Source organism: Colius striatus, chromosome Z, assembly GCF_028858725.1.
Source record: "Colius striatus isolate bColStr4 chromosome Z, bColStr4.1.hap1, whole genome shotgun sequence".
Taxonomy (NCBI): domain Eukaryota; kingdom Metazoa; phylum Chordata; class Aves; order Coliiformes; family Coliidae; genus Colius; species Colius striatus.
In genome coordinates, this window is record NC_084790.1 from 52458806 (window position 1) to 52602984 (window position 144179).

The 144179-nt window shown below is 41.0% G+C and overlaps 1 protein-coding gene across 1 annotated transcript; it reads left to right on the forward strand.

Moving 5' to 3' along the window:
* Positions 1–2898: 2898 nt before the first annotated feature.
* Positions 2899–6304, forward strand: DMRT2 (doublesex and mab-3 related transcription factor 2). Its single transcript, XM_062019116.1, has 3 exons — positions 2899–3246; positions 3323–3425; positions 5116–6304. The coding sequence occupies exons 1-3, from the start codon at positions 2899–2901 to the stop codon at positions 6138–6140; spliced, it is 1476 nt and encodes a 491-aa protein (XP_061875100.1). The 3' UTR covers positions 6141–6304.
* The last annotated feature ends 137875 nt before the right edge of the window (positions 6305–144179 follow it).

Below are 144179 nucleotides of genomic sequence, written 5' to 3' on the forward strand. Positions count from 1 at the left end.
CCCGTGACAATAGGCGAGGCGAGGGGAGGATGTGCAGCTCTGGTGAAGCCCGGGAACACCCTATCAGCCCCAGCAGCCGCTGCGGGCACGCGGAACTTTCGGCGTGAGGGGCTAGTGGGACAGTGCGGCGCTCCGACGCCGGGTGTAGTGGCGGGGCAGGTGGATACGAGGGGGGGCACATCGCCCGGGAGTCTGTCCGTGGAAATCAGCTCGCAGCGGGAGCGGCGGACACCGCAGGCCGAGGCGGGGGGCACAGGAATGGGAGATGGAGTGCCAGAGACCTCTCTCTGCCTTCTCTTAAGCAGAGGCACCTCTCCTGCCCGGCGGGAAAGGGGAGAGAGAGCCTCGAAAGAAGAGCAAACGCACTGCAGAGCCGAGAGCAAACAAGAGGAGCAGAAGAAAGTTATACAAACACGCTTTAAAATCGTGACTGGGTTTCACAGCTCCCTGTGGATAAAGTAAACAGGAGGCGAGCTGTTTTGTAATTTACTCCAGCGGCCCGCAGAATCGTACTTTGTAATTTGGTGTCGGTTTACAAGCAAAGGGGACTTCTGTTTCCTAACCTAGCAGGTCCTTTGTCATGCTTGTGCCTTTTAAGAGGGACCCCAAGAGGGAAAGTGGAATTCCTTGGGTATTTGACTTTTAGTCATGCCTGTAAGTCAAACAGTAGCCAGGCTCTCTTTCGGGATGAATAATACCTGCCGTCGGGGAATGCCCTTCCCTCTCCCTGCTCTGCTGGAGTAAAGCACAAGGAAGCGGCGCGGCCCTCGGAGGACAAACGCTCCCCCGGGACAAATGCTCCCTTCCTCCCCGCAGGTGCCTGAATGCCGCGGGGGCCAGGAGGAGGGAGCTCTGGGCGACGGATGGGTGGCTGCGGTGCAGACCTCGCCCGTGCTGCCGCCTGACGGGGCCGGCCGCGCGCCGGTCTCAGGCCCGAAAGACTGCAGGAGCGGTTTTTTTCCGTGCCGAACCGGTGGCTGCCGGTCGGTCCGCAAGCTCAGCGTGAGTGGATGTCCGTGTTTGTTATACACACGAATATTATCGGTATTTATTATACACACGCGCTGCTCAGGGAAAGAATAACATATTTTCCCTTTTCGGAGAATAGTTTCGGGCAAGTTTCGATCGGCACGCTGGTGGGGAACTGATGCTCGCCGGCATGCCTGTTTGTCGTGGCTTGTTTTTTCGGTTTTGTTTTGGTGGAGGGTGGGATTTTTTTTGTTTGTTCGTTTTGGGTTTTTTGTTGTTTCCCCCCCCCCCCCCCGCTTCCTTCGCGATATTCTATTCAAATGCACTGTCCCGTGCTGAACGCAGCCGCTTTTGTCTCCTGCGAATTGCCGTTTTCACCCACGGAGGCACCGATCCCTAACACTTCGCCGTCGCTGCTGAGACTTATGGCGTTTAAATTTCGATGTCTCCTTGTTTTGGGAGAACGGGGGCATCGCCCCGTTTCCAAAGATGAGTAGTGGGGTTGGGGGAAAGTTACTCAACAGCTCAGTGCTCGACAGAAAACGTCACTGAGGGGAAGGAATGCTAAATAATAAACGAATGATTTTCCTTATCTTAATTCCCAACGGGGCAGACCGACAACGTCGATTCTGTTGCATTTTGAGACTCGAAAAAAGGGTCCCCCGTCACTCGAGGTGCAGGCAACGCAAACGAAAAACACGGTGGCAGTTTCAGCCCTTTAAACCTCCAGTCGCGTCCCGCTCTCCGGTCAGGGGATCACTGCTCGCGCTCCCAGATGGTGCCTTAGCTGTCCCCATCGCGCGCGTGACAGACTGTTGTCCCTTTCTTTCCTTCCCACCTCGTCTTTTTTCCCCCTAGAACTGCGGATGCCTGCCCGTGTGCGTGTCCCCCCGGCCGTCCCGGTGGAGTGGGGTGGGGGTGGGCTGGAGAGGCTCCCCTCTCCGCCCCCGCACCCTCCCGCACCCACGGGCGGGCGGCGGGCGGTTGGCACGCGCGCGCGGGAGGGGCGGGGCGGCGGAGCGGTTGGGCCAATGAGAGCGGTGGCCGCTCGGCGCGGGCCCAATGGGCGGCACGGCCGGTGGCAGCCCGCACTGAAAACGCGGCGGGGCCGGCGCGGCGGGCACTGTGCGGCGGGGCGGGCACGGCGCGGCGGGGGCAAGGCGGAGCTGGCCCGGCGCTGCGGCACTTAGCGCCACGCTACTCTACTCTGCCACGCGGCGACCCCCCGACGGCGCGACTTCCCGGCTGTCGGGCAGCCGTGCGCGGGAGGGCAGGGGCGGACCTGAGAGTTGCGTGGAGGTGAGGGGTTGCTGCGTGCCGCCTGCACCGCCTGCCGACCTCGAGCGCTGTGCTCGGGTAAGTGCAGAGCGCGTGGGAAGGATGACGAGGCTGGGCGGGATGAAACGGGGGTCCGAAGGCTCCGCATCCGCCGTGCAGAGAGCTTCGGAAGCCCGTTAAGCCCCTGGTCACTGGAGCAGGCAGTGTTGATGTGTGGAGCCCAAGTGTTCCCTACCTGTCCCCTAAGTCAGAGCGCAGCGGGCGGGAGGGTTGTCAAGATCCAGAAATAAACCGGCCTCTGTGAGGACCTGACAGCCCCGCAGCCCTGCGGTGCTGGGCATCGCCCTGGTGGCGGCGTCTCCCGGACCCGCCGCCTCTGCAGATGCGCTCCCGCTCCGGCAAGCCGAAGCAGGCGGCGGGGAAGCGACCGTCGAGGGTAAGCTGAGCATTGCGTAGGGAGGACATCCGAGCAGACGGTTAGGGGGGAGAGATGGCATCCCAAGTGGGCTTTGTCGCGGCTTCCCGACGGGTGCGCATCCCGGCGGGTCGGGCAGCGGCGGGCATTTCGGAAGCCGAGATTTCTCTGGCTACTGTCCCGCCTCGGATGCGAGCGGCCTGACCCTTCTCTCGCAGCTGCACCGCCGAGGAGTCATGGCGGAAGGACGCGCCGCCGCTGCCGACTGGGAGATCGATGTGGAGAGCGTGGAGGGGGAGGCGGCCGAGGCCGCCGACGCGCCTCGCAGTAACGCCGGCCCGGAGGAGGAAGAGGAGGAGGAAGGCGAAGAGTCGGCGGCGGCCCCACGGCGCGGAGAGCCGCGAAAGCTGAGCCGCACGCCCAAGTGCGCCAGGTGCCGCAACCATGGCGTGGTGTCGTGCCTGAAGGGACACAAGAGGTTCTGCCGCTGGCGCGACTGCCAGTGCGCAAACTGCCTGCTGGTGGTGGAGCGGCAGCGCGTTATGGCTGCCCAGGTGGCCCTCCGACGGCAGCAGGCGACCGAGGTGAGGGACGGGACGGGACGGGACGGGGCGGGCGGTCCGTTCCCGGGCTGACAGTGCCGTCCGATCACTCTCCCAGGACAAGAAGGGTCTGGCGGGGAAGCAAGCGAGCCTGGAGCGCAAAGCAGTCTACCAGAGGCACGTCCGGACGCCAAGCCTCTTGGCCAAGAGTATCCTCGAAGGTAAGAGCAACTCTCCAGCTTCACGGTGCAGCACCACCCGGCAGCGGGAAAACCCGTCTCTGCCACAGGAAAACCCCCTCTTCCCATCCGAGGCGCTCACAAGTGAAAAGCAGCTTTATTTACCGAAATAACCGCGGACTAAAGTGCATCCCGTTACCAGCGCCGCGTGCTGGAGGCTCCGAGGGCATCGGCACCCGTGCCCGAACCCACTGCCCTCGCAGCCTCCGTCCGCGACTCCTTCCCTTTTCACGTCTGGAGTCAATGTGGCCGTACTTCAGCCCGCCACCTCCCTCGGTCCAAAATAATGCTTGAAATACTAGCAATGGTAATTTGAAATTTGAGAATTACTGTTACAAGCTGACATTCTTTTTACATGACTACCCTGGAGCGTTTTGCAGTGCAGGGTAATTTATTCGCGGGTGGTTTTATCAGCAAATGAGTAAATCAATTAGTGTGGTGGGGTTTTGTTTTGTTTGTTTTATTTTTAATCTGAATGCCTAATGCAGCAGCACTGTCTGTGGCATTAGCAATACTAAGATATGCGTAATAGACTGGTCTTTTTTTTTTTTTTTTTTTTTTTCCCCGGTAGAAAATATTAACTGAGGAAGAATAACACTTTAAAGATGGGTATTTCAGTGAGAGGGTGTGGGTTTTTTTTCTTGTTCCGACCCCCTCTTCAGATCGTGTCCAAATTTATTTCTATGGCTGCTTGAATTACTTTCCAAACTGTAGCCCTGTAATGCATTACAGTCCCAAAATGTATATTTTTTTCCCCCTAGAACAGAAATCTCTTTTCTTTGCCTGTGTAAGCCAATTAAAAACCTCTAAGAAACTTGTTAGAAACCTCTAACCTGTTAGAAACATCTGCAGTTCACTCTTTTAAATAATTCTCTTCTCTATTCTGTCCTGTAATTTCTGTCAACTTTCTTTTTCTTTTCTCCTAGTTCTCCTTGGAATTTTCTACCATCTGTAGCAATATGTACATAATGATACATCTTTAGAGAATAGAAAAGGCATCAGCTGTAGGTATAGATATCTTCCTTGGTAATGGAGAAACTCGTGTGAGAGGGATGGGAGCAAAACCAGGTAAAACCCTGTTCTCATTACTCATGTAAGTAGTTCCATTAATCCAATGGGATTACTTGTCTGGGTAGAGCAAACAGGATTGTACCCTATCAGTTATGTTAAATAAACTCAGTTAGTAATTGAATATACTGGAGGCTGGATTTCTCTGCTTTACAGAAGTTTTCTCTTAGTTCAGAAGATACAGGGTATTTGAGTCTTTTCTGTATTTGTTGAAAGTGGAGGGTAATCTCCTTAAGCTGCCTGATGAAATACTAGTTACAAGTGTTTTGCCTTTTTTCCCCCTTCTTTTTTTTTGTCTTGATCTACTGTTTTGGAATTGCTTTTTAAAGTTATTAATCAGCTAGCTTTGAAGGAGGCTACACATTTCAGAGGAGCAGGGGTTGCTTATCCGCATTGAGGAACTTGTACTGAGCGTGCCTGTCCTGTCGGTGCAGGGAGCTAAGCCTCTGTGGTGTGGTGGCTTTAGGAGGAGCCGATGGTGTCCAGGGTTTGCAGCAAGTGCTGGCTGGCTGGCGGGGCTGGCTCCAAGAGGAGCCCTGTTAAAAACACAGCTTGAGTGTTTTTCTTACTTGGCTTCATTCCTAACGCTGCTTTGTTATTTTAGGTTACCGTCCTATTCCAACAGACCCATACCTGGGAGGGAATTCACCCTTGCCACCCCCTGTAAGTGACAGAATGAGAAAGAGACGGGCTTTTGCTGATAAAGAGTTGGAGAACATTATGCTAGAGAGAGAGTATAAAGAGAGAGAGATGATGGAAGCTACACAAGCAGCTGCTCTTTTTCTCCCTAACCGCATGGTGCACGGATCTGAATACAACTCATATAAAACAGCCTTCAACACTGCTCAAGTTGATACTCCAAACAAGGAGTTTTGCAATTTTTTACCAACCTGCCTTGATCTGACCATGCAATATTCAGGATCCAGCAACATGGAACTGATTTCTTCAAATGTCAGTGTAGCTACTACCTATAGGCAGTATCCTCTCTCTTCTAGGTTCTTAGTGTGGCCAAAATGTGGCCACATTAGCGATGCTCTCCTCTACCAGCAATGCCTGCTAAACACTACTACTGTCCAAGCTCTCAAACCTGCGGCAGGTTGGGATGCCAAGGTCTCGCAAAGTCAGGACTGTCCAAACACTGATTACAACATCATGTCTCCAAAACTGGAAAATTCACTACTTCTCACCCACACTCAAGATATTCAACAGTCATGTAATGAGATACCATGCGTTCCTCAGGAAGCTCATGAGAGGTCAGCTTTCTCTCCTCCAAAAAAGACTTTTGCTCAGATTTCTGATAAGGATCTTCTAACTCCTCAGGAACAAGTGTTAAGCAAGATCAACAAAGACAGTATCAAGCCCCTTCCACCACTCAAATATAATCTGTTTCAGTCGCTGTTCCAGCAAGCGTTTCCTGATAGATCAGGAGCAGACCTGAGAATATCACTTACAAAAGAGACTTTTGAAGATGCTTCTAAGAAATACAGAGAGTCTGCCATTAAAGAGAACCAAAAAGGCAAGTTTACAGCAGAAAAGTGCACAAAAGACTTTTCTGGGGCCAAACAGGCCACAATAAAACTTTCAGCAACTGAGCCACTGTCGTTTTCTGTCGAATCCATCCTTAAATAACCTTCTGCAGTTACTAATGTTTCTCAATGAATAAACTGGACCTTCAGTGTAGAGAGTTTGTATGCTTTGCCCTCTGCAGAATTGCTACTGCCTGCCTTGTCTCTTAAAATATTTGTAAAGAGAAATTTCTGCTGTAAGTGGTAATTCTTTCTTTTCTCTCAAAATGAGATATATAAATATGCATGCTTTCTCTTATGAAAAAATAAATATATTTAATTTTTAAAAATTGAAACTGCATGTACAGACTGTAATGTGTTGTTATTTTAAGCAGCACTTATTCAATAAAATGAAACTAACTACAAGCATAGATGTATTCCTAATTCCTCTTTTGTCTTGATTGTCTCTGGTAAGTATTCTCTACATTCAGCTTACACTTCATTCTTTTCTTTCTGCGATTATCAGTGTATTTACCGTGATGGGATAAGAGGTCATTTCTTCTTTGAATCTCCAGTAACTAAGAGAAGAGGTAACAATGACTAGCGTGAATTTTTAAGACTTGATTAGCTTAGGTGGAGTTTGGATTAGATTAAAAATGCTTTTCTTATTCTGAAAGGGGAGTGCATGTTAGTGTAAAAGACTGGTTCATTCCACATCTCTTTATAAAAGCTTCTATTCCTAAAGCAGAAGAGTTCATCTATTGGATTTGAGGAGAAGAGCTCTGGTGAGCTTTTGGATAAAAAGTCAGCTCTTTAAAAAAAATCAATTTTTTGAATAAAGATGTGGGTTTTTTTTTTTTTAACTATTTAGCTGACTTTGGATCCACCTGTAGAATATTTCCCTTCTGAAAACATTTCACTTTGACCATCAAGATCCTGAGATACTTGTGTTGTGGAAATTGAAATGATCTTTAGGCTCTAAAATTATGCAGAGAACTGCCACTGCTAATGAGAAATCAAGTATGATCTCTCAGTTTCATAATCCTCCACTCTTTTGCAGGGATAACAGAAAAAAAGGTCATGAACCAGTAGCATTTACCTTGGAACCTGCAGTGCTCTCAATGTTATAGAAAAAGTTGTTAAAGCTCTCATTATGACTCTGCTTGAAGTTTTCTGAATCTGTGATTTTGTAAGTTTTTTCCCTACATGTTACTACTAGCACACCTAATGCTAACCAGTAATTCCTTGCTTACCTTTCTTCCTTAATATTTTTATCCTGCAGACAGCCCCTAGTTGATTGAAAGGAGCCATCATTCATTATTAGTTTTTATTATTTTTTAAGATATGTTCAGTTTGGTATTTGTGAGCAGAATGTAATTTTTTCTGATTTTATTACACTTGATGCACAGGTTAAATGCTTAGAATCAATCTGAGCCTGTGAATTTCTTTAAGCATCTCTGAAAGTGTTTCTGCTGGGAATGGTTTTGCTGAATAACACTCTTGTCATGAATGGGAGGAGTCTGTCACAGGTGCTTTTCTAAGCTGCTTCGTTAGACTAACAAAATCATTAGAGAAAACACATTTTATGTAACATATATTTTTTACCATATAGACCTTAAAGCACATACAAAATTTATGTAAGGAAAGTAAGATTTGTTGCAGTTTAAAAGAATCTTGGGCACTAGCTAAAGTTTCACTTTTCAAAAGCATTCATAATAACTAGATTTTGCCTAGCTGAGAACACATTTCAAATGCAGTGAGATGTTTTTCATTTTTTTTTTCAAGCTCCATCCTTTGTCCAGTTGCCATTAGAGGGAGTTTTGACTTACTTGAGAGCTGAATCTGCCTGTTAATCAAGTTAACAGTCAGACCAAGCTAAGTAGCTTTTACCCATAGCAAATGTAGTGGAATTCTTCAAATTTCGTCCTTGTTCGCTTTCACTAGAACTTCCTTTGTTGGCTTACTGGGACATTAAATGCTAACAAGTGGGTTTAATTTAAGCAGGGTTTCCTTTGTTATTAAAAATGTGATTTGCTTTGATTTTAGAGTTTCTAGTGTAAACTAGAATGACAGATAAAAGAGGGTTCAACAACCTATGTAGTGAACCAATAATGGGTATTGGAGTTAGTCCCGCATCAATACTTTTTGCCTGACAATGTGTGCATCTAACATTGTTCAGTTTGACATCTGTAATAATTTTCTAGGAGGTCACTTGCCTCTATTTATCCCTTAAAAAATCACCCCAAGACCAAAACAGACTGATGCCTCTTGAGAAGCAATTGGACTGAACAAATTTGGGCTCTGAGGAGACACCAAACACTACGTCTTGGTTTCAGCTGGGACATAGTTCATTTTCTCCCTATTCCCTGGTAGAGTACCCTGTGTTATTAGATTTGTTGTGAGAATAATGTTGATAACCCACTGGTGTTTTAGTTCTTGAGGTTTTTTTTTAGTTCTGTGTCCTCTGCCACAGAGTAGGTGTACAAGAAGATGGGAGGAAGCCTGGCCAGGACAGCTGGCTCAAACTGGCTTAAGGGCTATTCTGTATCTTGAAGTGTCATGCCCAGTATATAAACTGGGGGAATTGGATGGGAGAGGCTGATCACTGCTCAGGCATCAGTCAGCAGGTGATGAGCAATTGCACTGAGCAGCACGTGTCTTTTATGAGGTTTTGTTTTTCTCTCTTTTTGATTATTACCCTTCATTTTAAATGTTGTTATTGTTATGATATTTTATTTAATTTCATTTTTGCTTTACCTTTTTTTCTGATTCTCTTCCCCATCCCACTGGCAGAGGGGAAAGCAAGCAGCTGCATAGTGTTTAGTTTCTGCCTCTGGTTAAGCCATGACACGCTCATACACACACATACACGCATACATAATATATATATGTTCCAGATAGCTCTATTAGAATCCCAATCATAGAAAAAGAGTGACATTTTTATTACTACTTGAAAAAAAATCTCCATGTCTTGCTTCTGTTCCATTAGCTGTTTCTCCCTCTACTTAGTTTAATTTCCTGGACTTTACCTCTCATGCACCTTGAAAGCTTGTTGCACCCAGACTGTTTTTCTCTTCCTTCGTTAAACACTTGTGTAAAGTCTGCTGCTCACAGAGAGAATGATTAGTAGCTTGAGCCAGATGGAGTATACACAGACAGTGTGTCCTTTTCCTAGCACATCTTTGCAGTGGAAGTATAACACTCTTGCATATTTAAGCCATGTGCAGCTCTAGAGCAGAAGCAATGACTTGTCTGCATGTGCTGGTGTGTCTGTGCAAACTTGTGAAGAGAAGTCATTGCTCTTAAACTGTCTAGCACTTACTACTAGGCCATGTTTCTCTGGTGGTAAGTCAGCTGTTAAAATATCCTATGTTCTCCTATGCTTCCTGCTTCTTAAATGACAATTTTTGTGGCATTTGTTGGGTATGTGGACACCTGCATCTTCTGTACAGCACAGATAGCTTTCTCTGAGTACAAGATATACCCCTGTGCCATGCTCATAGGCATCAGGTTGCGTTTCCCTTCCGATCTCCTTCTGATCTTGTTTTCTTCTATATGATTGTGGAACATGTTTGTTGGGAAGCTCAGCTTTAGGGTTGGGACAGGAGAACTCTGCTGGCTGTGGAACACAAAAATGTCATGGAAAGGCGCACAAAGAACCGTTATTTACTTGTACTGCAAAACAGTGAGCTTGAATGATAGCATTGTCAGAGACAACCAGCTATGTGCTGTAAGTGCAGGTCCTCTGTATGCGTACTGAGACAAAAACTTTTATAGGTGTACAGAGGTATCTAAATGTACAGAATTAGAGCATCTGGGAATTAATAGTGGGCTGGACAGTGCCTGGCTTACTACCTGACCTGGTGTGAAGGAGTAGGCAGTGGTAGGTTTGCCTGGAGGAGGGATAGGTTATTGCCAGCTGCTACAGTGACAGTGCCTCTCCTTCCTGCAGCACAGGAGAATTGAGATGGAGTCCATAGTGGGTGGGGAGATAGTCACTGCTCAATAAGTGTAGGTTGCTGACTTTCTCTCAGATGCTGGATTCCCAGAGGTGACTGTACCAGCACTTCTGGCATGCCACAAAGCCTGCTTTTAAACTGTCATTTGTCTTCTTTGAGCCACCATATCGAGTTGCTGGTCAAGGCACTGGATAATCCCATTCCAAGACTGAAATATCTGTGAAATCATCAACTGGATGCATTTGCATTCTGGCCTGAGAACAAGATTTAGCCCTGTGCTGTCTGTACATCCTGCTATGACAAAGACCTCTCCGAGTTTTTCAGCCTGGGCTCTTCATCTCCTTGGCATCACAAAAGCAAGTCACTTTTTGGCCAGCTGTGAAGGCACAAGTCCCTGCAGAGTTAATGGTTCTGTAAGCTGAACATTAACCATCTCCCAGTTGCTATTGTTCTTGAAATAGAGTATTTGACAGTCTCTCAATTTCTTTAAGTGTAGAATAGGGAAGTATGTTCTTATTTTAATTTGGCAGCTTGTTTTGCATGATTAAGCTTTTCAGTTCCTGTATCCAACACTTTCCATTCAGCTGTGAAAGCTGGCACCAGTAGTCATTGCCCATGATGGATAAGATTGTCATTGTATCACTAAGTTAATTCTCTGAATTTCTGCCAACTGAACAGCATAAAGTACACATAATGCCTCCTTTAAATCAGATAGTAGTGATCAGCCATTTTGTGTTTGCTGTCATTGAAACTGAGACAAACTGGCTTACGCAAGAGGGGACTGCTGGAGCAGCATGTGTGGGCAAGTGGAAATCAGTGGCAGCAACGTCAATGTGACAGGGAAGACAAGAACTAGTTGGTGTCTTATGGGAGGAAACATCTCTCTTCCATGAATAACGAAAACACGTAAACTGGAAGAAAAATTCTAATTGTTTGACATCAACAGTACCCTCTCTTCCTGGCCCCAGTATCAGCTCTTTGTAAACAAGCTACAAGAATTTTTCTGTCCAAAAACAGGGCAGAAATCAGTTTCATGAGCTGCAGATATTCCTTTTCTTGTCATTTCAAGGTGGTAGCCTGAAGCTAGTGAACGCTGGTGTTACTGTGACGTGCTGCCTGCAGTACGGGGATTGGTGCTGCTCTGTGGTCACAAACTGAGGGTATGAGGCTATCCTATTAATCCCACTGAACAAAATGCTCCAAACTTTGCATGGATGGGAATGCATTTGTATCTCTGGAATGAAAACTCACCATCTGATCTGTTACTACAAATGCACACTGCTGTGTCTAGTTTCTGCTGACAAATAAAAGCTTTCACAGAGACAATCAGAAAAGAAAGAAGTGGTTCTTCATACTCAGTTATGTTGAGATATTATGTTGCAAGTACCAGCAGAATGAAAAATTACATTGGAAGAAGGCAGTGGCCCAAAAAACTCAAAACCAAAAACAATTACAGGTGAAATCCACCCAAGGGAGAGCAAAAAACTGCATAAACAAGACTACAGATGTGAACGCCAACTGGAGCCTACTAAGATATGTACTTATCCTTGCAAGATGGAGTTTAGAAGTAAATTTAGAAGAGGCACACAGTTTTAAAGAATGACAGATTTCATAGTTGCACTGTCTGTCTGAACTCCTCTGCATCTATACCCCACTGTAGCTGGACAAATCTGGGATTAAAACACAGATGAGATTTTTCACTCATTCCTTGGTAATCCAGTTGGGCAGGAAACAGGTAGATTGAACTAGTACCACGTGTAATATGCTGTTTCTGTGTTTGTGTATTGAGAGCTAATAGTGGCATCCACTACACCTGCCTGGTTTTCATTTATCAATTTTATTTCTACACAAGGAATCTCCACCATGAGTTGTCCGTGGCCAGATTTCAAGTAATGAAAAGTACGCTGATAGTCCTTTGGAGAAAGATGCTGTGAGTGGTCATAGGATTGTTGGATCATAGATTTAGAAGGACCAGAGCTATGCTTACAAATAGGAAAACAAAACCTTGGTGTAAATTATATATAAGTAAAACCAGGTCCTTTCAGGCAATTTTAGACTTGCATCAGTGTAAGCATTAGTAGAGAACTGGAAAGAAAATCTTCAGAAGATCTTAGTAAGTGACTTGAAGGAGAGAAATGTACAGGGCCTTAAACTTTAACCTGTGTGGAAAATCATATGTTATTTAATATTTCATGTAATTTAGAAGGTTCATTTGCACTTGTTACCACCTGAGCTGCCCTTACCTTGTGCTTACTGTGCTACTTCTTCTACTATATCCTCAAACATATTTATTCATTGAAGCTTGGGCCTATGTGACAGCATGGTAGGGTAGAGCTGCAGTGGCACTGAGGCTGGATATCAGCTCTGGAGAATGTGCTGTCCCACCTGCACCCACAACAAGTTGCTCAGGGCTATGCTCAGTTGAGTGTGAGTATGTCTAAGGATGGAGACTTCACAGCCTCTCTGGGAAGCCTGTTCCAGTGTTTGACCACCCACACAGAAAAACTCCAAAAGTTCTGCTTAGATGGAATTTTGCGCATTCCAGTGTGTGCCCGTTGTCTCATGTCCTGTCTTGGACATCACCACAGTACCTGTTTTCTTTGCTCTAACTGCCTTTGCTCCCACTATCTGCACATGGTGATAAGGTCCCCTCTGCAACTTCCTTTCTTCAGGTTGGAGAGTCCCTGGTCTCTCAGCCTCTCCTGGTACAAGAGATGCTCCAGTACTTTAATAATCGTCAAAGCGCCTATGTGTTCCTCACTCCAGTATGTCCATTTCTTTGAGTACAGAGGTCGCATCACCTCCCTCCATATACTGGCAAGACTCTGCTAATGGCAGGCCAGAATGCCCTTCAACATACTTGCCAAAGAGCACATTGCTGCCTTCTGGTAAACTCAGTGTCCCTCAGGGGCACTCTGACTCAGGACATGTCATGTAGGACTTTGCAATATTTCTGTCGTCTGCATGAGGATTTAAACTAACTCTCCTCTGTTAAATCATTGCATACTAGATTCATGATGGAGTAAGCGCAAAAAGAAAGGACTCCATGTGACTTTAGGACTCCAAGGTCTGAAAATAATAAAAAAAAATAATAGTTGTGAAATTCTGAAAGCATAACAACCATGCTGCAAACTTATACAAATCTGCCATGAAGATGGTGCTAAAATCAGCTCAGGCCAAGATGTGTAGAGCATAACTAAAAAGCTTTATGTTAGGAATGGCAGAGTTCCCTCAGCACCAAACATAATGTCTATCTCATTGTTCACCATGCCTTCCCACACTACTCTTTCATAAATGGAATAAGATAACACGGGTCTCATATTGCAGTTTAAAATGTTCTATTCTGACTCTGGCAAACTGGTCCAGGATTTGAGTTCAGGAACAAATAGCTTCATACTTACATTGCTTGGTCATTAGTCTAGGATGTGCTTGGAGGGAGCTGTCAGACTGGTTGCTTTGTAAAACTATCTTGGAATGGCAAACAGGTACAGAGAAAAACATGACCGAAACTGGCAAGGAGGACTTTACTTAATGTCTGGTGAGTCAGTCCTACCTGACTTCCACATTCTCCCTTCTGTCTGTGGAGAAGATGGGGAATGGCTGTCGAGCTCAGTGTCTGCATGTCTGCCACAGCACTTGCCTTTGTCCTTGTGATGGTGGAAGTGGTACAGACAGTTTTGAAACACTCTGACAGAATGTGTTCAGTCAAACAGCTTTAGCTTCTTTCTTTCTTTTTTTTTTTTTTTCCAGTGGAGTATCCTGCAATGCAAAACTGCTTGTTACAAAGCTGCCGTGTCCTGCGTAAGCAGCAATTCTGAGCTAACAGTTTGCAGATGTAGCAGTAAGGGTAAGCATTCTGCTCTGCCGGGTATGGAGGCTTTAGGCAGAGGCTCTGCAATGCAAAGAAGTGAGAGGAAAAAAGTTTTTGGGATAAAACTATTTTCTTCAGTCCGTTAAATTCCTTGCTCAGAATTAGAAGAGAGTGACTTGGGGATTTTGAACTAAGAACTGAGAGTAAACCCAGGAGGCTGTGAGCATTATTAGTAATAATTTAACCTCAAAGCAATGATGGTGTAGTAAACCATAAAGGGGTTTGTGTCTAACAGGAGGATATGAGCAGAAGATTACGCTGAGTACATGATCTTCTGTAATTTATGACAACCAGTAATAAGTCCTGGTTTACAGAAGAAAAAGCAGACACATGTTAACAACAGTGTCCCTGTAGCAATGTCTTGATTCAGCTTCTGGTGTTACTCTTGAGCAGTGTGCTCAGAGTTGTCTTGTGGGAGAAGGATGGAAAGGGGTAGGTGGAACATCTGCAATGCAGTAATAAAGGAGAGCTTGTCTTTGTACTCTCTCACTTGTTACTGCTCACTGCACAGCAGCTTACTCTTCACTTTTCACAGCACCAAAGCACACACTTGGCAGATATGAGTTGATACCATTCCAGCAGGTGCACAAAAGGTAGGAGAGTGGCATGCATTTTCTGAGCTGGCTTTGCTTTAGCTTTTACTTGGCACTCGCTTTGACACCTGCAAATGCAAATCAAGCCCTTCTGCAAGCAACACGTTGCTTGAAGCTGAGGTCTCAGCAAAGCATTGTCTTTGAGTCTGATTCCCTGTAGCCCAACTAATAGAAGTAACGGTCCTCCTCCCACTTTCCCTTCTGATGTCTGCACAGTATGCCTTCCACATCCAACTAACTATGTCTGTGATGCTTGTTGAATTTACTATCTTGAGGCTTCCTGCTGTCTGCAAATGTAGCCAAAATAGTTTCAAAAGTGGGAATAAGTAAAGCAGATGCAAAATATTTTGGGAAACCAGGCTAAAAAAACCCCCGTTTGTTCTCATGTGCTTTCCCTGTCATCTTCTCCTACATGGTTAATCTTAATCTGCCTTTCCATGTTTCTTCTATCCTGTCATACATGGTATTTTTTTCTATCCTGGACATACCAGTGACCCTTCCAGCATTAAGTGCTGAGGTCCATGCTTCCCTTTACAAATGGCAGCAGTTGAGTACTGGCACTACTTCTTGTGCTTAAAGTTGGGTTCTTGTGCTGCAAAATAGCCTACCCCAGAATGACTTCCAAAGGCTTTCTACAAAGCAACAAGTTCAGCAAGCTTGTGTGGAAGCTGCAAAATAAACAAGGAATGACAACATATCTCTCACAGTTGGGAATGCCATATGTGGATGAAGATAATTCATTAGATTCTGAACACAAAGTCCCACCAGAGAATATCATAAATCCATAGGATGTTCCTGAATGCTGGCTTTTTCATTTGAGCATGTGAAGGAACTGAAAAACGTGTGAAATGAGAATCATATGTACTCCAAAGCAGCTCCTTAGCACTGAAAGCTGGTAATAGCTGAAAGTGAGCAGGCAAAACTGACACGTAAAGATGTGCTCTGAGACAATTTACAACAAAGGGTAGAGATCATTCTGCATCTGAATCAAAAGAGAGTAGGCATTACTCCCTAGTGACCATACATTTGAAGAGCCTCTTGTGTACCGATTATACCAGAAAATGTATGGAATACATTATAATTATGAATGTTATTCTAACATGCTATTTCAGAAAAGACCATGAGAGTAGGATAAAATACAGTCCTCAGTCTTTCAACCTGCAGTCATATTCAGCCCAATTTCCATTGCTGTCAAGGATGAAGCAGAGATGTTTATCTCCACACAGCCACTTGTTGCAAGAGACAAGTATCCTGTCAGAATGAAGATTTTCAGCAAAAGCAGCTGGAAGCTTTTCTCAGACACTGTGCTTTCTGAGACTTGTTTGGAGTTGGCAGCTGACTCCTGAAGGCAGGTCTCCAAAATGCTTGGATGGTGCATTCTGCAGTTGCATATTTGAGCATGCTTAAAGTAGAGTGTATTATCTTCAAACTGTCATGCCAGTGGTTTGCTCAAAAGCCTTCAAAATGTGGCCTAAATCTTCAAAGATATAAAAAAACCCTTAACCCAGCCCTATGGCTGATGTTTTATTATGCAGCTGAGCTGATTGATTCCTTCCTACAATTATCCTGTCCTTGCTGTTGTTTTATGTTGAGGAAATGCATTCTTGTGTTAAGCAAATATGCCAGTGTTTGGGAGATTAAATCCATGAGGCAAAATGCTGAGGTACATGCAAACATTTGGACACGGAGTGCAGGGAAAATGAAGGCCATCTGCTGTGCCATCCACTGTGCATCTTACTGCTAATGAAGTCCATGAAAAGAAGATACAATGAATATTGGGACTAATGTTTGGATTAAAAGGAAGGCCAGAAATACTGTGTTCAGCATATCCCAAGTAACAGTGTCTGCTCCATTCTGTCAAGCTCTCTTTAGAGCACATCAATGCCGCAAATCTCTTTCTGCTTGCTAAAAGCTCCTAGATTTTAAATAGATGAACGAAATGCATCAGTGGTGTGGAAACTATCACCGTTCCAGTTCTGCTTGGCAAGTCCTTGCTTCGACAGGGAGATTGTTAGGCTGAGTGAAAAGCAAATACAGTCCATCTGCTCTTAAGAAAGGGGCAGATCAATTCTGAAGGAACTGACAATGGTCTCCGTTGGTATCTACCAAATGAAGAGCTCAAACTCATGGAGACAGGAGACAGGGAGCATCCAGCATGATAATTCATGAGAGTACCTGATTGTATTGGTTTCTACAATAATCTTTTATCTAGGAGAAGGGTTGCATCTCAGAAAGCCATTTAGGACCAGCAATGTCTGGCAACCTATGGCTAGTTGTTCCAGACCTGGGTAAATTGCGTAAAACTTGGTTTAGACCACAGATAGGTGGCTCCTATACTTTGGCCTGGTTTTTGCAGACTACAGGGGGACAACATCCTGTGCAAGCAGGATTTCTATCTCTACTTCAGACAATGGTGAGTTTATGGACTGGCCCTTTGGCTATTTGCCATGGGGAGTGTGGGAAAAGGGGCAAGGGCTCCTAAAGTTCTGGATCAGTGTATGGAGGTCTGCAGTGCCTTGGTCTTGGATGTACTGCAGGTGTGCTATGTGGCCTGAGGACTGAGTTCTGCTCTCACCAAAGCTGCTGGTGGAACTTCTGTCTCCATTCCTCACCTATAAGGTGGGAGAAGAGTACTTCATAAATGAAGACAAATGTGATGGGGTAATGCTTTGGTGTCAGGAACCCTAGTGTCCTGAAAATTTTGTCAAAGGCTTAGTTAATGCACTGGCTTCTGGGTGTGGAGAGGAAAGGCTGAATCTGCTGACGCAGCTGCTGTATCAGAGTGTCTCCTTGCTGAGCTATCAGCCTCATCTTCCTGCTGGGAAGAAGCACATGCTAACATTTACCAAACATGGGCAACTTAATCTCTGCCTATACAGATCACTGACTTAACAAAATAATGCAAGACCCTCTCACTCCACCTAAAGCATATAGAGGTTTTAAGAGCACTGATAATCTTCCTAGGTAGAGGGAGCATGGTATGCTGTGTCCTGCCTAACAGGAGAGACCTCCCTGTGGAATATGTTTTGGGAAAGCATGTTTACCTTTTTGGTCTCTCCTCCACAGCCCTCTACTAAGGGTAAAGACATCTTGCTAAGGTTGGCAAAATTCAGTCATAGAATCATAGATTCATTTCAATTGGAAAAGACCTTTAAGATTATCAAGTCCAACTACTAACCTCACACTGCCAAGCCCATTACTAAACCATGTCCCTTAGCACCTCATCTACATGCCTTTTAAGTACCTCCAGGGATGCTGACTACCACCTCCCTGGGCAGTCTGTGTTTAACAACCTTCTCAGTGGAAAAGTTCTTCCTAATGTACAATCTAAACCTCCACTGGTGCAGGCTGAGGCTGTCTCCTCTTGTCCTATTATTCATTACTTGAGAGAAGACACTGATTCCTAGCTCACTACAACCTCCTTTCAGATAGTTGTACAGAGTGATTATGTCTTCCCTCAGCTTCCTCTTCTTCAGGCTAAACATCCCAGCTCCTTCAGCTCCTCCTCATCAGACTTCTCCAGACCTTTTACCAACTTTGTTGCCCATCACTGGACATGCTCCAGCAAAAACACTACGTATTCAGGTTTTTTCTCTGATATCTTGAAGTAACTCATAAGAGGGCTAACACATTCCAGCCTGTGAGGAGGTACTGCAGCACTTCATGAGGAGAATAGAGACCTTTGGCTGCCCTGATTTTGGGTGGCTTCTGGGGACAGCAGGCTGCTCTCTGCCCCTGCTTCTAGGAAAGCAGGCTGCATGAGGGACCAGGACAGATTGCTTGTCCTGAATTGCCCTTGGGTGGCTGTTGGGTAAGTTTGACCAAGACATGAGGTGAAGTGTGGAGGCTAGTTTTTATGGCCTACCCAGCACTACATCCCAAGGCAGAGCCACATCCAGACACCTATCAGAGGTATTTCAACTCTCTTTTCTCACCCCTAACCCCTACTCTCTGTAGTAAAGTAACCTTAACCAAATATAATAAAAACAAGCTTCCACATGCTGTAATTGCTAGATATACTCCTTCTCAAATGGGACAAGCCAGGGATAAGAAAGGAGTCATGCAAAATCACTTTAGAATGTGTCTGCTAGCACCAAAAGCCTCAATATTTATTGCATGATTCTTGATAATGTAGTTTGGCCTTCAAATGCTTTGCAGAGTTAGCAGAGGGATGAGCAGGCCCCTGGTAAGAAGCCTGGCTTAGAGCTGGCTGAAATATGCTGCAAAATGTGCAGTGCTTAGTGAAGTTTCTTCAGGACTCACCTTAAAAGTAGCAAGTTGAATGATAAACCTTGACTGAACTTCGATTGAAGTGTTTAGTGTAATTGAGTGACTATAATAATAATAATGATAATAATAATAATCATCATCATCTTTGCTATTGTGATATCATTGCAGCAAAAGCTAGTGAGATACTCTCAAGACTTCTTGGAAGGACTTCCCTGTAATTTATACCCCATAGCTGAAATACAGATTCTGATGCACTGGTACCATACATCTGTTCTCTTGACTTTTTAACCATAGAGTGCTAGTTTATTGCTGAGCTTAAGGATAAAAGAAGCAAGAAATGAAAGTAAAAAAAAAAAAGAAAGAAAAAAAAAGGTTTCTCTCCACTAAGTACATTCAGATGTCAGCCTCCAAAAGCCCAAAAGCCCTATACAGTGTTTCATTCCTGGATTATTTTACCTTCCTGCTTATGAGGCAATGTTATTATCAAATAGGTCTAAATCACAAAAGGACAGGGCTTTAGAATGAGGAAATTTTATTTACAGATATTATCAATAAAGTAAATAAAAAGTAGCTGCAGTGTGTCAGCACTAGCATGTCAAAACTTCCAGGAGCACAGATTTGTGAAATAACTACTATTGAGCATACAATCGGTCCTTGTTTGGACAAAAGTTTTCAAAGATATCAAGATTGGAGATGGGAAGTCCAACAGTGATTCATGCTACAGATGAATGTACACCCGCCCCAAAGAAATACTATTGCTGTCAGCTGTTGTCTACACGGAAGTGTAACTGACCATACGACAGTTTAGAGTCTGTGCTGTTTTCCAGGCTGAAAGAGAATGAAAGTTTCAAGAGCTCCCAAGAAAACAAATTACGTGCCAGTGTCTGGCTTTGGTAAGGGTGTCCCTGCTGGCAGGGTGCAGGGAGTTCCCACTGTATGTGTTCTCACCCCAGAAGCTGTTCAAATGTGACATTTGACTGTACCCACAGCAGATACTAAGCAATAACATACAATTGGTATTGCTGGCTTGTTGAGCAACTGTTCCTTGAAAGTAGTAGTGTTAACTTTCCTTAAATGGTTTAGTTTAGACAAAAGAGAACATCTACACCAGATCACCCAAATTCAACCTGCTTCTACCAGTTTCAGAGGCAGACATGGTTTCAATGGCTTCCGTATTTTTACAATCTCTTGCTATTACTCCTGATTCCATGGATAATCTGGGACCATGGCATTTGGCTTGTTTTATGGAGAACTTGAACATCTCAGGGGAAGTTTTAGTATGAGAACAGGGAAATTGTTTAGATATTTAAGATTAAAATTAAATTTGAAAAGCCTATTTTTTTTTTTTTCGGTGAGCTGCTTTTTAGCATGCAGAGCACCTTCTTTCTGTTTTCCCCTCACTACACACTTTTCTGAGTGTCATTTCTCCCCATGGCATTTCTGTAGCTTCTGTAAGTCATCTAACTCAAACACAGGACAATGCCTCTTCCCAAGCATACTACTCAGATTTTAATTGCAATGTAGAGTAGAGACCATGGGGAAACAATCTTGCACAAATAAACATTTATCTCAGGATGCGAGTCAACAAATTCTTCCTTGTGCTTTGCTTTTCCATCTGTTTTCTTGGAAGACACTTTATATTCTGTGGCCTCCGACACTTCTTGGGAGAGCCTAATGAGGCAAATCCCTCTTCTTTGTTCCACTTTGTTCATCTGTGGTAGGTGAATAAAAGAGGGATAAACTCTGAGGTCTGTCTTTATTACAGAGTTGTGTTCATAAATATATTAGATACTCAGAGCCAACCAAAGTATAGAGATGGGGCTAGACTGTTGCAACTTTGGCCTACAAGTAACCTTTGAGGGCTGTTGCAGAGAGGTGATTCTGCCCTCTCCTGGGAGAGACTCTGTGGAGTGTTTAAAAGCACTTTTAAGAAAGTTGCATGCACACATTCTCCAGCTAGGCAAGAAGGGTTCCTCCTCGCTTTCCTGTGTGAGCTGGCCAGTAGTAGAAGGGTAGCAAATACTCTCTCTAAAAAGATTACAGAGACACAAATAGAGTGACCATGTCAGCAATTTAACTTTCTAATACCTGTTTGCACAAGTATCACGTTGTGGGCTGTGATTACTTGCTTAATTTCTCCTGTAGTAATATGCAAACTGTGCCTTAAGGGTGCCACAGCATGAGCAGATAGTGTCAGGATGGGAAAGTTAAATGAATCTGAAGTGTAGCTGCAAGCCTTTAAGCTAAGCCAAAGAGATAGTATAGCTAGGAGAACATCCCTGCTGCTCCCACGCTGTTACTGCCAAGATAAAAGAGTTATATCACTCCTCAGGGTCTTTCCTTTGATATTTTCCTGGTCTTCAGAGACTGTTCTGCATGCTGCCAGACACCTCCTAGGCCTGCTGCTTATCTGATCCTCCTGAAGCATTCACTGATTCCTTGCTAGGGAAGTACAACTTCTCAAGTGCCTCTGCCTGAAACAAACTATTTGGTGGTTCTCTTTAAGAGTGATCAATCAGTAAAAGGCTTCCTTTGGACACAAGGCTAATGCTGCTGGTCAGTGTGAGAGAGGAAGGGGCACAACCATCTTCCTGACAGCCTTCCTTCCTGGCAGCTTTGATGTGCTTCATGTGATACTTGAGGAGTATCTATTATAGCAGGTGATGAAGAGAAGCTTGTTGCCGCTCAACACTCACCACATTAGTATGTGGTTAAGACTCAGTGTATTCCCTCATCGCTACTACCCTGAAATTTCTCTTTCCCATCTGGTCGTATAGTCACTCCCAAGGCTAGTAGTTGGTCTCCTGTTGTGACCACTCCAGTACAGGTTTATGCCTCACCCTGCTGTCTTCCAGCTCTCCTTAAGCACAGTTTGTCCCATCCACATACGTCACCCATCAAACTCCTTTATCACAAGCACAACCATTTCTGATGGAGTTTCCTAGTGCCATGTCTTCTGTGCTGTATAAAAAGGTGCTCCTCTACATCCACTTGTCTATAGGCTGATTGACTGATCCTCTCTCTAGCCAGGCCTTTTTATTTTATCCTAAGATATTTACTCAAAGACTGCTTTTGTCCCTTCACAGCTCAGCTGAGCTTCAACTGGGCCTTAAGCCCACTAAGAGGCCCATCTTCTTCTCTGACTTATAATTTTTTCTATTTGGTGGTATTACTGTGGTTCAAGTTTGATAATGCACATCTTTTATAACTAAGGCTATAGCAGCGTCCTACAGTATGCTTTTCATGGTAGGAGTGAGCAAGCAAGACTTCTATATATCATGGTAATCTGATTTTAGCAAATAGCGTGCTTCCCTGTAGATGGACATTGATTTGTAAGGACACATGAAGGAACGATTTGCAGGCTGTCAGTGCTAGCCCTGCATCTGTTTCACAGGTTGCTGCCAGTGAATTTGTCCTTACCCTTTACAGCTGCTGTTGTGTACAGCAGGCCAGGGTCTGGATGGACTGATCTGTGTGAACATTGCAGACACATTCCCAGCCGGGTGGCATTCACATGGCTGCTTAAAACTCATGTTTTATGCAGAGGCACAGTTATTATATGCTTAAAGACAGATTTCGGCACACAGCGCCTTCTCTACAGTGGTATATTCTCACGGTGATTAATACCACAATCAGTTTTGCTTGCGGCTGTAATGAAGCTCAAATTTGTGAACAGGCAGGCTGCTTTCCTCTGCTGATGAGAAATGAAGACACAGCCATGTGAATCTTACGATGATCATTTGCCAGGTCTTAAAATGTTTCCTGCTATCGCCATCCAAAATAACTATATGGGTATTTTGAATAATGCTGCCATGATGCTTGAGATTCTCCTAAACAGGTAGCAGGGGCATACATTTGAAAGACAAGAATTAATCCACTTCACTCTGCACAAAGACGAACACTTAAAAATTTACAAGTTATCTTTCAAACACAAAGCGCTGGTGTAAGGTGGTGGTCTCCCCTCGGAAGCGTGCCTTCTCTGCATCCACTCACCATTCGTAAGCTAATGAAACACAGCAAAACCGTGAATTCCCGGTAGCCCTGGAGTTAGAACAATTTCCTTTCTTCCCTTCCTTTAGAAGACTCAATCGAATTTTCTTTTTTTTTTTTACCCCTCCAAGTTCGTGCATTCTCTGTCTCAGGCAAGCATGAACTAGGGCTGCCTCCTCACTCCCCGCGCAGTTGAAACGAGCAAAGCGGGTGCGTTTGGGACGAGCGCGCCCGCGCTGCCCAGCAGCCTCCCGGCCGCCTAGTCCCTACCGCCGTCCTCCCCGGGCTGCCGAGCGGCATCGCCCGCAGCTCCGCTCCCACCCAGTGCTTACCCCCCCTCGGAGGACTCCTGCTCCCCACTTCTCTCAGTGCCCACTAGATGACGCCTGTGATTTTAACAGGAGCTTGTAACCCTGGGTGGGAGATTTCGTAGCTCTGCTCTCAGTTTTGTATATACGTGTGTGAAAACACCTTCAGTACCGTATATTTGCAAGGGCTGTGAGGGTGCGGAAGTGTATTCTGTACCTTCACATCCTATCTCACCTGGCTCATAGAATACCACACATCACTTTTTTCTTCAGGACAGAATGCTTTGACACTACAAGCATAAAGATTTTGACATGTACAAACTGGGGAAGAAAAATAATATTGAAAACCAGCAACGATGTCAGTAGACAGGTACATTACTGGTACTCTGTGTTGTGGTGCATCTTTGTAGATGCATGCAGGAATAAACTGAATGGAGGATGGAGGCATCAGTCATTGAAGTCCTCTAGCTGGTGATATGCCTGAGGAATGTGTGCAGCAGAGCTAAGTCAATGCCCTAATTACAGAAGAGCAGGTGACAGTCCTTTTCACTTGTCTGCTTTTGCTGGGTTAGCATATTTGAGTTTATAAAATCAAGACACGATTTTATTTTAGAAACACACGGTGTACTGAAGACTAATAGGAAGTACAAATCATAAAACTAGATGGACTAGCCATTGTGCCTAGCTACAGCAGGTTTGTTTATTTAAATTATATTGACTGGTTTAGAACAGGCAAATACCATTTCTTCCTCTGGGAGCAGGTGCTTCTGCTTCATTTTGTTATTTTCTATTTTGAAAGTGCCATTTTGAGTGTGGGTGGGGAAAATTAAAGATGTCATATAGCAACATGTTCCCATGCCTAGTGTCAAAAGCTAAAGCTGAAACCTTGTCACTTGAACTTTGAAGTAATTGCTGGCTGTAGTAGGAGTCCATAGCGAGAAACATAGCACAGAGCCTACTCACTCCAACAGCCACTGGAGTTCCTCAAAAAGAGCAGGCAAAGAGGAAATGTGGGTTTGAATCAGGAGGAAGTTTAGCAATTGTGATGCTAAATACAATAGTCCATCATGTATACTGTCATTTCACAGATGTTTTCTGAAAGACATGTATTTCCAACATATTAAAGAGGAACGGAAACTGTTGTCATATTGGCCTTCTCTGGCTTTTGCTTTTTAACCCTGGAACGATTGAGACTGCTGTCTTTCCTGCCCTGGTTTCATTGTCAATACTCCTGGGACATCCAGAGATGTCAGATAGGGCCACTGTGGTCATTAGTTGAAGGAGCAATTGTGCTATTTCATTACCCAGATCTTCTTGGTTTATGTGAATTGTACTGAAAACGCCTACAAAGTTTTAGATAGCCCCAATTAACCTAGTTTCACCCTCTGTGCTGACAGTTATTGCTGCTAATCAGCAGTTCTGTTGGTGTTTACGGCCTCTTCAGTAAGGTGCAAAACTCTCTTAATGTGAAGGCAGTAAAAAGTGGGCAAATTGCCCTACATCTCCCTAAACCCTGAAAGTGATTTGTCCCTCCTTATGCATTAGGAAGACACAAGAGTGGGCACACATCCAGAGTTTTTAACCTTCCACAAACACATTTGAGCAGCACAGGTCACTGCATTGCTTTATACCTTCTGAGAACCATAAAACAATCACAATACCCTTGCAGTTCACAGTACAGACAGGTTCTGACAAGTGATTTCTCAGATATGTCTGAAAAACTTCTTTTCTACCCAATGGTACGTGCCTTTCTCTGCAGAAGGGCCTCAATGAATCCAGGGTTTCATAGGGAAGGAAATGCCTAGCGCATAGCCCTAATTGCTTCTCTGTCTCTTTAGCTGGTGAGAAAATGAATAGAATGAGTGTGATGTGTTAGCATCCTCTCCCTGTGCTAACTATCCTGGGACATGTCATGGGCAAAGTAACATTCCAATCTGCCATTGTTGAAACATGATGGCTATCTAGTGCATTGCCTGACACAGCATGCTTTCTTTGGTTAAACAAGACCTATAAGCAAGCTTGCTAGACATGATTTGCTCCATATTTTAAAAAAATTTCTCTTGCAATAGCATTCGAATAATTTTTACTTTTGTCTAAACCAACAAGTTGAATTTCTTGGTCTCAAGGTGGCACCTAAGATACAGTTGAACAAAAATAATCTTGTTTTAAAAGCTCAAATTCAGTCACATGAAGCAGAAAGCAAGCTATGTAGTCTTCCTTTTGCTTCCAGTTCAGCAGCAGAGCACCTCTTGGCCACATGCAGCCTACTGGTGATGAGTGGAAGCACTCCTCTTGCTATGCCAGGCATGAGAGATTTGACTGCTGGTTGGATTTGAGGTGGAACAAGAATTGAATAGCAGCCCTGCCTTGGGTTGATTGTTTGCCTTCTTATTGCCAAGCATGAGCAAGTCTGAGCATGAAAAGACTGCTGAAGTTGCTACAAGCAGGCCACACATGGTGCATAAACCTTCTTCTAGATAACTCTTCTTAGGGCTATGTGTGATGCCAGAGTTGTTTTCACAGAATTATAGAGTTGTTATGGTTGGAGAAGACCTTTAAGATCATCAAGTCCAACCACTAACTTTACACTGTCTAGCCTGTCTCTAAACTAAATCATATCCCTCAGCACTTCATACATGTGTCTTTGAATATCTAAAATGCTGTTTTGTTGAACAGAATGTCTATGAGAAAGTAGTCAAGTTCAAGGCAAATGGATGATGAGATCTCAATGTCAACTTCTGCTGTGGCTGAGAATAACTTATTCCTTGTCTTCTTCCTCCTTTCTGAGGCAGTCATACTTTTACTGATGTGCTTGTAAGATTCCATAAGAAGTATGTTATTCCTCTTGAGTACTCCTGTCCTTAGCACATAAAGCTGTTAAATCCTGAATGCATAACGTTGACTAGTGGATTCAAGAGACCACTCTAAAACCACAGATTTGGAGGCCTTGTACCTGGATGTTCCTCATGACATCTTTCAGATCGTATCCACAAAACCTCTCCCATAACAAACTTGTTGCTCTCTTTCCAGTTTCAGCACGTTTGTGTCCATTCTTACATTGAACCTACAAAGACGAATAGGAGGAATGTATTCAGTGACTCTCATTCATGCTGAATATTTTCTTATATACTTAAGCTCTTTGAAATCAACAGGAGCATTTGTATAAAAACTTGTTATTCATTGAAGATAAGAAACATAGAACAAGGCAAATAAGAGGAGGTGTAGTGTTTGTTGCATATCAGCTGCCTTCTGCAATTCCATTCAGTTAGAAACTGTTTAAAGAAGATTTGAAAATATTAGTGTGGTCAGAAATGTCAGACATGATCTGTACAATACTTTGAAATAAGTGTCAGTTGTACGATAAGTTTAAAAGCTAGCTTCAAGTGCACAGCAACTTGGATGGGGCAGATCCCTCCCACATCTGGTGTTGCAAAGAAAGTCTCTGTCCCTTTTTTTGCACATTATCAAGCCACAAGACCCTACCTGTGCTTCACAACGAGAAACTTTCCTAGTGTTTACACAGGTGGGCTAGGCAAGGGGGTGTGAAGGCTGTTGGCAGCTGTGCAAAAAGCTGATGTGAAACTGTGAGAACAAGTACATTTTCAGGGTTGAATTATTAAAAATACACATTTTTTAAAGTGCAGTGAATTGAATTCCATGCTTGGAAAAGATAAATACAATGCTAACACAACAGGTCAGAAACTGCAGTCTGGTATTCATTGCCTGAATGCAGCTGAAGGTGGCTCTTCAAACCTTCCTACAGCGGCTGCCACCACTGTACTGCCAACCTGGTCTGGAAGGGTTACCTGGGGAGGATGAGAACTTAGCTCACTTCCTCTGCCCTTGCAGGCCTTGGTCTTTCTGCTGAGGCTGCTGCTAATGTGATAGTCTGAGCAGCTGGTGTGTAATGGGAATATTCTGGAGGAATTAAAATCAGAGACTTAGATACAGAGGGGCTGCAACCCCTGCAGGTGTTATTAGAGTCGTAGTGGTAGGAACTGAATTTTGGGGAGGTGTCTCTGCAAAGAACAGAGAAGACAGCAAGATGGAGGCAGGGAGAGAAGTATGACGTCTTACATTTGTTCCTTGCGAGTCCCAGGCTGCAGGGTTGCTGGGGGCATGGCAAACAGCAGCAGAAACATAGCCATTGTGTCCCTGATGGAGCAGAAGTGGAGGCAAGCTGCATGCAAAACTGGATGTAAGGGCTGTGCTCAGTGAGCCTTCCTGTCCTCCAAGGCCGGAAGTGGATACAGGGAGGATTAATAATCACCTTCACTCCCACTTAGGGCATTCTGGAGCTTTTGTGTGTTCCCTCATTCGCCTATGGAATACAAAACAGAGAAGGAGCAGCAGAGAAAAGATCAGTCAGGGAGAAATGGGTTGAAATTTGCTGCCTAGAATAGGAAGCTAAATTCCTCACCTTTCCTGGAGCTGCATGTGGTGCAGGGCAGCATTTCGTTTGATTGTTGTGGCACGCATCATCCTTTGACACTGACTGGTGTGCAGTGAGCTTTGGCTGTGTAGGTGATGCCCAAAGCTGACAGCCTCTGTGCTTTGTACAATAAGAGGCTTCTCTGAGGTTGCACACTATCTTTTTTCATGGATTGGACTCTAATGAAACCCTCATTTCTGCCACGGGTAAACAACTAGACTGTGCTCAGATCCACCTAAAACTTGCATGGTCTCTGGATAAGAGAGATACTTTTCCTTTCTGCCCTGGTTTTGGTCCTTGTGGTTTTTGGTTCCTCTGCCCAGGATCAGTCCCTGGGGATTCAGGGGAGGAAATCCCCTCTCTGCTCAGTGGTGCTTAACAACACTATTTTCCACTCTCTGCTGCTGTGTTGTGGGTTCAATATGTTCTTTCTCCACAGACTGTCCTCATCTCTGAGCTCCCCGGTTGAAACAAACATGCTTAGCAAGGAAGGCTAGGTGAGCTGGCCACAGGAGCAATCTGTCTCAGGGTCCTGGTTTAGGACTGAGCATTTCCTGGCTCCCAGTCCTTTGCTGTAGCTACAAAGAGGATTTCTTACATGGTTAAACATATGTTATCATCCTCCCTTCAAGGTGGGTATGTAGAATGGCAGCAACTAGAGTTCATGTCACACCTCCAGTGCCTTTGCTGTTAATTTCCTGTACCCATCTCAGCTCAGATTTACAAAAAGTCGGAAAACTTCACCTTCTGCGTTTCCCCAAAGTGTGGTGCAAGAAGCATCCACTCCTGGAGGAGGATGTTGAGGGATTTTATCTTGTGATAGCATGAAAAAATTTACTTTCTGTCCAAAGCTTCCTGAGAGAATAATTCAATTTGTGGCCAGTCCCTCGTGGCATCAGCCTGCCTTGGGGATGGGTGGGCAGAGGAGCATCCAGGGGCCTACATCTTAGGGCAGCAGCAAGGCTTGGAGCTGAGGGCCATGGCCAGGTTTGCCTTGGTCACCTTGGTTTGCCTTGGTATTTGTGACTTGCACTCCTTAACCATGTTTGGGCTGCTTTCCGTCAGGGCCTTTACTCTGCCAATTCTGCTACCTTTATAGGCCCTGCTACTTAAGCTAACAAAAAGTTTGTAAAGGAATAGGATATGAAACACATAAATAAAAGTATCAAGTATCCCTAAAACATGTGTGGATTAAGCTGGTGAAAAGGTGAAATTTCTCTTCCCCATGAGTTAATGTCTATTTTTCTTGGAAACTATACTTTGAGGGCTGCCCCCACTTTTGCTAAAGTGATAAAAGATAAGTTTTCTTATCTGAATGCAATGACATTTTAAAAGGCTTCCTTTGTTGTTTCTAAACCTGCATGTCAACAGTTATACCTCTTATACAATTTTCTTCATATTTACTTAATATAACTCTGCATTGTGTTGATATAAAACTAGACAGCACACTTTTAACTTCTCAGTACTTTTGTTGGACAAAAATCTTTACAATGTCAGACTAATCTTTCATGACTGACAGCATATTGGCATGGCATGACAATTTAAATCCATGTTGGAAAACGTTAATCCATCACCTGGCATTATGATACTTTTTTACTTCTGGCTTCTAGAGGGCTGTAACTTTCTTGTTTCAAGCTGAGTGTTTTTAAAGGTCAGGTGTCTCACTTCTAACTCTTCTTTACAATAGAGCATTGAAACTGTTTATTACTAGATATTGGGAAGGTATTCTGAAAGAAATGAATAAGAAAAACCCTTTGGACATAACTTTTATTTTTCTAGCCTTTGTTGGATAACTTACTCTGTTAATAATTTACTCTGTGAGTTTGAACTGAAAAGGTGTATTCTGTGGCTGTAAGGATGAAAAACTGGATTGTTACTTTCTGCTAAATACAAAAAAGGCTCACTGACATAAGCTATGTTTAATGCAAAAGTGAGAGAAACAGTCCCGTGGAAAGAGGATATAAACGAAAATTAAAATTCCTCCAAAAGCATTTTTTTTGCAATTTTTTTTGACTATCAGCAGATCCTTCCTTGGAGGTCTTCAAGACCCTCCTGCACATGTTTCTATGTTACCTGATCTAGGTGAACCTGCTTCTGCAGGAGGTTGGACTGGATGATCTCTAAAGGTCCCTTCCAACACCTACCATTCTATGGTTCTATGATTCTGCGAAACTGTATCTGGGAATCTTGACCCCACTAGTAAGACTCTGTCCTAATTTGTTAGAAAGATAACAAACACCTCACTGGCTTTGGTTTATTTATCTTATTTAGAAAATATCACACCTTGTGTTCTTCTGTGGCTATTTGAATATATACCTGTCAGTCTAATGCTCCTTATAATGCTTCTTGTGGTCCACTGCCTAAGAAACATTTTGATGTGGCACACGGTGAACAAGCTGGGATCAGAAATAGACAATAGGTTTAGGCTACAACTAAAACGGAACATAAATAGCAGCCAGAGGTGGTAACGACTGCTACATGGCAGAAACAAGGGGAAAATCCTGTGACGTGCATTGATGCCAGGCTTCATTAAGGATTGATGTCCCAGTTGTTCTCCAAGACTGCTTCTTCTGGGTCCTCATTGAGCTCCTAGAAAAGGGGCAGACATAATGAGACCCTGTCACATTAGCCTGGTATAGAACAAAGATAAGAATTTGCTTTTTCTTCTTCCTTCACTATGAAAAGTCACGTATGCTGGAGTACAATATTGGTACTAGCTTTGAAGAAGCAAGGCAGCTAAAAATCATCACTAAGCAGGCTGTTCCTCAGAAAGTGTATTCTCAGTCACACAGTTAGAGAGGATGATGGACTGAAACCTTAAAAGGGAAAAAGTTAGGTACCTAATCAACAAGAGGGAATACTGAAAGAAAAAAGTAGAATAGGGTCCTTCTTTTCCTCTGCAACAATAAAAAGCAAGAAAGAGAAAAAAAAATACAGCTGTCCAGAGAAGGTTATTAGGTAAGTTTCCATGCCATGAGCTAAAGATGAAGTCAGTGTTATCAGGATGTGTTTTGACTGTAGACGGTATGAACTTTACTCACCAATATAATCATGGAAAACAGTTTGTGTGTGTCACTTTTGCTCTCTCATTTTCAGGCATAATGAGTTCCTGCTGGATTAGTCTGCACTATAATTTCTGCTACCACTGTTGACTGAAAACAAGACAAAGAGAAGTTAAAATCATGCAGCCAAACTAGAAAAACATTATCAAAAGTGGCTAATCCTGGCTTTGAGTGTCCAGTTAAGGCCTATACATGAAGTGAACCACTGCTAAGAAAACCTGCCTGTATCTATGCCATGCTTCAGAGTGGTAGTTTTTGATCGCTAAATGGCTGGCTTTTATAACTGAGTAATGAACGTGGTAGAGTTCAATAGCTTTCGTGCCTCAACAACAGACATTCTTGCTTCTGGTCTAAGATGTCCTATCTACTAAGTCTGCAAATAGCCCAAGAACTCAATTAGCCAAGAGAACACAAGCTATGGATGTTTGTTTGATGGCTGATATTTTAGAATGAACAGAAAACAAGGCAAAAATTTCTGTTTTGTCATTGATAATGTACCTGGAGAGGAACAGGAAAGGATAGGTATGGTCAGGGAGGAGAAAAGGCCCAGAGAGGAAGGGAAAAGAGAGCAAAGAATGACTTAATATGATTTCAGTTGTCACAAAACGGGCAAACAAACAAACAAACAAATCCCACTGCAACAAAATCTTCCAAAGCACTGATATGCAAGCACCACAGCTGGAGACTTGAAGGACCTCTCAAAGACCATCCCCTGAAAAGTCACACCCATGATTTAGGACATATCAGATGTGCAGACAGAGGTTAATTAGCAGCAAATAGCTCTCTGCAGCCATATCAAGAAAACACTGCAGCCAATGTCTGTTGAACTTAACAGTGCTTGCTATTGCAAGAACGACCCAAACAACCTCAGCTTTCCTGACTTGACAGTTTTGGTGGATGTTTAACAGGCCATTCATTACAGCAGTGGATTAGTAAGGGATGAAAAATGTATCATTTCAATTCTTCTCTCCCTGCAGTAAGCAACTGATGCCATGGCATGTTAAACATGTTTATTCAAGCAAAGTCTATTAATTTTACTTTTGCTGAGTATGTGCTGCAAGTTAATTGTCACAAGGTATAAATGTTGCCAGCATACTGATTGCTCAAAGAGAAATGGGTATTGTTGGATGCAATTGAATGTCTGTTCAATAGAGTGGTGAAAATACACAGAGTTGTGGCAAAGGTCTTACAAGTAATAGGTTTTCAGTAGCTATTCTTGAGTTCTCCTTTCCAGCTGGTCTGCATTTACACTAGCAATCAGCAGAGTGACTGCCTGGCTAAAACCTTATTCATCTGAGAGTGTCCAAACATCACACCTAGAAGTGCAGTGGTAATTCATTGAGACCCTTGACTTGCTGTGAAGTATTTTTCATTACACATTTCAAAGGATTTTTGAGGGTAGGAGATTATACGACCTCTGTGCATGCTGCACAAAAGCAGGCTGGTGGCTAATAAGTTTTTCAGAGTGCAAACCTAAAACAACTCACTTTGTCAGCTACGCTCAGTAAAGTACATGCTTTCCAGGTCTGGTGGAATCAGCTTTTTTGCTGTCCTCCTCTTACTTTTGACTGAGCTATGATTGCAGGTTTGGAGTGGTATAATGCTGATTTGGGTCAATACAACAATATTTATTCATACCTAGCTTAGCAATTGCCCCAAGAAACGTCTCAGAGAGAAAATATAATTTCTGTAAACAGAGTTAATATCACAGCCTCCTTAAAAAATTGGTGATACCAAAAGCTCAGGTAATTTACAGATGAATATTTACAACTATCTATATTTGTTCTCACATTTCCAGTTCACTCTGTATTTCCATTTATCATTAGTGACACTGCAAGATACTCCAACTAACTCCATCCATGGTGCCCACCATGTGAAGGCCACTGGAAATATACCGTTTATAATTCCTCTCCAGTGCCTGTTGGTGGTGTCAAGTGCACACGGATCTCATGGAGATTAGTGCTCAGACAGGCTAGTTCTGTATAAAGGATCTGGATGACCAGTTATTTGTGTTTTAATGATGGAAAATACAATAATTATCTTTGTATTTTGGAAAACTTTCTCTAAGATGTGTATATTCACGGTTATTTCAATTACCTTTTATAGTAAGGAACAAGTAAAATAGTAGGAAATGTGGAGGCAGAGAATGTATTCAAGGTGGCTCCTGTGATGTCAATGACACTTTAATCGCTTCTGATCTGGTGGTGTTGATGAAGATGTTAAGAGGGTGATGGTGAGGCTGAAAGTTATGCTTTTTGCAGGCTGCTGTCGCCAGGAATTCACTGCTCCTTTTTTCATTTTAAAACGTAAAAAAAACAATGCACTGGAAAAATAAGAAATTCTGCTTATGCTTGTTAATGATAAGGAAAAAAGAGCACTGAGGGAACTTTTTGTACATGGAAAAATATAGATTCTTAAGTCCCTGTAACAGTGAAAAACACCCAGAAACTGCAGACCTGGTATCAAATGAAGCGTATTTGTGGTAAAAGTCACAATCTTCAGTGGCATGACAGGGAAGACTTTAATAACTGTGCACCAAAATTTTCAGGAGTCACTAGACCAATGAGTTCCCCCACTATCTCCCTTGGTCCCAGGCTTTGTCTGAGTGGTGTTTAAAGGGCTGAAAGCCTCCTGGAAGAGAGTGGGCAAAGCGGCTGATGCACTAATCATCATTGGCCTTGCAGACATATGAGGAGGTCTACTGCCAGACAAGGCTTGCTATCAGGAGTTGCGGTGTGCAATCCAGATGAGCACTGCCCTTCTTTGGTGGCTAGGCCTGATGCTCTGCTCATCACTCAAGGGGAAAGAAATTGAAGGGAAGACAGGGGTGAACAGCATGAGTTAGGAGTGACTGTGAGAAGGGACTGGGAGGGAGGGAAAAGAAGCCCAAGGAGCTGTGCAGCTCTGACAGCAGGAGCTATGGCAAATGTGTACTCAGGTTTGGGGCCAAGTTCTGCCAGGTCATCCTCTTACTCTCAAAACGTGGAGCAGAAACTGGGCAACACCCAGCAGCAGTCAGGAACTCCACTGCTTGTCAGCTGATTTTCTGATTTGAAAGGGAAGTAAATGGTTCTCTGAAGGAAACAAATTTCTTTTCCAACTTGGCATCTTTTAAGCCTCTCAGAGCTTCCATATAACACCTCTGGAAGCAGATCAAGAGACAACACAGACTATGTGGATGGAAGCCAAACCCCATCCCTAAGCAAAGATTTTTATCCCTAAAGGGGGAAGTGGCAGCCATTTCATGGAGTCCATAGTGACAACTTCATTACTGCCAGCTGGGTCTGGACAGAGCACTGACATAATAATGAAGAGCATCCACATTAACTCCTAAAGATAAATTGCTATTTAAATAAGTTAATTGTTTAAAAAAATAAGGAATTCTGGTTAATTTCTAATTTCTCTGTAGCCTGAAGTCACCCAAATTGCCTTTTTAAGTAGACTCTCCTCCCTTCTGCCCAAAACTGCCATTTCTTAAGAAAAGGAGGACCTGATCAAACTTGTCTCTGTAGATGTCCGACTTAGTTCTGCTCGTCTCTTTCCACTTTGCCAAGAGGCTTCACAACCTTTGTGCACACTAGAGACATGAAGAGTGGGTGAGGTGTTTGACATGGGAGACAGTTCCCTTGCGGGGCAACTGGAATGTGAAAGGTCAGTGTGTTTAAGGAAGACCAAAGTGATGGGGTTGACACATTGAAGTGATACTTGTGTGCTGAATTTGTTTCTAAACTAATGAGTTAAGCAACTGTTCCTATCATTACTGTTTAAATATTTGTGTTGTTCAAGGCTTTTTGGTGTTCAGACATGGAGTAGGATCAATACAAGACAGGAAATAACATTATCAAATGTTTTTCTCAGGCTTTGATGGTGTGACAGAAAAGCTCATAAATAATCTACGATCCATTGAATCTTTTCCAATACTACTTCTAACTTTTAATGACTATGAAGTGTACTTCATTGTCTTCCAAATGAAAATTTCTGAAAGGGAAAGAAAGTCTTAGTTCCATAGAGTGTCTCAATAAACGAGTGAGACAACACAGAGAGAAGAACATGCAATATGAATCTGTATTTGCTTCTTTCAGTCTGGGATAGCATAACTTTTAGGACATTGGTGTAATAAATGTACGAAGTTACACCTTCACTGAAGATCTCTTTCCCTTTGAAGTACTTGGAAAAGAAATAGAGTATTAAATATGCTATTATTCAATATTAATATTTAATTTTTAACTTTCAGAAATCACATTTAGATAAATAAACAGTACATTACACATAGAGTTTCCATGGAAGAAAAGGAGTTGTTTAAAGTCCATATTGAGAAAGAGTTTACTGCTGACAAGTGATTAAGCCATTCCATCAAAAAAGATTTCTTGTCTTGGCTCTAGGCATGATAGCATAAAAAGTCAGTCACTTTATCTTGAGGGCTTTTTTTCCCCTCTAGACTTGTGCTGAAGCAGAACCTTGTCAACACTTAAGTTTACATCATTAACATGGGTGTTTGGTTTCCTGAAACATAACAGAAGAGAGTGCTGTCTACGGGAGAACAAGGAACAAGGGGTGAAGGCAAGGGATGGCATCTAAGTGATTTGCTAAAACAGAAATGCAAACAAGAAAAGAGCCAGCTTACTCCACATGGCAAACTCACGTGTTTATGTTCCTGCCCAATCAATTGATGATCATGTCTCTCTATTTATCCATCCAGGTCAAAATGTACTTGGCACGTTACTGAGAGAGTGTATGGATGCAGGTTCTATTTTATAATATGTGTTTTCCACTTTAATTTGTTTTTAAGAATATTAGTATAAGAAAAAAAGAATGTCCATTGTTCTCAAAAGGCACTTTCTATTACCCAAAATAGTATGTGCTAATGAAAAATTGCCCTAATGATCACAATCTACTTTCTGAAGCATCCTTCTCAAGGCTGACATTTCTTACTTGTATAAATCCTCTTCACTCATCTAAAGGGACAAGAGTCTGTCTCATTTGATCTCCCTTCAAAACCTGGCATTTAAAACTGCTCCTCAGCCATTATTAGTAGAGCTTAGTCATCTGGGCAGCCACATCACTATATGCTGCTCTTTTTTTCTGCCAAGTCTGTGCTTCAGGTGTGCTATTTCAGTTGTGACTATGGTAGAATATGATCCGAACAAAAATTCAGGAAGTTACCACTCATCAGCTGAGACACTGTAATATCCATGGACGTGTTCCTAGTTTGCTCCAATTGCAATCTAATTTGACATAACCTACACTTCCTTCATTGTTTCTTGTATGTGATTTGATGTTCCACCACAGGCAGCAACCTCCTGAAATCCTTCAGCTCCTTTCACCTCACTTAGCAATATGGCAACGTGAGCCAGAGAGTAAATATTTTCCATTCTCATTGATTTCTTCCTTTCCAATTAGGGGATAAACAGTGACAGTTTCAAGCATTAATTACCAAGATGAGCCTGTAAAACAGACAGGCACAACCACATATCACATGCACCAGCTGGATAAGTACATGACACATACCTAGTTGTACGCTTTGCTTCTTTCCATTGAGGCTGGGCAAACACCGTGAAAAATCCCTTCTACAATGGTGTACTCAACTGCTAAATTGTTTAGCTTTAGCATCGCCAAATTTATTTCCTTCTCTGTGAATTTTTCTTTCCCAGGGATAGTCTGCTCATCAAATTTTATTGGCACTTTTGTAGATGTGGAAAAAAACTGCATATGTAAATAGTTGTTGCAGCTGTATGTGAGTTTTTGGTGCTGGACCATTCATCTCATAAGAGTAAGAGCCTCAAGAGTATCTATCTGGCAGCTTGTGTAGTTCAAGCAAAGGCAATGTTTGCAAAAGCAGCTTGATCTTTCAGCTTCTTGATGCTTAGACTATGGAATGCCAATATGATCCTGAAGAGGAAAATGACCGTTGAGCTACTAGATCCTCAAGTCATGTTGTATATGAAATCCCGTGTGCTCTTTCATGTTGCAATCAAATCAAAAGGATAAGGGAATGTATGGGAGAACTACTTGAACATGTGTCAACCTCTATTAGTATCCAGCTGTACCACTTGGAAGTGTTTATTTTGCTGTATGTGCTCTTCTACCCAGAAGCTTGTCAAGCAGAAAAATGGGAAACTTGTTTTCCGGTATAAAATTATTGGAGTGATAAAATTAACTACTACCATTCACATCCCTTCCAGAACATGAGTATTATGAATAGCTTTTCTAATACAGGATTTTGATAGGCAGATATTTTGTCCATCATTTAACAAAAAACGATAGGTTTTAGAAGGTTGTGATTATCTTTAAAAATTGATTAGAAGTGTCATCTCTTCAAAACTACTGTGCAAACATATGATATTTTGTTTGAAAAATGCTTTGCTCTTTCCTGCTTTGAAACTACAGCTTACTCCTCTTTCAAGACCTTCCCTTTTTTTATCTGGGTTTTTTTTGTTGTTGTATTTTTGTTTTGTTATAATAAAGGTGCCATATTATTTCATGTGTTGGACTAGATCACTAAAGGTCCCTTCCATCCCCTATCATTCTATGATTCTATGTGTAAAAGTTACTGATACCGTAACTAACATTTAGGGCATTGGCTTGGACTTGCTCTGCCATAATTTACTACCTTGAGTGAGAAACTACATGGAACAGCATCTGAGCATAATTATGACCAATTGCACTTGTATTTCTCAGTACTTCTTTGGTAGGAAATGCTACCAAAATCTCAACTCAGCATAATTGTACTCTCAGTTGTACTTGAAAAGAATAAATCACTGAAGGACTCCATAGAAATAATTTCATTTTTTTAGAGGAAATCCATATTTTTCATACAGTGCTCCAAAGCTCAGAGAAATATGGGAGCCAAGAAACTAAAGAGCCCTAGTGAGGTGGTGGGCTTGAGCTATGCTATTTGATTTGACTCACTGTGGTCATACCCCAGTTACTCAAAGGAGCCTTTGGATGTGTAACAGGACCTGTTGCCATGGTACAAAACCTATTGTGTTGTAACAGCAAAGATATATGAAAAGGTATTTTTTCTTTCACTTTTTTTTTTTAAAAAGGTCTGAATTACAAGGTAACTAATTTTGTTTCCTAGTCTGAATCTGTATATTCGTATACATTTTGGGACTATGTGATAGGATAATAGCTGTAGTTAAAATTTTAAAGAAGCTTTTGCTAGATTAAAAATGTAGCTTCATTGTACTTGCTTATAAGTGCAAAATTTACTGTATTTTTAAAGTTCATTTTAAAGTAATTAAGAAATATAAATTACAGTTAACCTCTATTAGTTAAAGATGACATTGAAAAATTTTGTCGAACTCTTTCCTGGGGAAAATGTCTTTCCAATGAAATGGAAATCTTCCTCAAAATACTTGTCATCTTGGAGAAACTAAACATCATCCCCTTCCAAACCCATATTTCTGCATTTTTGGTAGTTAGCCAAACATCTTTTTTTTAAAAGATGAAAAAAGTGGGAGATGTAGTGGTTTTTGTTAATAGGGAAAAAATATTATTTTCCAAACAGCTGTGTTTCTTACAAACCTATCATGATAAATCAGTATTTGTCAGTAATCAAAGAAAAGAATGTATCAGGTATCAAACATATTCCAGTTTCTAGTTTTCAAAGGATTATTATAAACAACAGCAAGGAAAACTACATGCCAAAATGTATTAAAATACCTGAGGGCCTTACTTAAGTGAAAAGCAAACATTACTCTTCTTTTCATGGATTGTGTTCTGCTCTCAGCCAAGGAAAACTCATGAAGTGCTGTTTGGCTGGTTTGGTGGCACCTTCAGTGTGCCTGGATCCAGGGCTCCTCAGATCAAGGGAGGGCATTTGGGGTGCTTTACTGGAAATTCATGCAGAAGCAAAGAGAAGGGGATGGACTGACTGGTCCTGGCTTGCCCAAGCTTGGTCTCACCTAAACACAGCACCATGTTCACCTGGGCTCAACAAAGCTCTGCCACAGCACCCTATTTTCCTTGTGTAGTCTCTCCTGAGCCCTGCCTTGGCTTTTACCTGCCAGCTAGCTCTACCTTGTGCAGTGTTTCACCTGTGTTTTGCTCCTAACAGTTGTCTATGTGTCAATACAAACTGTCTGGGAGTATCATTCCAGTTTTTTTGGCTAGATATTGTCATATGGTTCAATTTTAACTCGGAAAATATCAAGATGCTTTTGAGTTTTTCTGACATTTTATAGTGTCTTTCTCAGTCCTACATTTCCTCTGGCACATTAAGTACATAGGAGCATCACAGATACTTTATGCTGGCTGCACATAATGGAAGATACATATAAACCAGAGGCTCAGTTTTTTTTTTAGCATGAAATCTCTCTTAATCTGTTCTAATCAGTGGATTTTTCTTTAAAAAAAAAAAAACCCAAAACTTTGGGAAGGCAGTAATTGGAAAATAATTGATTTCAACGTTTGGTTTTGGATGTGAGTGCCCTATATTGCCATCAAATCTGGAGCAAAGGTTGACATGAATAGGGATGTGTACATTTTATTGTTCTGGCTCCATGAGGGCTGACTTTCTCCAGTAAGATTGCTACGGAGAAAGAGTTAGGATTTGCTTCTTATTAGCGTTTTCCAGGATGTACCTAATATTGACCATATCTAGGGCAAGGTCCTAGAAGTTGTTTTGCTGGAGTGTCTGTAAGGCGTAGAAAGGAAAGTGACAAGTTATTGTTTTTACTAATCTGACTGAAGACTTGCATGCACCTGGCAGTCTGGCTTTCCTTTCATGTCTTATTCCTCAAAGTTTATAGGACTTAACACGTACTACACTCTTTTGTGATAAAGCATGGTGTTGTGAGCTGCTGTAGGAAGACCATTAAGCAGCCTGGCCTTATCCTTTCTTTCCATAAGCAATCCCTGTTAGAAGTGTAGTACCAGATTGTCATCCTTGTGAGGAAACCATTGTATGGCCCACTTGGCAGTGGCCTGCTGCACAGCCCAGGAGAGCAAACTCCAAGATCATTTCCCATAAACTCCAGCTGAACCTAGTAAAATATTAGCCACTTTGCCTGCTGCAGTAGATGAATGTGACCTCCATTTATCTTTCATATTACAAATATTTTCTGTGATTTAAGGCATTCATTGCTTCCTTTTGCTGTCAAGGAAATGAAGGAAATACATTTCAGTAGCACTTTACAGAATGTACTTATCTTCAGTCATTGCTGTAAATATGCAGCGATCATATTCTTGCTGTGCAAAATAAATCAGAATGTTTTTCCAGTTAGCTCACTCAAGTCTCAACTTCAGTTATGACTAGTGTCAGTTTTTCCCTTGTTAATAAACTTCTTTGCTACATCACATTTTTAATGCATTTGACTGTTTTGCAGTTACAGTTAATAAAGAAGCATTGGAATAAAATGACAGTCTGTTAAGTATCACTTTCATATTTTATTTAGAACAGCATGGATCTCATAAATAATAATAGTGGAATTTGTAAAGTGCCTCACCCCTGCAATGAATGTGGGATTAGAGGTGTCAGTCATTGGCATATAATGACAAATAAACAGGTGAAATGTGATCATATGGAACCTAGGGAGAACGAGAAGAAAAAATAATAAAGATCACAGAACCAGTATGTGGGAAATAACTTAAAGTCAGGTATAGCTAAAAGGAGGTCTTCAAAAGTGGAAAGGGATGAAAGGAGACAACAGAAAGGCAGGAGCATGACAAAGAATGTGTTGCACCAGACACAAGGCTAGATGCAGGTTTCAGGCACTGCAGAGGCATGTGGACACAAGCTCACCCACTCACATGCTCTGGGGTATGACTTAAGGCCTTTGGTGGCCCTAATTTGCTAGGATGAGGTCAAGAAACAAGACATTACAGTATCAGGGTCTCATTAAGTGTACTTAGCAAATATATTGGCATTAGTGGTATCTGTAACTTCGTTTCAAAACTGAGGCTAATGTCAAAGGTGAATGCTAATATCTCTGACTTGCCTGCCCTGAGATTGCTTGCCTGCTGTCAAAGAAAAATCCCTTAATTATCCTATAATTCAGCATGCCTGACTTAGGTTGCTTGCAAGAGTGGGTTTTGGTGAGATCTATGGCTTCAGCCCTCTGACTGGCAAGGAGGATACCAATGCATAGCCTTGCTGAGACTCCTGGCTTAGCAGCTGTGTTGCATCCAGTTCATATAGAAATATGTGGGAGCTCTCTAGAAGGCTGCTGGCTCAGTACTTACTAGTAATTAAAGCACATCAAAACAGGAGGCAGTGCCTGATAGCTCTAGTGCTTATACACTGTCTCAAGAGCTGTCATGTCAGTGGATGGTGCTGTGATAGGGTACGGTAGGTGGAAAGAGTTGGCTATTAGAAATGCCCAGGTGCTTGAGGCCTATTTGAGTGTGAGAGAGGGGAAGAGAAATGTGGAGAGGAGGTATCTCACTACCTTTTCCAGCTCCCTTTCCTCTTGCTTTTGGGTGCTGCACCTCTGCTGAAGACTTTGTCATTTCAACTTTGCAAATATGTATGGTAGTCTGTATAAGGCCTTATTTTCTGATGCAATATTTTTTCCTGTCTACTTCTTCTGTTTACCCTATTGTGTTTTCTCTCTCTCTGTGTCTCTTCTCTGTCATCCTCCCTCTCCCGTCTGACAACACCATTTTTTCCCAGTCTTTCTCTTCTGCCTTTGACACAGCTTTTTTTCTGCACCCTGTGTCCACCAATCTTGTTTTCAAGCACAAGAAAACATCACCTGGCCAAAGTCTTGTTCTTTGCACAGTCTGGATGCCTCTGGGTGCTGGTGCACACAGTTTCTCTTGCAGGGCTGTTTGGTTCCACTATCCTGGCAGGGCACATGTGGCACCTCTGTCCCTCTTTGTGCTGACAGCGGCAATAGACATGTCACAGGGAGTTTGGACAAGAGACTCCAACCCGCTCTGCATCCTCAGCTCCTCTGCCATTGTGAGAACTGCTGTGCAGATGCACATGGCATACAGTGCTGGCAATTGCTGTGGCACAGGAGTGGCTGAAGAAAAATCACCTGTGAGAGAGGTGCTGCTTTGCCATGTTTCTGTAATGAAACCTTTAACCTGAACACACACGGTAAACTAATTTGAATGCAACTGGTTTAAGTGGGTTTGGATTTCAACTCAAAATATTCACTTAGCCCTTGCCACAATCCTTCATATTGTGTCTGTAGAGTTTATGGAAACACAAAGTTAATTGCTTGGGTGTTTCCAGGACTTCTCTGGTATTTAATTTAAGATAACACATGAGGAAATGTGTTTGCAGTTGAGTGTAAGTTCATTTTTACATCCTCAGTTTATAGTACACAAATGTTATTTTTATAAAAAAATTCTTCCTGGTCACTAGAATACTGGCAGACTGCATTCAGAAAGAATACAGTGTCAGTCTCCTCTCCCTAGCAATCACACCCTTATCTGGCACACTGCTTAGGGGTACATGTCTTAAGGGAAAGCCGAAGACAGTATTGTCCAGGGCCACTGGTCCAAAACTACTATCTGTAACACATGGTTGCACATTAAAGAAAAATGTGATCATAAGCAACCAAAGCAGAGAGACTATACTAGTGAAGAATATGCTAGCAAATATCAGAAAAAGCACACAACATGCTTGTCAATTTAAATAATATGAGTCTATGAAAGTGACATTCCTGATTCACCTCTTGGAACTAATGAGGTCAGTACTGCCAAGACCGTGGTATGTTTTTCCTGTTTCAAGGAGGTACCACACCAATGATGAAAATGAATAGTCTGAAAGGGAATGACAGTGCCACTAACTTCTGTATTAAAAAATCCTCTGAATTAGGAGGTTTGTAAATGATATACAATTGCATACATGGAGATGAAACATGCATTGGTTATTCCTTATGTGTCTCTTTCTTTTAAAAGAGATGCAAAGGCGAATTTTATGGAAATACACAACTACCAGTTCTTCCCCATCACCTTCTCGTTGGTGCATGGAGCAGAAAAGCAGTAGCACAGTTTGTGGAAGTGGTATGTCTGTCCACACAGTGCCTTCAAAAATCTTGAAGGAGACTCTTCAGACAAGAGAGGAAAAAGAGGTATTAGTTTTGGTATTGTTACAATCCCCAATGTTGTGTCAATCACTTTCTTATCTGTGGGACAGAAAGGATTGAAGGGCTTCTCATAGAGACCTGTAATGATACTTATCTGTCTTATGGATAGTTTTCCTTATTTTAATTGACTCTTCCCTTTTCAATCTTTACTGTGAGTCTTAAAAAAGTTAATATTCTTCTATTTTTTCTGTGAATGTGTTACAAGCCTCAAGCCATGTATTTTCCAGCTTCCCTTAAATGTTGTCCCTTAGGAGTAAGTACCCACTGTGTGATGGTAAATTTGATGTGCCATGAAACTTGGGAGGTTGCTATTTGAATAGTTCTTTCAACCTATTCATCTGCAGTTGCTTCCTAGACTTTGTAATGCCTGATCAGCATTATTTTGCAGTAATGCTGTTTAGTCACTCTTTAAGGCACCAAACTCCCCACAGTGGAGATGATGTGGGTTTAAAAATATCCAATATACACCTCCAGTTCTGTCTTGAATCTGTTTTGTCAATCACCCTCTTCATACAACAGACTGGATCAGAAAGATATTGCTTGGGATGAGTGCAACTCTCATTACAGACTTTTCACTGCTGGTTTCTCCATTTCCATGTCAAGCTTATGAACATGTGTATTTGCTGCTTGTGAGGTGTTATAACTCCCCTCAGAGCAGAATACAAAGTAGCTCAGCTCTATTGTTTCATAGGAAATTACAAAGCTCATGTTAAGAGCATGTACTTGTCTCAAAGGGGTCAATGGCAAGTCATGACTGCTGATGGTATTGGAAACACAGTGGGTAAAATGCATTTCATGTTATGAAGAAGACAAACAGCAAGCATAATGCAAGTGAAGACAGATAGCTTTTCCTTCACCAAAATATCAATTGCCTCTGGACAAACTACTCTACTTAAGAAAACTCTAAATCTAACCTGTGGTCTCATATTACCTTTAAAAGGAAAAACAAACTCTGGAAAGTAACATAAAACATTCTCTAATAAAAACTATTTCATCAGAGTCAAACAACTCAAGCCGGTTAACAAAAGCTTTTCATTTCACTTAATGATGACAAGCAGCAGAGCTTCAGAAAGTGAGATTTGATCTTGGAAGGGCAGAAGGTAGCTAACAAAAACCACAGGTGAAAAAAGAACTTTGTCAAGTCCAAACTGGGAATTGTTTTATGAACTGTTCCAAGTAGAATCTTAAGCGTTTGACTCATTGACTAGCCCTGAGGACTCTGTTTCACCCAAGTATATTTTCCAATACCTGTATAAAGTTAGAATTTAGTTTAACTTTTAACCTCAACACAAGCAATCTGCACTACAACTGTTCCAGTAAGTACCTGGAGAGATCTCTGGAGATTTGCTGCCCACAGTGGGAACAGAATTCTCTATTTTCTGTCACGTATAAGAAGAAAAGGGAAGAAGCCAAGAAAATGCAACATTCAGGCTCTATTCTGTTTCACACATTGTCTATCTCATTAAGCACTTACTACGAACAGTTTTCATGTTGCTGCATCTTCTCTCTCCTCTTTCAGGAAGTTGTCCATCATAAAAGCCTTTTGCCACATTCATTTGAGATAGCAACATTTGCTACAATCTCAGTGGCCTTCTATCCTGGTTAGCATTCTGATGTGTTCCTTACATCTGATATCATGAGACAACTAATGCAAAATATTCCGGACTTGTGTTTCTCTCTGCAGGCTCCCCATCTCCATGCCTCCTCCTGCCTTATTTGTTTGTCAGTTAATTTAGTTACCCTCAGCTGTACTTCCAGTCTTTTAAACGCCTGATGGGTTCTTTGCAGGAGGATGTAATGGGTGGTAGTCTTGTGATGACAGCAAGTTGTCATCACAAAGTGTTTACTCTTGGTCTTTGATTTCGTGAGAGCCTGTCCTAGTGGATTCTGATTGCTTGTCAGCTTGGATTCTGCTGATTGTGTTTCACAGTATAGGTCATCTCTCCATCCCACTAGTCCACAGTTAGGTTTTCTGACATTAATACATAGTGATCCATCACTGAAGTGCATAAAGTATAGTGCATAGGTAGTCCTGCATAATGTCCTCATAAAAGGACCTCCATGGTTTATTTCTAGAAAGTCTTCAGCTAATTCTCATAATTTGCTTTGGCCCTGCATATTTGTCTGTCTCTCATATTTCTTCTGTCATGTTTTTGCCCTAAAACGTCTTCAGTGTGGTAAAAATGGTATGTGAATGGAGCCCTTTCTCTGTTGAGCTGCCCAAACTGTCCTTGAGTAAAAGATGTCTGCTTTGCCCCAGGTCTTGGGCTGCAGAGAGCTTCCGTGCTTTCTGTCTGTGACCCATATAGGCTGTTGTAACTGCCCATCAGTCTGAGTAACTAGTCTGTGAAAAGGAGGCAGTTTGAGATGGTATGAGTCTTTCCAGTGATGAGCCTGTGTCTGTCCATGCTGAATATTTGCATTGTCTCCTTCTGTAGCTTAACTTATCCTTCTCCACGTTTTCCCTCAAAGCTTGAAAAAGTCAATTTTTAGTCTATATAGAGAACTTACAGCATTTGGGTTTGATGTATCCTTGTGGATGACTGAATATCATGAGTTAAGTGCTTTTATCCAGATGGTTATGTTTTTTTTTATACACGGGATACTGCCCTATACACTGTTTCCCATCTGTGACACAATTGTGAGAAATCCTTTAGAGTCTGTCCATTTCAATAAAATGATAGAATTGCACAGTTGCAAATCTTTGCCTCAAATGAGCCAGGCTGTTCTCAGTGATGTCCAATGATAGGACCAGGGGCAATGGGTACAAGCTGGAACATAAGAGGTTCCAAAGAAATGTAAGGAAAATCTTCTTCACTATGAGAATGCTGGAGCACTGGAACAGGCTGCCCAGATGGGTTGTGGGGTCTCCTCTGGAGACATTAAAAACCCACTTGGATGAGTTCCTGTGTGACCTATTGTAGTATGTCCTGCTCTGGCAGGGAGATTGGAGTAGATGATCTTTTGAGGTCCCTTCTAATCCTTAAGTTTCTGTGATTCTGTGATTCTGTGAGTTTGTCCTCAGCTGCTTTCCAGCCCATAAGTTTCCTCCTTTGTCATTTATTCATTCATCTCTTTCTGCAAAGTTATGAAGATCCACCCCCTTTGTGATTTTTACTCTTCCTTGTAGCGTTGTCCTTACAAAAAGAGTTGAGTTAGTCGAGGAAAATGTTGATTTCTTCTAGCTGGCTGATGATGAACAGTGGTGCTGTAGTGTACATGGTGGCCTGTGTACATTATGGTTAGGGTGCAAATTGCACTTCTTTTGGATTTCCCTCTTGCCCAGGCACACAGTGATTTTGCAGCTGTTTTGGTGCAACATAAAGAATTCACAGTTGCTGAATAGGTTCTTTCATGTCCAAGATCTGGTGCAATTGTTATTTTTAATTTTGGTTCTTTTTTCCTTCAATGTTCTCAGTTTCCAGTTTCACATACCAGCAAAATCAACTTGTTTCAAACTCTGTGTCCAGCTATGAACAGAGCAACCATGGAGCAACCTCAGTGAATGGTAGAGATTTTACTCCCCATGCCCATGTCCTTTCTAATCCTGAAAAAAGTGTTTCAGAGTTCCTGGCCATTATTACACATATATGTCTGCTTGTAAGATTTTAAGCTGATGTAGTGATGATCCAAAGCAATCCTAACAAACTCAAACAGAAAAAACACTGTAAAAAAGGAAATTATGGAGAAGTAATTTTTTCAGGTCTTGATCATCAGCATCAACAGGTTTTGTTTTTTTTTTTTCTCATGATCTGAACAAAAATGGGTATGTTACAACACCACAGTTTCCAAGGAACAAGTGTCAGCATCCATGCAGTCAGCAGTAATTGATATGTCAGGCAGCTCCAGGAGAACCAGGATTAGATACAGAGTCACAAAGACAAAGCTGTGCTCTTCCTCATGCAGCTGGTTCGATGAGCTCCAGGTGATGGTCCAAGGTAGGGCCAGTACTAACAGATATGCTCTGTTTCATGCTGTGTAAGTAGTTGCTTTCCAGCACTGTCAATCCTCTGTCAGCCACTATGCTGAAATTCACAAGCCTGGTGAGAACTCTTCCAGAGTAGTAGGATGTGCCACAAAACTTGAAGCTTCACTGCACTTCTGGTAATGCTTACATCACTACTCTGAGAAAATCCCATCAGATTTTGCCAAGGCATAGGAATGTACATTTAAATGTTTATTCTGTAATTCTTACGGATTTCATCATGAAAAAGTTATTTTTCTCTTGAATGGACTGCAGTCCAAACAGGCTAGCTTTTAGGACAAAATCAGGCTAGACTGAAGTCCTTGTGACAGATTTAGAGATTATCATTCCTTTACCAAAGACAGAAAATTACTTGCAAAGTTTTCTGAAGATTTAAATGCCAAAGCTGCTACAATGACTTTTCGGGAAAGCTGCTTACCATCCTAGAGTGCCCTGCTCAGATTTTCTTACTGTTCACCCACAGAAGTGTTAACTCTTTCCACTGAGAGTGAACCCAAGAGGTGTGAAAGTATTTCAATTTGGGATTATTTTCCTTCTGGCTTGTCTGGGGATAGACCTGCATCCTGAATCCAAAAGAATGGTAAGGGAGAAGGTGGCTGAACTCTCTGAAAGGGCAGCTGATGAAAGTATTCCATACTGACTCACAAGAAAATGATTTTGGCAACTGAGCCACTGCCTACTTTTGCCTCTGAGGACCTTTGCTTCCATTACTATGGGCTGAATTGTTGCCTGTTGCCAGATTATAGCCAGTTCAGAGAAGAACATGAAGGCAAACTAGTGACTTGGTTATAATTCCCTGAACTACATTTCTTAGTCAGTTTTACTATTGTTATATTGCTGCATTTAGCCTTTGGGACTGCTTTGACATATGTCAGCTAAGGAGAACAGTCTACACTAGCACTGACACCATTCCTCCCATCATCTCCTTGGCATCAATGTAGGGACATGGTAGAGGAATAGTCTCCTGAGAGGCCTTCACAGAGAGAAAGAGGCTGACTCATCCTTCAGAAGCTGCTTCTCAGAAACCATTTTGCCTAGAAACACACTACACACAGTATATGCTAACAAATATTCAAAAAACAAATATTCAAGAACATTCAAATATTCAAGAACAATTGAATGGTTTTCACCTGTGATTTGAAGGGAGTGACTGATGGTGGAAAGTAGAACAGGGAAGAAAAAGAGGATGTGGATTTTCTAAGTGTCCTGTCAGGAATGATGGATGCTGTAAGAACATTTTGCCTTTTATTGCACATACTTTTCGGATGGTTCTGCTTTTTGTTGCAGAGTGTGCTGAAAGGTGAAATCTTGCATGTAATTCTAAAAGCTGCCTTTTTTCCCCCCTTAATGCTCCCTATATTTTGCCTGCAGGCAAGGATCTACTGCACAGAAAAAGGGATCTGACTTGTTTTTCTTCAGAAGAAACTGCATGCAATTTTAGTAGTTAAAATGGAAAGACTACTAATTGCATTCACTAGAGTCACACATAAATTAACTCTGTCTAAGTTTCTATTCTAAACTGTAAAGATTATCTTGAAGGAAGTCTTCTTTCCATCCATGACAGTGACACTGTCTCAGGTGAAGGAAAGCAAGCACCCTGGTACCCTACACTAGGATTTACTTTTTTTTCCAAGCAGAAGTGATATTTTAAAATCGCAAGATATTTATCTTAGACTGACTTTCAGTTATTTGCATGCATACATTAAAAAGCCAATAATTTTTGAAGGACAAACACCTCCATCAGAGGTAGGAGAAAAGTATATGAGGCTACTATCTTGTCACAGCATTAGAAGGGATAGCTTCTTGGCATTCTGGAAAAGAAAAGTTGCCAAAGAGCCATGGTGTGGCATATTGCTCCGTGGGACTGAATCTGATATTCTGAAATATGAGGTTATGGGTTTGTATGCTGATGGGAACCTGGATGAGGAAACAATTAATTCTTCAATGAGATCATATTCCCATGTTCCTCATATATCTTATAGAAGAGATATGTGGGCAAATAAATTGCTACTAGTGGACATGCATTTTTCATTCAAGGCTTCTACATGCCTGATTTTGGTCAGAGATTTTCTATTATATACACAACATTGTGCAAAGAGAATTTACCACTGCTCCCACTCCTCTGTGATGTCTCTCATAAAGCCTATGCTCTGTACACAGAGACACTCCTTGAAAAGTTGAGAAATAGAATTGTAATTAAAAATAAGAAGTAATATGTTGCTCTGATATGAATAAAGCATCAGATCTGTTATATTTTATCTCTGGCCAGGATAAGACTGCCTTGGGATTACTCCAATCCTTAAAATACAATTTTCTTATCCTATTCAAGACGTCCTACTAGTTTCCTTGTTAAGTGGGGAGATTGAATTTCATTGGGATTCTCAGTCTACTCTGACTTTTTTAAGCAAACCATAATAAAAAACACAAAAAGACTTCTTTGATATTTGTGGTGACCATCAATCTGTCATTTCTCTGCATTGTGTACACCAGCATCAAAGACATTAGACAAACAAAAACAATCCCAAACTCTGAAATATTTGTAAAATTTCATACCTTTTTTTTACAAAGAATAATCATCTTTCAAAGATCAAAGACTAATAACCTATTTGGGTCTGGCACAAAAACCTACATCTCCTCAAACTGTTAAATCCTTATTTGCTATTGAATGGCTAGACATAATTAGTTAGACATTCTTACAGAAATTGATGACCATGGAAGATGTTTGTGACAACAATATCTCTGCCATGTTATGAGTAGATTGCCATACCACATGTTTTCATAGGTTTATTTTGGATTTTGTCCTGCTGGTGTGAAGTCTGTTATAGTTTTGGCATGGGTTTTAACGAAAGCAAAACTGGTCATTCTCTGTCTTTAATGACAAGGATATAAAAAACCCAAACCAAACCCTTTCTGAATGCAGAGAACAAAGCATTTGATGGTAAATGACAGCAGATTCATCACTAGGTTAGTCACTTGAAATACGGCAGTCCACTTTGAAAAGTTACAAAACCCATTGCCTGCCATCATTCTCTCCAGAGGATCTATTGCATCTGCCTGTCAGTTCATATGTAACTTGAATCTCTTGACACAAGGAAAAGGTAAAATAAGACGCTGTGTAAAAATCACTGTGGACTTGCAATGTACCCAAATACGATACTCCAGTTCAAAGAATGGTGTTTGAACCAGACTACAGTTACTGACAAACATATTATTAATGACCAGCCATCAAATGCTTTTGATTAAAGAAAGAAATCCTGTAGCACTAGAGAAGGCTATTTCTCTTTTTTTCCTTATGCTATAGCAGAGGTACTTAGAGAAAGGTGAACTGCTTTTTAAAAAGATTAATTACACCTGCACTATACTTTTATCCTTTTTGGAGATCAAGAAAAAAGAGAAACTGACTTGACTCAATAGTATTTTTACTAGAAATGACACAGAAAGAAATGCCTTAATTACAGGAACTAAGCAAATAATATAAAATGATGCATCAAGCATTGCACTGAGAATCACAGCTATGTCCCAGCTGCTTTTAGGACAACTTAAAACAAAAATCCCCCAAACAACACAGAACAATAAGTTTGCCCTCTGTCTTAACTAGAAGCATTTTGAATCCACTTTGAGAAGTATGCAACAGGGCAAAGTTTTGTAGACCCCAGACACAAATGACAGCTTTTCAAAGGTATTTGGACATCTTAGCAGATAGATAGATAGATAGATAGACAGACATATGATAGACAGAGGATAGATGCTTCTGAACTTTTCAAATTAGAAGCGGAAGACAGGATAATTTATGCCAGACATTTATCCTGCTTAGACTTGTTTGAAAATCCTAGTCAATCTGTAGTTGCATGTTTAGATCCCTAGACAAATTTATAAGACTGCCCCTGTACCATTGTGTGTGTTCCTGAGCATGGCATCTGCTTTCATCCTGTAGCTGTTAAGTTCAGCTCAGATTTTGTTTGCTGGTGGTAGTCTGACTCTTTTACATATCACCCTGTGTCCTCTGGTGTTTTGGGTCCATGATGCTGGATCTAGTCCTTGCTAGCTCAAGTGTTCTGGGTTTCTACCTTCAGTCCTCTAGCTGGATGTCTCTCAGCGTAAGTGAAATCCATTCTTCTCAGCCATCGGGCAAGGCACAGCTCGGTGAAGGATATAATTTGTAGTGAAAAAAATGAGAGAGGGGTCAACATATGCAGACCTTCTGAAGGTAGATCTACCACTGAACTTAAAGTGCATATGTGGCTGGTTTGTATGTTTTGGGGTGGCTGAGATCCTCCAAGGTCATAGGACAGTGATGCATGAACAGACAAACCATACATGTGCTGCAGCCTCTGGACAGAAACTTCTGTTATTGTGACTTGGAAAGTGGATGGATTGCCAGTGATACGATAGAAGGCTGAAAGTCCCCACACTTGGTAAGGTAAAGATGAAGGTCATGTCCCTTTTCTCCTTGTGCTTGTAACCAGGCAGATAAAGATCAAACTGGATCATACACAATAAAGATGCCAGTCGTGCATGAAGAGCCATAATTACAGACCTCTGCCCATGCAGAACTCAGTTGCACTTTTACTCTTCCAAAACTATCCTAGCAGAAGACTGGCATGTCACAAAAGGAACAACATTATCCTTTTTTGTAGCTGCTGCTCGTGGTGGCAAAACACTAGAAATGAATACGTTTGGTGAAGCTGTCTTTTCCATATGCAGTAGAGTGTTGTTTCTTGAGTTACACTTCTTTGGCTGAGCCAAGCATTTCCTACAAGTGCTGGATGTATTCATGCTCAGGCCCTGATCCTGCAGTCTGATCTAACTGGGAGAGTTATGTCTTGTGCAAAGATGAAAAGCCCTCACAGGATCTCTGCCTAGGTGAAAAAGGTCTGCCAGGGTAGAACTGATTGCAGAACTGGAACCAGCAGCTGAAAACCAAAACTGAGTTAGAATAAAATACATAGGTAGAAAAAAAAAACCCCTCCAGTCTTTGGAAGGCCTTGAAAACCCATGGGGCTCACAGGAAAATAATTTTTCATTCATTTGTTCCAACAAACTGTTTTCAGAGTTTTTCTACCTTTTCAGGCTGACGATATTTTATTACTTTTTTTTTTTTTTTAAAGTTTTAACTTGGGCAGAATTCCCTAAATTGTAGACAAAGCTGCAATTTGAGAATATATTTTCCCTCTGTAAAATGATTTGCAATTTTTCATTGTGTAAGGAGTTGTGTGCAATCCTGAGGTGACTTGTGGAGAATATGATAAATTTGCAAGGCATACTGTACCTAGAGAAAAAAGATGGAAAAGTTCCTCCAAGCTTATTTTCTCCACCATTTATAATCATTAGACTTTAAATGCCCCATACATCTCTGTCATTTAGATAAGAGGCACTGATTGCTTAACTGCTGCACAGACATTTCTTACACCTGGTTTTAGATGACATTTCAGGGGTAGAAAGAGAAGGAAGTACTGTAAAAAATGTTCACAGTTTGCAATGTCAAACTTTATTACATAAAGTCATAAACAACCCCAATTAATAGTAAGTAGGTTCATAGCCAGGGTTTTAAGCCAGCTCTGGCTTCATTAAATGTTTCCTGCGGTTGGGCAAGGCATTGGGATATATAAACTGATCCCTGATTTATAATAAAAAACGGTAAAGTTTTAGAAAAGCTCTGCTTTTCCTTCTGATTGATTTCTTGTCAAAGTCCAGCAAAGCCTGAGTAGAGGTCTTGAGGGACTACTTGACATCTGCTACAGTTGTGACTTTTTGATCTTGTGTTTTTTTTCCTTGCTTTAAGTGATACTCTACAGTAAATGCCATGTGTGCATGTGTGTTTCCCAGAGATGGCTAGGACTGAGAGGGGCACAGTGGCCAGAGGAGCAAAGAAAACATCTCCTTGATGACAGATCAAATGATGGCAAAAAAACCCCCACCAACCAAACCAGGAGAAGGGGGATTACATGCTTTGTAATCATGATAATGGGAAGGAAAACACTGAGAGACTCAAGTGTGAAAGCCTTTTCCCAGAGGAATGTAAGCATCAAGGATGTTCTAATATTATATACCAAAACTTAACCTGAGTGCCCAGGAGAGCAGCGTTTTCCTGCTCCTTCATGTGCAAGAGGCCAGCCCCAAGGCTTGTGGCATGGTTTTTACTTACTGCATGCTGCAGGCAGCTGAGGGGAGGCTAGGGGTCCTGTCATGGCCCTGGTGTCCTGACAGAAGTCTGGGCTGCTAGCAAAGTGCACATGGGCAAGGAGCCATGTGTCTTACAGAGAAGGCCACTGAGCTGGCCTGCTGTGCTGGTCACTTTGGAGGGCAACATGTAACTTCTCTTGTATTTCTGCCTTTCAACCTGTTTGTGGTTTTTTTTTTTTTTTTTGCACATCTCCTCATTTGCCCTGCCAACTTCTGGCTTTGTAGTTAGAAAAATCTTGTTTATGAGAAGCCAGTTCAGCTACTTAGTGGGTGGATATTTTCGCAGGGACTGCCACTGGCAGCATGCTGATATTCAGCTTGGAGGCATGTGCTTTGCAGCATAGGCACTGAGGTCTCAAAGATCCATGAGGAGGCTTTAAGTGTGAGATAGCTGCTGCCAGACAAGGCCTCAGGGCATCACAGCAGTGGTGATTCCATTGGGGTCTGTAGGTTCTGCAGTGCTGCAGAAGGATGCTGGTGCTGGGCAGCTGTTGAGCACCTGTGGACAGCCACTCTAGGAAGAAAAAGATTCTTCTTCAGCTGCTGAGGGTCTCATATCTTCTCCAGTCACTTTTTCGTCTTGTGTAATTCCCTGGGAGGAGTGTTAACTTGCTTCCTCGGGCATGTTTTCTGTTTATTGTGACATTGTGTGAAGGAACAGCTTGCTTAACCTGTAGTTTACCCATTTTCGTAATGAGTGTTTTCTCCTCCTTCTTTTCCTCCCACCTCCTTTAGCTGACTGACCTCCATCAAGCACTGGCCTCTAGACCTCCAGAAACATGGGTGTTTGAAATAGCACTCAGTGAAATAGCATTCAAGTTTTAGTCCAACAGCAGGACTCTATTTCCAAGTCTGATATGAAGTTCTACAAAATAAGGGTCAATAAAGCCACCTTCATGTGAGCAGAGGGGTCTCACTTGTTCAAAGTAACTATTTCCCAGGAATGGGAAATGTACCACGTTTTTTTGTAACGTGGAACTTCCCCAGGCCTCATTGCCACAGCTGTGACAGACAGTCATGTAAAAGCTGCTGGTCAGTGTGCCACCATCTGGAAGTTTCATGGGGACAAGCTCAAAAGAGAAGTCATCTTGCTTTCATGTACCATGATTTCTGCAAAGCTGGGCTCTCCAGTGAGGACTTAAACTAATCTCATGTGCTTTATGAATGAAAATCCATTTAGAATGTGAATGATCCCCACTGACCAAAAGTTTAAACAAATGCCATCCGTATGCATTTCCTACAGTGGGGATCAAGTTCCATGTGTATGAAGTAAGGAGGCCTCAAACAAGCCTCTCACCTACACACGGAACAGAAATCATTTGCGAAGAAAACCAAAATGACAGCCATATGCATGAGTTGTTTTATATGCTATGGCCAGGTTCTCAGAGCCCAAGTAGGACGATCTTCTGATCTGAAGATGCAATTGAAAACAGGTGCCCAACACACTGCACATAAAAAAGTATACAGGCAATCTGGGAGCTCTCCAGGGATTCTTTCAACTTCTGAAAATATGGAGACAACTTCCCAGCCTCCGATCCTGTGTTTCCCCTCTAATTCCCCTGCTCCCTCTCCTCCTAGAAACGGAGGAAGCTGCCAGGCTGTGGTAATGCTGCCCTGTTTAGTAAAAGAAAATGTGAAAAAGATTAAGGAGGATCCATCAAAATGTCAGCCTGATCTTGAACTGCTGGAAAATAAGTGTTTTGTTTTGGTTTTTTTTTTTTTTAATTCAAGTATCTGTCACAAAGACCTGGATGACCTTGTTTTGCAAGTGAAGGCCTTTCACTGCGACCCAGGAATGCTTCCTGTGTCCAACTCTTGTTTAGCAAATAAACTAGAAGTACTGCCCATGTTTATGGTAAAGACCTGATTAGGTTCTACAAAAAAAAAAAAAAAATTACAGCCGGATAATACAGGACCAGATTAGGTTTCCTTTTTATTTGTTGTCACCAAATGCTTCCGATCTTTCTGAGCTCTAAGGCTTGTTAAGTAGATGTATTTAAATGGTGCAACAGACAACGCAGCTGTATTTCATTTGTAGATAATTGATGCAATACATGTAATAACCCAACTAGATACGTTGACTCATGAGCTAATTTAGGTGTAGATGTTACAGCACTTGTGCAGCTGGAAATGTTGCCATCACACAAATCAGTTGCAGATTAATGGAATCAAGCCTCTGTCTGCACTATGAAGAGATAAAAGGACACGGTCAAATATAAAAACAAGCTCTGAACAGTTATTGTAAGTTTAAACAGTATTAGAAAGTATTTTCCCAACCGCAATGCATACTGTAATATGAACCTGGAATTGCTTAACTATATGGTGATTTGGCAATTTTATATATAGTGGATTCATAAAGCTGAAAACATGGGTAAGGATAAAGGCGTATGGCCTAATGTTTAGAAGGTGAGGCAGAGGTGAGCATTTCCATTCCTACTATTTGCTCTAATAGGAGGTGATACAAGTAGAATTGTTATTGCTTCTGTTTCTTGGTGTGGGTTCTGAGGTGACAGCATTTACCAACTACTGCTCCAGGACCTGTTGTCGTTGGGTGACATAACCAAATAATTAAAGGGTAGTGCTGGAGCCAGAGTCATCTAGGACCTCTTTTCACCTCTATATGTTACTGGCACCCCCATGTCCCATTTGCCTCATATGTGAAAGAGAAGCAAAGGTGTTTATGCATCTTCTGAATCCTTTTTGTAATCTGTGGTGGAAAACAAGCTATCATCATAGTGACATTTGAATACTGGTTTTGTACATGTATATTCCTAAACATGAGCTGGTGTGTTACTTTATATATGCCTCTATATGCATTGTAGTGATTGGCACTCTTGATGATAATTAATGGATGGATCATTAAGTAATTCCAGGAGGAACAGGAAAAATATAACTGTGAGTTGCTGTCTGATGTTTTCTGAAGTGTAAACACTGAACAAGGCTCTTCCTCTCCTTGGGGTGTTTGTTGATGTCTTTCACCCATGTGGACTCCCACATGACAAATCAGGGTTGAGTGCAGGCTGTAGCCTTTGTCTTGTTGCTTTCTCCCTTCTATGTGACTGTCTCTTACAAGAAAAGCATTTTGCACTGTGTCCTCTACAAATTGGTTAAACCTGACAAACAATCACAGAATATTAGGACTCAGAGGTACAAACAGGCAGATGGAAAGATGCACTTACAGGCACGTTTCCTCAGGAAGCAGGCTAAAAACTATTTCCCTAACTTGTTTGTATTGATTTGTCAGTCTTTGCTGTATCTCCTGCCTTAAATTGTACTTGCCTAAAGCTTCTTGTTTCAGTAATCATTTGGAAGGACTGAACTGGAAATAGAAGTACGTTAGACAACAGTTCTCAAGATTTTTATTTTTTGATGATCCCCATATAGGAAATAATTTGGGATCTCTCTGAATGTTTTTCAGGAAACAAAGTCACAACATTGAAAGTATCAGTTCAGGGTGAGCATTTCTAGACTGGCAAGAAAATGCTAGTCAGACTGTTATGAAATGGAGATATTTCTGTGGCTGGTATTTGGTTCAGCAATTTCACAGCAATGGACCTACTATAATCTATCTATGGTTCTAGGGCATCCAATTTCAGTCACTCCTAAAGAATGCCATCTCAAGTTTATTATGCAGTTGATAGTATTTTCTCTGTGAACACAGGAAAAGGAAACTCTTTTATCTGTAAAGAAAGTATAGGAAAATAAAATTAGTGTTAGAATTCATAGAATTATATATATAAATGCATATACATAAACACATATTTGGAATGCAATGCTTACTTTATTAATATTGTGTTTGGGTTACTGGAACAATTGTTTACTAAACACTTGTTATTAATTGCTGGTAGAATGAGCACAAAATCTTACTCAGTAACATGTAGTGGAAGTAGGATGGCTTGTAGTTAAAAACTGCTAAAGTATAAATGGACATAGATGAGCTATTATTTGAGGAAATCCTGTGTCTTTGACTATCAAATGCAGCTTTATGAGAAGCAACATGTTGAAAGGGAACAGACAGCAAAAGCATGCCATTCCATCCATGGGGCTATTGTGGAATTCCTTCTCATGTTTCTTTGCAGTGTGAAGAAAACAGGCTTTTCATTGGGTATCTCATCTTACTTTAAGATGAATACAAGTACAAATTAGTGCTCTTTCATAACATCCTTTTTTTTTCCTTTCAATCTCATTCCTTCTGCTTAATGTAAGCATCACTTTGGCTGGAGTATGTTGTCTAAGTTGTTGTATTTAACACTGTTTGTACGGTTCGGGAAGGAAAAGCAGTATTTGCTAAAATCCAGCTCTGCTTGGTGAGAATACTTAGCTGGACAACCAGATGAAGTACAAGAGCGGAGATTTGAAGGAGCACTCCAGAGAGGTTGAAAGGGTGGGTAAAACTGTGAGTTATAGGTATGCAGCAACTGGCCTTAACCTGAAACCATGTTTGGATGAGTGGTGTGTGTAGAATCGCATCAGTTCCAGAACATGGAGTTCAACTCTGTGATGCTTCAAAGCAATGGTTTCTATTTCAATGCAAATTTGACAATGATAGATGTTAATCACACTGCTTAACGAAGAATTTGAGATATAAAAGTGAGTAGTGTGGCATATGAATCTCATAAAATAGAAAAGAACCACATGCAGTAGATATACTAAACTGCTCAAGAAACCAATCAACACATCTAAAATGTGGCTACACGGCAGCACACAAGGGTTCAAAGTTAGCTGAGTTTGTGGTGAAAACAAGGAGACACCATTTTTACAAAAGTTCAAATAGGGAATTTTAAAACTGCAGGAAAAATAGAGCAGAATTTGTCTGTGAACTGAGATATTATTATTGAAAATGAAAGCATCAGGGCAAGAAAACACTAGTTTTGAAAACGTTTTTTTTTTTTTTTTTTCCCTCAACACTGTTGAGGGAGAAAGAAATTCTTTGTTTTAACCCTGATTCCGAAAGGGTTTAATTTCCTTGCGCCAACTTCAGACATGAGCAGTGTCAGTGACTTCAGATAAAAGGTAGTCCTGCTGAGATCAGTACTGGTACTCACATATATAACGTTAAGTACGTGCATGCATCTTTTCAGCACCTAGATCTCAAACGACTACCAGAGAAATAAATACACCTGGAAATAAATATCAACATGCAAAGAGATTTTTGGTTTTTTTTACAAAGCCTGAATGAGTAGTCAGGAAATGGACACAATAGCTCATTTGTGATACATTTTATCACTTCTCAAATCCGTAAGTGGAAAATGCAGAAAGATTACAGTTCAAGGTGCAGCAAAATTACAGCTTATGAGTCTCTTTCTCTCACCAATCACATAGTAGATGGGATTGTCAAAGATTTCCCAAATATCCATGTGAATGGGATTGTAGGTGAAGCTGAACATTTATAGGCTCAGAAATTTGTCCAAGGTTCTCATTTATTTCAATATGAGCTCGTGTTAAGTCTGTTGAAAACTCTTCTGGCAGTCTCATACGTGTAATTTATGACATTTCCCATCAAGATGTTTAGCTGAATTAGAAACACTTGTGAAGAAGCCCGTCTGCAGCCAGTTAAAAGCTTTTTTGTAGCAGAGGTGAGGGCTGTTGAGGCAACAAAGGCCTACTCATTTTTATTCCAGTGACTGTTGATCAAGCAATTGCACCATAAACTGTTTATAGCTATGACTTTTGATGTGGTGACAAAGGACTTGTTTAAGGGTAGACAGAAAGCTATGCTATGTGTTAGTTCACAATGAGGATGCAGTTTACACAACAAACAGCCCAAGGCATATTTCTGCAACATTGAGCCTTCTCAGTGAAGTGGCCTTCTCTCTTCTTCATCATTGTTTTTACTGAGTTGGTTACTGGAATGTCTGTCCTATATTCTCAGTTTTACACTATTGAGATCATGATGATGATCTCTCATGCTTAGATTTGGGCATATGAGCAGTTATATTTGGGGGTTGGACTAGATGATCTCTAAAGGTCCCTTCCAAACCCTACCATTCTATGACTCTATGATTCTATATTTAAATGGATAAGACTAAAACTAAAGATGCCCATAGGTCTAAAGGGCACTCTGTGTGGGGAAGTACTTGTTCCTTCTCTCACACCAAAGGATAGAATTTGAATTGCTAAAATTCATCTACCTGAACTTTTTCTAGGATCTGACAACTTATTCAGCTGTGCACACCAGAGATAGAATTCTCTCTTTTTTGCATGGTTTCCTTGTAGTTTTGGTCTGTAATTGTCTTCAGAGATAGGATAATTTTACTAGAAAATGTTGATATTTAGATTGTTGGGGGGGCTGAATCACTGCCTGCCTTCAAATTGTCCTTGCCCAGGTACAGAAGTCAGAATGTGGACACTCACATGGAAACAGCCGTTTTGCCCCATCTGTGTTACATGGGTGCATGATGGACCACAGTCCAAATTCATTTAATGTTTAGCTGTCTAAAACATAGCTATCTGTTGTAAGTCAGTAGTCCACCCTGCCTTCATGGTTAGTAGATAAACAGCTCCAGAGATTGCCTGTCTTCAGATGAGATTTACTGCCCTCTTGAGGTATTTATCTTTCTTTTCCAAGCACTGAGAGAGCTTAAAAGACACTGTGCCCTGGGGTTGGAAGTTTGTATCAACAACAGCCAGCTGACATACCTTGTCACTCTAAGGCATACTGACTGCATGTCTTGGATAAAAACCAAACCAGTTTCTGCACCTTGGACACTCTAGGAAAAAAATGGCAAAATTAGTTCAAATGAGCCCAGGTTCTTCTGTTATGACATGATCATATGGCGTTCCCTTACATCACAGTGTACCACCTCATGGTGGGATGCTCTGACTTTGTTCCAAAAAAGAAAAGTTACACAAAATCCATGCTCATCCTAATTAGAACACATTAAAATGTGCTGCTTCTGCAGGCTTTAGGAGCCAGGTCTTCTGAAAAAAGGCAACCAAACATGGTGAGCTGAAATAAACAGGCTTCTGGACAAATTTTCTTGTAACATTAATAATTTCAGTGTTCCTGGAGCTGATAAGGCTTGCTTGAGCCTGGCTCTTGTCTCACTCTCTGCTGGGTTGTTACCTGAGAACATTACTTTGAATATCTGCTGGTTGGTCTTCCCTGTGTTTATTTCACCTGCATTCCACCAGCATCTGGGCTGGATGATGCTTTCACAGAACTCAGATCTTTGGAGGTCCACAATGTTACAGCCAAATGTGGCAAAAGTGTTTTGAAAATCATAAGGCTCATGATGGTAGTAACCTGTCTAAGGTGAAGTAAGTTTACATGTCTTTCTGCAAAAGACTCTGTATTGTCTGAGACTTCTACTTGTGATTTTCTCCTGTTTTCAGAGTTTATTACAAATTTAATTTCCAGGTGAAAAACTTGATACTTTGACTCTTAAAAGCTGAAGTGTTTCCAAAAGTGTAGTTTAGTTTACACAATTTAGATATAGTCATATGCAACTGATCTTCAGTATCAGGTGAGTTACATTCTGTTTATGCAGAAGAGATGCTATTTTTGTATTTTTTTTCCATGTTAGATATGAACATATTAAACTGGAGAGAGGAGATAAATTTTTGGTGAATAAGGAAGTAATTGGCTAAAAAAACCCTATTAGAATGCCTAATTAGGATCTGTTAGATGAAAAAAAAGCCTTTAGATTAATGTAGAGGATGAGATAAAGATATCATGGGAACCTTACAGTAATCAAAATCTTCTGTGACTGCCTTATTAAGATACTTGCTTTAAGAACAAAACATATGGTAGAAACCTCAAGGAGATAGGCCCTTTAACTCACCACCAACAGAAGTGTAAAATGCTCCTGGTTCCTTCAAGGATTTAAGTATTGCTTTCTTAAGGTGTTTCATTCACTAGCAAACATTGTGATTTGTGAAGCACGACTAATGTGTCCCTGGAAAGTTCCAGCATGAAATAAGACTAGGTGTGAAAGCCTGTCAGAGTCCAAAGAGATGTGATTTAAAGGGAGCACTCCCTGAAAATGTGAGGATGAGTGTTACTAACTTAATCCATATGGTATCTTTTCCTCCCCTAATGTATGGTAGAATGTAGGGAAGAAATGCATGAAGCAGACATTAGTCATCGTCTACAGGTGATATTTCTTCCATGAATTTATCAGCAAGGATTGCCATGCTGTGTTTGAACATTTTTATAATCTGTGTGCAGAGGTGAAAAGTAAAGAAGCTACCCTATATTTACTTGCAGACACACATAGGCTTGATAAGTTTAAAAAGGCACTTTTTACATTACAAATGGAGCTCTGCAGCCTCAAGAGTAATACAAATTACTGAAAGCTAGGTGTCTGGGCAGATACAGAGGGTCAGGAAGGTAGTTTTCTGCCACTGATGCTGTTACATGAATGCTAGTAGATACATGATACGGTTTTCTGTTGTTTTTCACTTTCCATTGAAGTGTGATGATTGCCAAAATCAGGATTGCTACTGCCCTGATTTTGCTTAGATGATCCTAGATTTTCTACTATCAGAACAAAACAGTAACGTATGTGAGATAATGTAATCTAAAATTAAGCTGTACAACATCTATTTACATGAGCTCAGAAAAAAAGGACATCCTCTATTCAGCAAGCAGTCTTGGCAGACAGCTAAAACTCAGAAGAGCTTTGAAATCATGTAGTTAAATCCCATGACATGGCACAGGATCACCCTGAAGGTAAACAGCAAGAGCCAATTTTGATAGTGAAAGACACATGGGATATTAGTTCATGAGACAACTGAAAGAATAAGTCCCGTTTTTCTGAGACATAGTATGGGATGTACTAGAGAAGCTTCCGGCTTCTAATGTTGCTGCTACACCTTGGACAAAAGTACATGAAAAAGGGATAGAGAAGAGCAAGAGGCAGTCTTAACTCTGCTGCCAAAGCTCTTGTCTGCATCCTGGTACACTTTGTCCACCTGACAGGAAAAGCGATGACTGTGGAGCAAGCTTGGCATAACTCTGTAAAGGCAGGTATGTTCAGAGAATGTGGGGAAGGAGCAGCCATTTACTGCTGCACTGACCTAGTGCCCCTGTGATGAGACATATGAGGTGCTACTACTGTGCACCTGAACAAAATGTGCTTGTGTCAACTGTTATTCCAGATTATGTGGCTTACCCAAGTCAAAGGCATAAATCAGGTCCCCTCAAGAAACACAGGTAGGTACAAGGAAACCTTTATGGGAATGTGAAGCGATTAATTCCTGTGTTCTAGCTAATATAGAGATCTTGACTCCCGAAGAAGGCCTTTACATAAGTCTCAAACGCAAAGACAAATGCCGGCTGGTTATAAAAAGCCAACCTACAACTAAAGTAAGTTTCAATTGGACTAGATCAACTTCCTCAAAGTATACACTGCTATAATTTCAAAGTAAATCTAACATCTTTTTGTCGCTACTCTTCTTATTATGATCTGCAAAAGTCAAATTCACTGCAGATAGACTTCTGAAAAACAAAGCAGACTTCTGAAAAGCAAAATCAAATTAGAGCACAAACAACTTGTCAAATACCATACCTTGTTGGTATCTCTCTGTCTTGAAGTGGATGGATATTTTTCTAATCCAAGAGTGTAAAGACCTTCCTGTGGATAGTCGAAGAGGGAACAGAACTTTGCTAGCTCTGTTTTCATTGGTCTTCTCTGTGCTGTTTTCTTTGGTCTTGTCACTTTATTTGTTCTAAAGTAAAAATCAACTGAAATAAGCTATGCACAACTGCTTCAGCAATTCACAGTCTCACAAAAGAGAGTGGTTGTATGGAATCAGCTGTATTTAGGTATATGTCATGATGATAGTATTTTCTTGCTGTCTGTACGATGAATCAGGAACAGATACAACATCTGCTTTCTCATTAACTGATGTTTCGTTGTTTTATGTAGCTGGAATAATTAACTCTAAAATGACGATTTGAACTACTATGTTGAATCCAGCTGTAACTGTGCCACAAGTTGCAATTTTGATTCAGTCGGGTTATTCGGGTATAATGTGGGGGAAAAGATGTAGTATTTTTACTGTAGGAAACAATCGTGTGGGATTTAAGAGAATATTCATAATATATTGAAAAGGGAGAGTAAAACGTACATGTTGTCAGGTTCCTTTGACATCTGATTTCCCTGAAAGCAACATATCTTGATTTTTGTTTTCTGAATTAGAGTTGTAACTGTAAATGCAGTGTTGCAGTCACTGGTTTTTCACCTTCCAGTGTGATATGGCAAACACACTGAAAATAAAGGAAGATATTTTATAAAACAAAAAAGCTGTAATGAGCTGCTCCAGAAATGAGACTGCAATGGCCATGATATTTTGGAAAAGGTAAATATAGCAGAAGCATGTCCCAGGGATTCTAAAGTAATTTTTTTCCCTGTGGGTCGTACTTGAATTGCTGCACTGTAAGATATTAAGAAGTGCTACAAAGATGAAGGTGTCAGCTGTGAGATTTGAGATTTATTCTGTGTGACCAGGATGGCCTCATAGCATATCCCCAAAAGAAAAGGGCATGCTACTGATTTACTGTAGTATGAATGCATAGGCACGTTGCTAAATGCAATCTTCTGCTTTTTGAATGCACATCTATGCCTTGTCTCTATGATGTCTTGTGACAGTGAGTTTGATAGTGTAACTGTGTGCTGGCTGAAAAAACACTTGACTTTGCTTTAAATCCCATACCTTGGTCCTGTGAGATGCAAAAAAACCCAGTGGATAATTGCTCCTGAATAATTTCTTCAAACTGTTCATGATATTTATTATAGGACCTGGGCCATCTCTTCCCTTCAACATTGCCTCCTTTCCACCATGGAGTCTGAATATACTTAGTTTTTCCTTATATAGAAGCTGTCCCATGTCTTTGATCATACTTGCTGGTGTTCCAAGCTTGACATCTTGAGGCATGAACAGTGGTTTAAACAAAAGGACATCTTCCATAAGGGGCTTCTCTTCTCTCCCACAGCAGGTGAATAACATCAAGTCACAACAAACTGCTAATAGGTTCCACCTTGGCTCTGACAGAGAACTGATGGGTTTTGATTTCCTCCCATCTACATGCTGGACCAAATGAACAGCGTTTCTTGTGTGTGGTTAGTGTTTAAGGCCTCATTGTGTACACGGCCTTGAAAGATATATTTTTATAGGTAAGCACCTCATAAAATATTTTTCTGAAGACATTTATCAAGAGAGACTTTGAAAAACTGTAAGGAGAGGAGAAGGGAGAAGGTGGGGGAAGCACAACATGTGCTTTTCAGCTGCCACAAAGTGCTGCAGCCTTCATGTGAGAGGCGACACTTTGCACATTACAACAGGGAATCAAAAGATTTATACTCAACACTCTATATGTATGACTCTCTATGGCATCATTTTGAAAGGGTGGTTATTGGTTTGACATGAGGAAATATTTTACATTAAATGCAGAAAGTTCTGTATGTACATAGCAATAATCACCTGATGCTGCTTTTTCTTACTGTGTGACTTTTAACAATAAATAATCATAATAATGATAGTTAGGTTCTCAAAAATTATCCCATTTGTTTTTCAAAAATCCCCAGGGACCAGTATTTATCACTTGATCTGAATGCTTCCTGCTCTTCTCTCTCAGCTTACACATGCATATAAAATAAGTGCAGACATATGGGAAATGCCTCACTTAATTTGATGGCAGCTCTGTTTATTATTATCTCCCTGAGCTGTGGTAATTGTGGCTCAGATGTTGAGCAATTATTAAATCAGAAGCCATAGGTGCCTTGTTAGGCTTCTCCCTGTGATCTCCCATTTTCTACCCCCCAAGGTCCAAAGGGTACTAAAGCCACTCACTGACTGTGGAAAACATGACAGTCAACATCTCTTAAAATCGGTAAGTAAAGAGCTGGAGCACCCATTGAGGACTAGTTTGTAAATGTTCTTTGTACTTGTGTTTATATGGCAGCTTGGTGTAGAACAGTGAATTTTGAATGGCACCTGCAAAGTGTAGTCTTTGCTTAGGTCTGTTTTCTGCAGAAAAGTTGCCTTATTCTGCTAATATGAGGTACACACAATCAAGCAGTTTCTGCTTTCACCCTCCTTTCTCCATACAGTTAACCTCATGGGCAAATAAGATGGTATGGGATTAAAAAAGGACTGCTCTCAACCAGAGATCAGTTTGTGAATGAATGTTTTCAGTAGCTATTTTCCCTAAACTTTCACACTTTGTGATTTTTTTTTTCTTTCATCTTATTATTCCAAAGAAAAGAAGGCAGCAATTCTGAAACACTGCCTGGAAGATGAAATACAGAAGCCCATGTAAGCGGGGATCTAAGTTTACCTGAAACTAAATATAGATGAAAACCTGTCTAGTTTCCTGCAGCTGCCTCTGTAAAAGACCTAGATGGTAAAGCCCAAACTTAAAGAAGAAATGATATGTGCCCCAGCTGCAACCACATTTTCATTATGTGAAGTTCTAATCATGCAAGACTGCTATTGCTGTAGCTGCCACGCCCTCCTCCATCCACACAGCCCACAGCAAGCCTTCTTTCATGACCCTAGCAACCCATAAAAAGCCCTTTAACTCCCTCTAGCCCCATCTTACGTTCTGCTTATTCTTGCTCTTACAGCTCTTGGTCTTGTCTTGACCCAGCCTACCTATTGGAGAAGACCAGATTCACCTGATAGCAGCTGCCAAAGGGTTTTTCTTCTCCCTATATTCTTCAGCAAAAATAATCTAAACTGTAAATCATCAGTTCCTTCTGTCTCTCAGAGACAATTTTTCTGGAAGCCCACTGAGGCAAGCATGAATTGCAAGGGAGTTATGATCTGTTACTAGGGCCTTCCTTAGCTCGGCAATCAATATCAGGAAAAGAAATAACAACAACACCAAATCTGAAGTTCCATATACTGTATGTCAGATAGAAATACAACTAAATACAAACTCATATTTCCCACTTTGTTTTCCTTCTTTGTGTCTTTCTGTCTCTGGATGTTTTCTAACTATCTTTTTTTTTTCTTTTCCCTCTTGCATATTGATTTTTTTCATGCATTTTGGAGTTTTCCTTAGACCCACACCTTTATCCTGTAAAGTTACTCTTCTCTTTTACAATCCCTACAATCTTTTGCTTTCCATTTGAGCGTTTCTATCAGAACACACCATCTCCTTCATGTGATTCCTGACAGGTAGGTCTGGTGCCTCCAGGGCTGAGAAGTCTTCTGGTGCGGCTATTTTTAATCTGACTCAACCAAATCGGCTGCCTGATGTTGGCACCAATCTGTAATTTTGTTGCAGGGAGATCTAATGAACCAGGCAGTAGGGACACCTCTAGTTCAAGCCACAGTGGTCCTGTGATCCTCCAGGTTTTGTTAATCATCCCATGATTGCAAAGGTAAACCTGACCCTGTGGGCAGAGGCCAACAGCATTCTTTGCACAAGCCATTATGCACTTCACTGGCCAGCTAGGGAGTGAGTTACAAGCAGTGCTGGCCGTAGCAAGTGCTTTTCAGGGCAAGATGCTGAACATAGCAGTCTCAGCAGATCATTCTGGATATGTGCTGACATAGCTGAGTTCAGATGATTCAGGAGGCAGTGCTGTATGACCCTTTTTTACACCAGGCTGTAACCGAACAGCACATGCTTGGAAGAAAAATGGATCCAAAGTGTTCAGCCTTGCTGTGTTCTCCTGATGACTAATTTATGTAACAGCTTGCAGGTAACAGAGGAACAGTTTCTTCTTCTTCCAACTGCATCAGAGGTAACCATGCTCAGAAACCACAATGAATCCCTCCAGTCATATGTACGTGTACATAGGACAAAGCAGCTGGAACAGAAACCTGTCACTGACACCAAAGCACCTTGAATCTCAGACAGTTTCACTTTGGCCTTGAGATCACAAGTGTGTTTCTAAATCCAATGACTCTCCGCTGTAACACTGACTCTCCTGCACTTATGAAAATGTTTTATGTTATGCAAACAAACATGAACTTTACAAATGCGTGTTCTTTTTGCCTTAAATTCTACGCAGTTCACAGAAGTTATGAAGTAGAACCTTCCATGACCGCAGGTGCCTCCGAATTTAAAATCCCATTTGCATTTCTCTTTCCTAAAGGGGTGCTGTTACTTTCGATGCCATCAGCACTAATACAGACGTGCTTTTCCAGGACTATTTTCCAAGAAAAAGATTGTAATAAAAAAGGTCTTTCAGCTGCCAATTTGTAGATGATGATACTTTCCTTGTGCTACCATGTCTAAAGTTTCTTAAAGCCAGGTGAGACAGAAGTCATCTACAAGAAAGAAGCTACTTTCCCCTCTGCAGCAGGACTAATTTCAGTTACTCTATCATGACAATAGGCTTTGCAATGATCATGAGAATATTTATTTCCAATGAAAACACATGTGTTTTGGCCTGACAGAGGTGAAGTAGGTGCTCTTGGTGAGTGCTTATTTGTGATAGCCCTGAGCTTTGCAGGGTGCATCCTCTGAACTTAAAACTTGAAGATCTGTTGATATGACTCTCTAGGAAGTATTGAATGCTGTTGTGACCTGCATTCCCAGCAACCATATTGATTTTAGTTGCAGAGACATGCCCAAATAAAGAATGGACACTGGGCTAAAATTGTAGCTGCCTGTTTAAGAGAACTTTCACATTGAAAGTAATTTGAAAGTGTTTCCTGAGTAAACCCAGGTGCAGCCTCTGAATGTCCCATTCTCCTGCTCTAGCAGAAGACACTGTGAGCACTCCTTACACTTGACTACAGGTGACTGAAATTGCCAAGAATAAGTGGCAAAGAACCAAATTAAAATCTGGACTAGCAAAGAAAACAGGGAGGAAATTCCCAATGGTTTGCTGTTTTTCTGAATTGATGTGTATACTCTGATAACCAGTTTCGTATCATCTTTTAGGATCAAAGCTTTTGCTCTGCTAGAGAAAGACCTTCAAAACTTCATATGATCTGTTACTAGCTTGGAATCTCCCACATTACAGGTCCTTTGTTTTAGCTGAATTACACTGCAGGAAGAGCTTGAAATTTAGTGTATTTGAATGCTTTTTTCTACTGTTAAATAGAGCTCTCGATATAACCCAGTAGCCTCACTTACATGATACATTTCTACTCATTTCTACTTGCATAGAATCCACAATGAAGTTTTGTCTTTTTGCAAATCACACACTCAGATTAATGTATTTTATTAAGTCTTCTGTTTTTTTCCCCTGAAGTTTTAGCTTTTTTTAATTGAGAAAAAAAAAAAAAAAGAAAGCGTTTTGGCATTTAACTATATTTCTTTTGTAAACTTTTACAGCAGCAGCTGTGCTTACTACTAGCATGACATGATACAAAAACATATTGTTCCTTACAAAAAAGAGAGAAAGATTGAAAAAGTGTGAGAAGGAAAGAGAGGCCAGGACCTCTTCTCTCTGGTCAAGCACAGACCATCCTAGGACTTTCTGAGCCCTGTGGGGGGGATGGCAGGAAAGAATTTGTAGCCACAGGGACTTGTTATCCAGAACCAAGGGTTGAACGTAATTGTAAGCAGATTTTGCCCGCATTTTTTGGATGAATGATGGCCTACTGGCATGTGACCTGGCTTGGCAATTTCCCTACAGTGTCCAGACTGCCATAAGGAGATACGTAATGTCTAGAGTGATAGGAAACTCTTTAGTGCAGATGGTACAGAGCTGCCTCATAAAATGACTCATAATGAATCCTCACAGAAATCTCAGCTATAAAAATGATAATGGAAAAAGCACAAGAAATACAAAATGTCCTAAAAACAATTTGTTCCATCTCATGTCTTCTGTTTTAGATACAAAAGAGATGTATTCTACAACCAAAACAACAATTTCTTCCCCTTCATTGTTTTTGTCTGTCCAGGCAAAATCCACAGGACCAGGTACTGGAGTTGTGGAGGTGGAGGGAACTCTTCGAGAAGGCAAAGTGACAGCTTGCAATGCTCTGGCCACCCCTTAGGGAAGAGAACTGACTACTTGGGAAATACAGTACAAACACAAAGTCTTCTTTCTCTTTTCCACTCCTCTTGTTCCTCCAGTAGTAGGAGAAAACGTGTAATTAGTAAAAATAATACCTGTGGTTTTCCCAAGAGAGACATTGAGTTTTATTTCAGAGACAGAATCTGAACCGCTGTGAGCAAAATGTTTCCTGTAATCCATGAAGTGGTTAAGAGCGTGTACCATCAGGGTCACATTTTTAATTATTTCCTCCTTTCCTTTGAATTCTCACACATTTTCACTTACTTTTTGGTATTACTTGTTGAGCTTTCACAGCATGTTATCCCTTAATTAATGCATTCCAGATTGCCTGTGACTTTTATTCAATTTATTCTGTTCAGTAGGACCATGAGTGACACAAGACCACAATTAACACGTGAGTCTGAGAAGAGTGGAGCACTCAACATGGTTTTATCCTTTCTTCTCTTTGCTCCATGGTAGGTAATATCAGAACGCTAAGTAAGAACATAGAAACCATTTTGAAAGATAAAACACTATCCACTTGCAGGTTATGTGGGATGGTAATACGGGATCCCTTTTATTGTTTTTCCATAGTTTCTACGTCAGCAATTTAATGTGGTTTAGCAGCAAATCCTCTAATTTCCCCCACTTACCTCATTTAGGTTAGATGGGCAGAGCAGTTCCTGTGAGAACAAACCAGATTTTTTTGTAAAAAAATCAATCCTGAAGTTCAGCTCGATGAACTCAACAAGCTCTCTCCAATCTCATGTTGGGGAAACAGGATCAGATGAAACATCTGGTCCTCTGGGCAGCTGCAAACCATTCAAATACTTGGGACACTGGATCCAGAGAAACATCATAAATCTAGTCCAAACCAGAACTGCTTAGAGCATGAGTGGAGGGGCTTCAACACAAATTGTCCTCTTACCAGTTACAAAACCCTGGCTGCACTTTGTCCCTTCCTCATCGTTACCTCACTGTCTCTTATCTATTGCTATACAAATCCATGTAGCACCACAGAAGTGTAATTTAACTGTCTTTCAAGGACCACTGAACAACATTCCTCTCCTCTCAGCAAACTCACACTGCAAACACTAAGGATGTCAACCCAAGACAAAGAAGTTATCTCCTCAAAACAAGGAATCATTTTGAAGATCCTTCACTAATCCTCCCTGTTATACTGTCTGTGACTTTCTAATTGCATTCTCCTGAACCAACCAGATGCCTCCAGTCACTTTATTATGGGTTTCTTTCTGTGAAGAGTTTCCTGCAGAGTTGTCTCAACTGTCCATTTGGTAAGGCACTGATCTCACTCCACACAGATAGATGGAAATGGAGTGAAAGAACCAGTATATAGGACTTGTCTTGAGTCTTGATGGCATTGAACTACCTGCTTGTCATTTGATACTGTCCTGGTTTTGTGAGGAGCTGCTTTTGCTTGGTAACAATGGGATGAGGTTGCAGTGCAGACTTGGTAAAGAGTTCTTGGACTTACCTCCAGCCTGGCTGGGCCAATCTGGTGCCTCTGTGATCACTATTTAAGGACAGGAATTTGAAGTGCTTGGGAGGAGGTGTAAGAGTGGTACAAGAGCGAGACAACCATGTGGACCCCACAGTCAGAGAAGGAGGAAGGAAGAAGGAGCATCAGACCAGAGACCACTCTGCAACCTGTGACGAGAATGAAGCTGTGACCCTGCAACCCATGGAGGGCAATGGCAGGACTGAGAGCCACCAGCAGCTCCAGGTGAGTGTACCTGGATGGACAGGAGACTGTGAGCAGGAGACCACGGTGCAGGCCGTGCTGGAGAGCCTGTCGGCTGCGGAGTAGACCCACACGAGAGGCAGAGAGGAGCTGCAGCCTTTGGGATGAATGTACATCGGAGTGCAGGGCTGCTGGGTGTGTGAGTTACGCCGTGGAGGAGCAGGAAGGACTGGCAAGAAGCCCGCCTGGCCTGAGGAGAGATAACTAGAAGAAGCCATCAGGAATAGAGTGACTGAAACCCGCATTCTCTGCCCTCCTGAGCTGTTCATAGGGGAAGGAGAAGAAGTATTTAAGTCTAATCATGATCTTCTGTCCCTGGATGGGTCTAAACCACAATAGATGCATACATTGAATTTGTGCCAGCTCACATGTCCTTTTGGCCTCAGGATCTTGTCAGGATGAGACCAGAAAAATGCTAAGAAGAGTAACCATTTTCACTCAGTGACACACAGTGTCAGGTTTCAGCCAGAGACCTGTCGGCCTGGAGTGAAGCAAATGAGGCAGAGGACAGGTCCCTTTGGGGACATGGAACACAAATATAACAGTCTATGGGGAAAAAGGGTGATGTACGCAAAGGGGTCAGCTGTAACAGCAGGAATTCAAGCAAAATTATCTGTCAATGGTAATATGTTCACTTTTTGAACCCTCTGGAGCAACACTTGTCTGATACATCTAGTCTTAGACTTCATATTGACCTTCAAAGCTGTGATCGGTGCAGGAAAGGGTGGTCCTCCTAACAGAGCAGAACAGTTGCAGAGGTGCACACTGGGACAGCAAAGCCTTTCTGTTTTGAAGATGCAGAGGTTTTTTTCACACCACAGGTCTGATTTGTAAGCAGGTCTTAGACTTGCCTTTAGACCTTTCCCCCTGACATTCAGATGAGGTTCCCTCCAAATTTTAGATTGAGACTCATTGTAGCTGTAATATCTACAGTATACATGACATCATTTATTTGTAAAAAGGAAATTAATTCTGTGCTTGTATTTGATATGTAATGCATGTGCTACTCTGCATTTATGCCACACTGCATAACACTTTATATAGAAGCTATAAAAGGTTGACTGGGGCAGGTTATGAGGAGAAAAGTCAGAACCACAATCCTGAGTCTTTCCCTGCCTTGCTATAAAATCAACCATTTTTTGTCTGTATAAACAATTTCATTTTAGAACCAAGCCCCAGGAATGTGGACCTGTGACGAAAGTATATAATTCAATTTGAAGCTGAATATTTGGTGATAAAAGTACTCTCAGGAATAATATTTAAAGAAGGATTACATTCTTCCATACATCAGTTGCTTGTTTTTTTCTGGCAAAGTAAACAAAGGCACTTGCACAGTTAACTCACTACATCAGAAATTATGACTGATGAGGTTTCCTAAATGTTTCTTTATGCATACATTTACTTGCACAATTTAAAATGGCCATAATGTTACTTGTAATTTTATTTTGGAGTTGTCAAATCCAAGATTATCATGTTTCAGTGTGAAAAATCACAGGAAGTGCGAAATCTTAATTAGATTTGTTAATTAGCTGACGGTTCTGCAAAATCCTTTTCAGCATTCAAAGCTCATTTATGTATATGGCTTAGTATGATATTAGAATATCTTAACAATTTGTTGCTGAATTATGCAATAAACTCCTTATACTGTGTCTTGTAAACATTTCCATTTTTTTGAATACTCTGCTTATCAATGAATGCTCTGTGTTCCATCTTTCTCTTGACACTACTTAAAACTGTGATCGTAACTGGATTTAGTGGAAGAAAAGTCCTTTTTTTCCATATTCAGTGAATAAACACATTGAAAAAGAACTACTCCCCCCCCCCCCTCCCCCCCAACAGAAGTGGCTCATCAGCTGCATTTTGCTGAGTGGACAAAAATCACTGAACAAATTACACTGTATCTCCTATATTGCAATCCTAAAAACCATCTATGGAAATCAGTGTGATTAATGGTGCAGTGTTGTGTTCTTTAATGTGCTTAATATCTCATTAGACATCGATACAAGCTGCAAAGTTTGGATTCAGGTTTTTTAATGAGCACTTTGAAAGTTCAAAGGTGTGTACAAGTTGTTTGGTTTGTTTTGGTTTTTCATTTGTGGTTTTGTGTTTTTTTTCTTTTTCCCCAGACTGCTACATGGAAAGGCTCCTGCTGTGAGCTTTGGATCAAATCTGGAGTTTTGGTTCAATTCTATTTTTGTTTCTACTTTACTCAAGTTCACAGCATCCACAGCCTGCCATAAACCCTCTCTATTAAACCTGCGCATTGTTAAAACATGCAGAAGACTTGGCTAAAACTGAGCATCTCCTAATGGAAGCCAGCAGAACTGTGGGCTGAAATGAACCTCTAGCTGCAGTATATGACCACAGTGAGCACCTGGACTTGCTGAAAATGTCAAAATAAATGGCATTTTAATGGGAAATATGTCTGAGAATTGCTTAAACACTCGGTATCTTCCCTCAAGTAAGAATGGTTCCTTTGAAATGCTTCTGGTGCTCCAGAAGGGGCCATTTCAGGCACCATTCAGCTTTTGAAACAAGTGATGTCTCTGGCCATGTTGCTTATGAAGCAATTGTATTTTTAAAGCTGAAAATAGGGTTTGCTCTTGAATGATCAAAAAAATATGGCTAGCTTTTCCAGCTGCTTTGTGTGCTCTGACTGCTGGCACTATGACTGAAGGCAGGATGGATTTTTTGCTACAGCTGCTCCCCAGCACAGCTGAAGAAGTGCCTTTTCCAACTGCTCTCACGCAGAACCTTGAATTCCTTGGCTCCCAACAGACAGCTCCGTGTAAGCATCCCAGACACATTTTGCAAGCAGCTTCTTTCTATTTGTCCCCTGTAACACCTTGGTTCTACTACCCTTCTCTTGCACACAGGAGGTGAAGGCAGGGAAAAGTAAATGAGATAGCAAATATTTTGGGAGAAATATTACTCCTATCTAGGAGTCCTCTCCCTCATGTGTTGCTGGTTTTTTTTGGAAGCCTTTAGTGAGAATGGTGTAAATTAGTGTATGCCTCAAGTAGACCATGACTATTTTTTTTTATTCCTTGGGAGAAACTATGCTGTACATTGTATCTGTCAGGACTGGCTTCCTTATTAAGCCGATAAGGCATTGCAAGGGTTACCTTTAATGCACCACACTGAGAAGGACTTTATGCCAGTTATGGGAGGCTGGCATAGTGGAGATTGTGTTGAGAAAAGTCAGAAATAAAATATCTCTCTCTTTTTTTTTTTTCCCCTTTTTTTTTTTCCCCCTGCAATGCTAGAAAATCAACTATTTTTTGTTTACATAAAAAATTTCATTTTAGAACCAAGCCCCAGAAATGTGGACCTACGATGAAAATATATAATTCAATTTGAAGCTGAACGTTTGTTGATAAAAGTATTCCAAGGAATAATATTTAAAGAAGGATTACATTATTCTATACCTTAGTTGCTTTCTTCCTCTGGCATAATATATTATGGCTCTGTGTACATTTCACCCCAAACACCTCAGCTGATACTTGGTGAAGTTCACTTCAGATTTTTGTGCATGCTTCTAAAATGGCTACCACATTATTTGCCTTTATGTAAAATAAATACAAAGATTCAAGATTTGTAGCTTCCTCAGTCATGCAGGATCCAGAAGGCTGTGAGCTTTGACAGGGTGGTAGGTCTAAACTAATTCAGGAGACAGCTGTTGACAACTGTGAAGTCTATTTCATCTGAATAGCAACACTTAGAAATATCTTTGATTTCCTTTGTGGAAATAAAAAAAAGAATCTCACTCATGCCATAAATACTTTTAAACCACTAAGATTCATGTGAACGACAGTTGGAGATGATTATGTCTGAACCGTGTGTGCTTAAGGGGACTACTGAAGGTATTAGTAGCCTTTGCAGGTCATTTAGTGGGAGGAGAGAAAAGGACTCTGCATTTGCCACTGACATAAGTCAGTGGCCACCTGGGCTGGCAGTGGACATAAAAAGGGACCTTGATTGTATACTTTTGCACTCCCAGTGTCAGGTTGCACTCACCAGCATGCCAGCAGGAGAAAGCTGTCCCAGGACTGTGACTGCCTTGGAAAACTAGAGCAGCCGTACAGCTCCTCCAGTCTCTGTGGAGAAGCTGGCTTGGAGCCCCAGTGTCTCCAATATTTGAGGAGGCTGGGGGCAGGCTTGCATACCCACCTTTCCTAAACTGCACCCAGGCCATCTTGGCTGAGGCTGATAAGATGGGCAGACATACTCAGCAAAATACCTCCGCAGAATATCCTTGTGCATGCTTATAAATCTATCCAGGGCATATGGAAAGTCATTCTTACCTGTGTGTCCCTTTTTCCTTCTTACTGTCATGACTGAGAAAGATAATTCTAAGAACTTGCTGTGCTTCCTTTTAGTAAAAGGCACATTTTTACAGTACAAACAGAACGCTAAATTGGGACTCTTCTGATATTTGGAGCTTCCTGGCATGGAGTCTTTTTGCCATAAAATGTACTCATCCCAAACTTAGGTGAAACTCTTGAGATTTTGAAGTTGTAACCATAGCAAATGTAACTTAAAGAGGGAAAAAAGTATTTTGCCAGTGTTATTTCAGCTCTAAATGGTGCAATCTCTGTTTCTCTGAGATATGCTGTTCTTTTTGGTCTCAAAACAGACCTGGTAATATAAAAAAATTCCAGCGGACTATTTTAGTTATAAAAGAAAATTAGGTTTGATACATGACTACTCAAAGGGGTTTCAAAAACATCGTGGCAGAATGACCTTCAAAGAAAGTGTCAGTCTCAATAAAAACTCAGCACAGCTGTGATATCAACCCCCTTTCCTGGGATCCTAAGGTATTGCAAAAGCTTTCAGGAGTGGGAGGTATTTGCTTTTCAGCTCAGCTTGAACTATTTCTATATTAGGTTTTATTGGATCTATATGTGGCTATTTTATGGCTCTTTAATGTTTATGACGTATTTATAATCATTCCTACATTTTCCCTGCAGCTCTACTGAATAGGTACTATCTGAAGATCATGGAGCTGTTTGTTATTGTGCCTTTAATTTACAATCACTTCATATTGTTCATTTGAAGAGTTTGGCAGTGTGACTGACATTAATGAAGTCTCACCATGTCCATCTGAATTCATAGTCCCATATAAAATGCATTTTAAGTAAGGGGTAAACTGAGTCCAGGAACAGTCTGGGCAACAAAGCAACTTTACGACAGGGCCTCAGAAGGAATCTGCAGATGGGAGATCCTTGTTGCCATCACCTAGCTATAAATTATCTCACTAAGCAGATCAAAAGCCTTGGTCCATTGCCCAAACAATTGTCACTCAAAATTAGAGCAGTAATAGTAAAACCTGTCCTGTTTCCTGGTGAGGGGTGTTGGCTGGCAGCAGAGGGAGATGAGGTTGGTTTTGCCCCAGAAGCAAGTCCAGGCCCAGCCTGAGCAACAGGGCAGTGTTGACAAGGTCATATGAGGGAAGAGTGTGCACATTGGGCCCATCAGCAATAGCCTTCCTTCAGCTACCCCTTACATCTCACCTATAGTTCTCATGTGAAGGTATCCATGCCATGTGTTCTGACCTGGAAAGTGGCCCTGGTCAGAGTCCTTCACAAGCTTGTCACTTGCCATCTTACTTTCTGCTCACCAGCTGTGATCTCTGAGAGTCCTGTTGCCCTCTAACTTCAGTTCAAACCTTTTTGTTGCTAAATCAGATACCAACAACAATTTGCTCCTTCAGTCCTCCTAATTCTCCAGCTCCTTTTAATAGAAAAAACCTGATACTAACGCCAGAAGATGACAATAAAACCCAGACAGGAAAGAAAGTTATTTAGTTCAGCCTCTGATTACAGTCTTTTCAAGTATCTTGTGTTCAATTATTAATGGTAAACCACAAGTCAGTTTGCAGGTGCTAAAATAACAGAGTACTAAAGAGCATTGAAGATGACTTAACACCACTCTCAGCTTGCTTCCATACCAAAACAGTTCGCTTAGATTGGCATTTAAATGATCGATTGATTGATTAGGGTTTTTTTTTTGCCAGTGCTTAGGAACAAGTTTGATCAGAACCTGTCTATGTCAACCTGTAAAACATCTGTACCAACATATTCTCAGCCTTTATGATCCTCTGTGGGCTAGATCTCTGTATGCAAAGCCTGAACTTGACATGATGAAGGGAGAAGACTTTTCTAACATACTACTTCCAGGTTGGCAGCTTTCTCAGGTGACTCCAGACACTCCAATATGCCAAAGAGAAGGACCATTATTCTTCTTCCTTTACTGTCCTGGATTTTTCTAGGCTGATGTTCTCCTACATTAAAGAACTGCCTTTTGTTTTTTCTTTCTTCCCCCCCTGCAGTGGTTGTACTAAACAGATGAGTGATTCTCTTGCACTTGTAGGTCACGATGTCATATACTTGGTACTTGGATATTTTTGTATCTGAGAGAGAATTTGCCTCCTTGTTGATAAACTCAATTGGAATGCTTTATGACAGAAGATAACATATAAAAGGATATTGGTGTTTTATGCTTATTATAATATTTCTTTGTGAAACTAATAATGGTATTTGGACCTTTTTCTACCCCTTCTATCTTCTTTCAATCTCTCCTAAATCATACTAACATACAGGTCTTAAATTAAGCTGTGCTCCAAGTTCAGACTCCTCTGTTTTAGTGGATTTCAGCCGGTGAGTAGTTTGTGGGTTAAGGCACAGTAAACAGAGCTGTTCTTAGAAACATAATGGCTTGATAAAAGCATATAGTTTCAAAACCACTCAACAAAGTATTCATCAGAAGGGATCTCATGCTATTGCTCCCCATATGTAGTCAATATATCACTTTAACTACAGTGCATTTACCCTCTGTTTATCATCCCTTCTGAAGCCATGTGGAATACTCATCTTCTCTAATCCTTGTCTATAGTATTTCCAAAGTACTTTACAAGCTTGGAGTAATGGACTTTAATGCCTTGCAGCAGCTGAGCTGGTAGCACATATGATACCTTAAATGTAACAATCAAAGGAGCATGCAAGATTTTGGTATTTCCGCTGGCTTGCAGATGTGCAGTATCCAGGTCCAAAAACTGTAATGTCAAGTTCAGACCAAAAATGTTTAAAATAAAATAATGTCTCACTGCTCTGTGTCAACACTCCTATAATGTGAGAGGGTATTCTCTGATGGAGAGAGCATCAGTATTAAATATCAGTTATCTGAACCCTACAGTAATTTCTTTTTTGTATGTGTGTCCATGAATAACCTTGCTCAAGATTTATGTAATGGAATGTATTGTTTTGTTAATCCAGAGCATGTGGTTTTCTCCAGGTGCTAAGGTTTGTTCTCCTTGCCCTTCTATGTATTAAGTTTTCTGGTTCCCATTGACACTGATGCTCTTGATTTAAGGTAATCCTCTTATTGTTTGGGACAGGGAAAAAGGCAAGTGAACTCTGCATTGAACCTGGAATCTTTTTTCTTTGTTTTGTCTCAGTTCTGATTGAATCTCCACTAAATTCAATTCAACAGAATCCAGCCACTGCTTTTAGGAGTAAAAGTATATCTTTCTGCAACATTTTATGGCATGGAATGTCGTTTATGGCACATTATATTACAGTTTGAAATGCTAGCATTCACTAAGTAGATGAGCTGTGGGTTTATATTAAAATAACTGAGTGGTGTAAAAAAAAAAATCCTGAGAAGGCAGCTTTCTATGTCCCTTGGCTGGTAACAGAGGGGAAGAGTACGACTGTGAGTATGGGTGGAGTGGAAGACATGGGGCATGAGAAAGGAGAATGGGACAGTTAAAAAACCTGCTGGAGCAAATCTTTTTCCAAATTGGTTAGCTGGCACATAGGCTGCAGGTGAGAGAACAGTAAGGAGATGCCATTCAGTTAACTTCTGTGGTACCATCTGAGAAGCAGGAGCAGCTACTTCTCCTCATGGTTTCTGTTTCAGTTGGCACTGTGTCTGTGTTTCTCACCTTTGCTCAAGCAATTTTCTCACCTACCTTGACTGTGTGTTCCACTGACGTATGCTGACTTGGTGGCTTGGTTCTGTGAATGGGAGCTGCTTGGCTGGAGCTAGCAAGATGGGCTGGTGTGGGTCAGAACAGGTGTGGGGCCAGCTGCCCCCTCCCACTCAGTTCCCTCCGCAGCAGGCCTGACGTAATGCCAGGGAAGTCTTCAGAACTCTGCAAACATGGACTTGCCTTCAGGGCCAGCTGAGTGGTTGAGGAGGAATACTCTATGCTCTGAAATCAGAGATTGTGAGGTGAGTGGGGACATCCGCTGTAACATCTACATCACTTGAGTTGCCACTGGGAATGAGACATTGATTCCATGTAGAACTGCAGAACAGCAGAGCTCAAAGGGATCATTTAATCCATGCCTCAGTTAGCTATGCCAGTGTCTTGTTTCGGCAAGTAGGCATCCAGTCAGTGCTTAGAGAGGTCCCCTGTGGGAGGTGATGCATTCTCCCCAGGCAAGACCTCCCATCATTTCTCTGCCATTGCCAGTGAAAGGGTTCTTCTAATATTTAACATCACTCTTTTGCTGATTAAGCTAATTCCCTTTTTTTTCATCTCTTCAGTGGATGCATGGAAGAGCTTATTTCCTTCCTATTTGCTGGAGCCCTCAACATAGCTGAAGACTGTTACTACTTTCTCTCCTTGGTCTTCCCTTCTCCAGTCTAAACAATAAAGTACATCGGCCTTTCTCTGAAGATCATGTTTTTGTAGTCATTCTCACAACTCCTCCAAGTGAAATAGAAGAATTAATTTATGTGTCCAGTAGATTGCATTCTTCCTTAACCATTTTGGTAGAGTAATTGGAATTTTTTCCGCAACAACTAACTTTTTTCAACTTCTGTGCCTGCAGTACTGTGCCTCTCCGTGTGCCCCCCCCACCTTTTGATGCAGGTAATAATTCTTTCCTGAAAACCTGGTTGAACTGTATATTACTTCAGACCCTCCAGCTTCTCAATATCACTTTGAATTCTCCTCTTGTCCTTTGATGAGCTGTCTTGTACAACTTTTAATTGTATATGAATTTAATGAAAATGCTACCTGTTCCAAATACTGAAAATATTGAGCAGTGCCAGACCTGATACAATTGCTATGGGTGTGTCACAGCTGAGAGGAAAATTGCTGATATCTCACTCATTCAGTGAAAATGTTTCTGACCAATTATGCATCTTTTTCACATTGATCTCTGTGTTCAGAAGGTCTGGTGAGTTTTGATTTCCATATGGAATTGAAAATGTCAAAATGTGAGGAAAAAAAGGAGAATGACGTCTTTATGCTGCACTCCAAACTTTAAAATAATGTAGATCTTGTACACTTCTGATTTTCATTTCCTGGAATATGAAACAAATTGACCAAATATCATAGAGCAGGTTAGACATCTGTATCTTTACCTGAGTTCTGATGTTTATGGATCAATAATAGAGGTTCATGAGCCTTAAAATGTTCCCTGTATAGACCACTGAAGTGCTTGGGGGACTGTTGCATATCTTTCCTCACTCAATATACACTGGTCGGATATACATTTTCCTTATATCTAAGGAAAAGAAAATCTTGCAGAAAAATTCATTGACTAGGTGAATGTTGTAGCAAATAACAGAGAAGAGAATAAAATATTACTACTAGAAATTTTCAGAAGAAGTATTTTAAAAATGTGGAAACAACTTTGTTGCTTTTTTAATTGATTGAATGTTTTGCTTAGTGAGAGAAATAGAATTTTCTCCACTGAGATTAATTTTTCATCTTTTTCTCTTTTCCACTTAAAAAAGCAGAAGTTAATACTTCAGTTTACATTTTTGTTGAAAGAAACCTCTGACACCTGAAGAATGAAACTTTCACCTGTCGTGGTTTGGCCCAGCTAGCACAGCAGCACCACGACAATCTCTTGCTCGGTACCCCCATTCACCCCCACCCTCGTTAGGATGGCAGAGGCCTCAGTGAAATGGGAGTAAAAAGATAAGCAAGGTTGTTGTGGATTGAGACAAGGGCAGGGAGGGCTTACTGCTCAGGGGGGCAGGGAATGGGGGATGTGGTCAGTCTCTCACAGATGGGCTCTGCCACTTCTGTCTTCTCAGATGAGGACGACTCCTGGCATTCTTCCCCTGCTCCAACACGGGGTTCCTCCCCCGGAACACAGTCCTTAACAAACTTCTCTGGTGTGGGTTGTTCCCAGCAGCTGCGGCTTCTGCCGATACAGGGTCCCTCTCTCGGGACAAGGCCTGCTCCGGCCATAGTCACTGTCCCTGGCTCGGGGCCTTTAATGAAGTGAATCGCTGCCCCTGGTCTGGGGTCAGCTTTAGCAAAGTAAGTCTCTGCCCCTGATGTGGGCTCATTATCAAAATGAGTCTCTGCCGCTGATGCGGGGTCTTTAAAGAAATGAAAATAAATCTCAGCTTCACCAGCTCTCTCCATAGAATGCAGGGGAGTCTCTGCTCCAGCACACCTCCTCCTCTCTTGCATCACTGACCTTGGAGTCCGCATGGTTGTTTCTCTCACCGTTCCTACTCCTTGCACCACCACCAGCCAGAAGAAGGAAGAAGGGGCAGAAGAAGGAAAGAAGATGGAGGAAGAAACCTCCCCTTCCGGCTTCTTCTCAAAAAAGTGATCGTGGAGGTGTCTAATTGGCTCAGCCCCAGAAGTGGGTCTGGCTCTGAGCTGGGGAGAGTTGTGAGCAACTTCTTACAGGAGCCATCTTTATAGCCCCTTCCCCCTTACCAGAAAAGGCCGTCATGTCAAACCATGACACCACCTTACTGAAATACCCAATGCTGGCCACGTTCAGCGAGAGGGCATGGGATTAGATGGTGAGTGGGTTTGAGATGGCTGGGCAATTCCTCATTAGTAGCCTAGTATCAAGAAGCATTTGGAGGGATATTTATGAAAGGTATTGCTCTGAAAGGAACAGTCAGCAGTATCGAGTTTTATCTCTGCCCAATACTTTCAACGTAAACTACTATTCTCTGGACCTGTGTTTTTTCTGTACTGTTTGAATAATGGTTTCCTTCCACTGATGCAAAACTACTAAGGGGCTATAAATGGCCACATACACAGATTGCACTGTTGCCACAGTAACTGGGAGTGTCACAGTCTTCAGGACATTATTATCTGCAGTATTTATGTGAACTAGAGATGAGGAAGGACTTTGTCCCCATGCTGCATGCAGAAACAGGTGAAAGAGTGGACAGGTGAAAGAGTGGACTTGGCTAGTCCTTGAAAGAGTATCTGCCACTCCCACTGGTTTGAGGCAAGCACCCCTGGGATTATTCACTGACTTCCAAAACTGAAAGCATTTGGAGTAATTCACCCTGCAGAGATATTTATTTTTCCGTTGACTGTCTAGAGACATTCAAGTGACAGGATTAAAGTGTGAAGACACTGATCTGTTAGCTTAAACATGCCTTATGTGCCTTTCTGAATTGATAAAAGTCTCTGTGGCAGGGCTGGCAACTGCACAGAGGTGACTTCTGCTCCAGGTCAAATTTCTTGCCCTGATGCTTCATCAGTCATCAGAGCCAAACTGTAAACTTGCAACCTAAAATGAATGGGAGCAGAAAGGTTGGAGCACTTCCTGGACCTCATGGAGGTCACTTTCTTTGAGTTTCCCATGTCTTGACACTTGAGTCTGTGCCATGAACACTGGCTTAAGCAGAGAGGTTTTAGCTACACTCTGAAATGTGTCTCCTGCCAGAGGGAGCTGAGAGTGAGGAATTTAATCTGAAGAGTCTGGAGGCAGCTGAGATAATTTATGGGCAGTGCAGACAGGAGGATACATAGCTTCAAAAATTTTGTTACTTTGTGTAATATGTAAGGAGGACAGCGTAATGGAGTGTGTATACATGAAAATAGTACAAATATTTTGCCAGTGTCCTTAGGGTATTGGGAAAAGATTTCCGTTCTACTAGTTGAATTATCATGAGGGATTTTCAAGGGTCAAGTTCCATATTGCAAGGAGGATATGAAACTTTTAGGCCACTTATTGCATGGACATATGAAGCATGATTGTGCATGCTTGGAGGTTGTAAAAACAAATGGCTTTTTTATGTTTGAAAAGAGGCTTTGTGTCATGGGCTGTATTGCATCACTGAATCTTAATCTCTTGAAAGGCATGATTGAGGAGACGGTGCTGTGCATGCTGAAGGAGTATGGCAGGCTCATTAGAGGGTCTACAATGAACCCTTACAGCAAGTGGCATAGTCAAAGCTGCACGTCACGTGATTTGTGCAGATTGCAAAATATGAAACTCAGCAGCGAATATGATATACCTTTTTAAAGGGGCCCAGTAAATGGAAACAAAAAAAGAGATTCCTGGGGAGCCTTTCCGTGGGCTATGACCGCAGAGATTTTTGAATAGAAAGTGTTTTGTCTTGATGGCATAAACTTGCAATATTTTTCCATTATTCTCTAAACTTTGAGATGCTTCAGCCTTGCTGTGAGGAAGTGGAACAGCACATGGTCTTGCCCTGCTTCAGGTGCATGCTGGGAGGGAGCCTCTGGAAACCTAGGAACACCTAGGTAGGCCTTTAGACACTGGAAAACTTTAAGCATTTTCTGGGTGTTGTGTGTTGGTCCAGACATTTGAACAAGTCACTAACATGTAAGAAAATGAGGAGAGAGACTAAAAGCAGCGATGGGTCATTGAAGTGTTCTGGTATTACTCGCGTGAAGAAAATCACAATCCAGATGTAGATGTATCAAAAGAGATTTTATTCTTAGAACTTTTTGTAGTTCACCTTTAAGTAGAAGTCTCAAGTGCAGTTTCCCTGCTCTGTCTGTCTAAGCTATTGTTACATTTTCTACCTATTACAGCATGACCTAAAGCTTCCTTGCACACATAAACCAGCAAACTGTTGTTTTATTTTATAGCCACCCCAATTGCATACTAAAATCATGTGGGTAAGTGTTTTCTAGTGGTTGATATTATAGACAAAAATAAATTTAATTATATTTTATACTTAATAAGAAATATGCAAGAAAAACAGTAGCAACCTGCAATCTATATGGCTTTGTACAAGATTAAAAATAAAAGAGCTAATAATATCCAGATGAGAAACTGCATCAAATACTTCAACATTTTCCTCTATTTTTCTGTTCTACAGCAACTATGAGGGAAACTTTCACTTCTCTTTCCTTCTACAGCAACTATGAGGGAAACTTTCACTTCTCTTTCCTTCTTTCATGGCACATCCTAATATTTCTGTAAAACAGCACATGCCACAGGGAAAATCGACATATAATAACCATTTGTGAGGCAGGTGGCCCATCTGTTGTCCTCCTCAATGGCCGCCAGTGCATTTTTCTGTTAAGAAAGAAGCTGTTTCATTAGAGACATACAGTGAGATTTCTCAGGCTGGTAAATAGTGTTAATGGAATGAGGGGTAAAGGATATAAATACAAATATTTAACTCACCCTTCCTGTCCTCCTCTTAGTAGATAGTGTAGTATTAGTCTTCTTGGATTTCCTTCATTACTTAGCCTGCAGTTTAAGTTACACCAAAGTTTCTTTTTCTTCTGCCACAGCAAAATCTTTTCCACTGTTTATACTTTTCTTGTCCTCACTGGTGGATGAACAGCCTTGTAATAAAGATTCAACTAATCCAGGTGCATTTTATTTTAAAGCATTTTGCTGCTTCTTCTTTGCAGACCATAGCAGATACTGAGATGCTTTATTGCCATCAGTAACATCCTGAATTGCTACATATTCCCAGAGTTTGTAAGAGTATGTAAGGAAGAGGAAAAGTAGCAAATCTTAGCTTTGACCAGCATACCTTGGTGTAGTATATTTCTTTAGGTCTCAAACAGTCAATTTGCTTTATTAATTTGTATAATGCCTAGTGCTATAGGGTCCTTTATTAGAGCCCTAGGTGTTCCCCAAAGGCTGTCGTTGTAAAGAAAAGAGAAGATCAAAGAACCAACAATTTAGGATAAATTCATGTTAAAGTGTGGTTCTACTCAGAAGAGAGACTGTAAAGCTAGCACCTTTAAACTCAACAAAATCTACTCATATTAAGCTGTATGAACTTCTTTTATTGACAAAAATAAGCTTTTACTGTTTTCTAACATCTGGTCAGCACAGTGATGCTTGAGTGAATTGAATTGTGTTCAGTCTTGGACTTTGTCAGCAAGGTCAGTCATATACTTGTTAACCTCTGCATAATTATTTGGAGCAATGAAACTTCACTGGTTTTACTGCAGATATATTCTATTCCAAGGTGTTATTGCTTTGGCAGCTGATGACCTTACCGGGTCCACAGCACATTCAGAAGCTAGAAAGGACACAGTTTAACCATCAAAGCCCAACACGAATGTATGGATTAGTAAAAACTCAGCCTGAAAGTTACGATTGTTTGGAACAGAAGTGAATGACAAGAAGTGACTGTACTGGACCCTTGAGTTGACATCCAGGAAGTCACCAAAGGAACAAAGCCATAGTCAATGCCTAATACGAACATGGCTTGTGCTATAGTAAAGCATTCTCCAGGCTATTTGCAGGTATCATTGTTTCAGCTTGCAACCTAAGCAGTCATATAATTTCCAATAGATGTATTTGAAGCAGTCCTGTAGGAAATCCAAACCTTCTGAAGGCTTTTCAAATGTGAGCTAAGATGAAAACCTGTTTTGAAATTTCCCTTGGGAAGGAAACAAAAAAGAGAAATATCTAGCATTAAGAGATATATTGATTTCAGAATCTTTTGAGGTGTCTTGAAACAGAGGAATCACCCATTCCAGATGGGATATCGACAAACTCTGGGGCATGTAATATTTTTTACTGCTTCTTAGCTTCCTATGTGCTTAGTAGACACAGGCCACAGCTTTTCGAGGCTTTCTCATCTGATGTTAGAGGTCTAAGTTCCAAATGTTCCTATTAAAATTGGGTTGATGAAGGCTCTCATCCTCCTGGGTTGGTGCAGAAGGTTTGGAAGACCCAAGTCTGCCGGCTGAAGATGCTGGTATGGTGGTGAAGAGATCCCAGTCAGTGGGTCACAGGAGTCTAGCATCACCACTTGTTTCATATGACTCCTCTGTTGTTCAAGAGCTGAGCTGATTCTCCCCACAGTCATCCAGGTGGTTCTACTAGTATAAGAGATTCTGTTCAGCACTTTATCTTTTATCTGAGATGGGGAATGAAGGTGTTAGTTGTTGTCACAGATGTCTGTGGTGAAGCTGTGTACCGCAAACTAATGGTATGGACACTGCAATGGGGATAAAAACTTCAATCCATGAGTAGGAGTGCAAGAGACTGCCTGACACTGAGACCTTTGCTGTGGTCTCTTCTATGTCTAGGCTCTATGCTTCTTCACCTTCCATTTTGCATAAGGAGAGGAGAGCCAAATTCCTACCCAGCTGTAAAGTAAAGTAACCAAGTAGATGTCATCTAGATGGCATCTGGTTTCGTCTCTAAAGTGAACACTGGTCTCTGCAGCAGGCTAAGTCCTTTCACGAGAGGCCAGAGGAGTGGGAAAATAACAAACTCCTACAGGTTTGTCTGCTTTATTAAAATAAATGGATCACCATATGAACAGACAGTTCACAATTCATCAGGGAAAAATCCATATAGAGGAGGTTTTTCACTATAGTTTATTGGACAGAAAGTCTTATATGCTTAAATACCATGAGGACATGGGAAGCCAGGTACACCTCCAAATATTTCGAATAAAAGAAGAATTTTCTAAACATTGGCAGTGATTTTCTTTGTAAATAGGTTTAACCTTGGACCTTCTGTCATCTTGTATTTTTACACAGGAAATTAATTTTCTACATCCTCTGTGTGCATGGAGAAGACAGAAAGTTGAAAAACTCCAAGGGATTTCCAAACAAGCCTCCATATAAATTTTAAAATTAAACAGATGTTATATGATTACCATTAAATCTGAGCCATGGGTTCCTAGGTTATAAACTATACATGATGTTTTAAAGCAAGAGATGAAATAGATTTTTTCAATTACTGAAGGTTTTCCAGATCAAAAAGATCAGGATTTAGATGAATCCATATAGGCCTTGTGTTCCAACTACAGTTTATAAACATCCAAAATAAGTAAATGCTCTCACAGCTAGTAAATGGCTGTGGACAGAGATACTCTGTGGCTGTCCAGCTCTGCTGGGAATGCAGTTATGCACTGCCAAGAGCCTGTCCATTGAGATCATTGTCCTCGGTAGACATTGGTGTGGATTCCACATGAACTGAGAGTAAGCTTTCCTGGTCACTTGCTGCAATATTTGTCCCTTGTCTAAAATTCCAGAAGAAATCCTTATGTCTCACTTTTTTGTGTTCAAAATTGCTGCACTATGAAATTTTGTGCTGGAGGAAGGAAGTCTTTGAGAGAGGAGAAAATTACTCCCCCCTGCTAGTAGCAGGGGGCTGATCTCTCACCTTGCTACCCTCGTTGTTTACTATCACAGCTTGTTGCTACAGAGCCACCCTGAGCATACAGGATGGAGTTTCAGGGGAAGTGAGAAGCTCATCTCTCCTCACAGCTCTTCCCATCCTGCCCTTAAGGTACTCAATTACTCCTGCCAGACAGGTCCTTTCTCACATCCAGCTATGGCTGCAGAGTCATCATCTTGCACTCATTGCTTTTAATCATTGTACTGTCCTCTTCTTCGCTTGGACTAGTTTGAAGTTTTAAAGAAGTTGGCATATTCAGTCACTATTATTGTGGTTGTGTTTGCATGCGTCAGCTTTTGCCTGGTCTCTGGGTGCTGAGGAAGTATCCTGAAACTAAGACAGAGCAATTGCTCATAATGGTCCCCTAAACATGTTATGTAAATATCATTATTTCTGTGACAGCTTTTCTTAAATGTAGATGTTTACCCTAGGACGTAGATAGGCTTCTTATGCTGACGTAGATCAGATGAGACAAAGCCAGTCTAGTGCATACATGCAACTTATAAGTTATAAATTCTTCTACTGTATGACTAGTTTTACCAGTGTACAACTCTGGCCGTGAAATTACCCTGGCAGTTAATATCAAGTGTTGGGCACAATTCTCCTTACAGTTAGGGAGTCAGTCATGAAATTGCAGGAGTTATCTAACAGTGAGCATCATGTTCCTGAGGGTCAGGAGTGATGTTACAAAGTAGGGTGGTGGGGATGGTGCTCTGGCAGAAAAGCATGTGTTTTGGAGCCTGAGAATAGAACATGTGCCTTCTGTGTTGCACTGCCCCTCAGTTGCAGTCTTGGAAACAAGTTGCTGGTCTAGAGGCATAATGGGAAGTAATCTAAGAGAGACAGAAAAAGAAAGCCCAAAGATAGGAAGACAAATACAATGTGTAAGTGGCCTTTTGCCACAGGGAAAAGTGGCAGACTTGACCTTGTCTGGAAAAGGATCTGGACCTGTTATGAGAGATACTCCCCTATAGAAGAAGACCTACAATGTGCAAGCGAAAGAGGAAAAAAAGCCAGCTCATATCAGTTTTTCCTTGCAATTGGAAAAATAAGCAATAGCGATATTATTAGTGAACTGCCTAAACATCACAGAAATAACAAGATCCTTGAAACTATAACTTGATTTTCTATGCCAGACACACATTTTTGTTCACCACGGAAGAATCCCAGTGTTGTCTCCGCTCTTGTTCACAGAGCGAAGGCTCAGTGGATATAAAATTTTATCCTTTTCAATATGTTTGCATTAAATCATATTTCCAAGTCATATAATATTTTGTCACTTTAGTACTGTATCCTTTCCCTACCCCAGTGAAGGGTGACTTTCGTGCTACCTTTTATCTTTCCAGCTATGTCCCTCTTATTTTCCTCTTAATTTCCTCCATCTGGTTTTCATTTGACTCTGAGCAGCTGTCCAAGGTGTGTATATATATATATATCCTTTTGCTTGTTTCATCTTTGCTGAGATGGCTTTTTGCTGAATATCTGCTTAACATGATTTTTATTTGGATACATTTCATTTTTAATCTTACTTCTGGCCTTCATGACAGAGCTTCTGTGTCAAATTCCTGTTGTTTAGGAACTTCAAGTGTGCACAGAACAATTCACCCACTCTTAATTTTCTTTTTTTTAAAAAAGAGCAGTCCATATGACATACAGTACTCAGTAATTAATCCCATTAATGTCATAGCTTTCCCTCCTAAATGCTGTTCATCTAAAGAGCTTGCCTAACACAGTGTGGAGATATCAGGGAAAGTAGGAGAGCTGTTTCTTTTGTATGTTTCTTTTCCTATCAGGTGATGCATTGTGGGATTTCTACTTTGTGGCCTGGAAAGGGAAAATACCAGGAACATTTAAGGGGCTATGAAAATAATCCTTGTTGCCCAAAAGCTCAAAGGAAAAAATACAAGATTCCACAGAAACCAATCAGGCTCTGAATGCTCTAAAAACTATGAAGCACTTCCATTTTTTGAGAAACTGCAGAAGCATTAATGAGAGAGCCAGAGCTGGCCTCCAAACCAGGATCATGGCTCCCACCAATTATTGCATGGGATCTGCTTGTACTCTGTAACTCCACATCATGTCTTCCCTGACTGGTCATCTTGACCCCTACCATATTAGAACACAGGAATCGAGTCTGTATTAATTGTTTTGATTATTGTTTTGTTTTGTTTTTTTTCTTTCCCCCCCTGGGAACCCACTGCTTTCTAAGGATTCATTTGTGTAATTGTGTGGAAAAGGGAAGTTCATAACCCCTACCATTTTATGATGATTCTATAATAATGTTGCTTTGAAATATCCTACATACAGTGTGTGTTTTCTAGCTTTTTACCCCAAACCTATTGATTTACTGCTGTTTTCCTGACTCAGAGAGCACTAGCTTTCAGGATAAATCCCAGCACTTGGCACAGAACGCCTAGTTGATTGTGACTTACTAGACTGACTACTGCATTGGACATGGTACAGATGGATATAGAGAGCATCTTTTGGCAGGTCCATCAGAGAGAGAATTAATGGTTTAGGAATCAAATTGGCTCTACAGAAGTACTGAGACTTTAGGGCTATATTGTTGTACTACAGTTGGATATTTTTTTAAGAGAGTAAGAAAATATGTGGATAAAAAGGAGTCAGACCAGAAGCACAAGCTTGCATAATTAGTGGGACAGAAATATTGAAAGAGAATAGACAAAGAAGGAAAAAAAATAGCAGGGGAAGGATTCTCTGTAGTTAGTTAGACATCTAGATGTATCTTTTATGGTGGTTTTGAGCTCATACATATACTTTGATGTGTACTGTACATACTTCTTTATCTGGTTAGTCTTTCAAAAAGATAAATCAGATACATTCTAGACACATCAGATTTTTTTTCTAAGAGCTTCAAGCGAATTTATCTTCATTCAAAAGGATATAAGTTTAACTTTTCCCCTATTTTTTTTTTTAAATCACCTGATACCAATTAGAATTCCTTTACTGCTGGGCTGATTTATAGTACTGTAATACAGCACTGAAAATATGAAAGCAGAGAAGCAATATTTCAAAATGCAGCATAAAATCAACAATAAAATGTGTATTTATAACCTGAAAAGTATGATTTCATCTTGGAGAACTACCAAGCTAATAGTAGTAATAAGCATGATTTTAGTTGTACCATATTGTACTTATTAAACACTTCAGGAGACTTGTGAATAAATCAAATCACAAGATCATTTCTGGATATTTGAATGTATTTTTAGATATTATGAAAATGTGGAATACTCTCACAACTGGTTATCATTTGTTCGTAAGATTTTAATAATAAACTTTATTGTTACATCTTCCAAGATACTGGGGTGATGCCTGCAGGCTGGAAAAGTAACTCAATTTAATAAATGCAGATTTAATATCTTTTGGAGATAAAATTAAAGCAGAAAAAAGTATGTGCAATAATGTGAATTATACTGACTATCCCAGGAAATCTTTTTTGGTGTAGAGAGGATGTTTCAGAGGAAAGCAGAGAAATGTTTTAGTAATAAAGATGGGCCGTAACCAAAACCCTGGAGCCAAACTCGTGCGCTACAATATGTAAAGTTTGGATTCAAGTTCATACTTGTGGATTTATCATAGGCAGAACTCCAGCCTTGAGGGATGAGATTTTTTCATGGAAGTGAAAGAGTGAAAGAATGGAGCTTTTTATTATTCATTGCCACAATTGTTACCTGTAGTACAGCAAAGTCCATTGTGACTGACACTCTGTTGTGCTAGGTGCTGCACAAAGAGATAGTAAAAGAAAGGTCCTGCTTTGAGAATGGTACAGGATAGCCAACTAAGACACGCAGCTCAAAGTAAAGCAGATACAGGAAAGTAATACATCACTCAGCTGCAGAGAAGTTAATAGAAACTGAGGTTTGCAGATAAAAAAGGTTTATATGTACAGTCAAACAGCATTTCCCAGTGCTCCAGCCATGTCTGCAAGATGATTGAATAGCTGATTCCTTTAGAAACTAGACTTAAGTAATTTGGTGTTAATTGAGCTCCAGGGAAGCTATTTTTTATACCAGTTTACAATTAGCAATTCACACCACCTAAGAACTCTTCTGCTCTGCTATTTGTGGGACAGTGTGGCCCACTGGAAATTCACAGGTGCAGAAGATGTAAGCCTGAAGTCCAGCAGGCAGAAAGGATTTTTCCATGCTGACCTGTTTTGGAATGGGAATCTTACTGTGTAATAGCTGTTTTGAAAAGTATAGTAGTTTCTTTATATTTTCCCTCATGCCTGATCTTTTCTTAAAAACAAAAGTAAATTTTCCTCTAATTTTTTTTCAGTAGATTAAACTTTAGGATTGTAGGAAACCACTGCTTTCCACCAGCCTTCTTTCCAGCTTCAAAATATCTTATGCTATTATTTTTCAGAGTTTATGGTGAAACAAATTCCTTCATGGTGTGAACACCATGAAATGACAACTTTCAGCCCATAGTGAATTGTTCTGGCTGAGTTAAAACCCCTTGAAAATAAAGATTGTAATAGAAATACTGGTGGAAACCTTTATGATAGTAGCAAGAACAAAGCTCTGCTTTAATGTTTTCTGGAAACAGAGCCATAATGATTTGTTCAGGAGTCTGTTCTGATCTCATCATAAAGGGAAAAGTATTCCTGTCAAGTTTAATCCCAGATCTCCTATAACCTGGTGCATATTTCCAACAGGCACTATCAACAGACAAGCAGCATTTAGAAAATAGATTTTTTTCTACAGTACCCAGGGTAAAGAATAAAAAAAAATGATCTTAATGACACCCTTCAGAAACAGCAGGAGAATTACAATCAATTGTTGCACTGTGAATTGCAGAAGGAAATAAAGCCATTATTGTTACTACTACTGGGGCTTGCACTGTACTGCCAGTATACTTTGAGGTGTTCTTCTTGGGTGAAACAACTGACTGGCTTGGTGGACCCCCAGTATGTTTTCACTAGAGGTACAAATATGTTTATGTATGTTGCTGTGTAGAATATATGAACTTGTGTTCCTCAGCTGTCTGTCAAGGCCAACAAATAGTCAGGGAGGCAACAGACTGAAAGCAACTAATCTAAGATGAAAGTATACTGCACAACAGTCTATGGTGCAGAAATATGGCAGATAGCTCTTGATTTCAAATGAGTCAATGGAGTGAAAGGGATGCACTGTGAAGTGGAAAATAACTTGTTTGAATTAACTTCTATATCTATCTGTTTACAGCCAGAAGTACACAGTGCAGATGTGTCCTGACAGACCAAATTAAGACAATATGAATCAAAGAGAACCTCATGAGGCCTTTCCTTGGAGGGTGAGTTTAAAAACAATAGTAGATTTGTAATCCACATCTAAAAATAAGGGTATGGGAGAGTATTTCATTGACAAGGAAGCCTGCAAACCTTGTGTCTCCTTGGCAAGCTTGAGAACATGAAAGGAGAGTTGTCAGGGTATCTAAACCCCTGTCACACTATGACAGGAAAGGGGCATACAAAGACCTCAGTCTGTGAATGAATGGAAAACAATATGCTGTAACTTTATCAGGATTTGGATTTATGAAATAAATGTGAAAATTTATCTCACTTTTAACCTTGTCACATTTCTTAATGTTATTACTTTTCCCCCTACCATCTCAAATTTAAAAATACCTTTTCATGACAGCCATTGATGCACTACAGAGGAGCTCTACTCCAAGAGGCTGAACTGTTGTGGTTTTTTAGCCCAGGACTGACCAGAACTGCTACCATGCACGTGACATAGGTGGGAGGCTTATCCATTTTATGACTGCTATTCCTCTGTGATGTAAGAGATCCATCTGTGCTCATTAGCCAAGTTCAACATGTCTCTGCAGATTTCCTCTGCTGGCAGGAGCAGGGCTAAGTACTGGGGCCACTCCTTTTTAACGTCCTTATTAATGATTTGGATGAGGGGATAGAGTGCACCCTTAGTAAGTTTGCAGATGACACTACGGTGGGTGGAAGTGTTGATCTGCTTGAGGGCAGGGAAGCTCTACAGAGAGATCTAGGTAGGCTCGATGGCTGTGCAAAGGATGACATGAGTTTCAATAAGGCCAAGTGCCAGGTCCTCACTTGGGCCACAACAACCCCCAGCAGTGCTACAGGCTTGGGGAGGAGTGGCTGGAAAGCTGCCAGGTAGAGAGGGACATGGCCGTTTTAGCTGACAGCAGCTGAACATGAACCAGCAGTGTGTCCAGATGACCAAGAAGGCCAATGGCATTTGGCCTATATCAGGAACAGTGTTGTCAGCAGGAGTAAGGAGATGATCATTCCCCTGTACTCGGCTTTGGTGAGGCTACACCTTGAATGCTCTGTCCAGTTTTGGGCCTCTCTCTACAAGAAGGACATTGAGGTGCTAGAGAGGATACAGAAATGGGCTACCAAGCTAGTAAAGGATTTGGAGCATGTCTCATATGAGGAACAGCTGAGGGATCTGGGGCTGTTTAGCCTGGAGAAAAGAAGGCTCAGGGGAAACCTTACCACTCTACAACTACCTGATAGGAAGTTATAGCAAGGTAGGGGTTGGTCTGTTCTCCTTAGTAACAAGCAATAGAACAAGGGGATATGGCCTCAGGTTGTGCCAGGAGGCACAGACTGGATATGAAGAGGAATTTCTTTACTGAAAGGGTTGTCAGGCATTGGAACAGGCTGCCCAGGGAGGTGGTGGAGTCACTGTCCCTGGAAATGTTTAAGAGATGGGTGGATGTTGTGTTTAGGGAAATGGTCTAGTGGTTGATAGGGATGGGACAAAGGCTGGACTTGGTGATCTTAAATGTCTCTTCCAGCCAAAACAATTCTATGATTCTGTGATTCTATGTAAGGACACAGAGGGCAAAATTGCCACCCTTTGTTTGTATCTTGAACATTGACCTTTATGACTCATGATAAGGCAGGCTTACAAAAGGAACTGTGTGTATTATCTTGCCATTAAAAAGTTCTGAAGTATATCTGTGTTTTTATAGTGGACTTGAGCAAAAACAAATGTTGAAACATATTGGCCAATAAAAATGGGAACGCTGACTTTTGGAAGAACACATAGTACAGTATTCTGATACAGTCCACAACATACCATATGAAGAGGTTAGATTCTTCTGGAAATTCTTTGAGCAGTTAGCTGGACCAAACCAAAATGGGTATAAACTTAAACCAGGTATTTCCACAGCCAATGTAGGATTGTACAAGAATCATCTAAACTATTTTTTAATGAAAATTGCTTTCAGTTTTATGGCAAGGATAAGATTTCATTGAACACTGTTTGGCTTCACTCATCTTTCCATCTAAGAAATTAAGTGAAAGTAAAACACTGGGATCCACTCCTGAGGAAAGACACAGCCCACTTATCTCAGAAGCCTCTTCTGTAGTGCATTTTTCTAGCCAGTAAATAAGAAAGAAACCTTAAAGAGGTGCATCTGTGCAGAGGAATGTGTGCTTGCCTCAGTTCCTGATTTTGTTTAGTGTTAATCTGGAGACAAACATCCCTTTCATGTGAACAGTCCTTAGGGATGGTGAACTCCCTGTGTGCACATGTTTGTGCTTGCCTTTTTGGAAAACATAAGCAGAAAACTTGCAGCCTGAAGCTTAGCAAATATAAGCCACTTTTGGACAAAAGGAATTCTTCATCAGTTACCTCAAAAAGTACCTCTTATTATTTCCAACTCAAGCGGACAGAATCTTAAAATCTTCACTAAACCTGTTTGAGGAGTTTAAGCTCTCAAAAAAGTCACTTGTGCCTTTTGTACCCCTATTGATGCTGATGTGACAAAGAAAGGAAAAGAGAGAATTTAATATTGAGGTAATGTGGCTCACAATACATCTTATGCTCAAAGGAGACAAGAAGTAGTGAACCAAGGGTGCTTCTTGTTTATGTGAAGTAATTGTAATTTCCTCCTCTTCCTCCTACCTAAGTGACTACTGATGCTCAGACTAATCACATATCCGTAGGTTTGGCATCAAATAGTTCACAAGTGTGTTTAGAAACAGATAAAGAAGGGGTAAGACTAGCGGGGAAAGGAGAACGAAGAGAAGAGCACAGCCACCAGCAGGAGAGGATGTTGAAGATGAAAGAGGGGTCATGAGCTCTGTATATTGAACCAGTATATTGAGGTTCCTCAGAAAGACATAAAAAGAATAAATTATGAAGTTCTGGGGTAGATCACCGTCAAATTTGGTGTTTGGGTAGGGGTTGGGCAAGAAGAAATGTGTTGAGTATTAATGTTTACTTCTCTGGTAGAGACCTGGTGTTCTAACTAAATGTGACTATTCATTCTGTGGGAACTATGAAACTATAAAAATAGATTTTTTTAGGCAAAAATGTAAAGGTTTGGAGGGGGTTTTGTGTAGATTCTATGACTTGGCTTTTGTCACATTTTTATGGCTATCTCTATTTTTCATCTTACTTGGCTGTTCACCGTTGTGATGAAAACTTATCACTATTTGCCATGATTATGGAAGATTTTGTACTTTTGTAAAGGAAGGCCTTAAAAGCACAAGCCTACACATGTCTTGTAGACAGGCACTAAAATTTCCCATCTTGATATGCCAGAAACCCATCCTCCACTGCTTTCGTTCTGTTTTTTTGTTTTTTTTTTTTTTTTTAATAGTAACCAGTTCTACATCCCTGTGTTCTCCCACAACACTGATGTCACCTGTCAGAAACACTTTGCACAGACTCCTCTACACAACTGAGGAATACTACTTGCTCAATTTTATAACATCAGCACTCAGATTTCTTCCCTTGGTATCACTTTTTCTTAAGATATGTGGTGTCTGTCACTCTAGAAAACAGTATGGCTCATTATTCTATTACATGATATTTTAGTCTAGCACCCACCTTTCTAAACCCTAAAGCCTTTCCTGCTCCCTGCTCTAGTATACAAAGACTTGTATAGACACAGCACTATACTTACAGTGTAAGTTATTAAAAAAGAAGTTAAAATGCTTCTATAGCTGGAAAGCTGAGGCTCAGCTTGATCAAGTGACGTGATTGAAGTTACGTGAAAATGTAAAGACCCAGGCAGTTCAAGCACCAAGCAGGTACAACAGGAGAGAAGTTTTTTGATTTCCTATGGGGAAATGAAGTTGGCCACACAACTACCTATCTAATGTGTAGCGTTGTGTAGCCCAGAGAATTGAACACTAACCTTCCAAGTTACAGGTCAATACTCTCTAAGGGTTTTACTGTCAGTCTTGTAGCACTTGGTATTTTTCTTTAGGCCTCAGTTCTTGGAGCCACGTGGTTATGCTAGACTCAGCTTTCTTATAAAGCACTAAGTTTCTCACTGTTGGGGGTGCTAGGAGAAGTATGAAATCTTCAAATGTGTCAGTTTAACAAAAGGTATACACAAAATAGATCAATTTTTGTAAGGCAGTCTCGTAACTTTTTGGGCCCCAGTGCACGCCTTCAGGGTGTTCAGAGGTGGCAGTACCATGAGCTGCTGACCCCTGTTTACATTGTGCCTGAGAAAATATGTAATTTTTGGTTTCAAGGAGTTTAAAGAAGGAAAGGAAATAACATATACTGTCAGATGTCTTCTTGTGTCATCTCTTTTTGGAAGTATTCCACCATTTCCATGAAGATCTTTCCTTGGAAAGGACATTCACAGTAAGTTTATGTCTCCTGTTGTTTATGTCTCCTGCCCTAGCTACTACTACCTCTCTTTAGACGTTTTTCTAGTATAGGCTGAAATATAGTAGAGTTTATACCATAAACAGCATGAAGTGTTGTCTCTGTTTATGATAGAAGGTTCCTGTTAACCTTTGATCCTTACAAATCTTTCTCAAAACAATGTAAAACAATCTATTTTTACATTCTTTCCTGCTGTTTGACACTGGTTAATATCATAAACACATTTTGCACGATTTGAGAAGCAATTAGAGCCTCATGGGTCAGGAGAGTGCATTAAGGGTGTTGTCTCCACTTGCCTGTACCTTTTTCAGTGTCTAAAAAAGGTGCAGTCAAGTGGGGTGAATGACTTCTGCGATGGAGCAGGCACATGTTTGGGTGAAAGATCTAGGTTTCACAGATGCTATCCAGAGTGATGTGCCTTTCCAGCCAGGGAGCACTTTCAGAGGGGAAAAGATGCAAACCCTTCAAGCACCCCTCCCTTGCCAACCCTGACCCCATTAGGGGCTGACAGCTGTGAAAGACATAGGAAGCAATTAAAGTGCACTGTATTAGTCACAAAGGCTGATGGCCCTACTCTCTGAAAGGCAGAGGTCTGCAAAAGAGATAAAACCACAAACCTCGAGTGCCGTAACATGCCGCTCGGAGGCTTTGTGCAAGTCTATCCTCCTGGATCGACTTGGGGTTATTTATTTACTTAAACTTCATTTGAAAACTGGAAGCTTCAGGCTACTTACCCAATTAACCTTAGCACCTGTTTGGCTGGAAACACTTGGGAGCAGTGTGATCAAGCTGTGGCACAGTTTTCACCCCCTCCCCCCTGCTCCTTCTTTAAGTGAAGGGAGCAGACAAAATATATTCCTGACACAAATGTTATTCCAGCCTGCACTTGGGTCTGTGGTGCTGGGGTTTGTTTCTGATAATGATTTAAGTGGAAGCTCCTGCTAACATCCATAGCTGCTATAGCAGGGACAATCATGATATCTAAATCAATACATTATAGTGAATGGCTGTTGTTTTAACTTTTGCCTGCTTCTGTTTTATTGCCTGATGGATTTCGGCTCTCAGTTTTCCTCTTCAGAGGCCTACTATCTGCACCAAATGTTTCACATTACTCAGTGTGAAAAACCTCCTATTCTTACAGATTTTTTACAAGTTCATACATCCGTGGAAACCTGATATTTCATATTTCATTCTGCTTTGTGAATGTCATTGTGAGGGATGTTGGTTCACATGCAACAGGCCTCTTCTGTCTTTGATCAGCTTGACCACAACTAATTGTAAATGGAGAACAAATGAAAGAAATATTTATAAATTTCATGGGAATTCAGGCAGGGCCTAAGCCTTTCCTAATGCCTCCATTCACAGTAAATGTTTATTGAATACTTCTAGTCTACTGTGTACTTCAATATTTATATACTGTTAGATTTTAGCTTGTTCTCAGTAGATCTAGTAAAAGACTTCTCCCACATCTTTCTTTCTTCCTTTCTTGTCTTACTTTCCATCCTCCCCCCACCCCCAAATGCCTCCCTTTCCTTTGGCTTTACTTTATAAAACAGGCTGCTGGTGGAGGAGAGCACCACAGTTGCTGGGTTACAGAGGCTACAGCTGTAAGACGGGTAAGTAAGGGGAAAAAAATGACCGTAAAATTTAAAACAAATTTTGAGGCATAAAGCTGAGTTGGGAAAAAATCAAATGAAAATGTTAAAGATTTGTCCAAAATAAAGTCATAAATACCCTGAGCCAAGTGAAACAGCTGCTAGGTCATGTAGGCTAAATCTGAAAAGGCAACACAACAAAAAGTTTAATATTATGAAGCTAATCAGAAGTTACCAGGATAAAAACCCCCAAGCATTCCCCCAAGCATTTCCTCTCACTCTTCTTACAGAGTAGTGCTCTTACAACTTCTCCTGGCTTTAGCACAGGTCACTTTAACATATCCCAAATTTTTTGGGGAGTTCTCTGCATGTCCACTCTTAGACAACTTTTACTGTATCAAGGCTATTGCAGAGGAGAAGCAGCCTCCTTTGGCTGGGGACAGGGAAATGTGCATCTGGCAGGGCCTCACGTGTTATTTGTCAGAGATGCCAGGTGTGCTGCTGGTTCTGTTGTGTGTGCTGCTGGCAGGCACACATTGTGGCTGCAGGCACGCAATGCCACAGGTGCTGGTGCCATTTGGTGCTGCACTGCTGAGACTCGTGGATGCTCTGGGGTGAAATGTGAGATGTGCCAGGCAGAAATGAAGGCAAAGCTACTCGCTTCAGCCTCTCATGAAGACCCATGTCTTCTACTCATTTATCATCACCTTTTTTAACTGCTTCTCTCATGCAATAAATAAGGAAGAAGTAGAAAGCCTTGAGAGGACTAGGCAAGGAAGTGGATGTCCAAGTGTAAAGTTTGACACTGGTGTGATGCAAGAAGGTGGGCCTGATTTTTGTAGGAAGTGTAGGAAAGTAAGGATGTAATTTGGCCCTTTAAATATATTGAGAAAAAAAACCCCCAACTGTGAGGCTCAGAACTCATTACCACTGCCTCATTTTGCTCCTGGAGTGCGTTCATTCTCCACTCCCACAGTTTTTTTATATTGATTTTTTGTTTCTTTTCCTGGCTCACCGGGACCAGGAAAATGGCTCTTTTGTCTTTGGAGAGCACCTAGCACTTGTGAGGTAATGGTGAAGAAGCTTAGAGCTTGTACAATGGTAAAATCTTAAACTTGAAATTATTGAGAGGCAACAAATTTCTTGAAGGTTCTTGAAGGTTGTGCCTTTCCAGTATCCCGATGTTTGAGAAGGAAAATAGGGTGAGAACTTGGGAGGACAAAAAACTCAGATAATGTGATTCTGAATTTTCCCTGATATTAAAGCCTTGCAACGTTTTTTTTTTTTTCCTCTTTAAGAAGTCAGCAACATCTCAAAAGCAGCTTTATGCTATGATATGCAGTCCAGAATGCTAGGTTTGTCTAATTCTTGAGTCCTTAACAATGAATACACTTTTGTAATAGCCAAAACCCACATGAATATAAAAGGTTAAAAAAAATCCCACTTGATAATCAGTATTAAATTAAATCACAGAGCAGAGATGGATGATGATTATGATCAAGGCTTTAAGTATTATTTACCTTCCAACAAAGAGCTTGTCTGGTCTTTCACAAACAGGGCATATAAAACACTTACTTAGCGTGTAACTTGAGCTATGAAAATTGTATTACAGTTAAGTGTTCTTAAAGCCACAGGCTTTTTATCACATGTAACAGAGCAGGGAAGAAGGTGGGCAAGGAAAATGGAAATAGCTTACCCTGCTTTCACATCACTGGTTGTGTGAATAGCATTGCAGCATAGAGGTGTGCAGAAGCTCCACCAACACAGAGCTGGAAGAGACACATTAGGCAATGTTCAGCAGGCATCCACTGCCTCACAATCACTCATGGATCTGCTGCAACATGCACCCTTGCTCTGTTAACTCAGAGATCCAGGTTATACAAATTTAACAGCTCTATTGCTGATCGGATGGGAAACAGTATGCAGATCTGCAGGAGGAGAAAGGAGAAGGTGCCTTTAATAAGACAGGGACTTTTGTCTTTTTCACATTATTAACATGACTTTTCATGGGCCGCTTCATGAACCGGCTTAGAAAAACAGACACATGTAAGTAAGTCTATTGTTGTAGATTTTACCTGTCAGTGAGTTCTGCACTTGGTCTTCTAGATGGTAAGGGTAAAGGTAAAAAGTACTCAGTACTGATGTAAAGACAGGGAAGAAAAATGGACTCAAGAGAAACTGAATTACTTGAAAGTTACTCCTACTCCCTTGGATGCTAATGCTGGTTTAAGTAAACTCGTTTTATGTGTGTCTTAGATTAGGAGGGTGTGCATGCATGATCAGAGAGATGGCAGACCCCACTTACAGTGACAACTTCTTAAGACTTCCTTGCTTGATTGCTTGAGATTGTCCACATCCTTCAGGGCTGTACAATTTTCTTCCTGAGCGCACTCTTACTACTCCAAACTCTTTCGACTTAAAAACTTTCAGAATAGCTTGTATAAAAAAAACCCCACCAAGCCCAAACCCCAAAATCCCCAAACCCAAACCAAAATCCAAACATATTTTTAACATTTCTGCAAAGCAAAACCTAGCCAACTTCGAAGTTGTCTAGTGGAGATCATATAGCAGGGGGTATCTAATATGTGCTGATCCCCACCCAGGTGGAAATATTTTTGGTGGAGAAATTTTGTTTAGGATTAATCTATACTGAAGGAGGTTTGAACTCTTGGGGCATTTGGAAGACAGCTCATTTCTTTCTTCCTGCCTGTGTTTTAAATACAGTTTACATTTTTCTAAGCTGTTGCAAAATTGGATTGTGGTAATACAGTGCAAACTATTGTGACTTCTCAAGGATATGTGATGACTTGATTAAGAATGAAAAATATTTAAGAGCTGTTAGTTAGCAATGGATGAAACAGTAATCTTATTTCCCTCCAAGCTCTGAAGTTATGTTCTGCATATTCTTTATCCCTCTCCAGATTTGACAGTCATTTTTCCAACAAAACCTTATCTGTCTTTTGGTGCAGCAAAAATGTTTCTTCGTATTAAACAGTGCAAGGTGAACGAGATCTCATTCAGCAGCACATCATCTGTAAGTGACAGAAATAACTGTATTAAGCCAAAATCTAGTAACTGACAAGTGACAGACTGGCATGAACAAGATCAGCACCTAGATTCCTTACCAGACAGGCAGCTTACTGACTTCTCTCAGCCTGCTTGACCACAAGTTTCTGTAACAAATATAATAGCTGGCATGCACTTAGTATTGAGTAAGTACCGTTTTCTGTTGATATTCTCATTTAATTTCCATATGTTGGCAGAAACAGATGGAACTGGATTTTCTTGAAATTACTATGAGTCTAGGATAACAGCTCTTAAATCTGCCTCAGAGTGGAAAGGTACAATACAAATATGCAAACACAGGGCAACAGCCTGGATGCTAAAATACAGAAATATGACTTAACATGCAGAGTAACTAAAACTGGCTCATGATTTATTGATTAGTCTGCATGATATGAAGGGATTTTGGGATGCTTAAAATAGTTTCGACAGAATGTGAAATTAGGTAGGGGTTGAGCTGCAGTGCCCCAACATCTAGCTGCTAAGACTTTTAAATGAAAACTATTAGTTAAGTAAAGTCTGTGGGACTTTAAGGTTAAAAAAAAAAGTTATTTTGTTTTCCAAGAAAGCTCTTTTATGGAAATCGAAACATCTGCTCCTATCTCTTTGGTTCTAACCCCAACATGTTCTTTTGACATCACAACATTGAAAACATCCACAAAGTGGAAGAAGTGTTTTGAGTGGGATGGTTGGATTTTATATTTTTCTTTAGATTCTTAACTCTCTGGATCAGACTTTCAAAGGACAGTTATGTAGACTTAAGCCTAAAAGCCTTATTTATTGGAAGGGGATTTAAAACAGAAAATAAAGGGGTTTATATTTAATTGATCAGCCAAAATATTACTAAACTGAAGCTTAAGGGACTAGAAAACCCAGCAAGAGAACTTGGGATAATTATCAGTTTTAGCTACAAAAGACTTAGCACAGAAACTGGAAAATTATATTATTTTGAGACTATATGAAAGAAGATAAGAAACACATGTTGAGTCTTTAAGGCTTTGATCCAGCAAATTCTTTTGTACCTGCTTAAGAGATACAAAAAAATCAACTGTATGCATTAGGGGGATGAAGAGGTCTGCTTTCAGCTCTAGCTGCAGCAGTGTAGGAAGCTCCTGCCATTCCTATTACTGTTGTCTATTGCTCAACCTTAACAGTGAACTGCCCACACAGATCACCTGTGTCAGCAGACAGTGGACCTGCTTCTAGATCACATCACCACTAAGTGAGCCAGCTTAACTCGAGTCACTTTCTCTGTTTCCAGAAGAGCTGTTGAGGAGCTAACCATGAGGAATAGGGAAGGACTCTAGATACCAGCTGCATTTCCACAGTAGAAGCATTAATTTTCATAACAGAAGAATCATTGATTTCTAAAATAAGTAACGATTTGGAAGATTTATTTACTATCTGGTTTTTAAAAAGAGAGTTACAAAACCCAAGATACAAATAACAAACCACCTGTACAAGACTTTTCACCCTTACTTGCTGAATTTTTCCCAATTGCCATGACAATTTATGAAAATTGATACTTTGTTTAAATAATGATTTAGACATAAAATCTAATAGTTTGTTCCTTAAATAAATGTAAAATTGTAGCGGGAGTTTTGCCATTCTTTATGATTTAAAGAAGTTAAAACCAAAGACACTTCTTCCATGTAGAAGAATTTTATGTATGATAAGTAATATGTTATGGTGATTTATTGTACAGAAAAGAAAGAGAAGGAAGGCAGCAAGCATTTGGCACAAACATATGCAGCTACATTTTAAAAGTGATAGACTAAAGCTGAAAAATTTAGAACTAGAATTAAGAAAGAAAGTTTTTAGATGAGGTTTTTTTTCAATCTGTTCTAGCAGTGATGGCCAGGAACACAGTTTGGGTCTGAATGGTTAAATATAGGACCCTAAACCTTTGCTAGATTTGAGGCTACTCTTATCCAGGATCCTGGCAATAAGTGTTTGGCTAAGTATAACAGTTGCACATTTCTTTGCTGCAGTTTCCTCCATGCTGTGGTAAACAGGGTTGAATTTGAGCAAAGTTTTTTTCTGAAAAAAAATGGAAACTTATTAAAAGAGGCAGTCTAAACTGGGAACCAACAGATTTCACCAGCTGTCCAGGCTTGGTATATATGTATTGGATTTAGTTTCCCTGAGTCTCCAGGTGGGTTGGATTTTTTGGTAATACGGGTAACTGTATTTTTTTCTTTCATGCTTGTTCTAATCACACTCTGTTTTAATTATTTTTAAAAATTTGTTAACTGTTTCTGTATCTCAGTACCTGCCAGATGTACTGTTGACTATATGATATGTAATTCTTAAAAGAATATGAACCAACGCACAGACCCTACCTCTCTACTGAGAGACACATAATACTGTAATCAAAGACTTTCCTGACACTTGAAGAAAACTTACCCTTATTCCAGTAAATAAAGAAAATATCAATAACCTTGAAAAAGCCAAAGTTTCTAATTTCCGACCTTGTCTAGTGCTACAATTCCTAATCACTCATAATATTGCTGTGTTCCCTCTTAGAATTTTGCAGTGCTTCATTTTGGTAAAACTTCAAGTAGCCTGTCCATTAGGAGAAAGTTTGCCCTGGGAGAAGCAGAAACTTTTATTTGTGAAGCTCTGTCATGTCAATGCCTTTAGATTGTTAATGTGCACTGCATCCTCCTGAATGAAGACCAGAGAAGCAAGAAATTTTGCTTATCAGGAAGAGTACACATTATGAATACCTTGTCTTGATGTTACCATTGGGGAAAAGCAAAATTGCATTTAGGTGCTTAAGGATTTCACTCAACCAGTTTGCTCTGCTTCTAAGTAGGATATTTTATAACTTTGACAAATTTCTTGCAATGTGAGATGTCTGTTTTCAATTCTTATTCAATAGTATTGCAGTTCATGCTTTCACATTTGTGCTTCTGCTTAAACTCTGTTCCAGCCAATGGGATAGGGGTACATACTTAAGCTTTTTTGCCTTTTTGTTTTTTTTAAACTGGTTCTGAGAAAGAAAATTCTATCTTTCCAGTAACAATTGAAATATATTCTCCCTAGTAGCCTTGCATGTCAGTCTGATACCATTTCTAAGCAATATTGCTTACAGCAATGCTATAAACCTGAACAGTCAAATTTTTTTAACTTCTTAGTTGTAAAGCTAATGTTAAAAAACTTGGATACTAAACCACAGAAGTAGAAAGCTTTTGACTTTTCCAACAATTATCACTTTTTGAGTTTTAAAGGCAAAGTCCTGTAAAATATAATAATAGGATTATAAATAAGTGAAGATTGACTCATCAGAGTCCTGTGCACTTTCAGGTTCTCACATAGCAAAAGAACAAAGAAGGATAAAAATAATGAAACATAAGAACTAAAAGCAATTTCAAGGGAGCCTAGACTATCAATTTTCATTTAAAATTCTTGGTGATGTTTTAGTTCTACAGTTTGCAAAGAAAGTTATATTTGAATGCTCGTAGTCTACCTTGAAAGTTTGTTTTTCAAAGTCACCTTGTATTCACCCATGTTTTTTTCCTTTACAACAAATTCAGTAATTGCATGCTTGAAAACACACCTTCATGTTCAGGAGCCAGGGAATCACTAGTTCTGTTGAAGAAAGTACAGGAGTGAACAAAAAAATGCTGATAGGTATTTTACCTCACTATTTAAGAAACCATGCAGACAAAGATACTGTTGGAGACAGTAATAGCTGAAAGCTCTCAGGTGATTTCTGTAAGCAAGCAAATCTGTCTAAAAGCCATCAGAGTTTTAACAGTCTCATGGATAATGTATTTTGGTGCCTCCTTTCATAAGAAATGGTTCACAAACTGGTGACTGATTGAAGGACAGTAAATATAGGAAAGAGTGCCTGTACACTAGACCATGAAATAGTTACTGCAAAGTCTGGTTGTAGAATACTCTATTTATTTGTATCTATTTTTTATTTATTTACTGTATCTATATTTATCTGTATTTATATCTCTTCTGTTTGTATTTGTTCTATTTATTTGTTCTATTTGTAGAATGTTCTAGCCGTAGAATATTCTATAGCAGCAGATCCTTTACAACTGAGCATAAATGTGTTTCTGAGGTATACAAAACATTTCGTACAATATTTTCCTTGAAAATAACAGTAACTTCATTGCTTTTGCCTTAAGGTAATTTTTAGTTCATAGACTGAGGTCTTCATTTGGCAATCTTTCATTCTTTTAGGAATTATTAGAATGAGAGAGGGGACACAGAGGACTTTCCAGTCTCCCAAGTTCTCTCTTGCTCTTGACTTTTGGACTCTGATGACCTGAAATCCTGAGTGCCCAAATCTCCCAATCAGATCTGTTGGTCTCATGTAGGACATTACCCACAGCCCTTAGTACACCTTGCCCTGCAACAACAGCTACAGAAATGCTCCTGCTAGAGCCATAACATGCCACACACACAGCTGGCTCAAATACCCCTTCAGAAGGCTTCCTCCCTATTACTGCCACCCGTATTTATCCACTATACTTCCTGCTTTTGCTGTTCAGTCCCTAAGAAGTAAAACGGCCACCCTGCCAGCTACTGAGCAAAGTTCCCTAGTGTGTGTGAGCCAGCAGGACCAAGTTCACAAACAACATGCACAAAATGCAAAAGCAGACAGTACCTTTCAGTATCAGGCATGTGCCAAATTTTGTCCCTTGTGTGACAAGACTACAGGAGTTTTAATTACTGATGCATAGGTGATGCTGGTATTTAAGGTACATCCATACGTTTGGAGTACACAGCTGCTTGTACCTGGAGCTTTAAGCTCAGACTCCAGCCTCTCTGCTGTCCTCATGCCTTGTATGGTGATTTGTCCAGGGCTGTGGAAAGCCTGTGGAGACTTAATGTTTTTCTGAAAAAGAGGAGAACAAAATGTTACTGTTTAAAGCACTGGCCACCACTGGTGTCTGTAATACAGCTCCATCTATGTTAGAAATTATTATCTTGCTCAGGCCTCTGTGTAACATTCACCTGTATTAATACTACAGCCTGCTGTTCGTATTCCTTTCACAGCACTTTGACTAGGATTTAAAAAAAAAAAAAGTGGACTGAAACTGCAAAGTGCCATTTATCTTAAGGAGTTACTCTTGAAGTAGTCAGTGTTTATTCAGACAAGTGAATAACTTTAGTTGTTTATGGATGTAGGTAGCCCAGAGACAAAGTCTGGTTTTTGCTTTTATTAAAAAATCTTTGTACTGGAGGCATTAAAAGTTCCTTTTGAAAGCAGCTCTGCTGGTGCACTTGCAGTGCACAGGAATGTGAAAGTCATTACGCAGTCAGAAGCTATAATCATGTGTAAATACAAGCAAATAGAATCTGCTGTACTCAGAGGAAAAATTGTCTCTACACACACAGACACGCAGACAGACACACAAACAGACACACAGACACAGACACACACACACATCTCCTGCTATCCTTAATTTCCACCCGGGCGCACACCCCCTTTGTAGGAAACTTGGTCTAGTGCTTAAGCATCCTTTCAGTGAAGATTTTTTTTCTAATATCTGATCGGTACTTTCTTTTCTCTTCTCCCCTTCATAAGTACATTATAGACAGCAATGAAGTCACCTCTCAGTCTCCTCTTCTCTAAGGTAAACAAATCAAGTATCCTCATCTGCTCCTCATAAGTTATGACCTCTAGTAATCTCCTTGTTGTTCTCCTTTAGACACATTCCAATGTTTTAATATCCTTCTTATATTCTTCAAAACTGCACACAGTACTTGAGCTGGGGCAGCACCAATGCTGGGAGAAGCAGTTTCAAACATTTAGCTATACTGTACTCAAAGCATTCCAGAATACTGTTGGTTCTTTTGGCTGCCAGGGCATGTTACTGGCTCATGCTGACCTTACCATCAACTACAGGTGGCACTACAACCTGATTGTCCCTCAGTCTATACATACATGCAGGATTATACTGTCCCAGGTGCAAAATCTGACATTTTTTTCTTGCTAATTTGCATACAGTTGATGATTTCCCAGTGGTCTAAACAATTAAGATCACTCTGCACATCTTAGTATTGTTGGCCCATTTATGTTGTGTGCACTGAATTCCTGTGACTAGGTCATTGATAAAAATATTGAAGAGAATTGGCCCTAAAATTGATCCCTGGGGAACACCATTGGTGAGTGGCCACCAGCCATATGTTACCTCAATTACTATGTGTCTCTGAGCCTGACCCATCAGTTGAATGTTTATCCATTGTGTTGTGCAGATGAATGCAGAACTGTGCTAATAATGCCTTTATTTGGGAGCAAAAGCCCCTCTCTTATTGAGTAATCAAAGAAGAGGAGAAAAGGAAATTAAAAAGGAGTCACAATTCACCTTGGGTTTTGGCTAATCTCTGAAAGGTTTATGGGGACTGATATTTTCTGCAAATGAATTGCCTACTAATTCTGCTTTGGTTAATGAAGGAATTTCCTTTTCCCGTGTTAGCTGCAAGTTGCACAAGGGATATTAGGAAAACAAAAGTTTGATCCCAGTGATGAGAATTTTGTTCCTTAGTGCTTCCAAAGACATAGCATAGAGTTAAACTATTATGAAGTTGCCCTGACAGTGGATAAGATGAATTTTTGTGTGCCTACTGGATTTGTCTTCATGGTTCAAAAAGCTTACTTATGAATAACTGTTGGACTTCAGCTGCTCCAAATAGCTCCTTGTGTGGACAGTAAAAGTTCTAAATGTGATCCAAACAGAGTGTTTTTTTCTGTCTATCTGAACTTTCATGGCCCAGCACAGCAGTGTAGTTAAGGCATGCCAAATTCTGAAGCAAATATTACACAGGGGAGTGATGTGGCCACATTCAAATATTTGATTTTCTAGGCCAAATAACCCAGCAGTCCATTATGCATGAGCCAGTTTTGAATAGCCTTTCACACAGGACAAGAGCAAGGCTCAAGGTCTTGCATCTGGACCTGCAGTGAGGAGTTCACCTTCTCCACTGTTCTGCCTTCCTTGTCTTCTCCAGAATGAATTGATTCTAGAATAATTACTTGCTCAGAAAGAAGGGTCGTTATTCCAGAATAGTGGAGAAGGTATCCACATTCAGCAAATGTTCCACATAAGCCCAATTAAACTCAAATAGTTACAGTGAAATAACTATTCCACAGTAGGCTTGATTGAATTTTCTCAGGGGCAAGGCTATAGGAATACATTTCTCATTTAAAATAACTTTCCTAACATAATGTTTCATGACAACATGCTTTTGCATACAGGTGTTGTCCTGCTACTCAGTGGATTGAATATTTTTAGCAGATTTGTTTTATATTGCAGTGATGAAGCATAAAAGAGGTAAATCTGTATTCTATGTGCTCATACCTAGTTTCCATTTCTTCCCATGATATATACTATGGTCATACAAATCCCAGGTTGAGCTTTCAACATGTATTGCAAATGATCTGAACCACGAGATGTCACAGATTGTAATTTCAAAAAGTTGAACTGAGTAAATATGTTCTGGGACCTCCTGCTGTTCCTGGTTAGGGTATTCTTTATCCTGCTGCATTGATAAATGTCAAGTAAATAAATCCCCCTCTTTCACACAGGAAATAATAATGGAATCATTATATTAGCCTCACATGTTAATGTTAGACAGGAACAAGGAAGATGACTGTCTGCAGAATGACTTGACCCAGAAGTGTTATTGTTCAGTCAAACAGGTTAATCAGAAGACTCTGAGCATTTACTTCAACTGGCAGAGAAAAAGTTGTGTTTAATCTATGTTGCACTTTTCACATTGATTTGACCAACTGGAGATGCTTCCTAAATGCTCCCTAGCACTGTAGCCCATGACATACCACACTTAACAAGGCTCTACCAGCATTTCCACTGTAACAGAACTAAAACACATGGCTTGTAACATTACTTTGACACTTACAGCACTCGTGTGCTAGGTCATGGTGCAACAAGTATGCAACATATGGTAACCACTCATCATGAACAAATGAGCAGGAAAGCCCCATCTTGACATGGATTATTATGTCTAAAAGCTGCAAAAGCAATTGTTAGGCAAAATTCAATCCATTGTTACTATGTACATCTCTTAACAGAAGGTTGTATCATGTACTTCTCCCATTTTTTCTCTCAGGGTTACGTAGACAGATGATTTGGTAACTTATTAACATCCAACAATAGTTCTATAGATCGTAGAATAATAATAAAAGGTGGAATAGAAAATGTGTAACTAATGCCAAAGGTATTCAAGTGGATGCAGTTTTAACACTGTTACACAACAGCTTGACTACTGTGGAAAGCAGCACACTTGTTTTTTTTTGACCAGGATGAATGTTTTAGTAATCAGTTATCCTAGTTTGAGTTGTTTCTTGATTACTATTTTGTTTCAATTATAATACTCTTTTACCATAGTGTACATGATGTTCTACTCACAGAAAGGTTAACTGAGCTGGGACCTGATCCTTCTCCAAATAACATTACTAGGAAGAAGAAAACTCCAAATTCATTCTAACCCTGGGAACATCGGGAACCTGAGAGTCCAAGCACCTGCTTCCCACTGCTTTTAAAAATTCCTTGGTGGGAATAACCACTCCTATCCAAAAGGTTAACATATAGAGGTATTTAGCACTCATAAAATCACCCACTTTCATACTCTTTTAATAAGTGGCTGTGATTTACATATGAAATGCATCTGTAATAAATTTCCACATAAATTTTTTCCACCAGCATGCAAAACTTTTTAGTTCCACACTGTGTGCTCCTGTCCTGATCCTCCACCTGGCTGTGGTCCTTTTTATGTGGGAACATTAAACTAATTTTACTTGGAATGTACGATGATTTCTCAAGATGATGCACCTGATACTAAAAAGCAGTTCACAAGACTTCTTAGAAAGACAGATTGTTCCCCAGAGGCTCCTTCTGCTTTGTGTTACAGCTCATAGTCTTGCTTTAGCCCCAGCTCATCTTTGGCATCCTTCTGCTTCACATTTGGCATCCTTGTGACATCTACAAAATGACTTGGAGGTCAGGAAGTCAACTGGCTTCCTCATATGCTTCTGCCATTACTAGTGGCTGTGCTCAGATCATAAGGGAGCAGAGCTGAAGGGTGTGTGTCTTTGTGTCTGTGTGTGTGTCTAAAAGAGAGAAGATGTGATGATGGCACAGGGAAAGATTGGTTTAAACTTTTTGTTCTACATAGGTTACCAAAGATTTCCACTCAGACACAGCCCTCCTTTGTTTGAGCACAGCTTAACATTGCTGCAGGTTGCTTGTTAGTCCATTCAGTGCTTGTAACTTGATGATGTTCTCCACATTGGAAACATGTTGTTTCTTGGCTCTGATGGACTTAAACCTCATTCAGATACATAATATTATCATGCAGCAGTGCAAGGACAGTTCCTGTGGTACAGATACAGAAGTGCATCGAGGCATTTAATTTGTTAACCACTGAGTGCCTTTTTGTACAGAAGCTTGAAATGGGATGTCTGAAATGTGAGCCTGGAGGAAGCTTGGCATGAAACCATTTACTTAATGAAAAGGATTTAAAGAAATATGAAAGTATTATGTTTACTATTACAATATAGGTAAAATACTGCTTTGCAGTGCTCTGTATGTAAGCTGTAGCTCCAACAGACTCCTGAATACTTAGGAACCAAACTGAACCTAAATCTCCAGTTTATGCTGGGCTGAGTATCTCAGATTAATGTAAATCCATGTTATCCTGCTTGCTGTAGCTAGGGTGATTTGGGCTATGACTGCAGTCATACAAACAGGGTTTGAGATTTAAAATGAGCTGATGAGGAGAGCAATCAGAAAGCTGTGTTATCAGATACAATCTGATTAGAAGTTTATATGCAGATGACATACAAAAAATAGCATGTACTGTATGGCATAGCAGAGCCAACAAGTGCTGAGATTTTTCCAGACTCAGCAAATCAAACATCATGTAAAGCTAAGTCCTACAAGTTAGTGTGAGCTCCTGACAAATTCACACCATAAATGTTTTCCCTGACACTTCATATTATTTTTTCCTTTGTTTGTAGAAGCCCTGTTGCTCAGTTTATGCACTCAAAGAGTGACTCTGCTGTGCGTGTAAGGTAACACAGGCATGCTACTGTAATTTAGTATGAATTAATGTTCTGCTGCAGAGCATGAAATTAAAGCAAGGTGTTTTCTTATTTCATGTGACAGAAATAAATACTGTGAACAAACGTGTTTATTGAACAATTTATTTTGGGAGATTTCTTTGTTTTTTTCCTTCAGACAGGCTTGACTTGAATTCCATGCACACTAGAAATTCCACAAAACTTGTATTACTCCTCAGAGTCTCTGTTACACCAGTACCAGATTTTTAATCAAAACAGAAGTTAAATTGCACTGCATGTAGTCAAGATCAGTATAAAGACATGATTTCTCCAATGAAGAACTTTTAAACTTATACAGGCTCTGTAATTGAGTGATTGGAGTATCGTTTCACAGCTGTGGAGATTTACCAATAAAATGTTTATACAAATCCTGTTTATGTTTCAGACACAAATTTGAAACAAGCATGCAAATAAAAAAAATGTCAGTCTTCTGAAAAAGGAGAAGATGTTTGAGAAGTTAGTATAAATTTACCAAGGGGAGAATCATGCCTAATCAACTATTTTCTCTTTTAGGATAAACTATCTGAATTTGTGGACAAAGGGAAAAAGAGCAATGGATGTAATTTACCTTGTTAATTTGAATAAAGTATGCCACACTGTCTTCCACAATATTCTTGTGTCCAAATTGAGATATTACAACCTAAATAGCAGGACAACAGGATGGGTAAAAATTAGCTGTTGGGCTCTGAGAATTGCTGTTAATGATGCCCTCTCTCGAGTGGACAACAAGTGGAGTAACACTGTGTCTATTCTGAGATGAATCCAGTTCAACATTGCTTCCACTGATGATAAAGGGAGGATGAAGGGTGTGCATTTCATGGTTGCAGAGGATACCAAGTTTTGTGTGTGTGTGTGTGTATGTGAAATCCAGTATGGACAGAGGCCAAGCCCTGCTCTTGAAGGCAGTGTCCTGAAGTGGTGCAGGCAGGGGTTGGTGGGGCCAGGGAGTACATCTGGGAGATAGCCTTAGGTTCTGGCAGGCAGCAAGGTGAGTTGGGACCAGTCATATCCCTGGGTGGCAATGAGGGCTAGCAGCACTTGGAATGATGTAAGTAGAACATGGTCTCAAGAGCCAGGGAGGGGCAGGGACTATACTTTCTGCTTATCACATCTTAGACCTCATCTGTTTTTTCATTCTATTTTGAGCCTTCATCAGAGGAAGGATGTCAATAAACATGGGTAAGTTCAGCAGGCTACCAGCAAGACAGTCCTAGGCTGGAGTCCTTGTCCTTGAGGAGAGGCTGCAGGAGCAGTGCTAGTTCAGTTGGGAGGAGGGATGGCCTCAGATACTGAAGAGCATCCCTGGAACTGATGGGAGGGAATAGGGGAGATGCAGTCAGGCTTTTCACAGTGTGAGATGGGAGGATGAGAGGCAGTAGAGTAAGCTGAAGCGCAGGAGGTTCAGGCTGGAAATAGGGAAAAGCCTTTTGCCCCTGAAGACAACCCAGTGGTGGAGCTGGAGTCCAGGGAGTCTGGGCTGTCTCCAGCCTTGGAAGTTCAAGTCCAAGCTGGGTGAAGTCCTGAGCAGCCTGATCTGAATCCAGAAGTAGGTCTGCTCTGGATGGATATTAGACTTATAAAGACATCATATCACCTTGAAAAGGCTCCTTTCTCCTACATCCAACAGGTTAATCATCCTTGAGGAGAAGTCAGCTTTCTCGGTTGGAGCAAGGAGTGGCTGTTTTTTTTTACTTTCTAGCAGCTATTGCAAGTGTTAAAGCACTTATGACTTCTAAGAGGCCACTTGATGTTTTCTGGGTCATGTCCTGCAGTCCATACTGAGGGATGCTTTCAGCAGCTATTTGAACTTATATGATTGAATGCCTTCTCTGACCTGGCATAAAGAGAGTGTTTAAGGCCTGGTGCAACTTTTCTTCCATTGTACAAGCTTGTGCAACTGTTCTTCATAAAGCCAACAAGAGACACAAGAACTGAGAAACATGAAAAAGGGGCAGAGACAGAGATTTGGTAGCTTCCTCTACCCTTCCACAGCAATGGTGAACTGTGGATGTCAGCAATTAGTTTATTATCAACGTAGATTTTGGACACTATCAAGGACAAATGCTGCTTTAACTATGTTTGGCACTGGACATCAGAAAGACCATGAATGGCTGGAGTTATGAGTTATTCTCCCTAGATGAATAATAATTGATGCATTAACGTTTACGCCCCACAGTATACATTCACACGTTGGCTGACTTCATGACATTCCTTACAACCACAGGAAAACATTCAAATTAAGCTTGAGGTCATCAGGAGATTAAAGTATGATATGGGCCAAGAGCACTTACTTTCCCAGGACTGTTAGAAGTGAGCTAGCAAAGGATGGAGACACCAAAGCAGGGATTTGCAGACGGTAATAGTCCAGTTAAAATACAAAATCTGTGGAAGGAACTAGTATCTCCAACTGTGGACAAAATCTAGGAGTGCTTAAGTCCAGAGTCTGGATTTTGTCCAAAATCAGTCCAAATTTGGTGGACCTGCTTTAGAGGTGGGGCTAGATGATTTCAAGTGACATACAATTCTTTGCTGCTTTACTGTGTTAAAAACATCGTAAGAATATTATTCTGAGACATAAATGGAAAAAAAGTGTAAGTGAAATCAAACTATATAAAAAATAATCGTGGAGAGAATGAGTGACAACTGCATATTTCACAGAAAAATGCAAAAGAAAGATCTCAGTTGGGGTTTGACTTTGTGGTTTACAGGCACACATTTCATTTACTTTTTTAATTTAAGACAGTAGATTATTGTGCTGTTTTGGTTGGGTTGGGTTGGTTTTTTTTCCTCATAAGGAGACCTAGACTGCTATTGGAAGAGATGTTGTTTAAAGTCCAGTATTCACTGAAGAGAGCAGAAATGACTCCACTATGTTAGGTCAGATCAAGAAAGGATAGAAAAGCTACTCCATTCCGGTGTAACAGAATCTTGATCCTCAGAAGAAGATAATTGAGCATATTCTATATAGATAGTAAAAATTAAGACTAAAAAAAAAAAAACCAAACAGAAGAGATACAGTGCTGTTAATAAAAGTTTGAGTGAATAATACTGGCAACTGCTAAAACGCAATGAGTCTTCTTTTTTTTAAGTTTACTGATCTTTGCCGCTAAACTCATTACCAGAAGTTTAAGATAAATATTATTAACAAATAAAAGGGAAAAAAAATTCTTGTTGTTGAATCACTTGCACAAGTAGCAGGAATTCTGTTTCTTGTAATGAATTTTCTTGTTGTCATCTGATGACAGATCTGACTGCCATGTATAGAAAATTTGAGAAGGAAAGCAGCAAGTCATAGCACTTCTGTAGTATCACATGTCAGTTAGTTATGGAAGGGAAATTTAAAAAAATAGCTGAATATTGGAGCTCAGTACAAACAGATGTGTATTATAAAAATAAGAATTACTTTGGAAGAAAACTTACAAAAGTTGAATTTATGCAGTTATGACCAAAATGGCCGTGAGAAACATTTCACATAAACCCCATGTTTTCTGAGACTACAAATTTCACAAAAACATTGTGCACATCCAACCAAATGAGTTTTTAGTGGGTAGAGTCTCTGTAATGTAAATTGTATGTCAACAGACAGATGTCTGAAGTAATAAAAATATTCTGAATACATGTGTGTTGCAGTTATAATAAATAGGAACAGTAAAGTTTTGTTATTGCATGCCAAACCATTATTCTAGTATAAGTTTCCAACAAAAAGTGTGTGGAAATAATAAAACCATAAGAACATTTAATTTTTACAATAATTTTAGTTCATTAAAAATGATTATGAGTGCTCCCCACAAGAACAGATATTTCTTACATATTGATGTTGAACAAATATTTAATACAGATCTCCTCACACATTCATGGAAATGGCTTCCATTCCTGCTTAGTCCTTTTGTCGTTATTTAATTACTACTTGTTGCCTTGCAGTCTTTATAGAAAACCACTTTGTGACTTTAAAAATTGTGTATCAGAGCAGATGAGTGGGACTGAGATTTAGATTTGTGTTCCATAAGGTTTCCATTATTTTTTATTAGGATCACAGTCACATGCAGTTGGGATGTGAAAAACTGAAACTGTGTTGTCCAGCTCTGGCTGTGTATCAGCACAAGGTGTGATCCTTACCTTAGCACAGAGGAAGAGAAAGAAAGTTGCCTTTGATTTCTCCAACAGATTGAGCGCATGGGCTGTGGGGGAAAGAAGGATCATCCTAGACACCTTCATTGTACATTTTTTTTTTCTTGTTATCTCCTCATCTAATTGTAGAGATGGGAGAATGACCATGAGTTCTCTCACATTCTTGGGGAATCATAATGTTATGGACACTTTCTCCCAGTCCTGACACAGCTGGCTCTGATTTCAATTCTGAGAGAGCACATAGTAACCATTCTTCACTGGGGCTTCCCACTAGGAATCATTCCCTTAGTCTAAAAATATAATCAAGTCTTAATAACTTTATCAGAATAAAATCATAAAGCTGTTTTCTTTCATGTGGGGTGACAGATTTCTTCTAAGATTTAGAATCATTAAAAAGAAATGATGACCAATGTAAAAGCAGTCATAATGGCAGCATTTATAACACACTTCAACTCTTAAGCTCAGATGAATGTTCATCTCTATTGCAGTAATTTCTGTGAGCTGATTATCTCAATCACAATAAATATTCATGAAGTAATGGATGGGATCTCAAAAGGTAAGGCATGGGGCAGAAAAGTAGTTCTAGGAGGAAACTGTGGGTGGCAAAAGCAGTCCTCATCACAAAAACAACCCAAGAGGATTGTATTCTCGAAAAATGTAGAAACGATGTAGTGCTGCATAAATATCTTTTGTATTTTGTAGAAAAGGAGACAGCAGCACGTTACAGAAAAAATAAATGGCCAATTTCCTTTTGAAAACTGTTTAATAAAGGCTTCCCCCCTCAGTTCATGTGCAGCGTTGCCCTAACATCCATCGCCTCTCCTGGAAAGACTGAAGAAGAGATTGCAGCCAATCCTCTCTTCTGAAGGTCAGCTGGTAAATAATGAAGTCAGATTTTGGCTTCCTAACTAACTGAATCGCCCCAAGGGGAAAGGTTCAGTTACAATATGAAAAGAACGCAAATATTTCCTTAATGAGGCAGGTTTGGATCTCCCAACTCTTTAAAATTGCTTCCTCCCTGGATTGCCGCATTTGTAACTCACTGTATCCCCTTCCATTCTTAATCTAAACATAATAACCTGTCCTTCAGCCACAAATAATAATCCAAAAAACACACCAGTCTCCCCTCACCCCTCCGCCTGGGATGAGAAGCAGCAAGCTAGTACAACAAATTGTGACTTTCTATTATTCTACTCATAGAAAAATTCTGACTCTAATTACAAAGTTCATATAATTTTAACCTTAGAATTGTCAGCTAAACTGCCAAATTAGTAATACCTCTGAATTGTGTTCACACTCCAGCACAGTCCAGTCTTCTTACTGTATTTAGAGTAAGACTTCAACCTACTCCCTGGGATATCATTCTATTGCCATGCTTGGGGGCTATTATTTCACAAAGATGTCTCAAAATTTCAGCACAGTAACCCAAAACTCTTAAACTCAGTTCAGCCTTGAACCTGATCCCCAACCTAAACCTAATCCAGAGCAACAATTCGGCATAACCTCTTTGACCTACCACTGATTATGGGCATTTTTGACAGGAGTCTCTCTGCTCTCTCTCCAGGCATACTCTCCCTTTCTCATTGCTTACCACTAACAAAAAAAGTTAAAAGCAACTGGGGAAGGGGTTCAACTCTGTCAAAGTTTTCCTGAACCAGGATTAAAGAAACGGATTTTATTCTTTGTCTGGAAAGAGAACATGTTATAGGGAAAACATGTTTCAAGGAAAGAAATGTTATAGAGGGAAAAAAAAGTTGGAATTTGTTAGTTTTCCTCAGTTTTTTTAGAGTATGTTAAACTGCCAGTTTTGGAGTGCCTTTAAACTGCATTTTTCCTGAATGCTTGTAGAAACTTTCCTCAGTTTATATACACTCTTGATTTTATTGGTCTGTAGGTTAATATGATTGAACAACATCCTGAAAACTGATAAACAAATGAGGTCTTTTTTCACAGAATTCCCAGAGGTCACTAATGGGAGCTTGATGTGTCAGACAGCTTCTGAAGTGTAAATTATTTGTTAATTTAAATCTGGATCATGAGAGATACTTTGTATCTCAGTCCTATTGAAGCTTAAACAAAGTGCATGTACCAGTTTTGGAACCACATCCCAAAATCCGAGGTAAAATTTTTGGAAGGGAATGAAAGTAGAAAGTACTTGTTCTCTCTGTCCATCATGTACTATTATTGAAAATCACCTGAATCTCATGACGTTCTTTCTTAATTTAAAGTCTTAATATCTAATTTCCGAGGAAAAAAAAATCTTAATTAAAAAACCCTTAGATATTTAATGAAAACTGATATACAGATGTAAATCTAGACTGGTTTACTGTTGGAAGAATTGTAATGAGAATGCAAAGAAGGAAAATGCACTGATAATACAGTAAGATGATGCACTGAAAAGAAAAAAATTGCAAACCTGAAGGTATTAGGTGTTTATGTAAGACCGATACAGTAGGTATGGCAATACCTCTTGTGAGGCTTTATCTGGAGTCCTGTGTCCAGTTTTGGGTTTCCAAGCTCAAGAGGGACAGGGATCTTGTAGAGAAGGTCCAGCACAGGGCCATCAAGATTATTGGGGAACTGGAGCATCTTTCTTATGAGGAAAGACTGTTGGATCTGGGAATGGACACAAAAAGTTCCACTTAAACTTAAGGCAAAACTTCTTTAGTGTGAGGATGAGGGAGCCCTGGCACAAGCTGCTCAAGGAAGGCTGTGGAGCTTTCTTCTCTGGTGTTTTTCAAAACCCACCTTGACACATTCTTGAGTGACCCAATCTAGGTGGATCTGCTTTAGCAGGCATGTATCTAGATGATCTTTACCTTCCAACCCCTTACCATTCTGCGATTCTGTGATTCTGTAAAGAAATTACATTAGCATGCAGCATTGCCTTGGCAGCTGGTGTTAGCCTGACTAACTTGTCTTAAGCAAGATCAAAGTTGTTTCTATACTGAATGTTTCCATCAAAGACAAAACAAACTGCAACTCTTTTAGCTCTTGTCACATGTCTGACAGGTTAATCATGTAGGAAAGCAAGGAATCATCCATCCACACAATTTTCCAGATAAACCATCCTGAATTCTGGTAAGACTGCTGCTTGCCTTGTAGAGCACACAGTGGTCAGCCTGTAGATGTGTGTCCCCTGGATATGCTGTGAGTGGAAACAATTAATATGTTCTAGTTTTCAAAGATCAGTGCTCCTGACTGCTTTTTAAAAACACAGTCACGTCTGTTTTAATCAAATACCAATTAACACTCCCACATCCTAATTTCTGTATGAATAATCTTCCCTACTTCAATAAATCCTAGCTCTTTATGAAGTGCTGCATTTGACTCCTCACTGCTGCTGTAGAGATACCTTGAGCTGAGGTTTAATTTAGCGCACAGTGACTCAGTAAAGGAAAGCTGGCTCACACTTGGTGTTGCTACAGTACAAGAACTCATAAACATAGTGCCATATGTACCTTGCAAGTGGAGTTTTCTGTGTATCCCTGTTAGGCTATTAAGTGCAAGGAGGACAAGTAGGGTTTTTTTGTTACAGTAAAAGAAGTCTAAAATTTAAGTATTAGAAAAGAAGCTTCACTATTAGAAACTGGTTTAAAAACTAGATTAATCCTTTGGGTATTGAACAGTCATCAGATTAAGCAGTACAAGAGCTCCATGACTGCGTGCTCACCAAGTGATAAAATCTAGAATCTCTGCTACTGTATTTTGATTGAATAATTATTATAGTTCAAATGATGTAAGGTAAAGTAGCATCCACTGTGAAGGTGGAGAACTCTCACCCAGTTGGGTTACTAAAGACTTATGAGACGGTAACAACTGTCATCTTCACCAACTCCAAAATCTCATGTAAATCTACCAGTTTTGGTGGATTCTCCCAGAATCATGGTGGGGATGAATGTAGTTTTTAAACTGTCTCATGGGGAAAAAAAAAAAAAAAAAAAAAAAGGTGTATCAGTCTAGACCCAGATGAATTCAAACCACATGAAGCCAAAGCAAAGCATTGCCTCAGCTAGTCCTGCTTTCCAAGCAGTTTAGTCCTGGGATCTAGGACTCACAGCATTGTGGGGATAAGCACAGGATCCTATGTCCTTTGATTGCTTCATGTTCCTTTTGACTTGCTCTCTCCCATCTCCAGCCTCCTGTCTTCCTCTCCACAGGACAGCCAAGTTCCCTAAGGGAAGAGGTCTGGCACAAGAACCCTGTAACCCTTCAGATCCCCCAGGAAGAGCCATGTCAGCCACAGTACACCTATTCCCAAAACACATTATCTGAAGGTTGGGCCAGCAGCTACCACCACAGGTACAACTTGCTGAGGAAGAAGAGTGTGTCTTGGTTGCTGTGCTACCACAGAGCTTCAGAGGTGCTCTGACCCTGCCTGCAAGGTCAGTTGTCCCTGAGAGAAACTGGCCAATTGCCACTCTGACTCATCTAGGACACAGACTGGGCAAACAGATGCAGAGTACATACTGGCCCAGGGGGAGCAGGTTTGCAGAGGCTAGTGTTCATTTTTCTGGAGATTCTGAAGCCCTGAATGGAGACATTCAAGTGAGGCATTCTGCAGCTAAAGGAGCAACTGTGTTCTGTGTTGGCATATTGACCTCTGGCAATTAATGCCACTTAATTGTCGTTTTTAGCACACCAGCAGCTCATGCTCTGTGGATGTCGGCCTGACAGATATTTTGACATTTCTTCTTTTTCCTTGCTTTTTTTTCTGTTTTGCTAGCATATTTATGTGTTTCTCCTCTTTTTTTTATTTAAAATGTATCTGATTTGGGTAAAAATTAAGCTTGATGCTTACTCCTGCTGCAATAAGAGCACACAGAAGCCCTGAGAGTTGTAAAACTCAAGGTACAGGGGAAAAAAAAAAAAGAAAAGTAAAATAAAAATGCACAAGAGATGTTAAAAAACCAAGATATTTCTGGACCTGGTGAGCTCTTGCGTTGAAGCCAGTTGAAGAGCCATCAGAGCACAGGTGCACACCACATGACCAGGTGATAATAAAACAACTCTAGAATGTGATCTTGAGGAACCTGATGATGGTTTGTCTCTGTAATACATCCATCCCAATGTGCACTTATACATCTGTTACGTATTTAGGGAGTTTATTTTTTTATTTTATTTTTACTAGTAGCTTTAAAGAAAGTCAAGCAGATGAATATCTACATTTAGAAGACCATATGTTAACAAAGGCCTGTGAGGTGACAAGGTTGATGAAGCATGCTCACCATATGCAAAATTGCTGAGCAGTGTAAGGAGGTCTATAAACAGATGGGGACCTTTGAGCTCTTGCAAGAAGAAAAGCTTTCTTGCAGGTTACTCTATGGCCATTCTCAAGGGTTTAGTAGACTGATTTGTGAGGTAACTTTGCCAGTCATGATAGTACCTGACTTAGGTAAACTCCTTGCAACACTAGTGAAAAGCAGCAACGTATTTTTCACTGTGGAAAACTGTGCAAAAAGGACACCTGCTTACTGCTGTCTTACCACACCCAGCCAAGAGAAGTCATGCTGGAAGGAAGAGGAGCCAGGAGTGTAATAATTTCCCTTGCTAGGAAATACTTGTTTCATCCAAAGTAAAGAGCCAAGTACTGGAGAAGAAGTGAGCAGTTGGGCAGCTGTCAAATAAGTCAGAGATAGAAGTGTCTGATTTCTGAAAGAAACTAAGTCTCTCCTGGGAGCACAGGTTTGAACTCAGTTGTACAGTCTGGTGCATGGCAGACCATCTGAAATGTGAAAAACCAAGCTATTTCCATAAGCTTTCCAGAACCCGTGTGTTCCAAAAAGCAGCTTCTGTCCTTGCTCTGAACAACAGAAATTGTTTAGCAGACCATCTCAATTTTATGTCAATTGTTTTTCCGTCAAGTTGATATGCACCTTGTATTGTATGAGTCTTGCTTGACTCATGGCAAGGTAACCTTCAATACAAAACACTAACTTTGTTTAACATTGTATTACAAATTACAATGTGCACAGCCCATTACAGAATAGTCCTCTTAGTGTGATCTTCTGCATGGAGGCAGCAGTAGAGACATTTCCACAACAGTGACCTATTGAATGTGTGAATTTGCTCACTAAGTTGCCTGATTAAAGGTTTTGTTTTCTATTTTATTTGCTTTTACTCTGTTTTTTGCAGGCAGTATAGAAAGATTTTTAAAACAGTTCCAGTATTATATTAGATGTACTAGTTTTTGGAAAGGAAAACACTTATTCCTTTTGCATGTTAGTCAGATGACATCTACAAATAATATCTCAGGTCTTCTGAAACTCATGCAAGAGCTTCACACTGACCATTTGTGAGTCTCCCAGTGGGGCTCAGGAATTCTCAGCCCTTCATCTTTTGTCCTGCTTTAACGAAAACTGGCCTGCTAAGTTTAAAGATCTTTCAAATTACAACAAAAACAATCCAGCTTGAAGATTTGACTATAATCTGATGCCAAAGAAAAATTTAAGCATATTGCAATAACAATGAAAGTACATTTTTGATAGAACTAGAAATGGAAATGATGGAACAAGGAACTAACAAAGAACTGACCACTTAAAGATGGCTGAAGAAAGTAATTATGATTTGAATTATTTATAAAAAACATTAGAATGATAAAAAATGTGTCAACTTTTTGGAAAATAAAACCTCACAATCAACTGAGTAAATGGCAAGACATCTTCATTTCTTGCATATTGTTTTCAGAATGTGGTGGTTTAACTCTGTCTGGAAGCCAGGTACCCAGCAAAACTTATCCTCCTATCACTTATCCTCCTAAACTGAATAGGAGAGAGAGAAATATAGCAAAGAGTTCAAGAGGCAGGATCAGGACAGAGAGATCATTCAGCAATTACTATCACAGGCATAACAGACTCAACTTGTGGAGATATGGTTTGATTTATTAACAAACATTTAAAACAGAGTAGAACCAATCAGGATTATAACCTTGGACTTTAGCAGGGCCAACTTTGACCTGTTCAAGCAATTGCTAGGGAACATCTTGTGGGACAGGGTACTAGAAGGTAAAGAGGCCCAGAATGGTCAGTCTATATCCAAAGATCACTTTTTCCAGGATCAGGATCAGAATATCCCAGCAGATAAGAAATCAAACAAGGGGGCCAGGAGACCCGCATTGTTAAATAGGGAATTGTTGGGCAAACTCAAGTGGAAAAAGAGAGTTTGTATATCATGGAAGTAAGGGATGGCCACTTGGGATGAATATAAGGCTGTTGTCAGAGGATGTAAGGAGGCAACTAGGAAAGCTAAAGCCTTGTTGGAGTTGTGCCTTGTAAGGGAGGTCAAGAACAACAAAAAGGGCTTCTTTAAATACACTGCAGACAAAACTAACACTAGAGGCAATGTAGGCCCACTGTTGAATGAGGTAAGTGCCCTGGTGACAGAGGATACAGTGAAAGTAGAGTTACTGAATGCCTTCTTTGCCTCTGTCTATACTGCTGGAGACTGTCCTTAGGAGCCCCAGGCTCCAGAGGAAGTCAGGTTCAAGGAGGAATTTTGTTTGGTTGATGATGACTGGATTAAAGATCAGTTGAACAATCTGGATGTACATAAATCCCTGGGCCCTGATGGGGTGCATCTGCAGGTGCTGAGGGAGCTGGTGGAAGTCATTGCTAAACTACTTTTCTTCATCTTCACTACGTCGTGGAGAACAGGAGAGGTGCCTCAGGACTGGAGGAAAGCGAATGTCCCTCTAGTCTTCAAGAAGGGCAAGAAGGAGGAGCCAGGTAACTGCAGACTGATCAGCCTCACCTCCATCCCTGCAAAGGTGATGGAACGACTTATCCGAGGTGCTGTCTGCAAGCATTTAAAGGACAAGAGGGTCATTAGGAGGGAAAGTCATGTTTGACCAGCCTGATAGCCTTTTATGAAGATGTAACCAGGTGGACAGATGGTGGTAGGTAGTGCAGTGGATGTGGTTTATCTGGATTTCAGTAACGCATTTGACACTGTCTCCCACAGCATCCTTGCAGCAAAACTGAGAAAGTGTGGTCTGGATGATCAGATTGTGAGGTGGATTGTGAACTGGTTGAAGGACAGAAGTCAGAGAGTTGTGATTAATGGGGCAAGGCCTAATTGGAGGCTTGTATCTAGTGGAGTCCCTCAGGGGTCAGTGGTGGGACCAGTACTGTTCAATCTATTCATTAATGACCTTCCTGAGGGAATGGAGGGCATGGTCCACAAGTTTACTGATGATACTGAACTGGGGGGATTGGCTGACACACCACAAAGCTGTGCTGCCATTCAGTGAGACCTGGACAGCCTGGAGAGTTGGGCGGGGAGAAATCTAATGAAGTTCAACAAGGGAAAGTGTAGAGTCTTGCATCTGGGAAAGAAGAACTTCACGTACCATTGCTGGCTCATGTTCAGTTTATTATCAACCAGGACTCCCAGGTTTCTCTATGCAGAGCTACTCTCCAGCAGGTCACTCCCAGCCTGTACTGGTGCATGGGGTTGCTCCTTCCCAGGTGCAGGACTCTGCACTTGTCCTTGTTGAACCTCATGAGGTTCCTCTCTGCCCAACTCTCAAGCCAGCCGAGATCCTGCTGAATGGCAGCACAGCCTTCTGGGGAATCAGCCAGTCCTCCCAGTTTGGTGTCATCAGCCAACTTGCTGAGGGTACACTCTGTCCCCTCATCCAGGTCATTGATGAAGGTGTTGAACAAGACTGGCCCCAGAACTGATCCCTGAGGAACTCCACTGGCCACAGGCCTCCAACTCGACTCTGTGCCATTGATCAGCACCCTCTGGGCTCTGTCATTCAGCCAGTTGTAAATCCACCTCACCATCCAATCACACTGCCCATACTGACTGAGCTTTCTGATGAGGATGTTATGGGAGACGGTGTCAAAGGCCTTCCTGAAGTCAAGGTAGACAACATCTGCTGCTCTCCTCTCATCTGGTCAGCCAGTCATTTCTTCATAGAAGACTATCAATTTGGTCAAGCGGGATTTTGTGTGTTTAGAAATGGCATCCAGGATGAGCTGTTCCATCACCTTTCCAGGGATGGAGGTGAGGCTGAGTGGCCTGTATTTTCCTGGGTCCTCCTTCTTGCCCTTTTTGAAGACTGGAGTGACATTGGTCTACCTCTAGTCTTCAGGCACCTCACTGGTAATCCACAATTGCTGAAAAATGATGGAGAGTGGCTTAGCAACAACATCAGCTAGCTCCCTCAGGACTCATGGGTGAATCCCATTGGGTCCCATAGATTTATGGGTGTTAAGCTTGCCCTACAGGTCTCTAACTGTATTCTTATACACCAAGGGAAGGTCTTCCATTCTCCAGGCTATCTCATTATCCTCCAGGGTCTGGGCTTCCTGAGGGTCAACCTTTGCTGTAAAGACTGAAGCAAAGAAGGCATTCAATAGTTCAGCTTTCTCTGCATCCTTGGTCACCAGGGCACCCTCCTCATTCAGCAGCAGGCTCACATTCTCCCTAATCTTCCTTTTGCTGGTGTTGTATTTGAAAAAGCCTTTCTTGTTTTCCTTTACTTGCCTTGCCAGGTTTAATTCCAAGAGGGCTTTAGCATTTCTGGTTTAATCCCTGCATATTCTGGTTCCTATACTCTTCCTAAGCAACCAGGCTGTATGACCATTCTATGATTCTCTGACAAGATTGGTTTTCTTTGCACCTGTGGACTGTGCTAACCACCAGGCTTAGGCTAATTTAGAATGAATATAAGTACGTGAATATGCAAAAGACTAACTATGATATCAGATTCAGTTCTCCATGGTGATTTACAACTAACTGCATACTACAAGGCAAATTTAGAAAATCCAAGGTCTCATTCACAATGCTGTTATCTACACAACATTATTTTTAATACATAGTAATGAAATGAGAAGTTTTACTGTGTGATGAAAACCCCAACTGATTCAATGATCCTCAGAAAGAAAGACATTGATGATCCCAAACTGTAATCATGATTCTCTTGGATATGTTCCCTTTTTTGGTAAATAAGTAAATTTTCCTTGAGTCAAAGGACACCTGACCTCAGTTTCACTAAGTTTAACATTTGTATCTGGATGTTTGGCACCTGTTCTCAAGGTTCAGTAGGAACCAGAATATCAAATCTAGTTTCAAATATTTTTAACATGGTTCTGAGCAACACCAGCAAGAAATACTTCATTTCTTGTTAAAGGATATGGAAGAATCATGCTAGCAAGTGACTTTGCTGTGTCAATCCTGATTTATTTCCTTTATCTGTACTTTACGGAAAAAGTATATATATGTGGGTTTTTTTTAATCTGGATATGTCTCTAATATCTATCTCAAGGAAGTGGATTTTAATGAAAATATCTAAACTACTACTTTTCAATGCAAAGGGCAAAGTTTGCAGTTGGTGGTAACACTTCAAAAAATTTTTGTGGCAGTAGCACCACATACTCAAGCCAAATTTCACTTTTTCTTAACCTTAGAGCTCAGCACCAGTCTCTGGGGTAAAATTGATGGAAGTGATTAAGCTAGTTTTGATAAGGGGGCTTCTAAGCCACCATGGTCTATCTGAAAAATGCCATCTTAAATATCAAATACCTGTTTCAGTACGAGGTCATGAATCTACTGAGTTTTAAGTATAGCTGGTTTATTTCAAAGTCTTTGAGAATCTTAGCAAGCCTTTAGACAAAATTGGGCTGAGTTTTTGTTTTGTAATGAAACTCAAAACCAGCTAAGTTTCTCTTGGTTTTGTATTTCATTGCAAGAAACTCAAATTCTTAGATGAGTGAAGCCCAGAGTGTATATATTCATAGTTAGCAGTAAATGTGAAGAAAAAGAAACAGTAGAACAGACATCAGATTTTTTTTTCTGCAGTCAGCAATGCCTGGAAAGCCTCTCTGCTTCATTGCAATGCAGATTTGCAGTTTGGCCCAAAAAAGACCTGTTGGCGAAGTTTGATACTGAAAAGTAATCTTCTTCAGGAAATGAGTACCAAAGAATTGTTATACCATTTAATAAGAAAGAAACAATAAAGATCCCTGGCAAGAAAGTAGTTCTGAGTTGATGGACAACAGTCATTATAAACTGAGCTTTCAAATAAAAATACCTTTAACCTTTTAAAAAGGTTTCTGTGTTTTAAATATGGATGTTCACATTTCAGATTGGAGAGCTTCCAAGTGACCTGCTGACTCTAAAGGTTAAGCACTGTGAGAGAACAATTGCAGACACTCAGAATGAGAAGGAAAATATGATTTTATAGCTGGAACACACTATAGAGTATCTCTTCTAACATTTCAAATTTGAATTAAAGAGGGAGCTATTGGGAATGGTTCAAGAACAACTGAAGCTGAAGAAATGAATGAATTTACTCTTTCTGTTGCTCCACAGACACTACTGCCCAAGCCACTTCATTTAAAGGCAACGGGTAAGAGCCTGTTTGTACTAACTACCTGAAATCATCTTCAGTTACCTAGTCAGCTATGATATGTGTATAAATTAATTGAAAATGAAAAGAATAGGAGACTATTAATCTCTGTTCCTTATCTCACAAACAGATCAAAACAAACTCCTTTTAAATTTCTGTTGTTATTACTAAGTGGTCATCTGCACTATGTGTATGGGAAAAAAGACCAATCTTTTTTCCCAATGGGTCTTTCTGCCAGAAACTTTATACACCTTTCTAGGTGCAAAGGTATTTTTCTGAAAGGCTAGTGGGAACTGATGTGGAAAGAAAACATTAGAAATCCATGACTACAGATAACTACAATAACGCAAAACATGCATGGCAATTTTATTTTTTACTGTGTTTTGTTTTGTTTTGGTCTGGGCTTAAAATAAATGATGGAAATCCTTCTCAGCACTACAGCTGCAGAATCTGATCTAATTTGAAGATCATGATGGAAGATTCTACCAATAACTTAGATAGAGCAAAGTGTAAAGTCCCACCGTCCTAGCTGAGGCTGAAGCAGTTTTAAGCACCTTGGAAATTACTGTTATTCAGATTTTAAAACCCAAACTGAATTAAGGGCAGTTGCTTTGTGCCAGAGAGTTTATGGTATAAGTACACACAGGGAAGTATTGTCCATTCAGTCAGAGCAGATTGTGTGCAATCATTTTAGGGGGAAAAAGCAGTGCAGTCTTTCCTATGTCCTGAGAAGTACAAGCTGTGGTAGGAGCTCAGTCTCTCACCTTGCAGAAAGCTGGATGCAGCTGGTCTGGATGTAGGACTGTTGACTCGCTCAATAGCCAGGCTTGCACTCATACTGGAAGACCATACCAGCTTCTTACTATGTCCCCACTTTCACCCTGCACCACTCTTCAGGGATGTTGAGGGGAAAAAGACTCACCAGTAGCATTCCTTGCTTGGATAGACGTACAATGGATCAGAGCACTTACTGAGAATATCTGTTAAATCGACTCTATTTACCTTATATTGTCACTTACTTCAATGATAAGAATGTATTATAGACTTAGAGGATAGCTGGAGTTCTTGCTCACCTAAGAGGAACAGATCTTTAAACAAGTGGATCCCACTACAGTGTGTGGAAAAAATGACAGTAGGATAAGTAAAAGGAAACAAGTTTATTACAACCTTGCCTCTTTTCCAACCAGCTAGAATACTCCATCTTGTTGCTGTATCGATGTGTGTCGTAAGTTGTCTTCAGCTTTCTGTAAAAACAGAAATAAAATGACTTCAAATTGGTATTTTTTTACTGATGTCACGTTTCTTCACTTAGCCTGCACAGTTATTCAACATGCATTTTCCTCTACTGAAAATAAGGTCTTTCTGCAGCATTAAAATTTCAGTCAAACTAGGCTGTAAATAATGGATTTAGGCTTTATATTTTGCATGGGAAATAATAAAATAGAGTGCCATTGTCTTTACATGAAAATACAGAGGAGACAACTTGTTCCCCTGCAAAATTTTAGGCTTCAGATGAAATACTTTTATTTGGAGCTGTGATTCCATTTCTATGATGTTTTATGTTTCAATGCTTTTCATAAAACTCATGCTTCAATGGGTACTGTATTTTAGGGTAATTTGAAATGTATTTGTAATTTACTTTAATCAGCCAAGAGATGGTGTCTCTTACAAGATGACAAACTATGCTGAACTCCCACTGAAGAACCATGGCCCCGGTTTGCTAAAATTGATTCTCAATGACAAAAAAAACTATCACCACCTCTACCTGTCTGAAAAATACAACCAGCATAATAAAGACACTAGACCTTGAGGGAGAATGAGTACATTAGGTCCTCACAGCATGAAGGAGTGCCTTGCATTTGTGGAGGAGGTGTGCAAGTCAGAAGTTGGGATTCTGAGGCAAGACTCATAGTAGCAGTCACAGCTTTCCTTTGCTTCTCCAGGATATTTTTCTTTCAATTGAAATTCAAACTCATCAGCAGTTGGCTCTGTGAGTCAAAGTGGCATGGAAACTAATCTTCCAGAGATCACTGATAGAAAAAGAAGTGACTGGACATGACTGCATTAAAATAGTAGAAAAGATCATGTCATTTTATAGCATGAATACACATTTTTTCCACTGCACTTGCCAGATCTTGTTTTTGCTACGTGAGAAGCATGGTCCTAAGTGTTCATCCTTGCCATAGGGTAATTAGGATGTTCACAAAACTTCTATAATTTGTTGGTAGGTATGGATCATGATGTAACTAGAGCTGAAATCTGTCCAGATATGTTAGTGATTACTTCAGTTTTGCAAGCATTTTTCAAATAAAAGCTCAATGTTCATTATGCTATGGGAGGAGTGTAAAAGATCCGTATCACATAAAGATTAGAAACGTAACTGTTTATAGAAATGGACACAAACACCATAACTCAGAAAATATGTTAGCAAGTTCCTTTTTATACATGTGCTGTGCTAAAAACACCTGGCATATGAGATTATCCAGTGAATAACAAACATTTGAAGAGAAATATTTCGATCTGTTGCTTGCTGTTTTAAGAGTGTTGAGCATACTACAAAGAATCACGCAACCTGAATGCCTGTCCCAGACAGCCTAGCCTCCCTCTTGAGATTCTGTTCTCTTGAGGACCACAGCACGCTGTAAGGTCTGATAGAGAAGGACATGTTAGTCATATACTCACAGTTTCTGTCTTTCCATTTCCTGATCCATCTGAAATGACCAAAGATTATAAACCAGTTTACTTAGTGTAACTTGAACTCAAGTCTCCAAAAAAGGCTTTCATTTGGATATGTTCAGATGTTACCCACACTTCTTACGTATCTTACACTTGTGCTAAACATGTTGTTTCTGTGGTCAATGACATGTAGTGCAAGAGAAGTAAAGATTTTTTTCTAAAAAATGCCAGCTGGCTGAAACAATGACTTTAACTAACTAGAGAACCTGACATTATAAAAAATGTGATATTTGGAAATGTTTTATTAGTTAGTTCTATTTTTTCTAGTTTTATTAGTTAGTTCTCGATAATGTGCGAGAGAGGATTCAGCACACAGTAGGATGGAAGGACATCAGTGTCAGAAACAGTTCCATTGCAGTGTGGACAGAATGGTGTCAGTGATGAATGGTTTAGTTAGTATTGTCTACGGTGCTCTCAGCTGTGCCTCAAGTGAATTTCAGTTGCACAAGGCAGCACACACAGTGTGAAGCAATGCTGATAAGAAAGAATAAAAGAATATAGAGGAATTTTGAGTGTAGCTTGTTCTTGATTGCAAAGATTGAACTGCTACAAACATTCAAATGTAAATAAACCATAACTTTTAGTCATGGATGAGTAATTAAATATTTCTGGAGGTGTAAAGAAGTGGCTTGGTGTGTTCCTAGGCCCGGTGCTGGACAGCTGCAGAGCAATTAGCCACAAGATCATCTGAAGTTTGAGCTGGGTCTCGTGGGTTTTGTCATTTCTTCTCCATCTGCCAAGTAATTCTTTAGTAAGCTGACATCATACGTATCATCTTTCCTTGCAAGAGCACATTGTATGTTCTGTGTCTTGCAGATTTTTTTTTCTGAAGTCTTGAAATAGGAGACGTGCTCCTATACAGGTAGTTTTTCTGATCGAGATGATATTTTTGAGAAAGAAATATGACATCAGGCTCTGTAATAAGGTTTCTAGGTGTGATGTAATGATCTAAAATGCACAGAAAGATGTAAAACCCCATTATTTATACAACTTTATCAAGTCTCTAATTATAAAATACAACTTGACTATCCCTTCCATTTGCCAAATTCCCTCTTACACTGTAACCAGTGAGGATTTTGCCATTTATATGAACTGCACTAGGGTTTATACTCTTCTTTTTATTCAGTTCTTATGACTAGATTTAGTGAAGCACCTCAAGTACCTGATGGCATCCAGGAAATGCATTCCACTGTACAAAGGCAGAAGAAAAAGCCATCTTAGAAGTATATAAGAAAGTAAAGATCTTTTTGTTTTTCAACCTGTGACTCCATTCCTAAAGTGTATTCCTTAAAACAGCTAAACTACATAATGGTGTTTAAAGCTGAAAACCACCAATCTCATGTCCTACTGAGCATCCAACCGAAGTGATTGTCCTTCTCTTCTTGCTTCATGTAAACTCGAATAAAGATATAGATGTTAAAATCTTAATATTTTTTCTTCTGAAAGAAGGATTCTGAGACTGATTGAAGGTAACATTTTAAATGCTGGAGAGGAATTACGAGAATTGGATAGGCTCTGGCACACCCCAAAATGTTTGTGATTATTTCAGCCTCATAAAAGCTGCCAAAGTCTATGAAAACAGCCTTTGTTGTCTTGGTATGGTGTGGTGGAGAGGTCCCAGATTTCCTGTGAATCTAATTGTAGCAATCCAGCTGACTGTGTTAGGTGACACATACCAGGGCTTTGAACTACCTATAAAAAATAGGTCTCATTTAGCATGTAGTATTAGACATTCGGCATTCAAAGATGCAAGGCTTCCTCTTGCCATCAGCTGAGGATTGGGAGCAAGCAAGTCTCCTGTACTGAGGTGAGGAAGAGGGTGCAGATGCACTGTGGTCTGGAGGGAAGACTGAGGGGGAGGAACCAACACACTGCAGGGAGAGCTGCATTCCACTTAAACCTGTCATAAATCTGTCGTGGGAGAGAGGATCAAACAGTGCAGCATGAACAAATGTATGACGTAATGATTATAGACTCAGGACCCCGGGATTCAGTTCTGAGATAGTTACAGTAAAAGATTTTTCTTTTCCCTGGAGGGCAGGTTTCTTCTGGAGATTGTCCTTAATATCACGTTTTAATGACTGCATAGAATTTAACCACCTTTGGACAGTGCCCTCCAGGACCATCCTGACACAAGATTTATGGCCCGAAGGAATCCATGTCTGGCCACTCTCCTGCGACTGATATGCAATGCACACTTTTCTCACTTTTTAATATATTCCATTATTGGAAGCTATTAATCCTTTTGTCAGCAGCCTTCTAGAACTGTTCCAGCATTTCTCAAAATAGTTTTGGGGATCAGTCTCTGATTTTACTTCAGAACAACTTTGTCATGTATGCTTCTTAGTTAACAGCTGAACAGCAGCAGAAGGGAAAAGGTCAAACCTACTTTGTAAATGTATTCTCTTTGCCGGCATTACATTTATGAGTGGGCTTTAGCCCTGATTCCTCTTTCTTTGCCCTTTGATGACACGTCATATAGGATAAGGAGGCTCAAGAAAGGCTTTCAGTAACTATCCTCCCTTAGGTAACCTTGAAGTAAAAAAAATCCAGTGCCAGCTCTTCAGAAATGTTTCAAACATTTTGCCTGCAGACAAAAATTCTCCATATTGTATTCAAGTTTTGGCCTATCACTCTGCCATAATATAACAGCTAGGATACCAGCCTGAAAATATGTTCATCGTGTGATGCTGTGTCTTAATTCCACCTTGCTGATGGTCCTGATTCCATGGTTATTTCAAGAACATGAAGAGGTTCTTTGTGAAGTTTTTTTTTCCCCCTCCCTCAATGGAATAAAATTTGTTAGCAAAAGCAGTCCCAAACCTTTTTGTTTATTTCTAAAACCATGACCCAAGAAATGCTCTCAAGTTTTCTTGCAAAAGTACAGGCTAAACCTTTTTCTTTTTTTCTTGGAGTCTTTTAGACATAGGAAACATGTAGCAGCTTTCCTGATGCTGCAGACTGTACCTCAGCCACATCTCCCATGTTCCCTCACAGGTGTGACATCTAATTTTGCAATTGTGCAAGCAAAGGGATGGTCATACATTCATATAGTACATCTGCATTTTTGTGAGTTTTGTCAGCTCTTTTTTTGAAAACACCATTCCTGAGGGTCACTGAAATTTAACTTGAGGACCGTGTGTAAGGGAAGTAGGACATTTCTACCCTAGTAAGTACCTGTCAACATTATTAAGATGTTATCTTCACCATGTTCAGAACTGGTTTGCTGTTTAGTGTTTACGAACAAGTTACAAGAGACAACTGAAGCTGTACATTTCAAGTATAGTACAACAGTGAGCCAATATTTAGAGGAATTTGAGCAGCGAGCCTGGGAGAGGAAATGATGCCCTACAAAACCAGTTTAAGATATGTCCTTTGTAGTTCTGCCTAGTTACAGTTTTGTGATAACTGTGTATAGTAAACAGTGCATACCTTCTGTACAGGCTGATATCTGATGTACTGGAAGAAAACTTTGAAAACTATACTGGGGAACTGGTTGCATCTGCAGGGAATGCCATACCGTGTGATTCTGTGATTCTGTGATACACACTCCTTCTGCTGACAGGAGTGTTGCCTGTCTGCTCCAGACAAAGGGGATGCTTTTCAGCTGTTCATCACTGTCTGTAAATAATTTCTGCTCCCTCTCAAGTACTATAATTTGCATGTGAGATATGCAAATTGAAGAAAGGATAGTCTTCTGCAACATTGGTTCTAGTTGGCCCCAGACCAACTCTGAAACAGTTGTACAAATAACAGTTTACATTAACTAACCTCTCTAGCTATTTCCTGCAAACTGGAAGAGCTATCCTGTCTCAGTTCTCCTGGTGCAAATGGTATTACTTTTACCACAATTCATGAAAAGGATCTACCTTTTATATCTTTTCTAGAAATATAACTATTGAAATATATATAAAAGATATATATACATGTTATAAAACTCACACACATTTTGGCAATCCAGTCTCATCAGCACTCTTCTCCTCTCTCTGAAAATACAAGTAGTTAACCTGAGGAAGAGTGCTTGGCCAGGGACATAAGACAGAACCACAGTAGCAACACTAGATTTGTTTTGACATTCTTGAAATGAGAATGGTACTACTTTTCTTGGATAGACCTGTTGCTACCTGACACTGTCCCGCCTCTTCAGTATTCAACATAATAATAACTTTTAAAACTTCTCAGCAACCATTCACAAGCACAGAAAGTGCCATGGGGATCTGGAATGAAATGTCTTCCTGCCCTTGTTTGGTTTATTTTCTTCACTCCTATATACTCATTATGATCTTATCAGTACTGGTTTGGTTTTTTTTTGCAAATGTGCATTATTGGACTCTCCAGTGAAGAACAGAGAGTGTGTGCACAGCTCAGAGTCAGGTAGTGGAAGCACCTATACCTTGCCTTTGGAAGTCATCACATGGAAAATCTCAGAAGAACTCATTTCCTGTGTGCATTATTGCCAGAACCCAAACTAGAGCAAGCAACATTTTAAGCCCCAAATAAAGGCAACTTTCCTTTAAAATTAGATCAGCTTTGATCTGCTATGTGGAACACAAGTTTTTTATGAATGAATTTCTCTCTACTATGTCCTTGCAGAGGCAAGTCCTCTTACAGAGACTGTCCTCTGTCCCATGTTTTTAATGACTAACCATCTCTGTGTTATGCCCTCTAGGTCCATCAGATAGTTTACTCCTCCTTTGATTCTGAAGCTCATCTCTGTGTCTGCTCTTGGGGCTTTCCTAGTCTCTGCTTGCCCTCTGGACCTATGTTTTGCCTATTGTGTTTTGAACTGTGCTGGGCTTTGAGACTTGCTGCAGCTATAAAGGTGCATTTGAACTCAGGGCAAAAACCATTTTCTCACTTTCTCCTGTGACCTGGAATGAATGCTACTCCACCCTTTCCCAACGAATCAGACATAACAGTGCTTGTGACACCATAAACTGTGAATAAACAAATCAAATTGTGCTATCTAACACATGAAAATCCTGTACCTCTCTTTCTCCTTGGCAGGTCTCAGAGAGATAGCAACACAATGCAATGTGTGCACAGCAAAGAGGTTGGTGTTGACAGTGCCTTCAGCTGGTCTTTCTGGAAGCTGCTCATCTACAGCCTTGCACTAGCAACCTTTTCCACTGAGCCTGGGTGACACATGCTTTCGCAATCAAAACAAACAAGGGCATTTGATTTGGGCCTTCTACCAAGCATATGGCTTGCCTAGGTAAAACAGCTGTTTCATGGGTTGGGACTGTGTTATCTCTGCAGAGTGGTTCCTGCTTAGCATTCTGCATTTGAGTACGTTAGCTATGAGAAATAGTAGTGAGGTTGATCTATGTGGCTAAATGGAACAAGTAACATGCTATCCAACTACGAGAATCTATTGATGCTCTTTTCCCCAAGTGCTGCTACCTGTTTGCCTGTATTACTAGAAGCTTACTAAATCTGTCTGTTTCTGCACTTGAACACCTGCATGTGAAGATGCAGTGCTTGTGAGTCAGGCAGTGAGTGAGCTTAGAGATATCTGTAGAAATAGTTCTGAAAGGTGAATAAGGACCATAACTCACCCTATATTTTCCAAAATAAAAGCTCACGTCAGCTGCCAGCAACTGCTAAATGAAATTAGCCTTATATACACAGGGTCCTCATGATGCAATAACAATAATATTATTAATAATAATAATAAAAAGAAGAATAAGCTTAAAGACAAGAATCGGCTTATATCCCCTTTGAATCCTGAAAAAAGCCTCTTCTCAACCTGCAGGCTTTATTAAGTCACTTCCGTTTTACCTCCCTCCACTGCTTCCCTTTCTTCTATGAAGTTTAACAGAAAACATTTTATTTTCAGAGCCCTTCACAGCCTCTGCACACTAGTTACTCATCTCTCATTATCTTATTGTGGTAGTTTGAGCCTGGCTGGATGCCAGGTGCCCACCACACCGCTTTATCCCCCACCTCCTCAGCAAGTCAGGGAAGGGGAGAAAAATAAGATGGGAGTCTCGTGGGTTGAGATAAAAGCAGTTTAATAAACAAGCAGCAAAGCCGCGTGCGCGGGAGACAAAACAAAAGCAGATAAAGCTGTTACTCTCTACTTCCCATCAGCAGCGATGTCCGGCCACCTCCCGAGAAGCAGGGCTTCAGTACGCGTAGCGGTTGCTTTGGGAAGGCCAGAAATGAATCTCGCCTCCCCTTCCTGCTCCTCTCCCCCAGTTTCTGTTACTGAGCTGACGTCATATGGTATGGAATATCTCCTTGGTCAGTCTGGGTCAGCTGTTCTGGCCATGGTCCCTCCCAAGATCATGCCCACCCACAGCTATTGGTGAAGGTGGGGGAAGGAATGCTGGAGGGACGGCCCTGATGCTGTGTGAGCAGTAGTCATAATATTGATATCAACAGTAAGCACAGCACTGCAGGAGCTGCTGTGGAAAATCACTACCATCCCAGACCCACTACAGTCTCCACCCCTTATTCCATACCATTTATGTCATGCTCAGACAAACCATCTTAACAACCCATATACATTTTTATATACTCTCATTAACCAGTACCCCCACTCTTCAACAGACAAACTTCATTCTTGTATTCCCTCTTGCATCTTGCATCAAACAAACAAACAACGTTCTTATATCTTTCATCCTCTGCAGATGTTCACTGGAGAAGGCCATAACTTCTGTCTCATCCGTCCAGATGGATATCAAGGCCAGGGGAAACAGTGTGTTCAGCGTTGGGCACCAGCACCGGCTTGGTTTGTCCACTTGTCCGTTTTTTCTTGCAAAGTTCATCTACAACAGATAACTCACATAGCAGGTTATTTTTCCCCCAAGGTTAAGTCTCCTTGAGGTACACATCGAGTTTCCCCATCCTTTCTCATCACCCACCAAGTACACCCAGGCCCTTGAGCAAAGACAATCCCATGAATGGGTTTGCCCTTTCCCATGGGAGGTGCAACCCATACTGCCTTCCCCAGCCATTTCCCTGGGTGCACTACGGGGACCTTATCTCCTCCCACAGTATGTAGTGGTTTTGTTTGGGCAGGACCAGGACGGTTAGTTGAACCTCTGCTGTTAACCAGCCAAATGGCTTCTGCTAAATTTTTATCCCACTGCTTCCATGCCCCATTGCCCAGTGCTCTCAACATGATCTTTAGTAATCCGTTATATCTCTCAATCTTTCCAGAGGCTTGTGGATGGTAGGGGATGTGGTATATCCACTCAATGCCATGTTTCTTTGCCCAGGAGTTTATGAGACTATTTCGAAAATGAGTTCCATTATCTGATTCAGTTCTTTCTGGAGTGCCGTGTCGCCACAAAACTTGCCTTTCAAGACCCAAGACAGCATTCCAGGCAGTGGCATGGTTTACAGGGTATGTTTCCAACCAACTGGTAGTTGTTTCCACCATGGTGAGTATATAACACTTGCCTTGGTGTGTTCGTGGTAGAGGTCCAACATAGTCAATTTGCCAGGCCTCACCATATTGAAAACCCAGCCATCGGCCTCTGTTCCAGGGAGACTTGATTCGTGTGGCTCGCTTGATTGCAGCACGTTTCACATTCGTGGGTGACCTGTGTAATGGCTTCCATGGTCAAGTCCACCCCTCGATCACGAGCCCATCTATATGTTGCATCTCTTCCCAGATGTCCTGATGTTTCATGGGCCCATCGAGCTATAAATAGCTCACCTTTACGCTCCCAGTCTAGGTCTACCTGAGCTACTTCAATTTTGGCAGCTTTATCTACCTGTTGGTTGTTCCATTGTTCTTCATTGGCACAGCTTTTTGGCACGTGAGCATCTACATGACGTACTTTCAGAGTCATATTTTCCACCTGAGCAGCAATGTCTTGCCATAATGCAGCAGCCCAGATGGGTTTACCCTTGCGCTGCCAGTTGGTCTTCTTCCATTGCTGTAGCCATCCCCATAGAGCATTAGCCACCATCCAGGAGTCAGTATAAAGATAGAGTACTGGCCACTTCTCTCGTTCTGCAATCTTTAGAGCTAGTTGGATAGCTTTCACTTCAGCAGACTGACTTGACTCACCTTCTCCTTCAGTGGCCTCAACAACTCGTCGTGTGGGACTCCACACAGCAGCTTTCCACTTACGATAATTTCCTACCACGCGGCAGGATCCATCAGTAAACAAAGCATAATGCCTCTCATCTTCTGATAGTTCATTATATGGTGGTGCCTCTTGGGTGCAAGCTACTTCCTCAGGCAATGCTCCAAAATCTCTGCCTTCTGGCCAGTCCATGATCTCTTCCAGGATTCCTGGGCGATTAGATTTCCCCAGCCAAGATCCTTGTGTAATCAATGCCATCCACTTACTCCATGTAGCGCTGGTTGCATGATGTATAGAAGGGGTTTTCCCTTTGAACATCCAGTGTAACACAGGCAGACGTGGTGCCAAGAGGAGATGAGCTTCTCTGCCAATGACTTCTGAAGCAGTTCGAAGTCCCTCATATGCTGCTAGTATTTCTTCTTCAGCTGGGGTGTAGTGGGCTTCTGATCCTCAATATCCTCGGCTCCAAAACCCTAATGGTCAACCTCGAGTTTCTCCAGATGTTTTCTGCCAGAGGCTCCAGGCGAGACCATGCTCTCCAGCGGCCATGTAGAGGATATTCTGCACATCTGGTCCTGTACGGATGGGCCCAAGGGCGACTGCACGAGCTATTTCCTGTTTAATTTGTTGAAAAGCTTGTTGTTGCTCAAGGCCCCACTCAAAATAGTTCTTCTTTCTGGTTACTCTAAAGAGAGGGCTCACAAGCTGACTATAACCTGGGATATGCATCCTCCAGAATCCCACAAGGCCCAGGAAAGCTTGTGTTTCTTTCTTATTAGTCGGTTGAGACATAGTCGCTATTTTATTCACAACATCCATAGGCACATGCCGAAGCCCATCTTGCCATTTTATGCCCAAAAACTGGATCTCTTGTGCAGATCCCTTTACTTTGTTTCTTTTTATAGCAAAACCAGCTTTTAGGAGAATCTGAATTATTCTTTTCCCTTTCTCAAACACTTCTTCTGCCCTGTTGCCCCATACAATTATGTCATCAATGTACTGTAAATGTTCAGGGGCATCACCCGTTTCCAGCACAGTTTGGATTAGACCATGGCAAATAGTAGGACTATGTTTCCACCCCTGGGGCAATCGATTCCAGGTATATTGGACACCTCTCCATGTGAAGGCAAATTGTGGCCTGCACTCTGCTGCCAATGGAATTGAGAAGAATGCATTAGCGATGTCAATCGTAGCATACCACTTGGCTGCTTTTGACTCCAGTTCATACTGGAGCTCCAACATGTCTGGTACAGCAGCACTCAGTGGCGGTGTCACTTCGTTCAGGCCACGATAGTCTACTGTTAACCTCCACCCTCCATCAGATTTTTTCACAGGCCATATGGGACTATTAAATGGGGAATGAGTTTTGCTAATTACTCCTTGAGCCTCCAGTTGATGAATCAACTCACGGATGGGAGCCAGGGAATCTCGGTTCGTGCGATATTGCCTCCGGTGCACTGTCCTGGTAGCAATTGGTACCTGTTGCTCTTGAACTTGCAGCAATCCCACAACAAAAGGGTCTTCTGAGAGGCCAGGTAAATTAGAGAGTTGTTTGATTTTCTCTGTATCTACAGTGGCTATACCAAAAGCCCGTCGATACCCCTTGGGGTCTTTGAAGTACCCTCTCCTGAGGTAATCTATGCCAAGAATACAAGGGGCCTCTGGACCAGTCACAATGGGGTGTTTTTCCCATTTGTCCCCTGTTAAGCTCACTTCAGCCTCTAATACAGATAATTCTTCACATCCCCCTGTCACTCCAGAGATCCAGACAGAATCTGTGCCTCTATACCTTGATGGCATCAATGTACACTGTGCCCCTGTGTCTACCAAGGCTTTATACTTTTGTGGGTTTGATGTGCCAGGCCATCGAACCCACACAGTCCAGTAGATTTGGTCATCCCTTTCCTCCTCCTGGCTGGAGGCAGGGACCCTCTATTTCTGTTCTTCATCAGAATATTTGCTATCTGATCCTTGCAATTTTAGACCTGAAGTCTCCTCATTGGCATCAAAGGAAGTAGTTGCAGTTCTTCTATGTCTTGGAGATTGTTGATTGTCCTCTTTTGTTTTGGCAGCCACTATGCTGACAGCCCTCTTGGGTGGTCCTTTTCTAACAGCTGTCTTCCCCCTTAGTTCACGTACACGCGCTTCCAGCTTAAAAGTGGGTTCACCATCCCATTTCCTCATATCCTCTCCTTGGCCACGCAAAAAGAGCCAGAGTTCATTTCGCGGTGTCCTCCTGCGTCTGGGACTTCCTTTTCCCCTGGTCGGGACAGTGGATGACCGAATTCTTGGGGCAGATCTGACAGTCAGACCATCATCCCACACTGATGAGGAGGTGCAGAGGCTCTCTTCATAGTTCCGTAACCAAGAAGATACCCTCTCCACTGTTGGTATGTCCATGTCTGGGTGATACACCATTGCCAGGATATTAGAATATGTAGCTGGGGCACTCTGAATCACTTTTCTCAACACGGCCCGTGTACACTGGACATCGTCTGGATCTGTGGAGGCCTCGGCATTATCTAATCACCATAGATGAGTTCCAACACAGCTAATTCCCTTAGGTACTGGATGCCTTCATCAGCTCTAGTCCACTTTCCTCGGGCATTTACAAGGTCTTCCTTGAATGGGTATCTTGCCCGTACACTTGAGAGGAGCCGTTTCCAGAGACTACAAATTGAAGTCTTCTTTCCAATGCCTCTATCAGTTCCCCAGTCCCTAGCAAGAGATCCCAGCTGTTGGGCTTCTCTACCTTCCAATTGCTGACTGTCAGCCCCGTTATCCCAACATCGGAGCAGCCAGGCACCAATCCGCTCGCCTGGCTGGCGACTGTAATCTTTTCGCATATCTCTAAGTTCTGTTGAGGTGAGGGACCGAGTAGTTTCCATTTCCTTTTCGATTTCTTTCACTCCTTCTCCTGATCTCCTTACCGAAGGACCAGCTTCTTCTTCTAGCCTTTCCTCTTCCTCCTCTTCTGCCCTTACTAATCAATGATATGGACTTGACCTCCTTATCCACTGCTTCTTTTTCACTACTGGGGCAACCACTGTGGTTGTTGTTTGATTGACTCAACCGTGGCGGTCTCAGGTACAGTTTGAATTTCCACCTTGGCCATAGTTCTCTGAGAGGACTGGACTGCGACTGACTCAACCATGGTGGTCTCAGGTACCATTTGAGTTTCCACTTCAACCGTAGTTCTCTGAGAGGACTGGAATGCAGCTTGGTAGGCAGAGGCTAGGCCCCAGTATAGTGCCTGAACCTGATGGGCCTCATTAGGGTAGGTAAGACACCCTTCTATCAGGTGGCATGCCAGTAAAGCAGGGTTTTTTATCTATTCAGGTGTAAAATCCCAGGTTATAGGGGGTGATAACCGTCCTAGGAATTTGCCCAAATTCATCCACACACCCTGCCACCCAGGGACTGGCCGCTTCAGGGGGCATTTTAACATGTTTCCATCCCAAATTTGTCCTCTCTGATACCAAGATGAGTCCAGATTCCACAAAACATATAATATACCAACCATGTTAATTAGTAATATTAAAACTCTCATATAAGGGTGACTAAGGACCTGGGAAGTCTGTATAACAAAATTGTCTAGATCAGTCTGAGTTGAGGAGAAAGAGGTGCTTTGCCCCATGACCTCCACAAGATAGCTCCCACAGCACAGTAAATCCATGAGTAACGGAATGAGACCTGCTGTTATTATTTGGGCCATCATGTTCCCAGGCCCTTTCATCCTTTTCACAAAATCATATAGCCAGCTTAGCAAAGCTATCAAGGTTAAAGCACAGCACAGAGTCAGTGTTAGTAGCATCATGTTCCCAAATGTTAGAAAGTGTAAGATAAGCTGCATAACGGCAAGGCTCCGTGACCAGCACAGGAACTTTGCACTCATTGGCTTCCTGTAATTGCAATGCAGTTAATGTAAAACTGCTATTATCTCGCCCCACGTTGGGCGCTAAAAGGGCTGTGGTAGTTTGAGCCTGGCTGGATGCCAGGTGCCCACCACACCACTTTATCCCCCACCTCCTCAGCAAGCCAGGGAAGGGGAGAAAATAAGATGGGAGTCTCGTGGGTTGAGATAAAAGCAGTTTAATAAATAAGCAGCAAAGTCGTGCACGCGGGAAGCAAAGCAAAAGCAGATAAAGCTGTTACTCTCTACTCCCCATCAGCAGCCATGTCCGGCCACCTCCCGAGAAGCTGGGCTTCAGTACGCGTAGCAGTTGCTTTGGGAAGGCCAGAAATGAATCTCGCCTCCCCTTCCTGCTCCTCTCCCCCAGTTTATATTACTGAGCTGACGTCATATGGTATGGAATATCTCCTTGGTCAGCCTGGGTCAGCTGTTCTGGCCATGGTCCCTCCCAAGATCATGCCCACTCACAGCTATTGGTGAAGGTGGGGGAAGGAATGCTGGAGGGACGGCCCTGATGCTGTGTGAGCAGTAGTCATAATATTGATATCAACAGTAAGCACAGCACTGCAGGAGCTGCTGTGGAAAATCACTACCATCCCAGACCCACTACACTTATATGTCAGCTCTTGTCTCCACGTCCATCACCCACTTGTTGGATTTTCAAACTTTATTGTGCTCTATTTCATGCTGCTTCTCAGAACTGAGAGTTGTATCCTGCCAATATTAAGAAATTAAGAACATGTCATCCTCTTTCAAATCTTTCATTGAATGTCACTTTCCTCTACAAGACCTTGCCTATATGCTGACTCATCCTAGTGTTGTGGGTTAACGCTGGTAGGTAGCTAAACACCACAGCCTCTCACTCACTTTGCCCCTGTCCCCAGTGGGCTGGGGAAAGACGAAAGGAAAAGTAAAAGCAAGAAAATTTGTGAGCCAGGGTAAAATATGTTACAAAATGAAGTAGAAGTTGAAGAGAAAAAGACAAGGAAGGAAAACAAGGGATGAAAAGGTAACCTCTTAGCAGAGAGATGCCCAGCGAGCTTCCAGGCAAAAGATAGTTAGCCCTCTTAAATCCCACTCTCTTCCCTTTGTAATGCTGCACATGACGTTCTATTGTGCAGAGCAAGTCTTTGGTTAGTTCAGGTCATCTACCTGCTTGTGTTGCCTCTCAATGTTTGTGCACTCCCATTTGGATTAGGGGGGAGTGGGTGTCAGGAGGAGGAAGTGGATGGGGCCTTCTACAAACAGACGAGAGTTGCCTCACAGTCACAATCTCTGGTCCTCATGAGAGACTTCAACCTCCCTGGCATTTGCTGGCAAAACCACTCAGCTGAGCACACACACAATCCAGGAGGTTCCTACAGAATGTTGATGACAACTTCCTGTCACAAATGTTCAAGGAAGAGTGTGCTGCTGGACCTTGTGCTAGCAAATAAGGAGTGTCTGGCTGGGGATGTGAAGGTTGGAGGCAACCTTGGCTGCAGTGACCATGAGATGGTGAAACTCAAGATTCTATGTGGAAGAAGCAGGACACCAAGCAGATTGCAGCCCTGAACTTCAGGTGGGCTGACTTTGGCCTCCTCAAAGACCTGCTTGGACAAATATCATCAGACAGGATCCTAGATGGTGGAAGTGCCCAAGAGAGTTGATTATCTTCAAGTGACACTTCCTCCAAGCCCAAGATCAATGTATCCTCACATTGAGAAAAGGAGGCAGGAAGTCTCCATGGATGAACAAAAATCTGCTGGGACAACTCAGGGAGAAAGCAAATATCTATGAGAGGTGGAAAAAGGGCCTGGTTTCTTGAGAAGAGTATAGGAACTTTGCCAGAGCATGCAGGGGTGAAACCAGGAAGGCTAAAGCCCTTCTAGAATTAAACCTGGCCAGGAAAGTTAAGGAAAATAAGAAGTGGTTTTTCAGGTACATCAGCAGCAAAAGGAAGATTAGGGGCAATGTGGTTCCAATGCTGAACATAGAGGGTGCCCTGGTGACAGAGGATGCAGAGAAGGCCAAACTACTGAATGTTTTCTTTGCTTCAGTCTTTACAGACAAGGCCAGCCCTTGGGAAGCCCAGTCCAGCAAGAATAGTAGGATGGAAAGCAGAGAGCAGTTCTGGAGAGATAGACCTGGGAATTCTGGTTAATAATAAACCGGAGAGCATCCAGCGCAGAGCCACGAAGATGATCAAGGGACTGGATCATCTTCCTTATGAGAAAAGGCTGCAGGAACTGGGACTCTTCAGCCTTGAGAAGAGGACACCATGAGGGGATTTCATTAATGTTTATAAATATCTAAATGGTGAATGTCAGGAGGCTGAGGCATCCTTTTTTTCTGTTGTATCTAGTGACAGTGCAAGGTGTAACAGAAAGAAGCTGGAACACAAAAAGTCCCATGTAAACGTAAGGAAAAACTATTTTACTGTGAGGGTGATGGCACCCTGGCACAGGCTGCCCAGGGAGGGTGTGGAGTCTCCTTCTCTGGAGGTCTTCAAAACCCATTTGGACATGTACCTGTATGACTTGATTTAGGTGAACCTGTTGTAGCAAGGGGGTTGGACTAGGTGATCTCTAAAAGGCCCTTCCAACCTTACCATTCTGTCGTTCTGTGATCCTGTGAAATTTACTCCATCCAGAAAATTAACTCCATCCCAGCCAGACTCGGTAAACATATTGACTACTGCTCTCTGCTTCTGCCTTTGTAATACATATATGCTGTAGCTTACTTTATACCTATCAATAAACTCAATCTACAACCTACAGAGTGGTACCTTGATCCTTAGGCCTAACTTGATACTTCAAGGATTACTGATAATGATCATAAAAGCACAAACATGACTAGCAGATACTGAAATTACACAAAGAAACTAATCTCTGTAGGCTTACAAACCGACCTCTGAAATGAA

Bases quoted from the DNA above. Each gene is read 5' to 3' on its own strand.
- DMRT2 (XM_062019116.1), top strand. From the start codon at position 2,899: ATGGCGGAAGGACGCGCCGCCGCTGCCGACTGGGAGATCGATGTGGAG. The intron at 3,247-3,322 runs GTGAGGGACGGG...TCACTCTCCCAG, and splicing joins GACGGCAGCAGGCGACCGAG to GACAAGAAGGGTCTGGCGGG. The intron at 3,426-5,115 runs GTAAGAGCAACT...TTGTTATTTTAG, and splicing joins GGCCAAGAGTATCCTCGAAG to GTTACCGTCCTATTCCAACA.